Source organism: Xenopus tropicalis, chromosome 1, assembly GCF_000004195.4.
Source record: "Xenopus tropicalis strain Nigerian chromosome 1, UCB_Xtro_10.0, whole genome shotgun sequence".
Lineage (NCBI taxonomy): Eukaryota > Metazoa > Chordata > Amphibia > Anura > Pipidae > Xenopus > Xenopus tropicalis.
In genome coordinates this window covers 99,531,344-99,675,522 of record NC_030677.2, presented here as the reverse complement: position 1 = coordinate 99,675,522, position 144,179 = coordinate 99,531,344, and the positions used below count along the sequence as shown (strand labels likewise).

The following is a 144,179-nucleotide window of genomic DNA, read 5'->3' as shown; positions in this document are numbered from 1 at the left end:
AATTGCTCAGAATAAGCCTTAAAGAAGAAGGAAAGTCACAATCACTTGGGGTGCTAAAAGTTAGGCACCCCCAAATGACTGGATTCACTTACCTGATTCCCTGGGTCAGTGCTCCTGTAAGCAGAAAAATGCCCAGGGTTCTTTGTAATGAGCACCACAGAGCGAACATATTCTTCTGCTTATTTTTTGTTCAAACTCTTGGGGGTGACACATCCAAAGTAGAGTGAAGAAGCCAGCTTTTTTGTTAAAGTTTTCAGCTTTTCACTCTACTCCACACCCATGCAAAGAAAGGAGAAGATGGAAGAGGATTGCTCTGTGGTGTTGACTGGAAGAACCCCAGGCCTGTTCAGTTTTTGACCAGAACTTAAAGACTACCTTTTGGAGCACTAACCCAACACCTGATCTGGGAACCAGCACTTATATTGCAGTGTCACCCACTGTGACCTACAGCACTTATATTTGCCTATTTGTGTCTGTAAGTTACCCTCCCATCTAGATTGTAAGCTCTACGGGGCAGGGACCTCCATCTTCTTGTGTCTTTGACTCTTAACTTATTGCAACTGTATCTTTTATTTATTTGTATTTATTGTTACACTGTGTATTTATCTATTATTATCTTAATAACCCCCTGTTTGTATTAATGTATTCTACTGTACAGCGCTGGGTACATAAGTAGCGCTTTATAAATAAAAATATACATACATACAAGTACAAGTACCAGAATTACCAGCCAGGGGTATCATATATGAATACAATCACTGGGGTATACCTAACTTTTGGTAACCCCCAGTGATTGCTGACTTTCCTTCCCCTTTAAAAAGGTTAATAGTCAAATGGAATGAAAAGAGTGTAACTTCTTTTAACTGCTGCCACTTTCATACTCAAAATGCAAATAATCTCTGTGAGGAATCATAAGCCAATCAAGATAAAAATCCTCTTTTCAATGGATACTAAAGTGATTTTATTAACCTTGTCTTCACCATCCCACTGCTCTCCTGAGGATGACACTGCAAAACTCAATTTGGTGATGCAGCTACTCAGATTTGACTTACTTTAGTATGGTTTACTTTAGCCTTAGCCATGGTTGATTTACCGAGGTTGTGATGTACTTGTATTCACAATATGAAAAACAACCCAACTTCACTTGTGACTAGCCTGTTTGGCCTAAAAGTGTTGACTTTACTACTCTACTCAACTACTTTACTCAATTATTATGAAAAATAAAAATGTAATGCACAGGAAATTGTAACACAATTAGTTAAATCACACCAGTTTCCTTTTAAGAGTGTTATGTGATTTGACCTATGCTATCCAGTTTTGACCATCTGTCATTTCATCTGATCCAGGACTGGATGGTATTCATCCCACAGTCCTAAAGAGCTCAGCTCTGTGACTGCCAAACCACTCCACTTCATTTTCCAGGATTTTTGATATTTGCCACAGTAAAAAGCTTTCTGCTTAAAGGAGAAAGAAAGGTAAAAACTAAGTTAGCTTTATCAGAAAGGTTTATGTAAATACAGCCATAAGCACCCACAGAAACACTGCACCGAGTTCTCTGTCAAAAGATTTGTTGTGCCTGTTTTCCTTTGCCATAGACACGCAGCTCTTTCCTCTCTCCCCTCTCCTGCTCCCTCTCCCTCAAGAATGCTAAGAACACCCCACCCCCATTAGGAATGTGGATCTGAGCCAATCAGCAGGAAGCTGACTCATAGGGGCACATTTACTAACCCACGAATCCGAATCCGAATTGGAAAAATTCTGATTGGAAAACTAACATTTTGCGACTTTTTCGTATTTTTTGCGATTTTTTCGGCGCCTTTACGACTTTTCGGAAATTGTCACGACTTTTTCGTTACCAATACGATTTGCGCGAAAAAACACGAGTTTTTCGTAGCCATTACGATGCACTCGTATCTTGTCGCGACTTTTTCGTATTGAGCGCTCGTAAGCGGCGGGCGAAACTTTCAGATTTAGCATGATTTTGGAAGCCTCCTATAGGACTCAATGGCACCCTGCAGCTCCAACCTGGCCCAAGAAAAGTCACCATACCGAAGCTTGAATGAATCTGAATCTTTCGTACTCGGTGCATAGGCTACGAAAAAGTCGCGATTTTTCGTGCAAGTGGTAACGCTACGAAAAAAATCGCCAGATTTTGCGCAACATTCGGAATGGCAACGAAAAAGTCGCGACAATTTTCCAAAAAATCGCCAAATACCGATCATTACGAAAAAAACGCAATGAGACGCATTCGGCCCGTTCATGAGTAAGTAAATGTGCCCCATAGTCTTACAAATTGAGCATGTACACCGGTCTGGGTCTCAGTGCAGGAGCGAGGCATTATGGAAACTTTTTTTACACAGCTCAGTGTTTTTTCTTCCTGTTTGGCTTCTGATCATCTGAACAGGTGAAATATGGGGAGACTTAAGGGCACTATTGAGACAACTGAAGGTATGCCTGCAGCTTGAGATTAACTCTTTATTAGCCTTTCCTTCTCCTTTAATAGATCTTGTGTAATAGATCCTGCCAGACAAATATAATTGCCTTTTGTGAGGAGGTGAGCAGAAATCTAGACATTGGGGTGCCAGTGGATGTGCTTACTTAGATTGTGCCAAAGCAAATTATACAGTACTGCACATAAGGTTACTGGTCAAATAAAGAATTATTGGTTCTGAAAAAATTAAACAGGCCAATGTAGACCCCTGCAATACTCCATTAGCAACACTGGTCCACTTAGAAATTGTTCCATTTACCACCACACTTTGTAATGTATCCTTCAGCTAGTTCTCCATCCAAGTCTAAATATGCTAATGGAGTACCACAGGGGTCTACCTTCTCCCTTTGTTTAATTTGGTTATTAATGAACTTACGGTGGGCACTGTACTGTCTCTATTTTTGCTGATGATACTACATTGTGCAAACTGTAAGATATACAGTGGCTTGCAAAAGTATTCGGCCCCCTTGAACTTTTCCACATTTTGTCACATTACAGCCACAAACATGAATCAATTTTATTGGAATTCCACGTGAAAGACCAATACAAGGTGGTGTACACGTGAGAAGTGGAACAAAAATCATACATGATTCCAAACATTTTTTACAAATAAATAACTGCAAAGTGGGGTGTGCGTAATTATTCAGCCCCCTGAGTCAATACTTTGTAGAAGCACCTTTTGCTGCAATTCCAGCTGCCAGTCTTTTAGGGTATGTCTCTACTTTGCACATCTAGAGACTGAAATCCTTGCCTATTGTTCTTTGCAAAACAGCTCCAGCTCAGTCAGATTAGATGGACAGCATTTGTGAACAGCAGTTTTCAGATCTTGCCACAGATTCTCGATTGGATTTAGATCTGGACTTTGACTGGGCCATTCTAACACATGGATATGTTTTGTTTTAAACCATTCCATTGTTGCCCTGGCTTTATGTTTAGGGTCGTTGTCCTGCTGGAAGGTGAACCTCCGCCCCAGTCTCAAGTCTTTTGCAGACTCCAAGAGGTTTTCTTCCAAGATTGCCCTGTATTTGGCTCCATCCATCTTCCCATCAACTCTGACCAGCTTCCCTGTCCCTGCTGAAGAGAAGCACCCCCAGAGCATGATGCTGCCACCACCATATTTGACAGTGGGGATGGTGTGTTCAGAGTGATGTGCAGTGTTAGTTTTCCGCCACACATAGGGCCTGATTCACTAAAGGGCGATAAAAATTATCGCACGCTTTTTCGCGTTAAAAAACGCAAAATAATTTGCGCGCGATTCACCATAGTATTATCGCGTGTGAAAAATCGCCATTTTCACATGGGTTATTTCTCACACTAGTTTTACCGTTTTGCGTTAATTTCCGCGCTGAAAAGAATACGATCGCATGATTCACTATAACTTTTGCGCGCTAAATATCGCATTCGGCTATGCGAAAATTAACACCTACTACAGGCAGGCGAAAAATTATACAAAAGTACAGTAAATGATTTTTTTCAATAAAATATGGACTTACAGTGTTATTTATTCAAGTCTGTGTTTCCCCCAGAGTGACGCAGCCGCCAGTTTGCAGGGAAATGGTCATTTTAATTTTCTGCAAGTATTGGCGTGTATGGCTAACATGGCGTGCGTTCATTTGCGCGACTATTTCTATTTGGCTACAAGTGATGAAATGTTTCGCCAGGCATGGATTCGCAGCGAATTTTTGGACGTGCGTTGAATTTTTTTCGTGGCGATTTTTTCATGTGTTTCTCAAAACAATCCGCCAATGGCAAATCGCATGAAAAAATTTGCCACGCAAAAGTTCACCGCACATCCAAAATTGATACAAGTGTCAAAAAATAATAGTCATGGGCAACAATTTTTTTGCTCGCACAACATTTTTGCCGTTTCGTGGATCTTTCGAAAGATTTGCTAATTTTTCACTAAAGATAACCAGAACACATTTGCTCATCACTAGTGGCTACTATTTATAAGCATCTACTATTTATATGATACCATTTATATGCTACCATTTATATGCGGCGACAATTTTTATACACTATTTCTATGCTACCATTCATATGCGGCGATTATTCACGTAATTTAGCGCATGTACCGGCAAATACCGCATTGAAATAGTCTTTTGCGAGTTAAATAACGCATGCAATATCGCGCGTAAAAAAGCACAAGTATGCTTATAGTGAATCGTGCGAAAAATCGCCAAAATTAAGCCGCGGTAAAAATTTTAGCGCACAATAAAAATAGCGCACGTTTTATTGCCCTTTAGTGAATCAGGCCCATAGTGTTTTGCATTTTGGCCAAAAATTCCATTTTGGTCTCATCTGACCAGAGCACCTTCTTCCACATGTTTGCTGTGTCCCCCACATGGCTTGTGGCAAATTGCAAATTGGACTTTTTATTGTTTTCTGTTAACAATGGCTTTCTTCTTGCCACTCTTCCATAAAGGCCAACTTTGTGCAGTGCACGACTAATAGTTGTCCTATGGACAGATTCCCCCACCTGAGCTGTAGATCTCTGCAGCTCGTCCAGAGTCACCATGGGCCTCTTGGCTGCATTTCTGATCAGCGCTCTCCTTGTTTGGCCTGTGAGTTTAGGTGGACGGCCTTGTCTTGGTAGGTTTACAGTTGTGCCATACTCCTTCCATTTCTGAATGATCGCTTGAACATTGCTCCTTGGGATGTTCAAGGCTTTGGAAATCTTTTTGTAGCCTAAGCCTACTTTAAATTTCTCAATAACTTTATCCCTGACCTGTCTGGTGTGTTCTTTGGACTTCATGGTGTTGTTGCTCCCAATATTCTCTTAGACAACCTCTGAGGCCGTCACAGAACAGCTGTATTTGTACTGACATTAGATTACACACAGGTGCACTCTATTTAGTCATTAGCACTCATCAGGCAATGTCTATGGGCAACTGACTGCACTCAGACCAAAGGGGGCTGAATAATTACGCACACCCCACTTTGCAGTTATTTATTTGTAAAAAATGTTTGGAATCATGTATGATTTTCTTTCCACTTCTCACGTGTACACCACTTTGTATTGGTCTTTCACTTGGAATTCCAATAAAATTGATTAATGTTTGTGGCTGTAATGTGACAAAATGTGGAAAAGTTCAAGGGGGCCGAATACTTTTGCGAGCCACTGTATGAAAGATAATGCTGTTATGCAGGGAAAGTTGACTAACTGGGGGTCATTTTGAACTTTTGCCTTTTTCACCCCCAAATAACTTTGTAACATACACACAGGAAACCTATAAGTCCATATATATTATATATAATATAATACCATTGACTTGTGATTGGTTGTGTAAATAACTGGAATGGTCAATCTGTGTCCTTCCAGATGTCTGGGAACTTCAGCTTTCATCAGCCTAGCATTATGGTAACATCGCTGTAGTTGTACAATAACTGGTGGGCTGCAAGATGACAATCCAAACTCTATTGGACATAGAACCAGGCCGTCACAATATACTGCTGATCCACTCCATACAGTATGAGCAGTCCAGTTATTTTATGCTAGTTATTTTATGTAATCAGTAAACAGATCAACCCCTACTTAGCATTAAAGAAAAAGAACAGCAAAAATTCTGAAAATTTTAGTAGGAATTTTTTTCCAGAGGGATCAAAAAATTAGAAAATAGGGAAAAACACGTTCCTGATTAGGTCCTCCCTTATTGTCAGGGTGGCCTTTTAGGTTTGCAAGTAGGGAAACAAATAAAATGAAATATCGATCACTTACTTTGAAAGATTCCAAGGGATATCTCAGGTGGATTAATAAATTGTTAACAACCCTTGCAAGACTAATAAACATTCCATCAGCCTTAAGCCCAGTGGGATAATTGAAACAAAGGAAATTACATTTTTCTGTTATGTAGGAATTGCTGTCATAACAGACTAACAGCTACTTCATTCATTGCTTTTATGCAGCCTGTTTACCTCCTTAGATCCAACATGTCCAGTAGAAATAATGACATTTTTATGGGGCCATTTAAAAAATTTCAAAGGCCTGTGATATTTAAAGGAATACTGTCATGGCAAAACATGTTTTTTTCAAAACACGTCAGTTAATAGAGCTTCTCCAGCAGAATCCTGCATTGAAATCCATTTTTCAAAAACACAGATTTTTTTTATATTTAATTTTGAAATTTCACATGGGGCTAGCCATATTCTTCATTTCTCAGGGTGCCACAGCCATGTGACCTGCGCCCTGATAAACGTTAGTTTACTGTTGAGCTGCAAGTTGGAGTGATATCCCTTCCCTCCCAGCAGCCAATCAGCAGAACAATGGAAAGGTAGCAAGATAGTAGGAGCTACTCAATAGCACTCAATAGTAAGAAATCCAAGTCCGGCTTGTGACTCCTCCAGTTACATGAGAGTAGGAGAAACAATAGTTTACCTGAAAGCAGTTCTAATGTGTAGCGCTGGCTTCTTCTGAAAGCTCAGAATCAGGCACAATCCACTGAGATGGCTGCCTACACACCAACATTACAACAACAAAAAAAATACTTTTGTTGTTTTAAGAATAACATTTTTAATCGTAGAGTGAATTAGAAATAAAAAGTACACCATATAAATCATTACAGAATTCCTTAAAAATCATGACAGAGCCGTTTTTCATTTTTTATGTCAGGATTACTTGTCATCCCAAAGATTATCCATTTCAGAAACAAAATTACTCTGAAAAGTCAATAAAACAAAACAGGGATTATTTTATTTTGTGCCTTTTCCGTTATTTCTCGCTGTAAATGTAGGGATAATGTACAGTTGAAAAATGATATAAATAACTGGCTTTGTTCGATGTGCAAGGTAGGATGAAGTGTAACTAAAGGTGAGTTTGCATTCTGTATTCTCCATGGCAAGATGTATTCTATGTGCAGATAAACATAGGCCTCAGAAGAGCAGAACTGTATAATTTTCTGTCCAGTTATCTATTGAGGTGGAGTAGCCAAGTAGGGGGTTTTCATAAGACCTTTCGCAATCTCAAAAAGAATAATATTAAAAGTTCATTAAATTCAAATTGCAGGGTATTAGGGTGCAAGATTAAGATAAGAAGGAAAGCAGGCTACAAAAGCAGCATATAGGTGAAACTCTCACAGAGCACCGAGTTGTTCAGGATACAGAATTGGAGGACACCTTCACATTTGCCCTTCCTGCCTGCAGTCACTGCATGTGAAGGGATTTCGCTGTCTGCCAGACATCTAGCAACTGTTTCTGTTTGCATTCCCAGCGGGAACCTAAAGAGAAACATTTGTAGAGAAGACCTCAGAGGCCCTCTCTTTGATATTTTCCTGTCTTTGGTTTAAGGTCTACTTTATTGCTAAAGCTGCCCCAGCCCCTCAATTCCTTGTAATGAGCAACAGCAGTCTCCATAGAAACAGGCAACTGCATATGAATTAGCACCATTTAAATGCAAGAGAACGCCAGTAATAAGCACTTTTTTGCATATATCAAGGTTTGAACACCTCTGAGCTATTGGTGCACTTTTAAGTTTTTGTTTTGGTTAAGTGCATCTGTATTCAGCAGTTCCTCATTCAGGGAATACAGTAAAAGCAGCCCAAGAACAAATGTTTCCAATGCACAAACTACAATACATTTTCCTAATGCACAAACAATATACAAACAGTAAGTTTACTAAATCTGCAGAGAAATGTGTGGATTCCACAGCTTTCTTTTCTTGATGGTCAAACATTCTGTTAAAAAACAGCCACTAATTAGAGAGGAAATATTTCAACATTCCCATTATAATATTTGCAAAATTCCTTCCTTTTACATTCTGGGTGAGCATTTTAAAGACTATAAGGTAGTTTCCTCTTTGTGCCATATCTGTTAAAATATTTATATGTTTAAATAGAACTGCAGGAGAAGGGACACCAAATAACAGGAACATTCACAAATAAGAATATCTTTTTCTTTAATAATTTTGTCCAATGTAGTAGACTGGTGCAGCTGGAAACCGTCACTCTGCATAGCTGATTCCATGGCAATAAATAATTCTATTTACCCTGAGGATCACTTGATCTTTCTTTCAGTAATGTAACATTTTGTGACCTCTGATGTTTACGGATTGCATAAAAATCAGGGGGAAAGGAGAGACAGGCCAGGGCTATTTTATGTCATGTTTATTGCATTCTGAGAGGAGGGTGACATATTTTGTCACTAAAGATTTAATTTTTAATTTGTAATCATTTGTATATAATTAGATGCTTTATTCTGCAAATAGTGGGGCATACACTGAAAAAAGGTAAAATATCATTTTTTTTTTTTTAAATAAAAAAGGGCATAACAAAGAAAGCAAAGTATATAATAAATCACATATATTTATATTTATAGTTACATAGGGTTGAAAAAACAATCAATCAAAAATAATCAAAAAAGACCAGAATCCATCAAGTTCAACCCTTCCAAGTAAACCCAGCACACACAATCTATACGTACCAATCTGTACTATTACATACATAAACTATACATCACAATTGCCTTGGATACTTTGCTTTGTTCAAGAACTCATCCAGGCCCCTCTTAAAGGCATTAACAGAATCTGCCATTACAACATCACTAGGAAGGACATTCCACAACCTCACTGCCCTCACCGTGAAAAACCACCTACGCTGCTTCAAATGGAAATTTCAATCCTCTAATCTAAAGGGGTGACCTCTGGTGCATTGATAGTTTTTATGGGAAAAAAGAACACCCCCAATCTGCCTATAATCCCCTCTAATGTACTTGTACAGAGTAATCATGTCCCCTCGCAAGCACTACTTTTCCAGAGAAAACAACCCAGCCTCGACAGTCTAACCTCGTCGTTTAAATCTTCCATCCCCTTAACCAGTTTAGTTGCACGTCTCTGCACTCTCTCCAGCTCATTAATATCCTTCTTAAGGACTGGAGCCCAAAACTGCACTGCATACTCAAGGTGAGGCCTTACCAGGGACCTATAAAGGGGCAAAATTATGTTCTCATCCCTTGAGTCAATGCCCTTTTTTATACAAGACAGCACTTTATTTGCTTTAGTAGCCACAGAATGACACTGCCTGGAATTAGACAATGTGTTATCTACAAAACCCCTAGATCCTTCTCCATTAAGGATACCCCCAACAAACTACCATTCAGTAGATGTTTATATTATTTCTACCAAAGTGCATAACTTTGCACTTGTCCACATTGAACCTCATTTTCCAGTTTGCTGCCCAGTTTTCCAATTTTGTCAAATTGCTCTGCAATGTGGCAGCATCCTGCATGGAACTTATAGTTTTGCACAATTTAGTTTTGTCAGCAAAAATAGAAACAGTACTTTCTATGCCCACCTCCAGGTCATTAATAAACAAGATAAAAAGCAAAGGACCAAGGCCTGACCCCTGCGGTATTCCACTAACAACACTGGTCCAATTAGAAAATGTTCCATTAAGTATATACAGTGCAAATAACTATTGCAAAATAAAAAAAAGCCTCTCAAAAGAGTATGAAATTATAGTTACCAGCTGGACATCTTCAAAGGATGTTACTGTAAGAGTGATGAGTGGCACTCAACCTGCTACTTATAGGCTGCCCCCCAAATAACTATAGATTATGCTGCCCTTTTAATGTACCAGACCTAATCCAACCTGATGATGCCATGAATGAGGAGAAGTGGCTAAAAAGGACTTCCTACAGTCTAGATCTACTACACACATAGCCTGCATAGGTAACATGCTTTTGAAACCTGACCCCTATGGCCTGATGGCCCTGCATGTTCCATCTGACTGATAGCTAAGACACAGAACTATAAAATGAGTTGATCCCATGGCTTTTGGGTGTGTGGAAGTAATAAAAAATAAAACTAACAATTAAACTGAACCCTCTCATACAACCGGCTCTTTCGTTGCAGGGTCAGCAGGGTCTACAAGACATAATTTTCAGACACCATATAGGCACAATAAAATGCTAATTATAAAAAAAAAACATATAAAAAAAGAAAAATAAAGACCAAAGTTGGTTAAAATATGTATAAAATCTGTAAAATACTACAAGTTAATATAAAGGTGAACTTCCTTTTTAAGACACTTATGTTATTCATAGTTGCTGTGTTTCTATACTGAAGCCAGTGTGGTTTTGCTAACAGGAGAATTAGGTGATTGGTACCTGCTGAAACTCATATATGAGGGTTCTAGCCTCAGCAGCATACCAACAGGATTACAGTTCTGCTGGTGTAAGAACAAATATATATTTGGACCTCAACTAATGTGTAACCCTATGAAAGGTTACTGTGTCAATCCTCACTTGTTTAGGTTTTGAACAAGAATATTATTTATCACACCGATTCCTGATTAGTTAAAGGAAAACTATACCCCCAAACAACATAGGCCTCTATAAAAATATATTGCATAAACAAGCTCATATGTAAAACCCTGCTTCATCCAAACAAAAAAAAACACATTAAAAAAAATTACATTTTAGTAGTATGTTCTATTGAGTACTCCTAAATAGAAAATTGCCATTTCAAGAATTAAGGGCCGCCTCCTGGGATCATAGGATTCACAGTGCACACAAAGGCACGCATACATGCTAGGCCACATCAGCCAATTAATGGACAGTGTTCTGCCTTTTGCTCCCACACTACTTCCTGTTATAGTTAGAGCTGCATTATTTCTAGTCATGTGATCTCTGAGGGAGCACCCAGCCCATCCCTAAATGGTAGATCAAGGGAAACAATGTAAATATTTATTATTTTACTATATATTCCAGTTTGGTGAGATTCTTTAATAGGTCACTTAACATAATATAAACTATCTGTTGGTTTTCATTCCAGGGGTATAGTTTTACTTTAATGTAGCATATTATACATCAAGGTGTACACCTTGTTGAGACCCTCAGGTACTAATATTAGATTTCTTTATTAAACAGATATATCAGCAATTAGACCAGTAAATATATTGTTTGGAGTTAAGTGTGCTACACAGCTATGCTACATTTCTAAAAAATATGACATTTCCCCTAAAAAATTATACAGGTTTATTAGAAAAGCAGTCTTGTGACAAAAACCAAAAAATAATCTTTTCTGGAGAGTGGTCACAGTGGGAGGGGGGCCTCCTAGCAATCCCATAATGCAAGTACATAAAATAAAGCAAAATATAGAACAGGAGTGCTATTCTTTTTCATTAGTCCCCCTAACAAAGACCGATATGGATGAAAAGTGCAGGGAAATTATGTGTTATTTAAAGACTATTCAGCAGACTTTTTTGTTATTACTCTAAAGTGCCCTACTTCTATATTTTGTTCCCATAAAAACAAAATGAAATACCATTTAAAATGGCAGACATGGATTCATTCAAAATAAATGCATCCAGAAAGTATATGTAAGTGCTTTAAAGCACGCATCAAGTGAAGAGAAAATCCAGGATTTAAGTTATTTTTCTAATTCAGTGCCGTAACCATCACCCCACCAAAATACTCTGAACTGATGAAGAAAAACTGTCCAGAAGTACAAGCAGAGCTCCCCATCCACAATGCTGCTATAAATGGAAACATCTGGCATTTGCTAGTATCCAAACTCTTGTGACTAGTGACCCAGGGCTGATTCCAAAGTTCAGAGATGAGGACTTGTGATTTGTGCGGTAATGGCAGCGTCCCACAATAGAGGCTCTGATGACAGGCAGACATGCTGCCTGCATCGTGTCACTGGCACCAATGTCAGATCCCAGCATGTTGCATAATTTTAACATGTCATAAAAATACACAATTACCATTTCTTTTTCTCGACACTTCTATGAGCATGGACTAAATAGAAAAGTCACTTAAGAAATTGACAAAACATATGTGAAAACTTAAATCTTGATAAAATGCACAAATGTAACATAACCGTCAATAAAACATTATAGCTTTCATTGAGTCCAATAAATTGTCACGCAAGCTTCGTCTTGTGATCAGTCTGACATGAAACAAGTAACCCATGCAATACATTGCAATATGCAGCCCTGTGTGCATTATAAGGTATGAAGGAAATCAACTGGCTGATAAATTCATCTTCAGGAATAGTTTCCTCCTTCAGTCTCTGGGAAACCCCAGTGTAGTTGATAAATAATTTTGGCTTTTCTTGGCCAACTCCATTCACACCTAAATGTTAAATATAATCTATAGTGCAATGATAGACCATCCATAAATATCACTTATCCATTTATATATTTATTTTTTGCTGACAGGGAATTCATGCTAAATATTATTTCTCATAAAATACAAGCAAGAGCATATGGATTAAGGTGTAGGAAGGGTTAACATGAAACAATCTAGCAGAGTATAAGCCCTTTCTGAAGGTCATTTGATCTGGATTTCCTGTACTTTCCTCTCTGGCACAGTGATGGAACGAGCTCTTGACTGCCTGCAGCAGCACCGTGGGCTCCTCTTACAGATATCTTACCTGAGAGTGTCCAACACCGTTTAGCATAAAAGTCATTTGAGCTCTGGCCCCCTGTCTGCAACTCACTTATTCATTGGTAGCTGAGAACTTTCTGGAACGTAAAAGAAACCCACAAGCTTTGCAGAGATAACTGTTTGAGGTGAATAACATTTAACCCCCTCCATTGGAAATAACTGGCTTGTTTATTATTTTTTAAGCAATAGATGCCAATGAAATTGTGCATGGAAACACATTCTTTCTTTATAGGCAGAGCAACCGACCTGGAGTTTCTAGTGCAACCTAGAAGCTGATTTTGTTTGAAGATCCCAGAAACTGTAACTTCCTAAGTGCCCAATTATGAAGGGAGAGGCACAAGTGCAGGAGCATTTAGAGACACAAAAATGTGGCCCTTAGAGCTCTATGCACTGAACATTTCTGTCTAGCACTTTCACCACTGCATCTGTGTGTGCTTCACTCTGCACCACATTAATACCCTGTATTCCTGTATATTATGCTGTCATACACAGGCAGTCTTTAGACTCCATTCTGGTAGTGCAAAGAGTTGCACCTCTGAGACTAGGCAATGTCAAAAAAACAGGGCACAATTTGATGGACTTTGTCCCATTTTTGATAAGTGATCATTGAGATTAATACTACCTTAATAGGCCAACTCCAGCTGCGCAATTTTGAAGAAAAAATGTCCACTTTATGAAATTAAGAATGAACAAATCCAAAAAGGTATTTATTTAAGATGCAGAAATGCATACTTAAAAGAGAACTAAAGGTTTGTGGGGGTTATTTATAAAAGGAGGCACTATACTAAAATTATAGTATTTACTGTACTGCACACAATCCATGGGGTTTGTTTTCCATTTTTGTTCCTTCAGCATATAGTAATCAATTCTCTAATAAAGTATACTAAGTATAAAACTCTGCAAGGCTTGCAGTTGCTAAAAACCAAAGCAGACCGTAACTGGCAAAATTAAACATCCTGATCCTGGGGATCTCATTTTAAATACAACATATTACTGTGCATTAGTGTTCCCTGAAAAAGTCTTATGTGAATAGTTGTATGACATTTGAACTATGAAATCTAAATGACAGCAAAGAATTGTACTCAAACATGGTTTCCATGATTCAAATACTATGCTCCCTATCTTATAAATGATTAAAGCACATGCAACTGCTAGATGTATTATTCTACATCTCCCACCATTCAACAAATTCTGGCCACTGGTCACTGGTTTCACTACTTTGTACCAATTTTGTATCTTCTGGGCACGGTCATTTTCAAAAATCCAAATGTGATCAAAACATAAAATGTATCATGTGCAAAAGATTTGGCACCATGTTGTTCAGTACTTGATAGCACAGAAAATGACACGCAAAGGTTGCTTGTAGCCAGCTAATAGTCCTTTTATTCTCCCTTTTTGTTAACCACTCGTCCTTAATCTTAAAGGAGAACTAAATCTTAAATAAATTAGGGCAGAAATATTGTACATTATGTTTTGGGGTTCTGTGCCTTCAAAGATGCCCCAGTAGCTCCCCATCTTTTTTTCTGCTGAATTAATGCACATGCTTTGTGCTGCTGTCAGTTACTGAGCTTAGGGACAGACTCACAATATAATGTATATATAGCATATAAATGTCACAATATAAGGCTGATTAATAATTAATACAGGTAATTACTACATGGCAGCTCAATAGCATTGGAATTTAATATTCAGCCCTGTAGCATCAGCTTCTATGACAGGCCAACCTCATTTTCTGCTTGATAAATAGCGACGACCCCTAAGCTCAGCTTCTAAACAGCTGCTCAGAGCCCACTGAGAATGTGAGTATCACAGATACTTTCCAAGATGGTGAACTTCTGGTACAAGTTTGCTGTCCTGGATCATTACTGCTATTGAGATTCTGAAACTTTAGGCTGGTGCAGTTAGTTCAGTATATAAAATATAGCATTTCTAGCCATATTCATTTTTAGGGTTTAGTACTCCTTTTAGTCATCTTGTATGCATTGTGTTGCAAACAAAACCTTAGAGTTTCCAGCCATATAGGGTTAAATAATGGGTTTTAGTCTGGAGGCACAATGCAGACAAGGATAAAACAGGAAAAATGTCAGAAGTCAAACCAGAGTAAAACAGAAAAGCCATGTTAGCAGAGGAAAGAACAAAGCAAAGACCATGAACCAAGTAGTGTTAGACTGGGGCACCAAGGATCCATCAGAGAACCTGATATCAAGATATCAACTTCCAGCAAGCCCTGAAACATTTTCAACATGCTGAGAAAAACACTGGTATCCCGATGCTTTAGAGCAGTGCTGTCCAACTTCTGTTGTACCGAGGGCCGGAATTTTTCTGACCTACGTGGTGGAGGGCCGATAATGGAAGCCAGTTTTGACCACTCCCCTTTTTGAAACCGCACCCACTTGAAACCACACCCGTGTTATCACATGACCATACCCATATTAATGGTTGTAGTACAGCAAAAACCTGCCATACTCTGCCTGCCCTACCCTGCCTGTGTGCCATACTCTGCCTGCCCTACCCTGCCTTTGTGTGTGCCATACTCTGCCTTCCCTACCCTGCCTGTGTGTGCCATACTTTCACTGTGTGTGCCATTCTTGGCTGGTTTGTGCCAAACTTGGCCTGTGTGTGTCATACTCTGCCTGCCCTACTCTGCCTGTGTGTGCCATACTCTGCCTTCCCTACCCTGCCTGTGTGTGCCATACTCTGCTTGCCTTATGATGCCTGTGTGTATGGCACACACAGGCAGCATACAGTGACACAATGCTGGCACTGCTCCTACAGTCTGCACAATAACTATATATTAAAAAACTTTTTAATTGCAGTACCACCTCAGTATATGTTCTTTTTGTAGTGTGCAGGGATTATTTGTGGGTTTCTACTGCTCCTGAGGTGTGAACAGGGGAACAATGTGGGTGATTACAGCCTGAGCCTGAGGTGTGAACACTGCAGGGGGTGAACAATGCAGAGATTAAAAGGTGTGAACAACACAGGGGATTACATGTTTAAACAATACAGCCTGATTACAGCCTGAATCTGAGGTGAGAACCATGCAGGGGGCCAGTTAATCTCAGTACTGATACCATTTAATGCTTACAAAAGAGTAAGCCATCAAAGCAGCCAGACAGGTGGGGGGCCACACAGAGGGGGGTCGCGGGCCGCATGCGGCCCGCGGGCCGCCAGTTGGACAGCACTGCTTTAGAGAATCATAGCAACAGAGGGAACTGTTTTTCAAAACAATATGCTTGTTAGACTAGAATAGTTTATACAACAACCATTGTGGCAGCTTCTCACAAAGACATATTCAGTACTAATGCTATATAAGCAGCAGTGTTTCCCTGTGTATTTTGCATTGTATTCATTTTTCTGGTACAAGCTGCATGAGCATAGAGGAATGCAGAGATACACTCCAAACAGACCAAACCTCTCTATCCCTGTGCAGTTTACCTTCTTGCTTTTATGATTGTTTTGGGTTGATGTTACTCTAAGCCCTACCTAATGCAATTTCTCATGAGGGAGCCAGTTAGGAACAGAAAAAATGAAACAGGCAGGCGCTCCAGATCTCCAAAAAAGTAGATGTAGTGTAAAGCTCAGGTATCAGTAAAATCAAAAAGGTTTTATTTACATATACACATAAATGCTACAAAGCCTTAAGGTGGCCATACACGGGCCGACTATAGCTGCCGATATCGGTCCCTTGGACCGATTCGGCAGCTAATCGGCCCGTGTATGGGGAGAGCAGAGCGGCCTGGCCGACCGAGATCTGGCCTGAAATTGGCCAGATCTCGATCGGCCAGGTTAGAAAATCTGGTCGGATCGGGGACCGCATCGGCTCGTTGATGCGGTCCCCGATCCAACTGCCCCATTGCCGCCCACATAATCCGATCGTTTGGCCCCAGGGCCAAACGATCGGATTATTTTTTTTTTAACCTAAATGCTCCCCGATATCGCCCACCCGTAGGTGGGGATATCGGGGCAAGATCCGCTCGCTTGGCGACATCGCCAAGCGAGCGGATCTGCTCGTGTATGGCCACCTTAACGCGTTTCGTACCTTAATGGGTGCTTAATCATAGTCCAGAAACAGGGCCTAGACTGAGACCTAACACTTAGGGGCGTATTTATTATGCTGTGTAAAACTAATTCGCTGAAAAAACGGAGTAAAAAGCTGTGTAAAATAAATGGAAAAGATCGACGTCTGATATTAAAAATTACGCAGATTTTACGCCATTTTTACACGGCAAAGCCTGCCGATGTGTGGCGAATTTTCTTGCCGTTTTTTACACAGCATAATAAATATGCCCCTAAATGACACTGGCCTGTTTATCTGGATTAATGCCCTCTTTTACATTTATACTTTATTTTTTCCAGTCTGTTCATTTAATAAAAACTTAGGGGTCCATTTACTAACGGTCCAAGTTTTTTTTTTTGTGCTAAAAGTAAACCATTTTTGCTAAATCACCTCCACTATGAACCCAACTTTTTAAAATAAATTGTGAACTTCCAGTTGCCATGATTCTTTCTAACCACTGGGTAGATTATTATACAATTGTTTGACCAGAAATCTCTTCTCTTACTTGAGAATTCTCAAGAGTTTTTTTTAATCATTATTTTCCTATTTTCCTTCAGTTTCTTTCCAAAAATGGGGGGTCGCTGACCATCTGCAGCAGGCCCTGACTGACAGTCTGTGGATTGTGGCAAATGCCAGAGGGTTGTTCTAAGATGCCATAGACTGTCACTATTTAGTGGGCAGGCGGGGTGCTCTTTGGGTCTCTGTGTACTAGAAATGCCAGGGTCTATTTTGAATTCCAAATAAGGCTATAATTCAATTGTTATTGTTACTTTTTATTACTTTTTGTTTACCTTTTCTCTCTCAGCATGAAACCGCTGCCTGGGTGCTACGGTAAATTAAACCCTAGAAACCAGTTAGCTTTTGAAATTCCAAACTGCTAAATAAAAAGATAAAACTCAAAAGACAACTTAAAAATCACAAAAAATAACAACTCAAAATTAATTACAAATTGTCTGAAATGTGTCTATGTACATATGACACACCATGTATGACAACATATGTATATAAAGGCATCGGTTTTTGCCCCAGAAGATTTCAGATGCAGCTTTAGTAAACAGGTGTACATGGAAGGCTTTATAGATTATAAAAATGAAATTGTCATTCCACTTTTTAGTCAAGCCAATTTGCTTTGAAACTCATAGACCCTTTAGTCATCTTGCCATTTAAAACCCACTGAATGCTGCAACATTCATCAACTGTGCATTTGCATACATAATAGGACAAGAGGTTGTTTATGCCAAGTAATAAAGGGTGATGACTGCAACTTGGACTGGGAAAGGAGGCAGAAATATGAACTAGGCAGAAGACAGCTGGCAGATGACATAAGGAGGTCATCAGTCGCAGGTCCAAGCCAACAGCAAGAGCATGGTCTACAATGTTTCCAGGTTAACTGTCAAGATAGGGCTAGAACACAAATATTGCAGTTCAGACCTGAATTGTGCTATCTTCTTTATACACTCACTAACTCTCTTTAAGAAAAAGCTCAGCTGTTACCTTCTGGAGCACTAAAACACTATTTTGCCTATTCTTGCGCTTAAGGGCAAATGCCCATACCTGGTGCACTCTTACCTTCCAGTTTGTGCCTGTATGTTACCCAACCACTTAGATTATAAGCTCTACGGGGCAGGGACCTCCGTCCTACTGTGTCTCATACCACATGGCACTTATTCCCTTTGTATTTATATATATATATATATATATATATATATGATGTTGATTTGAATAAACACCTCTACATTTTCTGTAAGACCTGTGAGTGCAGACTCTCTCTACAGCTACTCCATCTATTATTTTGGGACTGCACCCAGGCTCCCTTGGACCTACTTATACGTGAGTGCCTGTCTTCTTGCAATATATATATATATATATATATATATATATATATATATATATATTGTATTTATTTATTATAACACTTGTCCTCCCTGTGTGTAATTTTGTATTTTGTAAGAATGTATAGCGCTGCGTACCCTTGTGGCGCTTTATAAATAAAGTTATACATACATACATTTATTTCTTTGCATTTCTAACGGTCCCCCTCCATAGCCATTTTTTCCTAAATGCCAATTTTATAAAGTTCTGGGTTTTACTAGTTCTCACAGAAATAAAAACAACAAAAATAGGCTGTATATATGCAGATGTGGAGGGCATCCCAGACATTATTTTGCTGGAGGCATGGAAAAGGAGTATAAGAGGCACACATTCACTATAGTACAAATGCAATACCTGACTAATTAAGGTGGTATAGTACGGGGTGAAATTTCAGAACTTTTTGTAAATGGTCAATGGGCTCAGCAAACCTGTGATCACACAAGCATAAGTTAGCATGGGTTCTTTTTCTCTTAATAGTGCTAGCTGAACAAATTTTCATGGAAGGAAATTATTTTGTTCAAGTTGCCTGTTAGCTTTATCATAGATATTTGGATCATAGAAAGTGCACGCTTTCATGAAATGTTTAATGAAGTGTTGGTAATGAAGAGAATTCATGAAGGGTGAGGCTTATCAAGACAGTACAAGACATCAGTGGCCTTCTTCCTAAGAATGATGCTGTTCCAATTTTTCATCACCTTCTAAAATGCATAAACCATGGGAGCTGAAGGGTCATAAAGTCATGAATGGCGAGGCTTATCAAGATAGTACAAGACACCAGCGGCCTTCTTCCTAAGAATGATGCTGTTCCAATATTTCATCACCTTCTAAAAATGCATAAACCATGGGAGCTGCCTACAGGGAGGATTATAACCTCCATAGTGAATTTACTTTTCTTTCAGAATGTATTGATTTCCGTCTTCAGCCCTTATTACTAGGTTAAAATCTTGCCTAAAGGAAACTTCATGTGTACTTAAACATTACAGAATCACTTGTTTAGAAAGAAACCTGTAACCTACATGGCTCCCCATACTTGTATTCTATTGTAAAATCAGGATGATCTAGAAGTGTTTAGCATTTGATTCATCAGGTGACAATGATCACTTATCAGTCAGATGAAGGGTAGCAGAAGACCGGGATTCATAGATCAATTGCAGTTTTTTATCAGCACGTGTATGGTCACATTTACCTGCAAATCTGAGGACACTCAAGTCAACTATGTAGCTGCTCCTATGTTGTCTTAGGGTCTATTTAGACAAAGAAGAAGGGTAGAAATGCAGCACATTATGTTTTGGGGTTCTATACCAGACCAAGGCAACCACAGCCCTTTAGCAGGGAAGATCTGTACCTCTAAAGAAGCCCATACTCTGTGCTACTGTCAGTTACAGGGCTTAGGGACCAGCTCACAATATACTGTACATACTGTATAGATAAAACTTACAATACAAGGCTGATTAGCAAATAATTCAGATTCTCTTTATATGGCAACTCAAAAACCAGTACATTTCCAATCAGAATTAAATCAACCCTGCAACATCAGCTTCTATTACAGGCAATCCTTATTTTCTGCTTAATGATTTGCAGAGAACCTTAAGCACAGCTTTTAGTTAGCTGCCCAAAGCACACTAAGCATGTGAGTGTCCCAGACACTACTAACAAAATCCAAGATGGGGAGCTTCAGTGCACAACTTTGAAGTCCTGGATCATTACTGTTATAGCAATGCTATACCGTTAGGCTGGTGCAGAAAGCCTAGTATATAAAATATGGCTAGCCATATTTAGAGTTTAGTTCTCCTTTAATTTGCTAAATGGTCCTGACTTCTTTTTTTATATCAGTATTGCACCTGACAATAGGTATATTAAAGACAAAGAACAGTAATATTTCAACACATCTGTGGACCAAATGATGGCAAATGGTGGCAGTTATGACCAATGCCGCCTGCATAATGTGGGTAAGTGGGTAATGTTCTAAATTATAGTCTGTGGGGTGGAAAAGTAAACTAAAGAAACTTTTCTGATGCCTACTTGATGCAGCCTATAAAAAAAGAGATGATTTAATGACTAGAAATGTTATTGTGACTTTTGTGTCAATAAAATATGATAGAACATACCCTGGCGAATGTGGCATATATATTTAAGGTAGCAAAGGATGTAACAAAACATTTTTTGGTTGGGTTAGCATTGTGAGATTGAAACAGTAGAAGGACAGTCATCACCCACTATCATTTTGGTTGATTTGTTTGTGGAAATAAATAGACTGTGCTGCCTCTGATGAAAGTTATGCCATTTCAGACAGCGTTTAAAGGAAAAATCTATGTTATTTATAAATAATGTTTATCCTCCATGACTTTCCTCAACTAGAATACAATCTGTGAGGGAAATATTACTTGAATCAGGTACATTTTTCCTTTTATGAACTTTTTTGTAAAGGAAAACATGTACATAAAATAGATGTAAGCATCTAGACCCCTGGTTCCTGCACATTCTGTTCAGACTTGTAATTTGCTATTTTGGTTTTAAGGGGAAGCCACCACAATTATTTTTTTTTTACAAGAAAAAAAATAATCAGTTCATCTAATCATCTTTTCTTTACAACCAATACAAATGTTCAGTTATTATAGTTAGAGTTATGTAAAAGAATGTAAGAGAATGTAAAAGAAGTTAGTTGATTTACAGATCTTTAAATACTAATGCAAGAAATTGCGGAAACTGGAATCTAGACTGGCAGAGAACTTGTTTCTGCTACACTGATTAAAGAGATTGACCCAGTAGTCAAATACTGCTTTGAAATGTAGTTACATTTATGACTAGCTTTAAAGGAGAAGGAATGGCTAAGTCACTTGGGGGTGCCAAAATATTAGGCACCCCCAAGTAACTTTAATCGCTTACCTTTTACCCCTGTTAGGAGAAAACTGCACCAGCCCGGGGTACCTGTAGTGAGCGCTTCCTCCTTCCGCGTTTCTTCTGCAGAGAAATCCCTGGGCCGGCGCATGCGCATTAGAGTGAAAAGCTGACTTTGTTTTAAAGTTCGGCTTTTCACTCTAATGTGCATGTGCAATGCACCAACGTGGAAGAAGGAAGCGCTCGCAGCTACCCCGGGCTGGTGTGGTTTTCTCCTAACAGGGGCACCAGCCCGGGGTACGAGCTAAGCGATTAAAGTCACTTGGGGGTGCCTAACATTTTGGCACCCCCAAGTGACTTAGGCTTTCCTTCTCCTTTAATATTTTTGGTTATTTGTAAGTAATGCATACGATAAAGTTGCTTAGAATTGCATTTTCTTTCATTATGGTAAAGAAAATTTTTGCAGTGTTCCTCTTAAACATGTTTAAAGTCCTACTATAAAAGTATCTTTTACATACAATGTAATACAACGGTTACATAAGAAAAGTACAGTTCCAGGCATTATTATCATTAATGATCACAGTAGGGACTGACGTCCAATTATATGGGTAGCAAGTTGGCTTCTCCAGAGTAAGTGTTGGAACTAAGTGCTCTCAGAAACAGATAGCCTATACAGGCAATTTATGACCCGCCAGGGGAGCAAGTTCAAGAGCATAAAGAAATCTGGAGTGTCAGGTTTGCGCAGCTAGCCCTGTCCTTACTGCCTTCCTTAAAGCAGGCTGCGCTTCTTGCTATTCCTACTTTGAGCTGTCTCAGAATGATGTGCAAGAGAGGGACAGGAGGGAAGGATGGCTGTGTGTTCACTGTGGAGAGGGGTAGGAAGGTCAGAAATACAGTGAGGGCAGTGGACGAAGAACACTCACATCTGGTTTAGCCACACGAGGGAGCAGCATCCCTCCTGCCCACCTGAAAAATGAGTTCAGGGGTAAGTTGTACTTTTGTCACAGCATAGGAGGTAGGGTTTGGGAATGCTTGCCAAGGGACGGGCTTATGTTTGAGTTTAAGTGGCAGTTAGCAAGGTGTGATTAGTGGCAGGGGCAGGCCGAGCCGAAGCTGTGGTCATCTTCATCGTATACTGTTGTGTTTTCTGTTTCCCTGTGGGTAGCTAAAAAAGGGGGGTTCTTATGCTAGAGAGGAGAGGTTAGCACAACCTGACAGTTTGACACTGCACCAGTCAGGTACATGAATAAGATGGGAAATATTTAATTATGGGGGTTTGGGCATTACTTTTTCAAATACCCAGAATATGGGAAAGGTCTTGTAGCGGTTTTTTGAGTGGTAACGACAAAGAAAAATTTGAATAGATATCAATATAATCTCACAGATGAGTCCACTGCCACCCTCCAACAGTAAACGGCAAATGGATACAGAGGCACACTCTCTTTCCCACCAGTTATAAGGTAGCATTTATCCCTACCTCACTCATTAAATGTAAACTGGTCGGCTATATTTCTGATTATATGAGTAAACATTCTTGACATGTTGGATCCAGATACTCCTGCTTAATAAATGCAATGGGCTAATTATCACTTTCAACTTATGAGAAATGTGCTATGTGCCCATCTTGAAGATGTACAGTGGAGGAATATGCCATGTATACATTTAATGCCTCTTTTTCAAACATGGTTTTCTTTGCAATTACTTTACATTGTGATGCACTCTCTTTTGAAAGGCTATTTTGTGATGTTCCCAATTTTCATTCATAGAGGTGTCTCTCCAGAACACCTGTGGTTTTCATTTTCATCCTCTTTCATTGCATCTGAAAACACACTAAAGCTGATGAAAATGGGCTTATGTGCAGTGATCCTAAGGGACATTCTCAATATAGAAAGGTATTTTACTTCTTGAATAATCTGAACTTGTTTTGTCCCTTATCAAACAGTTTAATTGCCATTGATGAAAAAACTTTTTTTTTTTTTTTTGGTAAAGGGGCCTGGAATACAACATACATACATATACGTCTTTTTGTATGATTTAGATTCAGTGGATTGGTTATACTTACTTAAATCACAGTGGTGCACAAAACTATAAAATTAAAAAACTATAAATTAAAAAACACCATTATAAAAATACCAATTTAATACTGCCTGGCCAATAATTAGTAATCCTCATGAAGTGCTCAGGACACTCAGATTTAGATTGAGACATGTGGGGCAGATTAATCAAAATGTGAAATTCTATTAATTTCTATGGGGTTTTTAAAAGAGTATTTTAGAGTTTGCTAAATACACTTCTAAAAATCTTATAGGAATGAGTAGAAATTGGTTGAATTTGAGTGGGTAAATGTTTCCGTGGTGAGCTCTAATTTCACAGTTTGATAAATCTGCCCCATTTGTGACTTGTTTCATTCTTATAGTAGCACTATATAAATAAAGATATACATAGATAGAATTATTGGGCTACTTTAATGCAGCAAAACTAAGCAAACATGCAAATTTTCGATGAGGACATTTTTCTGCAATTCCTTTAAAAAGAAAATCTATATTTGTATGTCTAAATTAAATACAAAAGAGGTGTCAAATTAGCAGTAAAAAATGGACTAAAAAGGTAAGACCGGAGAGAAAATCTTATAAAGTTATGTATTTTTTTCTTGAAAATTCCACATAATGCGAAAAATCAGGGATGCAATTATACCCTTGATTTATGGCAGAGCACAATACATGTAAGATACAAGGTTGCCATTGACTATATTACTCCCTCCCCTCAAAATAAAGGGTTTATTTGAACAACTTAGATAACTTAAAAGTAAAACCGAAGCAGTCAATGATATAAAAAAGAAACTGACTGGAATCGGGTGGTGTAATGAAAGCTACACTACATTATTTAAGTTTAAAATGAGGGCAATTGAAATGATAAATTAATTATAATTTCCTTTTAGACCTTTTAAACTAACTGTTGCCTTTCCAAGTAATCAAATCAAGGCTTAATTCAAGTTCTAATTCTCTGCTATGGCATACAATAGCTATGCTTATAAAAGAAGCATACTTTGAAGGTTTATAAATATGCATTTTCCATTCAGCAGGGTAAGGCGCTACAGTACATACAGCAATTCTTCCATCACAATACAGTCAGTTATCCTCATGCCACATTCTCTGTCTTCTGGCTCTTGATATGCACACAGACTAGGTGCCTTTCAAGCAGTTAATGAACTTCCACGTCTGCAATAGATCTACCACCTCGTATTGTTCAGAGTGATATTATTATGTATGACATATCCCAAACATTAAGCAAACACATTTCAGAAGGAAACAGCAGGCAGTGAGGCCGTATACTATGCTATTCAGAGCCAGCACCACTATCTTGGTGCCCTTTCTCTTTGTGCTCAATGTTTTAGGGTCTTTTCATTTCCCTTAATGCACCACCTCCATTTATTCTGCTCCTGTAACTGTAAAATTGATTTTCTTGCAACATGACGCTCGTTTTTCACTACTGAACACATCCAAATGCTCCAACGTGAGACACTTCCAATTTTTAATTAGTTTCTTCTTTTTACTGTCTGCCTTTCTGAGCAGGCATGTGTGACTACAACAGGAGAGTCGGGGCAAGATAAAACAAAAAGAAGATAAAAGTGTTGCTTCTTGTTGATTTTAGTCATAAAATGCTACCTGGGCAAAATAATACCAAGGCTAAGCTCTGGATGAAAAGGCTGTGTCATTAAAGATATACTACCCTGCAGCATGTATAAATAAATATTTTATGTACTATCTCTGGACTCACATCTCAAAACAAGGCTGATCTATTAAGAAAAGAAAAAATCCTATAATACTTACAACAACAGTAATGTTAGAATTTTCACTATTGTTTAGAATTAGTTATTATTGTTCTTCAGGGTACCCCAATGAAACATCAATATAATTTAGCTGTAATTAATAATGTGAGAAGGAAACTAGAACATAACTAAAACTGCATATTTGCAATTTAAAGATTGGATATCATTTTCTCAAAATGTGTTTTTATAACTAATACTATTTATATTCAGCAGTACTTAAATGAACGAAAGGCTCTTTACACAGAGACACTCCCCCTACACCCACACAGATAAAGGCTATATTGCCCCTGTGCACTCAGGCTTTAAATCTGATTTAATTATTCAAATATTTTAGCTAATTATTATTAGCTTGTTCCTTGACATCATCTGTGAGCTGATTATTAGCTAGGGAACATAGTGCATTTTATGAGAAGAATGAGCATGATAAAATGAGAACTCATCTCAAAAGGCCAGTTAAATAATTAGGGTAATGATGACTGACCTAGAGATGTGTCTTCTGCTTGTGGGCAGAGAACTTAGGTTTGGCTATGCAAAGATTTATCATCTGTGTATATTCAGATATAAAAATTTTGCTTTAAACTAGTTTTAATGCATTAAAAAGACAAGCGTATTTTTAAATAAGGGGTACCTTTTCCTTTGCGACTAAACCATTTAGTAGTAATATTGTAAAACATTATCACTTTCCTTATATTAAACTATTAGTAACAGACTGGTTTGTATGTACTGTCTTTCCCCATCTCAGCAGAAAGCAGTTGATGGTGCTTGAAGAACAGACTCTCACTTTTTTACTCACAGAGCACCTCTGACGTTCACAATCAAGGATGCTATTGCTGTTTTTAGAACAGAGCCCATGTCTACATATAAATGCCACCGTGATCAGTTTCCTGTAACCCAATTGAACTTTCAGAGCTTCAGGGAAGTCCGTTTTATTTCTCAGATTTTGCAGATTTTTCATTTTAATGAAAAATGATATTTATTTAATCTCACTGTATTAATAGTGGTAGCATTTTCTATATTACAATGATTAGGGAGCAGCAAATTTTATCTGCACAATTAGTTTCCTGCTTGAACAAGTAAAAGCAAAAAAGTACAGTTTCCTGTACAACTTGCACTAAAAACAGACTATTTACACTATAGTCAAGTGCCCAATCAGCATAATAAATGATTATATGGTTAGCAGACTATAGCTGTATTTAATTAAAAAAATAATAAAGCATCTCTTTCATGCTTTTTTAAATGAAACCATTAAAGGCCTTCTTTGTAAGATGGCATAATATAATCACAGCTTTAAACTAAGCTATGTAGTAAGACGTTATGGACAGACATATAAAACCAAGAGATAGCAGAAGGAAAGGAATAACAAAACGCTAAATAATCTGCCTTTGTCTGATGCATCTGTCCTTGTGTCTGATGTGGCCCATAGAAGCTCTTCTGCAAATGTCATATTTGGTAAGAAAATGTGTGTCTCTTACCATATGGCACTTGAACTCTAAATATTTATACATATTTATATATATTTTTATATCCTCCCTACTCTTCTACACTATAAAATTGTACAGTGCTGCTTATTCTAGTAGCGCTATACACATAAAGTTATACACACATTCTTTCCTCACATGCAAAATTTCTGTCTTATTGTCATGGTGACATATAATGACAACATTTTGTTGAAAAGCTCAGATAAATAACGATTGTTTATCTTGCCCCAGCTACTTTCATTCTGAGTTCCCTAATAAAAAAGATGTAGAAGACCAAATCATAAACCAACTTCTGAGCAATCATGGACAAAAGTCATCTTCTCTGAATTTGCACAGGATGTTGTAGCCTGTAAATCTTTTACTTTAATACATCTCAGCTATGACTTCATACTTTGTATTAACTTAAACATAAAAAAAATCCTTTAGTGGATTTAATTAAATATTAGGTCTAAAATCTACCAGTTGGCAACGTGTCACAAGTAATTTGAAATCCTTTATACAACTAAAAGATTGTGTTAAGCTTGTTACAGTATAATTGGTATACTTATTTTAAACACACATATGTCATGGATAAAATGTTATTTCACAGAGAAGAATCTTGCTGCATTTTATATTTCTCTTCATAAAACACGTGAGTGTGACCAGCTTTTAAGCTATAATCCATGCCTTAAAGAAAGATTCTGTGGAAGCAGAGCAATTAAAACCAGATGCTGTCTGGACCAATCTGGAACATGCAACCTCAGCAGACGTTTCTTTGGACTGCACTGTTACACTGAAATTCTGCAAACTGATTCTTCCTACGCTTGAGATGCGCACCCCTCCCCCACCCATTCTGCATTAAAGCATTAAAATACATTTTAACATAAATGTAACTTACTATAAAAGAGAAACTGCTAGGATTTCTGTAAATCATAGCAGAAAGGTAAGTAAATACCATGTTTCCATTCTAAATTTCACTGAACATTTCCGCTATGACCAAAATTCCAAATGCATGTAATAATCAGAAGGCAAATTATACTGGCAGGTTGGTGGAATTTCATTTTTCGTGTGCATTTTACAATGCTACGGATAGTAACTTCCGACGAAAAATGAAGGGTAAAAAATCAAAAATAAAATGGCAGCAAAGTCTTAATAATCTTCTGTCAGAACAGCAAAATACATATTTCCAGAAATCGAAGAATAGAATGTGGTGGTTCTTATTTTTCTTTAAAGCAAATTTATTTTCTTGCTTCTCTGTCTTAGTGTCCCCAAGAACTCAGCTCATCCGTGTAAGCTCATCCTTGTAGAGAAGAGCAACACCACTGAAAAGGATGGCTGGAAAGTTTATCAATAAAAAAAAAACTTGAATTCATCCCTCCCTAATATCCACACACACCATGAAACTGAGGCCTATTCTGTTTCCTACTTAGTTGCAGAGATCATTATTTCTGTAACTATTTCCAAAAATCTCTCAGTAAGTTTATATTGTTCGTCACAGGGAGAAAGCAAAGTGTTTCTGCCTTGTCAATCGCTTGCCTCCTGTCACTCACACCAAAATTCTCCGTCAAGTTGTCATAGAGAGAATGGGGGGATTATGCCCAGGCTCTGTCCAGAAATGATTCATGTGGAACGCATGCTTGACTAGCGGAACCGCTGCTGTGAGAGAGCGCTTCGGAGGCCCTCTTTTCCCACCTTCCTTAGACAATCCTTTATTGTTCGGTTGCAGTCTTAGTGATCCCTGTCCCGGCACACTGACTGACATTGCTTTGAGGTTCCGAGACCTGCTTTGAATTTCTAAAACCTTTCAGGAAGTCCCCATGGGTGCCTTGTGCCATTGAGCTGTTCCTCCCTGGATTTTTCATAATTCCAAGCTTAATGGTCCCAACAAAATCCCCTCCCCACTTAACTCTCTTGTTCTCTGTGGTTGCTCAACCATTTTGCAAGCAGCGTTTCAAAAGGAGTTTTTGGGACAAGATGAAAGTTAGCGTAACTTTTACTGATTTGATATCCACATGTCTTTTCTTACATCAACTTAAATAAAATAGGATGTCCTGAAGAGTAAGAATGTGTGTTTACCTTTTCTGGACTTCTTAGACAATATTTTTGACTGCAGTTGATAACATGAATGCCCTGTACTATTGGGTGATTCAGAAGTAGATTCCTACTAAAGAAAGAAAAAAAGAGCTTTAGTGTGAAGAGTTGTCAAATTGATGCTACGTAAGGAAATGACATGGATTTCTTTGTGCACTCAAAGCCCAAGAAAAGCCTGTTGCAAGGACATTCAAACTTTTAGACATTTGAGCTACATAACATGGTTACTGTACTAATATTGCTTGCACTTAAAGACAGAAAAGTCAGTGAGAGACAAAAAGAAGTGAAATAAGAGGTCAAAAATATCAAAAACATCAGTAGATAGTTTGGTTTACAATATAAATATTTATGCATGTAAACATCACTGGAATCATGATGTTTGCATGTGCAGAGGCTATCACAGTTAACTGGGCCTGGGTTACAAGGCTTTATTTTCAGAGTGCTTTATTTTTTCGGAAAAAGTCAACAATTTGTTTGCATCTTTTTTTTTACGAGAAAAATAGGAATGCATCTAGAACAAAAGTTAAGAAAATACAAAGAAATTTGCTGTAAATACACATGAATTAGGTGAGCGAGTTTTCGTTGATTCTAAACAAATGCAAAGCAAAGAGAAAACTACTAAAACCACACTTCGTAATTCAAGAAAATAAATAAAACATATAAGCATGCATACCATATTTTACAACAATAAACAAAAATAAAGAAATAAAAAAGCATTTCCATTCCAAGGACTAATCCCAACAGATTTCTTGCATCGCTCTCACTTCCAACACTACATACCATGCTGGCCCGGAGCTTATTGATTATTAACCAGAGTTATCTGCTCTGCCGCTGGCACTTGTCAGAAACATGTCTTTGTCCGTCAGAGCATCTCCTCTCAATGGAGGTTAAGCATGAATTAATTACCAGTTCATCACATTTAACCTCCTTTCTGCCTCTCAAATGCATTCCCCCAAAAATCTTGTTTTCGTGGCTTTAGGGATCTCCTAGGTATGAATTAAGGGTTGATTTTGCGTTGACTGACAGAATAGTTGTACCTTTCAACCATCGCTTAATGGTAAGGTTTTTTTGCCATGAAACTGACTTTGCTTTGTCTTACAGCTATATTAAGCTAAATTTATACCGAAATCCAGAAAATGCAGTTCATACTATAGCGAAAATAGATATTTATACACTAATTCTTCTATAATTAGAGGTCTATGGTGCCAGAAATACAAGTAAAAAAAGATGTGCGTATAGGTGGATTTTGTACTATCAGAATGTGGAGATGTGTTATTGATCAACAAAATATCAATCATTAAAATAATTGCTCTAATTTATTGCTGGGAATCAAACCAAGATATTTTATTGACAACATTTCAGTAACTATGGATTTTCTTTTATCTTGCTTTAGAATAGCCATGGATGCATCCATCACATCCTGATGGGATGGCATTCTTCCATGTATATAGTTTTTTCCCGATTTTCTTCTTAAAGGGTGACCTGAAATCTAATCGAATAAACTAAAGAATGCCATATATTGATTGGTTTTTAGTCTGGACATTTTGTTATCCATAATAGAAAAGAGTCTAGGAATACTGTAAAAGTTAATAGTAAACTTGGATGAGAGCTCAGTTCAAGTTGCTGAAAAGAATATGAGAATGTTTAAAAAGGTACTTAATTCAAGGATCTTCAACATGCTTCTGTCAAAGTATAAATAATTGCTTAATGAGTATTTGGTGCAGTGTTGGGCCATCATCTACCCCAGTGATCCCCAACCAGTGGCTCAGGGGCAACATGTTGCTCACCAACCCCTTGGATGTTGCTCTCAGTGTCCCCAAACCAGGTAGTTATTTTTGAATAAAAACAAGATACAGTACCAAACAAGATCTCCTGTAAGCTGATAGTGTGCATAGAGGATACCTAATAGCCAATCTTAGCCCTTATTTGGCACCTCCATGAACTTTAATGGTGCTTGTGTTGCTCCCCAAGTCTTTTTATATTTGACTGTGGCTCACAAGTAAGAAGGGTTGGAGATCCCTGATCTACAGAAAAGACACAAATGGAATGGAAATGTTCAGAGAACTGCAACCAAACTAGTTAAATTACTTAGCAAAGAGGCACCTTAGAATACATATGATCAACATAATGATCACACAATTACGAATACAAAGTCAATATAACTATTTGCCAAAATTAACATTTCTCATAGCACAGTGTAGGTGAGAAGATGACATGCACAGAAGTTTTAAAACCACAGGAAGGGTTACATTACTGTAAGTATAGTAACCTTATGCAATGCCCCAACGAGGGGTGGTAATTAAGAAATATAATACAGGTCTGGATTTATAAATATAATTACATTGTATATTGTATTGTATAGTCAGTAATAATTCCGCCAGGAAGCAATATAATTATAATATGGAGAAAGGAGGGATTTGTTTAATTGTATATTTGTGAGACTAAATTAACAGCTAGTCTGCTGGGGGTTATTTTCTTTACTCTGGACTATCTATATATATGCATAGTATTGGGTTTGGGCAATCTGCTGTGATACTACATGTGAGTCAAACAGGACAAGCATTCAGACACATTTAGAAAGAACACTATTTTTATTTATTAAGTATTTAAGATCATAGTCAAAATTTTGGCATGACAATTTAATGAAAATATGTGGAGTCTGAAACTGAAACTAAAGTCACATTCTACTTCCAATACCACTGAGCACAATCAAAACAAATCAGTCCACAGAGAAGTCTGCTGCATAAATAAACCTCTCCCTTTCATGCACTGCAGCCTGTTAAACTTTCAGATAAAGAGCAACTCATTAAACATGGGGCTTTTTGGTTAACTGCTAACTTGTTTTGATTGTGCTTGTACAGTTCAGTTCATGTAAGATTTTGCCCTTTAGGGCAAATAAATAACACACACATATATATATATATATATATATATACAGAAAGGAATGGAAACCGCACTCGCAGGACTTAAGAAAAACTAAAAATTTATTATGTTGCCAAAAAATGAACTAACGTTTCGTTTGCAACACCAGCCTTTGTCAAAGGCTGGTGTTGCAGCCGAAACGTTAGTTCATTTTTTGGCAACATAATAAATTTTTAGTTTTTCTTAAGTCCTGCGAGTGCGGTTTCCATTCCTTTCTGTGTATACTTGTTTGAACTCTGCACCCAGGCAACTTCAACACTTTTTTCGTGAGTGCCGGTAGTTTCTCTATCTGTTTTATATACATATATATATATATATATAATTCTAACTAAAACAATAAGCAGAAAATATGTTCAGCACAAGCCCTGTTAATTCTCCTTCTAAAATATGATAGTCCTGGCCATTTATTATTATTTTGATATTCATTGCATGTCTTATGTGTGTTTCATATGGAAATCTGACTTAACATATCTACAAACTGTATAGATAAATCATTCTCACAGACTAGGTTCAATTTTATTAGGGGCCTGTTATCTTGTATATTTTATGAGTGTGGGAGGAGATTGTAGTACCCACAGGAAACCCATGCAAGTATGATAAGATACAAACGTTTTTCCTATGCACTTTCCATTGGCTCTTTTAGAGACAGGGTGTAGTTGACAAATTCTATTAGTCAAATATTCAACTTTTTTTTTATAATTCTCAAAAATTCAAGATTGGAAAACAGAATTCTATTATTTTTTGCCATAATTTTTTTCACATGGCAGCATCAACAATCATTTATTATTCCTACACTGCTGCCTATAGTGGTCTGTTGCAGACTTAACCATTAAAGTGTGGAAGAAATTAAAAACCATGGCTGAAGTAAAATTTTTAAAATTTATCAATACAATAAATCAGACTTTCATATATGAGAAAAAAAAAAGCAATAATAAAGCTTTCATTAAAAATATGGCCTTATAAAAAAGGAGAGGGTAACATAAGGACAAATGGCCTTTCAAAATCTTTGTTTAATGTTAAAAAAGACAGCCAACAACAAAAAAATCCTCAAACAATGGAGAATATTCAGACTTATACAGAATTCTGGTTGCTAACTTTATAAAATGTGCAAAAAAAATGTAAAGTCTGCGCTAATTTAGGTCACTAACACCATTTACTTGTTTTCTCTTTTGTCTGTCTTGAATCAGCAATCATGCCCTTGTTTGTTGGAATATACCAGAATTCAGCTGCTCCACAGTAAAAAGCTCTTTAGGCTGGTAAAGGTGAAAAGGCCTTTCCTCTAATCATAAAGGTCTACATGATCACAGCTTTTATACTAGGAAGGATCTAGTGCAAGACATCTGATTGAAATGTTCAAATATATTAAGTCACTCAACACAGTATAGGTCTGAAGCATACTTGAAAGAAAATCTGTTAGAACACGAGGTCATGCTCCAAGGTTGAAAGGTGACTGACTCAGGGGAAATGTGAGGAAATTCTACTATACAGAAACGGCAGTAACTAGTGAAGGAATACAAAACTCCCTGTTATAGACCTGATAACTAAACCATGAAAAGAAAACAAAATAGGGTCAAGGATAAAACAGACTGTGAGACTGAAACATGCAAAAGCGCGGGTTTCCACTAATGGGCACTATTTTATCACAAACCAATTACTATGCATTACATTGTGACAACAGGCATTTGTAATATGTGGGTTTTTTGTCTTATCTGCTTAAAATGTAATATTTATGCACAATGCTTCTCATATAGATGCCAATTTTAAATAGTAATGGAATTGTGCTTGCCGCTTCTGCAATCGAATCCAAGCCTTTTTCTACAACTCTATCAAAAGCTATTGAATATTCACTCTACATAAAATAATATTAAATTGCATGCGTTACCAGCTCCTGGTGCCAAACACAATTTCATTGTTGCTTGTTTGCAAACAAGGATACCAGAAACAAGTGTCTTTTTACCAGCTGGGTTGTAAAATACCAGTCAAAAGGCAACCCTCATTTTTTTTTCTAGGTTTGGATCCGTTATTTGAAAACCCATTGTCGAGAAAGTTCCAAACTATGCAAAGGTTATCTCCCACAGCCTTTACTTTAAGCCCAAAACGTTTCCTTTTTCTCTGTAATTTGTACCTTGTACCTGATTGCCAACTAAGATATAATGAATCCTTATTGGAGGCAAAACAATTCTATTGGGTTTATTTCATGTTTACATGATTTTAGCAGCTTTAAGGTATGGAGCTCTAAATCCCAGATCCCAAGCATTCTGGATAACAATGGTCCCATACCATATGATGTCATAACATCATAACATAATACCTATATCTCAGGCCCTAACTTGTAATAATACCTAATTGTAAGTTCTACTGTGCAAGCAAGGGACTTGATTTAATAAATACATTTCTACATTAAACTACCTGACCTTTCTAGCCTATAAAACAAGGTTTAGCGCAGACAAAATACAATTGGCAAAATACTATTGGCTTTACAAAATTAAAGGCAAAATAGTGTGAAGAGTGGGATTACAATCTTAACAATTCAAATATTCAGCCCCATTCAAACACTTCCTATTTACTCTGCAAGGTGGCCAGTAGGCCAGTACTCAATAGCAATTTTATTGAGTAGGATCCAATTCTGATTTTCTTCTCAGGGTGAAGGGAAGAAGCATCAGGGCAGGGGCCCTGGTAAGTTTGCTACTATATGCCGGGCCCCTTTGAAGTTATGTTATGCAGGGGGGCCCGGGCACAGAGTAGTTAAAACTCTGCAGAATACCACATTATTATCACTGCTTGTTAGGGCTTTTGCTTGCACAGCTTAGTAGCGCTTACAATACTATAGGACCAAGTCTTGCCCTGAACTGTGTTTTTAATATACCTGACATGATTCTTACGACATGGCAACATGTCATAGGGGCTCATTTCTGCCCATAAGCACAGTGGGCAACTTGTGCTTTTCCCCACAGTGAGATGTGCCTAAAACTACTTTCACTAAAGTTACTTGCATCAAAATGTGCTATTCACAATTCCCTCTAGTTGCGCTTGGCACTGCTCAGTCCTTTCTTCTGCCCATTCTGAATTGGGCACTGCTGCACCAATTGACACAAGGGAATCATGGAGCTGCCGCCGCCTCCCGACCAGACAGTAGCTCCAGGGTTTCCTCAGCACCCTGTGTCAATAGGCACAGCACACTTGCACTTATAGAATCAAGCAGATCTCATTTGTGCTGGAATTCAGGGGGAAAAACATGCATTGTTGGGAAAAACATGGCAATTGTGCTCAAAATTGCACTTTGCACACTGCAAGTTTATGCACCCTCCAATCTTTATGTTTATGATTTAAGTACTTTGAATGTGGTCATTTCTAAGCTTGTGTACATGCAAAGGAAGCTATGTCTTTTTTTTTAACAAAACCTGTGCCCCACTAAACGCAATAAGGAGAATGCTGAAATGCAGCGCAAAACATAATTACATCAGTGAATGACAAGTGTCTCTATATACTTGGTTCTTCTCAATCACTTATTAACAGGCATAGCTTATAGAAAATACAATTAAAAGACTGCTACTGTTACAGTTTTGCTTACACTCTTGAGACTGCAGTACATTAGAAAAATTAGAGTGATTGTTTACTAGACTGCTCTTTAAAATACATTAAAAGTCACATAATGATTGTTGCTCTAAGTTATTCATCACTTAATAAGAACTATTTTCCTGAGAAATTGGCAGCTGCAACTATAACTCTGTCTTTACGCATCACAACTGAAGTCTGATTAATAGTGTCTGCCTTCAAAAACCAAAAACATTCAATAAGAGACCACCATTTTTGTAAGGATTTGCATTGTTGACCACAAAATAATCTTTCTTTAGCAGTTGAATAGTGATGAGCAAATTTTTTTGCCAGGCATAGATTCGCAGCAAATTTCCGAATTTCGCCATTGGCGAATTGTTTTGTGAAACTTCCGCAAAAAATTGCAGCGGAAAAATTTGTCACGCATCAAAAAAAGTAGCGGTTGCATCAAATTGGGTGTGGTCATGGCAAAATGGGCACGGTCAAGGCAAAAAAAAAAAGGATGCAGGCGACAAAAAAAAACATGGGTGACAAAAAAAGACACAGGCTACAGAAAAGTCACGCAACAAACATGTATTGTGGATTTTTCGGCATTTTGCTAATTTTCTGGTCTCAAATTTTCTGGCAAAGCCAAACAGGACAGATTCGCTCATCACTACAGCTGAAAGTTGTAACAATTGAGACAAAATACTTTTGCAGAATACATAGTAATTTTCTCAAAGAGAGTACTAGCAGATAATTTTTTCTGCTCCACAGTTTTTCCCTTAACCTAAATTTTAACCATTCTCCAGGAACAGACTACCTAAATTGTGTTTACATTACTAATGAGACCCACTAGAATCAAAAAGCTTGAGAGGTGGGCCGCCATGCAACCAAACATGCTTTTAAGCAAACATGCTTTTAAGACAATCTTCCCTTTGGCCATCCTGATATTTAGTTTGAGTTGCTTTACTGGAAAACTTGTCATAATTAGTTTAAGATTTATTTTTAAGCAAATTAAAAATCTCAGGTGACTCTACAATAATCATCAAAATATGCATCCTTATTTGTTAATAATGCTTCACGTTCATACAGTATGTGGAATGTAATTTTATAAATAAATGTAGCTAAAATTAAGTGATAACACAATAAAACAACTGTAACAACAATCATGGTTTCTAAACCCTCATACAGAAAGAGAAATGTAAACATGAAACCAACCACCGTTTCATATGGGAGGCACAATCTATCTGCAGTGTGTTTTTAATTTTTTTATTCTGCATTGTTAGCAAGGGTCTTAACAAAGTGAGGCACACAATCTATCTGCCTTACTTTTTAAAATATCTTTACATTTGCAAATAAGGGTCTTTAAAAAAGATACTATTTCAGGTTTATGTATTGTGAAAAAAGAAATACATTAAAAAACGGCACAACAGTGCACCTTTTATTTAAGCTACAGCATTTGTGACATTTCTCTTCAAAGAAGTACTTTAAAAAATTCTAGGTATGCAAACTGTAAACCACTGACTGCCCTGTGATAAGGAAACTCTCTATTTCGAAACCCTATCATTAATGTATTTTGATATCATCTACTAATAACTAGAATCCTTTTATACTCCAATACAACCCAATGCCATTTTGTCTGATAGAGCTTATTAATGGAGTTTAGTGATATAATCACATGGGAAAGATTGCCCAATAAAGTGATACAGAACCCAAATCGTATTTCGTGCTTTAGACTTAGTTTTCTAAGATACCAAGCCATTCTTTCTGCTTAATGTACTTATAGGCAAGGAGCCTAATGAATGATGGCTCTTGCACAAGCAAGTTAGGCAACTTTGCCGTAACCCAAAATCCATTATTGTTATCTAAAAAAAGTAAAATTGATTGTTCTTCGTGGCAGCATGTTCATGCAAGTTATGTACCATCATCCATCCAAAAAAGAAGAGATCACTTATCAGTATGTAAGGCACTGCTCTAATAGGTCCCGCTGCTTTGGTTTTATCAGGCATTACTCCCTTTAAAGTTGAGCCTGTGTAGCCTCCCTTCTATTGGTCTCCAACATGTGAAAGGGTTTGCCTTCTGCCCAGGCAAAAAAAGGTATGCAAAGTGCATCAATCCTCACAAGATTCCAGACACACTTGAGAAAGGGCATGTAAGGCCTAAAACATGTTGTGCATTAGGTAGTTAGTAATAAAACACTTTGCAGCAGCAATTCTGCATTTAGAGTGCTCTCCTCTTTTATTAATTCTTTCAGGGTTGTAAGCCTTTGGGCTACATTGTTTTCTGGATAAAAAAGAAAACAAATGAAGACATCAGCAAACAATATGAATGCTGTTCCCTAATACAAATCATGTATATGTCTGGTTAGGTCTTGTAAAAGTTTTGTTAAATAATAATGGTCAGATAAATTAAGTATCCCAGCAGCTATATAATTTTCCCAAAGTTATGAACACTTTTCTGACTTCAGGAATTTTTTATTGGCACTCAGGAAAGTGATAAACAAATTGACCTATTTATCAAAGCAGATAAATTTGTCAGTTTAGCAGAATAGTTTATATTACATTGAACAGTCACAGCTCTATTCTTTGGGGTTTTAAAACTAAGTCACAACATTAAGCTCTGACACTGCTGAATCATTAATTCCTGATATACAGTATCTAGAAGAATTAAGTCTAAAACAACTGGACTTTTCTGAGTTTTTCTTGAAAACGTTTCACCACTCATCCGAGTGGCTTCTTCAGTTCAAATGACTGGTAGGGAATTCCCGGTATTTAAACTCTTGATGGTAGTACAGTCACAGACATCCAATCCCATTGAACTTGCTCAGTTAGGTGTTAGCTGAAACTGACAGGTGTAAGAAGGTATGATACAATCACAATGGTACCATGATGCTCATTGATGAAGGTGTTAATCCTTCAAAGTACATGACTGGAAGTGTGAACTGTTGTGAAACCGCCGGGGTAAGGATGTCAAAGCGGCATTGTATGTAGGTGACAAGCGGTGTCTCAGGCCCCCTCCTCTGTTCAGGGATGGTTTTTCCAGGCTGGCATAAATGGCCTCTTTCACACCTCTTTCAAACCATCTGTCCTCTCGGTCCAAGATATGCACGTTACTGTCCTCAAAAGAGTGACCTTTTTCTTTGAGGTGTAGATAGACTGCTGAGTCTTGTCCTGAGGAGTTCGCCCGCCTATGTTGGGCCATTCTCTTACAGAGAGGTTGTTTTGTCTCCCCAATGTATAAGTCAGAGCACTCTTCACTACACTGGACAGCATAGACCACATTACTTTTCATGTGCTTGGGTGTAGGGTCTTTAGGGTGCACCAGCTTTTGTCTCAGGGTGTTGCTGGGTTTGAAAAACACAGGAATGCGATGTTTGTTGAAAATTCTCCTTTTTTTTGTTTTTCTGATGTTCTGAAGTTTTTCTGATGTTCCAGCAACATATGGGATGACTATGTTGTTTCGCCTGCTGTGTTCCTCCCTTCTGTTTGTTGGTCTGGTCTTTCTGCTGGTCTTGGATTTGGTTTTGATGAAGGCCCAGTCTGGGTACCCACAAGTTTTCAGAGCTCCTTTTAGATGTTTATATTCCTTCTCCTTAGCCTCTGTATTGGATGCCACAGTTTCAGCCCGGTTCTCAATACCTATGTGATGCCAAAAGGCATCTTAAGATTTCTCCCTCTCCACACCCTTTTAGAAGTCTATGGTATGCTGTTGCTACCCTTCCTGGTAGCCCTGGGTTGAGACAGTCCCTGAATCAACTTTGTGCAAAAAGATAATTTAAGTAAACCTATATGCTCTCCCTAGCTAAAAATGCATCCACCCCTATCTTCAAACTGTGTAATATATCTGAATGAAAAAATTCTATTTTGAATTATAAGATGGGACTTTCTTTCTTCTAATCTCACTACATGCCTTCATGTTTGCTGGAAGAATCTCAAATAAGAGTCTCTGCTCCAGTGTAACCAATACCCGTTTGGCAAGGATTTCTTCATAACTGAAACCTTTTTAGGCGCTCTTCTTTGGACTTTCCATATTTTTCCATATCGTTTTAAGCAATGGAGACGAAAACTGCACTACATTTTCAAGATGAGGCCTTACCAGTGCTTTTTAAACAGGAAGAATTATCCTCTCCTTCCACTAATCTATACCCCATTTAAAACAGCTCAAAACTTTGTCTAATATGAAATTAATCGGCCTGCATAGTTTTGTGTCATCTGACTATATCAATACATTGATTATAATGCCCACAACCAAGTCATTAAAGGAAAAGGAAAGGTTAAAACTAAGTAAGCTTTTTCAGAAAGGTGTAAATACACTAATAAACACTTACAGTAATGCTGCTTTGAGTCCTCTGTTAAAATAAAGAATTTATTTTCTTCTATTCTGTATTTGAATTTAAATGTTGATAAATCACCCCCTATGGTCCTTAATTACCAAATGTTATTCTTTTTTTAATGTAACCACACTTTCAACCAGCATCTTTTTACTCCCCTCCCCTTTCTATTCTCCCCTCCTCTTCCTGCTGTAATCTGAGACTAGAGCTACAATCCAGCCAGAGACTTTGGGTCAGGGTTTGGTAAAGCATTCTACAAAATAAATATGGTGTTTTAGAGCTTGCACTATTTTGGATAATCTATTGAGAGTAAACAGTAGCTTTCCTTCTCCTTAAATGATTAGGTGAAAAGTGAACCTAATACAGAAACCTACTGCACCCCGATTAGCTAGTTTTCTATTCATGTACAAACAAGTTTACTAAGCTCAACAGGACCTTAGTTTAGAAAGCAGTCATTTATAGTCACTGTAAAAGCTCTCTCACATCTACCATAACTCCACTATGCACATTCCTACTTTACTGGAATTATGCATCAGATTATCTCCAATTCATAGCCACCAGACAAATGGCTTTTCTAAAACTAAACTATTGGGCTTATTTATTAATTTCTGAGTTTGGGAATTGGAGAGTTTTTATCCTGATTCTAATAAACACTAGTTTTAAAAATACTTAAATGGTTGCTTATTTATTAATATGGAAAACTCTTAAATAAAAAAAACTTAATTACCTCAAATTTTGAGTTATAATCTCAAAAGACTTGAAAATCTTGAATTTAAAATGCGGGTTGATTTTGCCAATTGCAAAGCAGCCATTGACTTCTACATAAACTTGAAAGCTTTAAGATGCTGTTTTACATTCAAGTTTTCGCGTTTTCTGCACGTATATATGGACATGCAAGTTTTTGAACCAAAATAAGAAAATTGGGAGTTTAAGCTAAAAAAAAAATTGATAAATCAGAGGTGTATGCTCTCTCAGCCCTAGAACTGCAGGGGGCTATATATATTTTTTTTAAAATAGTTTTCCACAACCAAAGTGTGGGCTCTATTATACTGCACGTCTAGTGGAGGAGGGTAATTAGAAAGATAGGTGCCCTTTAAGTACCAATTTATTTCCATTTTTTAATGTAAACACACTTTCAACCAGCATCTTTTTTACTATTAATGATTCACATAAAAAATAATTGGGATTAGTTTTGCTTGTTAATCAATCAGTTCCAAACTACTTTTGCATTCTTGATTGATGCTTTACAACACTTGTGGCACTTACATGCTTTAAAAGAAGCATCTGTTCCAACTAACGTGTAGTTTTTTAAATAGTTCCTATTCATCCCTATTAATTTCCTTACTTTTGACTTCTTCAACTTCTTAGTTAAGAAACATAGGGTGGTCCTCTACAATTTTCAATTTCCGTTTTCAGGGAATAAATTAATAGAATGATTTAATATCATTCTAAATGACAACCACTGCTGTTCTGTAATTAGCTAAAAACCTCATGATCCAATCTATGTATTGAAGCAATGATCTTAAGGTGCTAATCTTTGCTTTTCAGAAATGTAGATTCTTTGTTAACCCAGTGTATGTTTGCTTTTTGAAATGAATTTTAAATGAGATACTATTATGGTCACTATTACTGATGATGATGATTATTATTCGATCTGGTATAGCATGATTTCTGCTTGGCTCTTTAACAATCTGTGAAATAAAATTGCCATGTAGTAAGTTTATACAATTGTTTCCATTAAATGGCAGTACAATTGTTCCAGTCAATCTCTGGGTAATTAAAATTCCCTAATATTAAGACTCAGCAGCAAGCAGCCTTCTTTCACTTTGATCACGCAAGTGGGTTATAGCATACTTATACAATAAATTTGCCCTTTTCCTTACAATCTGTGAAAACTATGACCCACAAGGCTTCAGTCCTCTTCTTTTCCACAATGGCATTTTTATTTATATTGGTTTTTAAATTCTGTTTAAAATATAGATACGGTATATCCCTCCTTCTTTTCTATTTTTATATTGACTTGAAACAAGGAATCAAATGTCAAGTTGTGTAAATTCAACTGTCATCAGCAATGTCAGTTTCATCATATTTGTCATCTAGTGCCATCAGTTCTGCTGTTCCCGTGTTATCCAAATCTCCAATACAATTTTCCCCTATTATGCCCAAATCCCTATCTAACCACAGTATCTCTCATTGTTCCACCCCCCTTGCCTAGTAACAAATCTCCTCCAACCTTCTAGCCATCCGATCTACCACAACTGCTGCACCATCATCATTGAGGTGCAGCCCATACTTGGCAAACCTTTAGCCAATATTAAACTCAGCTAAATTCTCAAAAAAAAACAAATCCCTCCTCCCCTACACCAATATCCTACACGCCCATATATCTCCCTAAGGCCCCGCTGCCTTGCTAATTGTGGCACATGTACTATATCTGAGAAAACCACAGAAGTTTTTGCCCTTAGCTTTGCCCTAGTTTTCTGAAATGATTCTTGGGGACTTTCCCCCTTCCCCTACCTTTAGCATTGGTATTAGTAATCTGTTGACTCACTTCAGCACATGTCAAAAAACAGGAAGTTTGGCATGTAGGTTTCTTGTGACAGAATACTCTTTCTACCTTTTGATAGCTGAATTCCCAAGTACTACAACATATCTTTCTTTATAAGGACTCCCCCTACCTGTACTAAAGCAGCTCTGAGCACTTTGAGGGTGCTCTAAGATTTAATTTACAACATGCATGCATGGCAGTTCAGAGCTATATTTCCCACCATCATGACCCAAAATGGCAAATCTGGTGCTGTGGACTAGCTGTGGCCCAGCCACCCTGCCCTTGCCTCCTCTACTTCCATTTTGTAACAGCAACAAATATGTCTCCCTCATTTACCACAACTGTCCCATCTCCACCCCCACACTTCAATGGCCCCTGCCAGTGGCTGCTCAAAGAACAACTTACCCTTTCACTTGTTTGCAGTCCCCATCAATGCTGCAAGTTACCCTCTTAGATTTTGCAATTCAGATTCCAATAGTAACCCCCCCCTCCCCATGTATCTTTCACAAGTGAATGGTTCCTGGAATGCTTTAGGATTGCTTATATGTGACAAAACACACACTGAGTAGCACCAACAAACCCATTAACATTGATTTATTACAGCTGAAGATTAAGTGCAAATTGTACCTTGTATACCACCTGCTAAATGTTTATTCACATGCAATTCTTGTTATGCAGTTTCTAACTAACTTAAAGGGTTTGCTTACCTTCAATGTCCATATATTATTAAACCACAAATAATGTTAATAAAAAAGTAAAAAGGCCACTGAAAAAGCTATTTTTTATACCCGTTAAACTAGTTCTCTGGTCAGTTTTACGAAAGGATGGGAGTTGCCTATTTTGAAGCTAACACACTGAGAATTTCCTATACGCTTACATCATCATGTCCAGGCTTTGCTCTTACTTTTTTCCTATTGGACCAGTTCATTGGTTGCTTGTGCACTCCAGCCAGTTACATAAATGAAAAGGCCATTGGTTAATATCTCTCATGCAATGGCATAGGCAAACAGCATATCACAAATCTAACATACTGTTAGTTAAAAAAAGAATTAAAAAAAGCAACTGTAGTATTTATAATGCTTACTGACCACCCCAGCACAGGGTCTGTGCAGAAGTGAAGGATCAGCAGCGGGATGCTTCTTCTGAGGTCAATATCTCTTCATCTTCAGTTTTGTTAACTATGTATATGGCTATTAATGTGAACTATACAAAGGTGAACAACCCCTTTAAGTTTCAAAACATGTTGTTGATGTCCTAAAATAAAATAGCTTGTCCCATTCCCTAAGATTACTTGCCACTTGAAATTAGAAAAACATAGTTATAGAGCCAGTCTATATCTAATTAGATAATCTAATCTAAGGGGCAGATTTACTAATCCATGAATCCGAATCCCGAAAGGGAACAAATCGTATCGGAAACAAAAATTTAGCAACTTTTCCGTCGCCCTCACGATTTTTCGTATTTGTCGCAACTTTTTCGGCGCCGTCGCGACTTTATCGTATTTTGCACAATTTTTTCGTATTGCGGAATATTAAACGCCGGAAAAACCCATACGATTTTTTCACGCGGCAACGAAAAAAGTTGCAGAAAATATACGAAAAAGTCATGACGGCGACAAAAAAATCGTGGGACGAAAAAGTTGCGACGCCGACGAAAAAGTCGCAAAAATACCGATCATTACGAAAAAACACGTTTGGACGCTTTTGGTCCATTCGTGGATTAGTAAATCTGCCCCTAAGTATATACTGTATCTATGTCAAGGCACCAAAACCCTTTTCTTGATATACTTTCCTTATCATATATACTTTTCTTGATAGATTTCTTTTACTCATTTCTTCTTTCTACTTTTTTCATGACTTCTATCTTGACAATGCTGCATCAGAAACAAAGTGCAGGATACTCACGTAACATACTTGTCATCACTGCAGCCAGACCAGCTGATGAGAAAGGATGCAGGAGGTGCTAAAGAGGAGGGTTGATGTCAGCCCTTGTTGCAGGGAAAGGTACCAAAGATAACAGCACCTAACACAAATGTACCACTGGCATTTATGTAGTGTTTTGAAATCCATGTCCTTTTATATATGAAAGTTAAAATGCACACAAAGCAGTTTACTCAGGTAATACTTTATCTATATTTTGAGTTTAGGAAGTTATAATACATAAAGGTGATGTTCTCTTGTAATTTTAGCTAAAATGCAGATAAAAAGTTAAAGAGCATATCAAGAAATTAGGGGTTATTTACAACCACAAGCAAAGTAGTAGTAGCACAGATTTCTTCACAGTCAGCTGAGTGTAAAAAGCCTTCACTTGTACAAGATACCTGTGGCAAAATGCGTTTATTGCACTTCCGTATAAATGTGTTTTTCTTGCGCTTCCTAGACTAGGCAGTGGTTCCAGGGCTTCCGCTGCACATTCATTCAAATAATCAGGTGCACGTTTTTCTCACGCCAAACACCAGAAATTACGTCAGGTGGACTTTTTAGAGCAATTGTGTCAAAGTGCAAGCCTGACTGTGTTAATTTTGATGCACCAGCCACAATTGTGTAACCACATTCTGTGGAAAAAACATGGTGATTGTGCTCAAAATTGCACTTTGCTCACTGCACTTGCCATCATAAATTTCCCCAATTGTGATCACAAACAAGACAGCTGTATTTCAATTTATGTTCCTGTGCTTGCCATGAATTAATCTACTGTTCCTTTAAAATCCTCACAAATGATTTTAATGCAAGACATTTTTTATAAATGTTCACTTCCCTTTTTAGAGAGAACTGCAAACTAGATTTTAGATAAATTTATCTACTAACCTCTTACCTTTATCATTTATAGTACAGGTGTGGGGCCTGTTATTCAGAATGCTCAGGACCTGGGGATTTCCAGATAAGGGGTCTTTTCGTAACTTGAATCTCCATACTTTGTCTGCTAAAAATCATTTAAACATTAAATAAACCCAATAGGATTGTTTTGCCTTCAAAAAGGATTCATTATATCTTAATTATGAACAAGTACAAGGTACTGTTTTATTATTACAGAGAAAAGAGACATGTTGTTTATGGGAGATGGTCTTCCTGAGCTTTCTGGATAACCGATTCCATACCTGTACTTATGCAGTTAATGTCTGTTTTATTATTACATATAGATACAGGGAAAAAAAGAGAAATGAAAAGAAAACCTCTTTTTCTCCCATGCACATTGGGCAAGTGGGCTCTAATTACCTGAATGAATTGGGGATGTAGTAAATTAACATATATATATGAATGTGGTCCCTAGGGGACAAGACTTCTCAGCTGGCCTATTTCTGTAGGATATTTTTATTATTTAATGACTTGGTTTTTAGTAACAGAACGAGTTACTAAATGCTTTTGTTTTGTTATGCTGAAAGGGAGAATATATACACAATCAGAGAGACCTCTGTCACACACAATATTGATGATAAGGGCAGAAATTACACATTTCAGGTACTTACATTTTGTTTTTATTTATACACAAATGAAAATCAAGAAACCAACAAAAGTTCTTAAAAACGTTAGCTCTGCAATCACTTATACGTTATGAGAATCTCTCGGAAAGTAGGAGTAAGTGCTCTATTATATTGTGGTTAAAAGTTGACCCAATTAGCCTCTATAATTGTAAGCACTGCTGTTATCTCTTTCCTCCTGCTGGGAGATAACATATTTATTAGAGTAATATAGAAGAATAATACACACAGAGCACCTACAGTTGGACTGGTGTAAAAATAATATGAACAATACACTGAAAAAAAAACTCTTCCTGCTATTTTAAAAATATATAAATAGAATTTTTTGACTGCTAATTAACATCCATTTTAAAAATTCATTTGAAACAAATTAACACTTTCATTACCACCCTCAGTATATAAACACTATGCTCTGAAAACTTCTCTGTTGCAGCATGACATACATGTGCAAGTGTATGTTTTGGAGTTTCTGCTCACTCAGCATTCACATGTGTATACATGACTGTTGACTTGCTGGTCATTTAATCCCATGTTTGCTATGTGGTTTATGGGTGCTAGGCAATAAATTATAGTAACACATGACAATTGCCTCTCAATTATAAAGGGAGACCTTGAGCATTCCATGTTCCATTTTCAAGCAATAGATTAGCAAACATTAGGAGTAAGTGCAGCTTGCCTTCTAAAATATAAACTAACTCTCCTTCTCAGCCATCCTCTGGCTAACAGTTATAGCCCGGGGTGTTTCACTCTGCTCGGAGAGTGGGAGGTTATAAATATGAATAAGTGCTAAAAAAATGTTGCCGTCTAATCTAAATCCAAATGTTATCGTGTGGGTTCCTCACCAACTCTAGATGGGATCCCCCAAAGCGCTTGTCACAGTTGGTGAACCAGTCGTGTTAAGTTAATGAGAAAATGGGAAGATGTTTCAGGAAGGAATTTGGTTACGAGATGAAATTTAGATATTCTGGCTGGATACAGGGGGATCTTCAAATCCATTTTCTATTCCAGATATAACATTCTCATATTGGCTGCTGGTAATCTCTGAAAATTAATTTCTGTAAGTAATTTAAAATGAAAATCTCAATCAGATGTTATCTTCATGTAAATAACCAGCTGCACGTTTCATTACAGACTAAAATCCCTAAGAGAGTTTTGAGAAAGCCCCTATTTAGATCAAGTATGTTCAAAAAGGGATATGACAAATGTGTTATTTAAATAAAGAAGTAGGGCTAGCCTGACAAACTTTAGCTTACAGACATCTTCTTAATTGGTTAGTGTACACTTTTTGGTTTCTTACTGGGCACAATTTAACAAGCCTCTTTACTTGAGACATAAACCTACTTGGCTTTTTGCATTTTGACATAATAAGTAAATCTAAGATACTGTATTATATAACTTCGAACAAGTTAACAGTTCACAGCTACAAAATTACCCAAAACATGTTACATTTTTGGTTGATGTGCTGATTGTTATTTAGATATGTCATATGCAGCTACAAAGGCACAAATCCCAGATGGAGAATTTCTTGTGCAATTTTATTTAAAGGCTGATTCAGCCCTGCCATTTTTAATATCTTACTTTGCTTTTTATGAAGCGATAAGGAACTCCTAACTACTTGGCAAAGCCCAAATTGACTTGTTATACAAATGATGACAAGAAGTTAAGCTAGCTGCGCTAGCCATTTTTCTGGAGATGTCTGCATTATAGACAAATGTTGGTATGTTGGTCACCTTAATCCAGAGGTTCTTAAACTTGGGGGCTGCAACCTGTGGAGGGGGGGTTAAAGCAGTGGATGGGGGCCCCAGCCTAAATACCACTTAAGGTGAGATTTAGGGAGAATATGTTGTCCCCTAAATGCTCTGGGAAAAACAACTTAAGGTTTAATTAGGGAGAGATCTAAAGTGTGTTTGCTACCCTGGATATTTTTGGAACTACTGATGTCATATATAAAAATTACGTGTACAGACAGACAACATGTCATATATATATATGACATGCTGTCTGCCTGTACATGTAATTTTTTTGGGCAAATTAGCTATGGTAGGCACGGTAAGCAGAGGATCAGGAGCATAGAGACAGGGATGCCATTTCTTCAGGCAAAAAAAACACAAGTTTCTTTGGGGTAAACTATTCCCAACATAAACACCAGCAAACAGTTCATCAAACATGTTCATGATTTGTCCCCTCTCTTTGGGCTCTCACCTTCCAGGGTAACTCTCACACCCGTGGCTACTCACTCAGCCCTGCTGTATCTACCCCCCTCTGCCACACTTTGGCTTCTCACTAAGCCTTGTCATTCCGGCACTCATACAAGTGATCACGGCTCCATTTGCTTCTTGACGTGGCATGCAGCACCCCCAGCCCCTCTAGGAGTTCCTCACACAGGCAGGCAGCCATCCTGTCCTGTGCCCTGCTCGGAGAGACCTTTTCTCTGAGTATCCCTTCACTTAGGCATTCAACATTTCTCTGGGTGACTCTTGCCCCTCGGTTACAACTCCCTCTGCTCCTTGCAGTGGCAGGCAGCACCCCACTGAGTAAACCCCACTCTGTGAGTCAACAATTAACCTCCCTCAGCCAATGCTGTGTAATCCCATAGCCCTTTTATTTGCTGCTCACCTACAGCCTAATCAGGTAGCTACCTACAGCTGGGCAGTTGAAAATACAATACGGAATGGAAGACCTATCCTACTCAACCTTCATTTTATCTGGCTTTTTTTATCTATTGAAATATAAACACAGGTCACATGTTTGACAAGAAACAATTTAATACAGAAAATAATATAATCTTGTCAGATTCAATGAGCATCATCAGATTGCAATATAACCACAATGAGAATGTGTTCACATTAGTTATACCTGATTTGCTAAAGTAGTACATCACACAGTAGCATGAGGAACATTTACTGGGCATCACATTCAGATTTTTTTGGGGCCTAGATTATTTGTTTAGCAGATATATATTAAAACTGTGAAACTCTGCAACAATCAAGATCACAAAGGGACCCCTTATTAGTCCAGCACCCCTGAAAGTTGGTCTGCTGTGTTTACTCCCCCCCCCACCCACAACATATGAATGGAAAATTTACATTTTTGTATATGAAAATACAATTCCATTGTAAAAGGTGCCAATAGCAATGTTTAGCCTTTTTAATTAATTCTCTCCCACACAAGCAGTTTGGACATTGTACTGTTCACTGTCACATTATATCTTTTACCAATGAAATGTGATACAAAGAAGAATCCAGGGAATAGGAATTTACTTATAAAGGAGTATACGTATAAAGGACTTGCTTTCAGAAGCTGTATCATCTGTGGCCTTTAGGACATAGCTGGTTATAATATATTTTTTGCTGTTTTTATGACATCCTCTCCTATCCTTACTCTTGTTCATTTTGTGTAGGAAAGTCTCTCCTTTCCTGTTACTGGTGGGGGGGGATATTCATTTTATATGGAGTATCATGACAGGAGCAGAGCACAAAGGACTGGATTCCCCAATGGGATTCTGGACTTGCCCTATGCTATTATATAATGAGCAAGCTCAAGCTAATTATGCCAGGTAAACCTGTCACACTCATTTGCTCTGTGTCAGACAGTAACATGTCTCTGTGCTTTTGTCTGACTCCTCACATCTTTGTCAATGCGGTCCTGACCTCATTCCATTTTCTTTAATGCTTTCCAGAATGCCATTCAATTTATGGGCAAGAAATTCATTAACAGGTTTGCACAAAGGGGAGGTGAGAATAATTATAGCATTTTATATTGCTATTGCTGGAACTGTAATATCCTGCCTGAAACTTCTCCTGCACTGTGAGGTCATGGTACAGTCCAGTTTGATGCATAGGTAATTTAACAGTTTCACAGCGAAAGCAAAAGAAACATATTGCAGGTCTTCAACCTAATTAGTATACATCACTGCTCAGCCTCTCATGGCAATGAAGGTGTTAGGAATATAATGATACTTATAGATATATGCATTACTAGACTATGGGGCATATTCTACTGGCTCCGGGCGCAAGCCGTCTTTCTGTCAATGAATCATTCTTGCCGGAAGCTGCCAAAATGGAGATCTGGAACATTTCATATTTGGTCCTATGTCATTTACACAGTTGGGCTGCCTAAAAGGGGGGGATTTTTCAAATTCTTCCAGCTGCAAAACTAGGGCAAAGAATGCATACAAAACACAACCCTCCACGATCATATTTATCTTAATTTACATGTTTTACACCACTTTTCTACCAAGCCAGAAGCCAGATACAGAAGCCCTAAAGATACACATTATATACCTAATTAAAGGGTAAAATAATCACATCCTATTATCCCTAAAAGGTCTGTTCAAGACAGGCAATGTTGTTGCTTTGCTGTTGTGCTGTTCTAAAAACAGTTGCAGTTCGCAGAAGCTACAAAAAATGTCAAAACAGAATTTAATTTGCTGCCATGCATTTTGTTTTGTGTTTTTGTTAAATCATGATACAGAAAAAAATACAAAATAACAAAAACAAGCTGCACATACTCCTATTTGTTGACTGCAAAATCTCGCGAAACAGTAAGTATAAAGTATATAAACACCTTTAAATTATATGTGAGCATTCCATACGGTGCACTAATAACTAAAAATAGCTTAAGTTTTCTGGTATTCCCCAAAAGTTTTGAATGACAAACTCTAATTGGGTGATCATATTGAAACATTGTGTAAAGTACACAATGTAGTTATTTCCAAATCAGTAATGCCAGCAAGGCCTAACGCTGGAAGCTCTGAATCCATATTCTGAATTATAGTGAATTATGGTAAGCACATCCCGGAAGATAAATACAGGTAAAAATGATGATTCTATCAGACATCCTTACATTTCAGTGGCAAACTGCTTAAACTTCCAGCCTGCATTATGCCGTCCAGGGCTGTGACACAAGAAGGGTTAAGGACAGGCAAGCATTTCATTTGCACAGCGGAAATATAATCTCACCTTGCAGAAGTGCAGAAAGTGATTTCACAAGATTAACAATTTTATGATAGGCACAGTAGGGTTGGATTCATGAGATAACCTCTTTTCAAAAAGGTACAGTTATCCAGCTAATGCTAGAATCTGGACAGCGCGTGGAGATGAATTATGCCTTTAAAAATGGAATTATCATATTTTAGCAGATACCCCGGTGATTGCTATGGAATCACTGTCATGTCTTCCGAGTGCTAAATAAAGAGAAAGTTGAGGGTTTTGTTTTTTTGTGTTTTTTAAGGAGCCAAATCATTAAAAACGATTTTTAAACTTAGAGAACCTTTGTGTCTTTAAAAGAGAAATTATTTCAAAACACGTTTATTAAAATGTTGTGAGGGGGGAGAGACCTACAGAACAAACAGTCAATATGTCCTTGTGCCAACCATTCATATTAGAAAGCACTTAATGCTCTGACATTACACAAAATGCTAGCACTAACTAGAAACCCTGCCCTAGGCATTTCCAGTAACTACTCCAGCTCAAATAACTGGTTGGTAAAATTAAAGCAGTTTAAATTATATATAAATAAAATATAGAAACCCTTACACATTACAACAGTGACACCCCGTGGTAAGGGAGAAAACTACTAGTATAGCAAGGAGGCTAGGTTTTGTTTTTTACATTCACATCTAATCCTCGTGTATGTACTCATAAGGCAATGTCACTCATAGAGAATACAGAGCCATTTAAAAACATTGTTTGGATTCCATTTTGCAGTACATCTTCATATTTTATTGCTGTTAGTGCTAGACTTTGCAGTTGGTCAGAGCTACTTGTTCTGATCTAGTGATGTTTCTATATCTGCTTGACTACAGATTGGCTCTAATTCTTTCATTTTCAAAATCACTGACTACTAGAAAATAAAAATGGATATGTGCTAAAGCCCCAGTGAGACAAAAACTTAAAGCAACAATTTTGCCATGTTTATAGTTTTTTTTTTTTCTTCTGAACAGATATACTAACCTAAGTGCTAAATTGTTATCTCTGTCAATCAGCAATTCATTCTTTTACTACAACAAGTTAGAAAATGAAAGCAAAGATGTTGAGATAGGTAAATACACTGGTGCAATATTAGTACATGAGCCCAACAGAGACAGTACATTATAAAAAGGTCAGATAGCACCTGTAATTACTTTGGAATTCTGGGGAAAAAGCTTCATTGTGAGTATTTATTAATGCCAAATTCAATGTTTGCTTTACACTTCGTACTTGCTTAGTTAATGAGTAGTGTGCAAGTGCGTAATCCAGTGCTTACTAATTGTTTAACAGCACACACATCAAGTGCAGTGGCAAAGTGGAATTCTGGACAAAAGTCATCATGTTTTTTAACCCACAGTTCAGCAGATTACAGAATTGTTCATTATTGCCCTATTGTAGCCTCCAAGCAAAAGACCAATTTATTATACTGATACAGAAAAACTGGGATTGTATAGTGCTCTAAGGACTGCAATACAGTATGAGAATGTAAATTCAGTCATACTGTAAGGGGTAACAGAACCTTGTTACCTACAGAACACAACCCGGTAGGTGTGTATGACAATAGCTTATAGTACACCAGTCAAATAATTTTCCATTAGTAGCAAGTGAAAAAAAAATGGACCGCACCAGGAATACAATTCTAATTATAAAATTACAGGCTTTGATTCAGAAGCACCAATCACAAATGAAAGCATTGTGTGTCTCATTTATATTCCTGCATACATACATTTGCTGCTTGAACTTTTACCTTTTCTATGCCAAACACAGTCTGTCAACTGAGTTTTCAAATAATACACAGTTGTGCCCAACAGTAAACACTAAATTACCAGACCCATGAAAGACCACTTCCTCACTATTTTCTACAACCTCTCAATGCCAAAGCAGATGGCATTTAATATGTGGTATTTAGTGAGAGTAATTGTACGATATGCCAGCCTGCATACACACTGTACCCGCTTCAGTCCAGATGGCTGCAGGTTGTCATATATGAGAAGTTGTCATCTGGCCGGGAGCAGAGATGCCAGCATCAGTGCCCCTAGTGAGGGCGGCTGTCGTGCTTGGGAACAATGCATGCAATTATTAATTTCGCGCCTGCCAACGTGCTTTGCTAATCAGACCTACATCTTTGAGTATGACACAGAATATTCAAAATGACAGTTCCTCTAAGGAACACAACTAGACTACTTGTACACATTTAGAAATTTTGTAAAAGTCAAAAATATTTTTGAGGGGGAATAAACGTCTGTCTGCCATTACTCTGTTATGTGTCTTCTCCACTGAAATGAATTTAATTATGTTTTATTTTGAGATCACTATATGATTCTAAGGAATATAAACATCATAAGTAATTCTATAAATCCTTGCTTTTAAGTGTTTTGCAATCAAGCAAGACAGCCCTTCTGCCTGACAGTATTGATGCTTGTTACACATTCCTGTAAAAAACTACCAAGCAGATATTTGCTGGTTCTTGAAGTAAAAACCCATGAGAGATTTTTGTGACACGGAAACACTGTTTAAGCAAAACTGCTGTAAATGTAGAAATAGGGAATAATTGCCTTAAGGAATAGCCCCAATTATACGGACAAACATTCAACAAGAATTATTGATTTTCTATGCATTGAATTCATTTGTATAATCACCAGTGTATTTGTGTGTTTTGGGTGAAGGTCACTCATTTATCCACCATTTTTCAACATGGCAGATCATTGCAGGCAGACGTATGGGATCATGATGGCAAGATTAAAACTACAATGCAAATTTATGCACAATCCATAAAGTATATAAAAGTATGGTTTTTCTGCAGTATGGACAGTGGTGTGTTTAATGATTTGGCTTCATTATGCTTTACAATCAAATGTCTTAAACAAAATAGAGCTTCAAGGCATATAACAATGGAATACACTAGCAATTCTTTTGTAATCTTTGTAATCTTTTAAACAAGACATTCTTGTGGGAAGATGTGGAGAGCAACAACAGGGTGCCAGTGTAGGGATCAAACACACTGCATTTAGATTCTTGCTTTAGGAAAGTCTATTTCCTGCTGAATGACTACCCCTCTATCATCCTAAAATACATCTGAATGAATTGCATGTCAACAGTAGGGTAGATTGCCATGATAGGGAACAGTTGAGAGAAATAATAGGGCAGGAGTGAATAAGGGGATTGCCTACACAGTAAATAAGTCTGTAAATCTACAACCTTTAACATGTGGTATGTTAACTGTTGCAAAAAAATCAACTGTAGGTAATATGTTTTTGGCCTTTTAAAAACACTATTGGATGATCCCATGATTGATATACACTGTTTAGAAAAAGCTGGATACATTAAAGAATGTTTATATTAAATGCAATTTAAAGTGAAGTTTAAAGGAGGAAGAAATTGAAAAGAACTGCGATCACAAGCAGTGTTTAAGTTGGGGATGCACTGAATCTAAATTTGGGATTTGGCCGAATCCCGAATCTTTCATGAAAGATTTGGCCGAATCAGTTCGGCCACAGGCATGGATTTGGCTGAATCGTGCTGATAAAGGGCGAATCTTGGCCGAATCCTGGTTTAGGTGCATCCCTAGTTGACCTACAAATCTACATTTGCCTTTTTCTGGAACTGGTCTGATTACTATCTTTCAAGTAAACAATAGACTTCTTGCGTTTTTTTTTCCTTTTTGATATCTATAAACTCATCTAGAACAGTAAATGTAATTATATAAAAGTTTAGCTGTCATGTGAATGTGTCTTTTCTGTTTTGTGTTATCACAGCAAAACCAACAAAAGTCTGGCCAGTATAAAGTCAGTGCATCAACACAGTTCTGGTGCCCACTGGCCAACTTTTTGGACATCTTTAACTCACCTAAAATGGGACAGGAAAGGCACTGAAATAAATAAAGAGGAGTTTATACTATATTCTCCTCCCTGACCAAACAATATCTATATATTTATATGAAAAACATTACAATCTAAACGGAATTATCATACGAACTACTGACAATCACTTCTCTACAGACAGATTAAAAAGAACTATTCTTTCTAGAGCAATTAGACTAGCGTGTCACATAAGATTTACTAAAATGTGGTTCTCCTGTCATATAAAGTAAGCAAGATGTCTTGGGCAGCAATTTTTTTCTGATGATGAAGTCAGATTTAATAATTTTTCTTGGAAAGCATTTTATACACTGGTATGTATTCAATCAAAATCAATTAATGGAAGCAGAGCTGACCTTGGTTCATGTCACAGTTTATCTTGACACATTGTTAATGTCTCCTAAGGGGGAGATGAACCAATAATAAGTGTCAGGTGCCACAAGTCAATGGCATGTTCCATTGACTGTTTTATTACATTTAATGATCACAGTGTCTTGTTCTGCACCATGGTGCGCCTCTTAGAAATTCATACACATAGATATTTATTTTTTAAAAATCTGTTTCTACTAGAAGTCTGCAATGTAAACAAGTATTTATTTACAGTAAACAAGTATTTATTTGCAGATTTGAATACTAAATCAAAGTAATATACTAAGAGAGACATATTAAAAATGTTTTTCTCTAATAGCAAATGTTACCCTAAACATAAACACTGAGTGCTGTGTGCCAGACCTAAACTATGCATCTTATGTATGCACAACTACCAAACCGAAGCAAACAAGATGACTGCTTCCACTACCTGTTTTGTGCATACAGTCAATCAGTCAAGTAGCAGAAGTAACAATATTGTGGCCAAAAATTGGCCAGATCTAAATCGGGCAGGTTTAAATTTGACCTCAGATTAGTGACCGCATTGGCTCATTAATGCAGTCCTCAGTTTAACAGCCTACATACCCACTGTTTAATTCAAACGTTTGGTCCTAGGGCCAAATGATCAAATTAGCCCAATATTGCTCATCCTAGGTGGGCATATTAGGAGACGATCTGTACAGTGTATGGCCACCTTAAGAGCTCATTCCAAACCCCACCCCCTTATCACAGGAGATGACTAATCAGACCAAACCATGACCTGGCTTTTTCGACATAGCAATAACAATGCATTCGTAGCCTTAAAGAGCATTTATTTTTAAGAACAGGACAGTGGCCCCCATTTGGGTGAGCTGGGAAGAGTCAGAAGGAGAAAGCAAATAGTCCAAAAACTATAAAAAAACAAACAAACCATGAAGGCCAATTGAAAAGTTGTTTAGAGTTACATACTAAAAGTTAACATAAAGGTGAACCACCCCTTTAAACAAAGGTATAATTATAGTCAAAAGCACTATGCTTTGACTCATAGAGCATTCTGGGAAAAATTTCTCCACAGAATTAGTGAAAATACATACAATATATATATGTTGCATGCTGCTTAACTTTAATGCTATACCTATTATAGCAAACAAGAATAAAGTCTTCCTATAACACATAAAACAGTGAAGTACTGAGTAGGTCCCACCATTTCTGATTTAAACATTAAAACATTTTTTATCACTTTGCACAGTAATATTTGTAAACTGCACAATTTCTAGTGCTTCCCATTTCTAGGTCCTTCATCTTAGACTGTGATTAAAATTAGGGACAGACAGGTAGTACAAGATACTACAGGTCAAGGTCATAAACGTAAAATGATCTCCAACAGAAGTCTACTATACATGGAGAAACATTTATAGATTGCCCAAAGTATTCTACAAAAAAGTTGTGTGGCTTTGAAAAAGTCGCCACAAAATACGCCCTTTGACTTCAATATGATTTGCGAAAAACCCCATAGACTCCAATGTATTATATAAAAAAGCCCCATGACTTTGAAAAAGTCACCACCTGTAAGGAACTATCGGGACTTGAACCCTGCATGGCCTTTTCAGTGGTTTACGTTTGGTAAAGTGAAATGGGACCGATTTGCCTATTGCTAGCGACAGAAACTGTCATCCACTCACCATTACCAATTACTTAAATACAGTTAGAGACAAAAAAAATAAAAGGTACGGTTTGAATTACACTATAGAGATTATTTATATATGCAACACACATGGAACTGCCAATGTACAGCTAAAATAACACCTAGTTTTTTAGCATCTTAGGAGTGGAAGAGCAGGTGTTGGTCTTCACAAGTAGTTCTACCATCTACTAATACCCACAAGACAACTCACAATTCACTAACTCTAATATCTTTGTTGGATTCATGTAACTGTACCATAAGCATTTACACCATAATATTTACAACAAATAGCCACGTGTGATATTCAACTTATGACTTCACCTGACAAAACAAAATATACATTAATGAAAAGGAGCAGCACACCAAACCCATTCGTGTCATGTCTTTATTGGAAATAGTCTCCAAACCTAGTAAACAGACAATTGTATGGTTCTCTGCACCCTTATATATTATATTGTCATTATCATTATAAAGTATTCTTAAGTGCCAACAAGATTTTGCCTGTCTTTGCCCTTTTTAACATGTCTGCATCTGAATTAACAGAAACATGGTAAGGTTCACAGGAAAACATGGGTGAACCATCTTATTTCTCATAATTCCAGATCATCCACACAACGTAAACAATCAGAAACAAACACAAACCCATCTATATATGCGTGTATAAACCCCCTGACAGATTGAGCAATAAAACAGTTTCTCTGCATTGCTCTGAAAATGAGGCCAGAAAACAAAAGCTTTTCTTGCTGTGCCCTATTTTATTAGGATGTGCAATGATAAAGAGATCCAGTCTAGAAGCAGTTCTACAGTTTAATCTCTCCCTGCAGGCTAAATGGTCCTATTTTCAGCTCACCAGATATAGCAATTCTCACAGCTGCATGTCGTCCTTCCCTACACATTATTTCATTGGCTTGATTTCTCACTTATATGGCAAATCTCAAGGAAAGCACAAAAAGAAAGCAAATGCTTCTTTCAAGTTCACCACTATCATCTAGAAAATACGATTACTGGTGGGATTAAGTGACCAGTACAATATAAGAACATTTTAAATGCAACTAAATGCAACTCTTTAAATGCATTAAGTAAAAATCCTACATTATTTCTTTATTGTGCACACAGTGTTCATCACTTTATACGTATCAAGATTTGCAGGCATATTTAAAAAGGCATAAAACATATCTAACGCACTGATTTACACCCTATTTAAGATAATAAACATCACATCTCACTATAAAAAATATTCCTTTTATTAAATCACCTTTTATTAAAACAACTTCACTCAAACCTCTCTTTAGTTTGAAATGTAACCCTTTTATGGTCCAAAAAGTTTAAGCTAGCTTAGGGGTACAGCACTGTTACATTATGGCCCCTTCTCTAAGATGGGACCTTGCATTAGTGTGAGTGGAGGAAGGGAGTGGAAGTGTTAAATGACACCTCTCTCGCTGCAAAAAATCAGGATAATGAACACCAGAGGTTCATATAGGCACAGGTTTATTTAACACTCAGAGGTAGTACTCACACAGTACAGTGTTGTCATAGAGGTATATCAGTTAAAATGATCATTCATAGGGAAAACAATGGGACCACTATGGAGATGGACCAGGCAGCTTTCAAGTTTCAGGTAGCTTTGCAAGTTTCAAGTAATCTTTAGTGGTCCAGATCCCCACCAGTGGAAACCTCAGGGAGAAGCTACTAGCCTGAGATCCCTTTCTGAACTGGGGCATCATTACTTTCTACTACATGATCTTTCACTTATGAACAGAATTGTTTGTTTTCTGTGAAGTAGGGAGTGCTGCAATAGATATGCTCTTTAGTGGCCAGTCTGTAACTATCTGGACAGCATTTAGTTTTGTTGTTCTGAGCAACCAGAATACTCCTTTATACCCTTACCTTCACCTTGTAAGGCCGATAGAGTTAGGGCACTGACCAATATTTCAAGCAAATTTTACTGGAGACACCAAGGTATGAAACACTGTGCATCACAAACAGAAGCATTTTTGGAATACTGAAGCTATCAGGCAAGGTAACATGCAAGTGGCTATTTTAAAAGAATATAATTTCAAATTCAGTATATGTATTTTATGCAGTCTAACCATCTAATGTTCTACTTAACAATTATGAAAGGATTGCATGTGACTAATGTGGACACAAATGATTCTGCCCTAATATGGACCACTTATTGTGTCTTAAAAAAGGGCATTTTTATGTCTCTACAGAGGCATGGCAAAAACACAAATGTTGCATTTGTGTGTTTATATATTGCAGCTGTATTTGAATGTTTATATAAGTGCATTTTTTTGTTACTTCCAAATGCAACTATTATTTTCTATTGTCTATCCATGAATGCTCATCAAGTGCAAAAAAATAAAGTATGTTGCAAAAAAATGAAGTATGTCACGTCTAAAAACACAATGAAAACTGATTGTAGTAAAACACAACTCTGAACACTCATGAATACAACAGGTAGATATAATGGAATCAATTAGCTTAAACCTGTGTTTTCAACAAACGAAAAACTCGCACATGTAAGAGCACTAAGATGGATTGTGCAATGCAGTTATCCATACATGACTTAAAATGACATCAAATGTAAGTTGTTTTTGTTATCAATCTTTATATTGGTTTTAATCGTGTTCTGCACTTTTAATCATTTAAAATATTTCCACTGTAATGTAATTTACATGACTTTCAGAGAAAAGTTTTCTGCAAGTTTAGTGATTATTACTATCTATTTTGCCGCAATGAAAATGAGATATAGTAAATCTCATTCTCTGCAACATGCTTAAATCAATTATTAGAGCATTAAGCGCTAAGAGGGCTGTTTAGAGCCAAGCAACACACTAAATGCACCTGATCATCCTTACAGAGTGCCCTGCTCTTGCAGCAGAAGGTCAGATGCTGACGGAATAGGGGGTCGCACCTGCAGGGGAAACTGCTAGACTGCACACAGCTTGCCAGTTAGATACACTGGAGGGAGCTAGAGCTTATAAATTCAGTCTCCCAATCAGTGTCATTGGCAGAGGGAGGGGGCAGAGTTGGGTGTGTAATGGGATGGAACTGATCTGGTACAGAAGGCAACAAAAAAAAAAAATCAGTATCCCTGTGACAAGTGGGTTTGAAAAAATCAGCTGGATTTTAAAAGAAATCATTTGCAACAGGAATTTCTCTCTTGAATATTTGCATTGAAAGAAGAATCTCCTTCTTGCAGCGAATAAGGAATAAAGAATGTACAGAAGCGAGGAAGGGATATAAGTTGTCCTGTACCTGAGCTGCATTTAAGCAAGATGGAAAACTGGTAGACAAATGCATTATGTAAGTACTGCAAGTTTTATATTACTAAAGGCATAAACAATAGCTGCAGCATGTCATTAGTATCTTAAGACAGGAACAGCTTTGCAATCAAAGCTAGAATAGGGCACACAGTGAGGTCAATTGCCCTTAATTGCTAATATATGCATAATTAGCTATTTTTGTAAAAACAATTGCAGCTTTAGAAGAAAACACACTTTTTACAAGTGCAAAAATACTTTATATTTAAATGTGTAGGAAGGCTCTTTAGTTTTATTTATATATTTTGTCTTTTCTTTCTACGTTTCCTAAGTAGTTTGTCACACACTTGATTTTAAAGCAAACATAATAGAAGTACTTTATAGTGAAGTAGACAGCCCAGAACTACCGGTTGTGGAACAAGTGAACACACTGAAATTTAAACTTTAAATGAAGTGTTCAGGATTAAATGTGCAATCTCTAACTTTAGCACTGCGTGTGTAGTAAAACTACAGAGAAAAGAAAATAGATGATGCAATATATAAAAACAATATAAGGTTACAAATGACACCAAATGGGAATACGTGAACAAGAGAAATTTAAGTAATCTAATTGCAAACCTATTATTTTTTTAGATGACTGAAAAGAACTGGTATTCACAATTATAATCATTTTGTATTGGGTAAAAAAAAATGCCAACTTGCAAACCAGAAGAAATGTACTGTATTGATGGATCACGACGAGATGCAGTCTTGGAGAACTTCTATACAATTGGCCAGGAGCTTGGAAGGTACTGAGCCTCTTGGAAAACGATTCCCTCTAAAATCTATATTTTCTAGTTTAAATTGAGATTTAAAAAAAATATTTTTGTTTTACAAATTGTACCTATAAAGCTAAGTTATACAGTATTATCTAAAACTACCATACTGGAAGTAGACTACAAGCATAGATCTTGTTATTAGTATCTACAATAACTCTACAATAACCTCTTACATTCTATAGATCTTTAAATTTACTGCCAGAATTATAGATTTTATGTTATTAATATTTTGTTTGATCTATGGTTTGCCATAGCGTGTATGGCAACATGTGACAGGGAAAGATCAAAGAGGCAGACAGGAAATAGGTTAAGTGGGTTATTGTGTATTAACAACAATGAATGTTGCTTGAACCTGCAGCCCACCAACTCTTGTTGAGATACTACTCCCAGAATGTTTGTGCAGAGAATGATTAAAGCTGTCAGTTACTTTAAAGGATTCCATTTTTTTACACTTGCCACATTGTAAAACCAATGGTTCCCTGTATATTTATGATTAAACCTATTCTGCTTCTTCTGAAGTCAGAGCTAAACTTAGAACAGCCTCAATTAACACTGGTTGCAGAAAATGGTTATTTAAAGTGGACCTGTCACCCAGACATAAAAAGCTGTATGATAAAAGTCCTTTTCAAATTAAACATGAAACCAAAATTCATTTTTATATTAACACATTCAAACCCATTATAAATGCATTTAAAAATCCCAGCTGTCAATCATATACTGGGTGCCCCGCCTCTATGCCTTAGGCATAGAGGCGGGGCAGACAATTACTTAAACTTTCCATTCAGCACTCAAGGAAACAAGTTTTATATCATTTATATAGTATGTGAAATTAATTTTGCTTAACAAACACAATAGAAAAGATATTGGAATTATTTCTTAGGGTGACAGGTCCCCTTTAAAGCAGAAATGAATGATTTCACTGAAAAGCTAAGACACCACAGGACACTGTGGCTAACAACTGAAAAAGAAGATTGGTAGAAGCCAAGATGTGGTGCTAAATTTTGCTATTAGCATTTAAATGAAGCAGAGTATTTTCTAAATGACTCCTGCATGGGAGGAAGAGATCAGCTGTAACACATCTCTGGTATGCTGGTTACTGCATGACAAGCCCAATCACATTTGATATAAATCTGCTTATATTTTTTTTTTCTTTTTTTCCTTGGTAAAAGCCTGATGCTGTCATTGCTTAGCTCAGTTTTATACACTTGTCACAAAGCCTCTATAGATAAACAATGCACTAGTACAGAGAACTGTTTGTTTTCACATAGTAGCCTATTGTCATTGGGTTAGTTCTTGGAGTAAACCCTAGGGAGCTAATGCTGGCTGGATCTCTGGGGATTGCTCTTGCATCTGTCACGGAGCATCTGATCAACAGTTTCTTCACAACAGTCCTTTGACTGCTGGATAAGACAAAACCATCAAGCACAATGCATGTAGTCTATGAATCTTACCAGTTCTAATCATTTTTCATCAATTGCTACATTACTGGTAAATTTTTAACATTGGTAACAGCCTTAGCCAAGTTTTACCATCTAGGTAAGGGAAATACAGGCTGAGTGGCAAGCCATCAGTCACAGCCTATGTTTGTGTAAAAAAAAGAAAAATGACAGGCTGGAACTTGTGTGTGTGTGTGTGTGACAGAGAAGCAGTGATAGAGTGTGAGAGACATACACATACTGTAGATAGGCTTTTTTGGGGGTCTGATTTCCTGGCTATAAGCCCAGCACATAAAGTATATTAAAGAAGAATTAAACCCCCCTGGGGAGAAAAGCCCCACTCAAATGCCCTGCATTGGCCCCTCACCTCTCCCACCCAGCACAGTCCATTATATAGTCACTATTCACTATCCAGTACCATCTTCATTCACTTCCAGGCCTCTTTGTGAAGGACTGCAGAAGTTGTGCAGTTAAAGTTTATTCCGCACTAGCTCCAACTGCGCATGCTCCTGCAGGCTCAGTGTCGGCAAAGAGACACAAAGAGTATCGCAAGTGAGTTTATTTCAGTTGTTCAAATAGGGGCACTTTTCTATTAATGACTGTGCATAGTGGGAGAGGTTGGGAGAGGTTAGGAGGTTCATGGAGGGCAGTTGAGTGGGGTTTTTTTTTAGTTCTCCTTTAACAAATGGTAAGTGCAACAAGGTATGAACAAGCAGTTATGTTCATTTTACTATCATATTGGGTACAACCAGCAATTTCAGAATTTATTCTAATTTTTATTTTTAAAAAAATATGGGATATGGAATGCTTGGGACACTTTTTTTCAGATAAGGAGTTCTATGATTTGGATCTCCATACATCTGCTACAAATTATTTAGACATTAAATAAACACAGTAGGATTGTTTTGCCACCAATATGGATTTATTTTTAAAATTAGAAAAATTTGTTTAAAATTAACTTTATGGGAGATGAACTTCATGTAATTTTGAGCTTTTTGGATAGGTTTCCACTGTATTTACCCGTACAAGGAATTTTAGCCCAAATATATAAATTCCTGGCAAAACTTTAAATTACATATTGGTGATTATTTACTGCCCCTAGCTAAGTGCTGCTTAAGGCTAGATTCTTACCTTGGCTTATGGTAAAATCACCCAGCTTTACATGGACAGAGTGCACCATGTAATGACTACATAAAAAGTCATTTTGTAGTGAAGTAAATGCCTTACCACAATAAGACTGAGGTAGATGAAACTTAAATAACAACTGCAAATGTACATTATAATGAACATTTGATTAATTACTTAAATGATCTATGTCTGCAGGGGTGCTACCTCCACAGTATTTAAATGTGAAGAAAAGGGAACCAAAAAACTGTATGCTGCAAAAAAAATTAAAAAAACTGTAAGTATCACCAGTAACTAATGCATTCTTATGCATGCTTGTTGCAGTTTTTGTTAGTCTTCAGTTAGAAATCCCATTTAACTGCCAAAATATTATTTCATAATAAAAAAAGTCATTCTAATTCTCTAAGAAAAGGTTTCAGGTACCGATTCTGGAAGCAATGAAGAATGTAGTCAGCTGATTAATAGACTTTGAAGAGAACTGATTTTTGTTATAAATAAAATTGAAACTACTGAAAATATGTAATTAACATATATTGGAAACATATTGCTTAAAAATTACATTTTATTTCTTTGGACCAAAACAACAATGTTTTAGGGTGCAGATCCTATTGAATAATTGTATTCTAATCATCTGATTTTAGCCATACAGACAAATCGAGAAAGTTATGCCTGACTCTATATCTGCCAGGCAGGCTATACAGGGGTCAATATGCTCCACATTTGGTCTGGAGTGGCTGGGGCAGAAGCCAGTATCAGCCCATGTATGGCTCAGGTTTAAAGGAACTGGGTGAAATGTAATCTATAAAGGCTGGAGAGGACAGATGTCTAACATAATAGCCAGAACTCTACTCCCTGCTTTCAGCTCTCTAACCTCTTTGTTAGTCAGTGACTTTAGGGGGGCCACATGGGACATAACTGTTCAGTTAGTTTGTGAGACCGCAGGTCAGATTCAAATGCAAACTTACTGAACAGTTATGTCCCATATGGCCCCTCCTCATGTCACTGATTAGCTACTGACTGCTAACTGCTTAGAGAGCTGTAAAGGAAGAAGAAGAGTTCTCGCTATTATGTTAGACATCTGCCCACTTCAACCCTTATAGTTTACATTTTTGTTTAAAAACTATTGCAACCCTATCTTGGCTAGTATTTGGCAATTCCGGCTAGTAGGTATGAGCACGGGCACATATGACTCCAACACACAGGTGTGGCCTTCGCTAAGTGGAAGGTTTGCACATATGAGATGTTGCAGAACTACAACTCTCCACTGCCACAGACAGTATATAATGTAATTATGGATGCCAGAGGTTCTTTTATATTGAAATAGAACTTGGTTTATTTATGGTACACAGCATATGCAGGATTAATACTCACAGCATTGAGGTAGGATAGCACAAATGTCAAATGCAGTTGCAAAGTAGCAGAACAGTATGACACCACGGTGGAGATAGATGTGGGGAATAGCCAGGAGTCCCAAGGGTGTCTGCCTTTACTGGACCGGATCCCAATAGCCAACGGTGGTTCAGGGGTTAATAACAGCCTGCTAAATAGTCTTGCTAAATAGCCCTGAACTAAGTCACACTCCTAAAGCGTGCTATAACAGAGTCTAACCTGCAAATGACTACACCCCATTCACGGGGTCCCTGATCCCTGACTTAAAATCACTAGATGGATTTGGCTTCCTCTAGGGCACAGACTTCTGGGCCTAGTTGGGGTCCCAGGCTCAATGTGCAACCTTCTCTGGATGATAGGAATGCCAAAGAGGAAGTGCCCACTCCCTGCAAATCACTATATTACAGTGTGCAGGAAGTGGTCATCCTAACTAGGGCCAATAAGAGCATAGTTACAGATAACTAAAGTGGCAACATTACATTCTGCTCAGCAACAGCAGAGAATGAATTGTAGGGCTAAGACCATAGTGAGCTTAATTCCTATGGGTCCCTACACTATATTGAAAACATATATTATTTTGTGTGGTCTATCTATTTTACCCAGTTTCATTTTTACACTGAACTATTCCTTTAAAGAAAATATTTGTTATGTTGGTTTTTAGAACATCTTCAGCTCACCCAAAGCATCTTTGAATTGAATAATCAACGGCAGAACAACCACAACTATGAAAATACCATTAACCATTGACTGCCGGTATCCATTGAGGTTAAAATGGAAATTTGGAGTGATTATCACTTAATTGTAGAATTTAGCATTATTTTTACTGCAAAGTTCAGTGGATCTATGGTCTGCCATAATAAGGGTGTTTCGATCAAAATGCCATTTGCGTCATCACTGTTGCTTTTTCTCAGTGGGCATGGTTTAAACATGACAACCAAATAAAATGGCATATACGATATAAATATGAAAAATGATGACATATAAACTATCAGAAACTTATCATATACATTTTTATAAACATTGCTTAGTGATACCATCTGTTATGATGGAGAGAATACTGTTATTTCACTGTAAAATATAAGCATATTTCTTAGTGACCTTTAAATACAGTGAGCTGTATAAATTCCCTCAAAATACAACCTCATATTATTATATATCTACAGTGTATGTAACTCTATAGTGGCTATATTATTGTATTGTAGATTTTAATAGAGTTGCAGTATTCCTATATACAATTTAGAATGTAAAGACAATCAACCCCAGGCCCAGACTGGTAACCTGCTGATTCTGGCAAATGCCAGAGGGGCTGCTGAAAGTAGCATAGACATTACTAAGTGGGCTTGTGGAAGGCTATTTTGGCCTCTGTGTACGTGAAATGCCAGGGCCTATATTGAATGCCAGTCCAGACCTGATCAACCCTTTCTCTGAGTTTTAGCTGTAATATGGTTTTCACGTTTGCAAATTATGCCATTATTAAGTCATGGCATTTAACCAACTTTATTTCTTTCAGATTGATCTTAAAATTGTAAGAACAGAAATTGGAGTTTTGCTACGTCTCTCACATCCAAATATTGTAAGTCAGTTTAGATAAGTCTTATTCAACTCAATCAATATCAATGTAGAGGGTCTTTCCAAAGAAGACAATTATGTAGTTAGCCTAATTTAGAGAACACTGGCTCAGTAGCTAAAGAGTGGGAGTCATAAAAAAGAGATTTCTGTTTTTCTGTAAAAAAAAGTTCATTCCATTAGCAACCTGATCAAAATAATGGTTTGTGCATTAGGATGACCTAAAACATTGCAGAAACTGCACTCTAATGCATTTGTTTAGTATAATTTAGCATTTGCATAGATATATTTCACCATATTTCCTCATATTTTTGAAATGTTTGAATTTCCTAACCTAACTCCTCATAGCACCTATAAAAATATCTCATGGGGATGTGCGGTAATAAGCATCTTACAGAGAATAATGGCTATGTCCCCATGATACACATTTGCTTAGTTTAATGATGGTTATTGTGCTAAATTGGTAAGCAGTTTCTCTCATTTTAGTGGGGGTATTAAAAGTGTCTCATTTGTTTGTATTTCAGATTAAGTTAAAAGATATCTTTGAGACTTCTGCAGAAATCACTTTAATTCTTGAACTAGTGACAGGTGGAGAACTTTTTGACAGGTAAGAAGACAGGTAACTAGATAGCGAAGCCTTGTTATATTACAAGTTTCTTTAAAACCTTAATAAAAGTGTGTTATTGCTTCAAATGGTGGGAGATGGTGAATGGTGAAAAAATAACTGGGGGACAGGAAACGTGGAGAGAGAGAAAAGCACAGTCAACCTTTCCAGCCACTACAACTGCACGATACACATAGGGAAAATATATTACACAGTTGCAAGAAACCTTACCAGACTTAAATAATTGCTCTTAAATGTGTACATGTAGTTATTACCATTGCAGCATGGAAACAGACAAGTTCACCATCTCCTCCATTTTCACTATCTCACCACTATAAAAAAAATGGGAGTATATTTATTGGAAGGATTCAAAGCAACTGCATTTAATGGATAACTGCAACCCTTTATAACCATGGTATTTTTTGCAGTTATCAGTTGCTAAAGTCCTGTTTCAATCAATGAGATGCTGTTGTTTGGGTAAATTTGGTTGGTGTGGGTTGGAAATGTTTTATTTGGATCAAGTTTAAGATTGTGTAATGTAATGCAGTAATCCACAAAAGTACCTGCTATCTCATATGGTCTATAAAACAATGTTTCCTTTGTGGGAGAAAACTACCCCCATTTTGCTTTTGGAGGAAGAGACCTGTCCTAAACAGTGAGATTTAACAATTTTTTTGCAAAATTATGTGGTTGCATTTGTTCTTTGTTTAGGTTTTGTAATTGGTTTCTTTTTTACTATGAAGGTATTTATTTGTTGATTTTGTGCTTATCTAGGGTTGCCACTTTTTACCTTGGAAAAAACAGCCAATGTGGCAGGCAAATGACATTGGGGACAGAGCAGGGACATATGGGGGTAAAGCTGTGATATCAGCGGTTGGTATTGGACAGATTTTTGTTTCGGTTTCACAATGCTGATACCAGGACAGTTATGAATCAAGCAGCCCCCATGTTTAGTATGTGTTAACAAGACTGTGCCCCCAATGTTTAGTATGCACAAAAGAGATTTTATAATTTATGGAAAATTATTGTGTGTAGCATGCACTAGATAGGTCCACAATATTGTCACTGGGGTCAGGAGAATATATGAGCCACTGGCAAAGTTTGACAACTTCTCTCACTACCTAACTTTGTCACACTCTTTGCTTACGTGGCCCTGGGCCCCAGCTGTATGTGGGCTCTGCTCATGATTCAAGCCAAAAAGCAGGTTAAGATACTAACTGGGTTAAAGAATAAGGAAAGTTACAATCACTGGGGGGTGCCAAATATTAGGCTCCCCCTCAGTGATTGTGATCAATTACCTGATACCCCTGGCCGGTGCTCCCATTAGCAGAAAACTGCAACAGCCTGGGGTTTATACGACTGAGCAATCCTCTTCCTTCACTTAATAAGAACTGGTTACATTACCCTTGAAGCCATTATTATAGAATAGAATATAATAGAATATCTTTATTGTCATTGTCACGTGAACAATGAAATTTACAGAAACACAAAAAAGGACAACTCAAAGCGAAAGCATTTGCAACAATACCGGCAATACATCAATCTTTCATATTTAGGGCCATAATTGCTTTTGAATAGAAGCTGTTTCTCATCCTATTTGTTCTATTTGTTAGAGCTGTAAATGTGTTCCAGGGTGGGGAGTGAACAATCAATTATTTCCTCTGCTGACCTAACAACCCTATTTAGTGCTTTTGCATCTTTAGAAGTGCAGCCACCAAACCACACACATAGTCCATACGTAAGTATGCTTTCAATGGAACAATGATAGAAGGCAAGAAGCAGATTTTTAGGAAGATGTTTTTCCTCAAAATCCTCAGAAAGTACAGTCTCTGCTGCGCTTTCTTTAACAACCCCTTGATGTTTGCACTCCAAGTCAGATTGTCTTCCAATTCCATTCCCAGAAATTTAAACCCCGAAACCCTCTCCACATTTGTTCCATCAATAATGAGTGGTTCAGTGTTGGTCTTATTTTTTCTAAAATCGACAACTAGTTCCTTGGTTTTCGCAGTATTTAGGAGCAAGTTGTTGGCTCTGCACCACTCCGATAGCCGCTCAACCTCATCCCTTTATATTATGACAGGGTTGTAGGGGTTGGTAGGGACGTGAACAACAGTATGATGGAAGAGGAAGAGTGTAAATCATCTACAGTAGATGGAAAGGGCTGGTGCCTTGATAAATTACTACCAGGTCAGCCTCATGGCCTATAGTTTCATGAAGTCTGTAAATCTGTGCCCACAGACTTTATTCACATTGCCATAAGAACATGTTGTATTCCCAGTCTGTCTCTGATGTCTCATGTGATCTCTCCTCACCCTTAAAAAACATTCTTCTTTTATCTTTCTGTAGGATAGTAGAACGTGGCTATTACAGTGAACAGGATGCTGCATGTGTTGTACAGCAGATTCTGGAAGCAGTTGCCGTGAGTTTAAAATTGCAGAACTTTTCTTTATGCAGAGTTTACAATTGCAGAACATTTTATGCTTTTAAAAGAAGTAAAGTTAAAATCACTAGGGAGTGCCAAATGTTAGGCGCCCCCAATGATTACAATAATGTACCTGATTCTCCGGGCTTGTGTTCCCTTCGCTGAAAACTGCACCAGCCATTTTTTGTAGGAGTGCCAAAAAGCAATCCTTTTCACTTCTTCATTCTTTATGCCAGCAAATTTCTGGCATCACTCTTCTGTGCATGTGCTAGCCCAGATAGAATTATGAAGAAGTAAAGAAGATTCCTCCGTGTTGCTCCTACGGAAATATCCTGGGACGGTGTAGTTTTCAGCAAACAGGAGCACTGACCCAGGGTATCAGGTAAGCTTTTGTTGTCACTGGGGGGTGCCTAACATTTGGCACACACTAGTGATTTGGACACATTAGTCATCACGACTTTACCCTCAGAGTTATTAGTTATTAGTTTTCCCTTTCTGTTCTGACACCAATTAGCAAAAATCAATTCTCCTCCAGGTTAGTCAGCTGGCTTTGGAGTCAGAACTAGAAGTGCATTGAATATAACCAGCCAATGCGGTACACTACCAAACACTGGCATAACAAAAGGGAACAGCGCAACCAACAGTTGGTGCTAGGGGTGTGAAAGTGAGCCACAGAATATTTTAAAAAAATAGGTGATGTGCAATATCAATTAGGATCAGCTACCACTTTGGTTGTGCTCCAACACTTAATAGGTAAAACATTTTCATACAAATAAACATTTTCTATAATACTGTATATTATGAGTGTATGTGGGAGACAGGTCATCTTTATCAATGTTTGGTAGCCACTGCTGCCAGGCCTGTATTTGTGCTAAGATGGGGATGTGAAGGGATGTAATGAGGTAGCAATAATTGCTGAAAAGCAAGTTCCTGGCAGTACAAAGAACTACAAGGCACAATTTGAATTGTATCTTATTTCCAGGAATTTGTATTTTTCTGCTCTCTTTTAATCTAACATTATCATGAAATGCAACTTCTTTTTGTCTTTAAAATAAATATTTTTTTTTTACATTCTCAGTATCTACATGGAAATGGAGTTGTTCATCGGGATCTGAAACCAGAGAATCTTCTCTATGCAGACATGACTCCAGACTCCATTTTAAAAATTGGTAAGTGAGCCTCAGGGATATGGCACACTTGCAATTTTGTCAGCAGCAGCAGCTGGTCATATAATCAAGCTATTAAACGAAATGTTCAGTAAAGTTACCATTGCTTCAGGCATACTTAAAGATCAAAGTCTTTCTTAAGCTAAAAGTCCAGAATTTACCCAGTACTATGTGAACAAAAATAAAGCTAGGGCAGCACTTTAATTTTAATTTCTAGACTAATATGTAAATACTCAAGTCATGAATATGCTGTAAAATATATCCTTATAAACAGTGCTTAGTGATGTCATCAGTTATAAACAGTGCTAAGTGACATCACATGAATCATGACACCTTTTGTATTATAATTTCGATTTTGCCCTGCTTAGTGCAAGAAATAACAAAAACCATATATGTCTGTGAAGATTCCCATTCAGCCAGGTCATGATATACACTATCTAGTGGAATTAAGTCTAAAGCAACTGGACATGAGCCCAGTTTTCTTGAAAACGTTCAGATGGTGAAACATTAGTGCATACAGAACAAGCAATATTCATTAAATGGATGTTGAAAAACAGTGGATTGGATTGGGATTTAAATTGGCCCTGGTGTTTCAAGTACACAGTGTCCCCCCCACCAGCCCACCCAAAAATTGTAATCTCTGTCCTGATCCATTAAAATCACCACATGTAAAACACTTTACATGTGGCAATGCCGGGAAATGGCATTAAAATTTGTTTTTTCTTCATGTTTTCAGAGGATTGTGTACTCTGTACGCAGCGCTGTACAGTAGAATTAAAAAGTTTTATATGCAGTGATTCTAATAAATCAGGAAAGAAAGGTATTTTGTCACACATGGGAGAGGAGATTTCTCACAGGCAACAAACCACCCCCCCTAAAGGGAAGGTTGACATGGCATACAGTATAAGCAAATGTTAGGCCAGTGCTGAAAATATAAGATTAAGTAGGTAAATATGCCAGAGAAAAGAAATTTTAAAGGGAATTATAATGACACTATACAAATCTAGTTTTCTTTCCATATTAATAATTCTCAATATTCAATTATTTGAAAGCGGACTTTGGACTGTCCAAAATGATTGATGACCAGGTGGCCATGAAGACAGTATGTGGTACTCCAGGATACTGTGGTGAGTAGCAAAGATACTTTAAGTAAAACATTTCTCTTGGAAAATTCATCATGTAAAGCTATTTTGATATATTTGCAGCCCCAGAGATGTATTCCTTCCTCTTTGAATCATAAGACTAATAAAGTACTATATGCTTGACTACAATAATGTCAGTTTCACAGCTCTGCTGTGCTATATGGGTGCTATACTATGTATAAATGCTAATATGGTTTTGATCCAATTGATATTAAGGCTTCCATAAATAAGTCTTCAGGTAGGGGATTTGTTATCTGAAAACCTATTATCCACAAAGCTGTCTCTCATAATAAAACTGTACCTTGTACTTGATCTGTACTAGGATATAATTAATCTTTATTGGAAGCATATTGGGTTTATTTGGGGGGATTAACATTCCGATTTTTGTAGTTTTATATTTTGTAAAACCACGACTAAGCAAATTTCCACAAAAGGTTGTTTACTAAAAATCCAAATGGAAAAAGCATAATTGGAAAAAAGTTGCCGTTTTTTCATTTTTCTGAGCCTTTTTTTGTTCATGCTTTTTCAATTCGAACTTTAAGAATTTAAGGAAGATCTTCCAAATGTAAAAGGGACATCTGCCATTGACTTCTACATGATCTCAAGAGGTTTTTCCTGATGTATTTTTTCATTTGAAATGATCACATTTTTGTTGAATAATAAATTGCAACAGACACAGGGTTTTTTTTCTGTGACAAAATCGGGTTTTCAGTGACAAAAAATCAAGCAATATTAAACACCCCCTAGTGTAACCAAAGCCTTAAAAATTCCAAAATTTTCGTATTCTTTTGCGCAAAATACTTTTTTTAATGGAAATTTAACAATTTAACAAAACCACGAAAAAGTTGTGGGATTTTAACGAAATTTACGCATACGTTACTTAATGTTCTATAAGCTAGAAAAAATTTAGAAAAATACAAATTTTTCTCAAAAATTGTTTATTAAATGTGCCCCTAGGTCATTAAAATGATTGTGGAGGAGGTGTATGCCATTTAACTCTTCATATACATAAATTGCTGGGCTCTGATACTGGCTTGTTCCTATACTAAGAAAGCTTCCTGTGACTTTAAGACTCCTTCTTTGCCCCCCTCCCTGCAGTGTTCCCTCTAAGGTGCGCTTCTGTGTGCACAAACAAATTTTAAGGCCATCGAACACATCAAATTGCGGTAAAAACACAAAATTTTATATCTATTTTGACGTGAGCACACTGCTTTTAAAAATGCGCACACAAGTTTAAATTGTGTGAACAAAAGATTTTTTTTGGGCACATAGCCGAGAAGGAACATTGCCTCCCTGCCTGCCTCATTTGTTACTGCCAAATGTTTCCCCTATGTGTGTACCAGATATAAAAATGTAGTAGCACAGTATGGTTGACAGATGCCAGGACAGGTGCCATGTCTATCCTCACACTAGTTTCTCCTACTGAGGCCTTTTTCTACTTTAGATTCTGAGCCCCATTCACCCATTCCAGCAAGTGGGCTTCAATGATCCCTTTTAAAAGATTAGGGACACCTGACATCCCTGGACAATAGAATAACTACCAGGGAACTCTCACCTGAAAATGGAACCAACTCCCCCACCCAAATGTCAACTACCTCAACTCTAAGCTCTCACCTATAACCCATATAACATACTTTCACTCTTCCTATTGAAAGCAGCATTATAACAATAATGCAATAGCCCTAAAAGTTCACACTGGCACATATTTCAAATTTTTTAATGATAAATATTTAAAATACCTGAGGTGTGCAAAGCAAATGTATTCCGCCTTTCGAGTGATAACTCACAAAATGCTCCAGAGATATGCCTATATCTCTTGTAACTTAAATTTTATTTGGTTTTTGACAGCATAATTTTTACATACAGTATTTGTTTCTTCAAGGTGTAGTATTATACATTGTATGATCAGTAACAGATATCGTATGATGTAAAGTCAGGTCAAATTTTTATACATGTAAATAAAATAAAGGAAGGGGGGGAAAATTCAGGGGAATAAACAAATAAGATACAGTTGTACTAGTAACAGTTCTAAAGTGTTTCCCAGAGGAGAGAGTCAAAATATAACTTTTTTTCCATATGTTCTCTTATCCGTTAATGCAGGTGGGGTAATGTCCCTTATTACATAGGTCTGTTCCTATGAAGTGCATGATTTTGGGAAATAAAATAGTCCCATTTTGACCATACTTTTTCATATTGCGGGGTTGTTCCCCTAAGTCTTGCTGTCATTTCTTCTAGTAATTTCATATCCTGTATGCGGGATATGACCTCTCCTACGCTAGGGGATTCTAGGGACTTCCACTTGGAAGTAATCGACAGTCTAGCTGCCGTGTATATATAATTTAGAAGCTTTTGCTCTGAATGTGGGATATGTGGGTGGGGTAGGGCTAGTAAAGCATTGGCAGCATCAATGGGAATGTCCCAGAAGAAAATCTTAGCAGCAATGCTCTTAATGTTCTTCCAAAATTCCGCCAATTTTGGGCACTGCCACATAATGTGGAGGAGAGTGCCCTCTTGTCCACATGCCCTCCAGCACATGGTTGAGATGTCTGGGAATATTTTATTGAGCTTTACTGGGGTGTGGTACCAGTTAAATATCGTTTTATAAACACTCTCCTTTTGCCTTACACATGTTACATTCTTTCTTGCATTTTCCCAGATATCTTCCCATTGGTCTAATGTTAAAGTGGTAGACAATTCAGTTTCCCAATGTATCATATATCTATGTTTAGGGAAGGGGTCCCCTGCTAATGTATTTAGGATAGAGTAAATGTTAGATATTAGAGCTTTCTGGGGTAGCCCATATGTGCTCAATTTTTCAAACGAGGTCAGAGGAGTAGGGAGGGTTGATCTAATGTCGAGAGATTGGATAAAGTGGGTAATCTGCATATGCTCAAAGTACCAGTTTGCCGGGATTTGGTATTTCCCTTGGAGCTCAGTGAATGTATATGGTTTGTAAGTGAGGGGATTAATATAATCATAGAGTCTAAAAAGATTTTTGGAGCTCCAACGTTTTTGAAAGGATTGAGAGAGTCCTGGTGGGAATTGAGGGTTGGCTAGAACTGGTCTTAGGATGCCTAGGGATCCCTTCAAGGGTGCCTTTTTGCAGCATCGGTCCCATATCTGAAGGGTAAATTTAATTGCCTGTAGGGTATTTGATGGTAGTCCGGTTGGTTTCTGCATTTGCCAAAGGAGGGAGTTTGGGTGGGTCGGAGTCAAGGTTAAAGATTCAATAAGTGCCCATTTCGATGTTGGCATAAACGTGGTCCACCCTAAAACCTGGCGTAGATGCGCCGCTTCATAGTATCTGATAATGTTTGGCACTGCCAGGCCGCCTTGGGATCTACCTGCCATCATTACCGTTTTAGGCACTCTGTGCCTTGATTTGCCCCATATGAACTTAAAGAACATCTTTTGAATATTTCGTAGGGTTGTGTTTGAGACCGGCACTGGGAGAGTTTTGAATAAATAAAGCAGCTTTTATCGTCATTTTTAGGGCTGCTATTTTGCCCAACCATGATATGGTATATGGGCTCCATTTATTTATCAAGTTGTGTATAGATATGCCTATATCTCAAATCCACTTGTCAGCTTAGAGGGTCGCTTAAACATATAATGCATGAAAAGGTCCGGACTTTCCATGTATTTTTGCCATTTTGCAAACTTTTGGCCAGATTTTATCATCACTGTTGTTAAGGGTTCATATGTCAGTGTGTTCCCATGCGGTTGCTTTTATCTGCACTCCAATAGACGGGAAAGCAGCTTATTGACTCAAAGAAATCTGTGTTAAAGTGTACATTTCCCCTACAGAAGAATTGGCTCAGCTAACTCCAAGGGGCACATTTACTAAAATCCGATTTCTTTCTTGGCTTAAAGCACAATATGGTAAAAATTCGGAGTAACCACGATAATTTCTGATGTTCTAAAATGTCATTATTGGTCTTACGTTAATTTTGTAATTGCGTTCCGAAAGTCACAACATTTTTGTGCCGAAAAGTTCATTAAGCCATGAAAACCTTGCTTGCTTTGATGCCTTCCATGTTAGGCTTTGGAAGCCTTCCATAGCTTTTGACAGATCAAATCTGGTGAAAAGATGAAAAGTTTAACCAAAGCTATAATAAATTTTGCGCAAAGTATATTTTTTTTATGGAAATTTAACGATAACCACGAAAAAGTTGTGGAATTTTAAGGAAATTTTCACATACATTCCAAAATGTTCTATAAGTTAGAAAAATTACGAAATGTACAAATGTACTTACAAATACCACTGTGTAAGTGTTCCTACTGCAAGCCAATAATCTTTAACAATGCATTTTTACAGTAATACATATAACATAACATATTTGTTTATGCTTTGTTTACAGCACCAGAAATTCTTTTTGGCTCTCCTTATGGGCCAGAAGTGGATATGTGGTCTGTTGGCATCATTACATACATTTTGTAAGTTTCTTCTAGTAGAATTGCATTGTCTGCTGTTGGTGGGGTGCATGAACCGCTGTAGTGTCTTCATTCAAAAGTTATACAGTTTCACAATAGGCTCCATTAACTCAGGCATTCCCTTGCATTTGAACGTTTAACAATCCACCACAGTGGAACACATGAAAAAACACTTGTCTTAAGGATAGGATGGGCATATGCAGAAGTCACACATTAGTAGTCTAACATGAGGCATTTGGGCCGATTCACTAAAGGCCGAAAAAACACGTCATTTTTAGCATGCGTTAAAAATATTATCACTTCTTATATTTGGAGAATTAATGATTGATTCAAAAAAAGGACACTTGTCTGATTTAAGAAGCGATTTTATTGTCGTTATGTATCTTGCAATGACATTTTTTTTAAGTGATAATTTAAACCATGCAATATATTTATGCGTTATTTCATAGCATGCGATATTAGCACACGCTATTGCACACATAACCGTTACTTTCTGAAAACTACCGTTCTGAAAATTACCATTTCCCTGAAAACTGGAGGATGCAGCACTCTAGGGCAAAGACATACTTGATTCTCTTCTTCAGATTCCAGAAAAAATCTGACTGCAAACTCCATCTTGTCACCACAATCACCAGCTGTAATGTTGTTTAACTAATGCTAATAAGTAATACGTTTCACAGTAATTATCGCCACATTTTATGCTTTTAACTCTTAAAATATGTCTTTGAAATATGCGTTTATATAGTATTATTTCTATTAGATGATTATCGCAATGCGATGGACATAACGCTGTGTGATAATTGCGATTTTTGCACATGTGACATGAGTAGTAACACATGCAAAATGACTTTGATGAATCGTGAATTACCGAAAACTTTTTAACGCATAAAACAATGCGTTAAGTGTTAATGACCTTTAGTGAATTGGCCCCATCAAATGCTGGTTAGTATGTTAGCCATATTCATTGATTATGTAATATGTATAAAATGCAACTTTAAATGTGTCCTCCTTTTTTTACTAGATTATGTGGGTTTGAACCGTTCTTTGACCCACGGGGAGATCAATACATGTACAGCAAAATCCTAAATTGTGACTTTGAGTTTGTGTCTCCCTGGTGGGATGAAATCTCTCTAAATGCCAAGGATTTGGTATGTAAAATAATCAACTTTTTTTTGTCAAATTCAGAAAGTTGGAATTAAATTGTAAAACATCTTATTTTACCTTTTGTAATGTAAAGAAAATTTGGAATAAGGTGGTATCAAAAGTCTGAAACTAGCACTGAATTGTGTGCATATATTATTATAATATTTTTTAGCACTCTCCAGTATTCAAATACAGTATTACAGTATTGGACACTTTTGTGTATTCCCCCAGTACAGGCCAGAAGTGAGTTTGTGTAAACAGGTGTAACAGGTAAATGATTTCTTCCATAGTTATACAAGCTGCCAGACATGCTAGGCTACATACATACGTGAACCATCCCTATATTAAACAATGGTGTCATCTTATATGACATATTCAATTATGTCAATCATCTTATATGACATATTCAATTATTCAATAAGAGCAAAAAGGATTCTTGGTACATCAATTAGTATAATGGGAAATTATATCTCAAACATATTATGCAGTTAGAAACCAATAGGTTATAGTATCCAAAGTGTATGAATAAGTGAGAGCAATGGAATAATATCCTCAGGACATTATAAAATCGGGGTAATATTACCTGTTGCTATAGACAGACAGTGAAATACAATGCCAAGTGGCCATTAGAACATGGTGCTCTTCTGTGCTTTGCCACCAGGTTAAAAAATTGATTGTGTTGGATCCAAAGAAAAGAATGACAGTCTCTCAAGCTTTGCAACACCCTTGGGTAACTGGAAAGGCAGCTAAGCTTTCCCATATGGACCGCACCCAAAAGAAACTACTGGAGTTCAATGCTAGGCGCAAACTAAAGGTAAAGAATAAACTTAAATATACAGTAAGTTAAATATAATTCTCGATACTTTTAGGGGCTGATTTACTAACCCACGAATCCGACCCGAATTGGAAAAGTTCCGACATGAAAACGAACATTTTGCGACTTTTTCGTATGTTTTGTGATTTTTTCGGATTCTGTACGAATTTTTCGTTACCAATACGATTTTTGCGTAAAAACGCGAGTTTTTCGTATCCATTACGAAAGTTGCGTAAAAAGTTGCGCATTTTTCGTAGCGTTAAAACTTACGCGAAAAATGCGCAACTTTTCGCGTAAGTTTTAACGCTACGAAAAATGCGCAACTTTTTACGCAACTTTCGTAATGGATAGGAAAACTCGCGTTTTTACGCAAAAATCGTATTGGTAACGAAAAATTCGTAAAGAATCCGAAAAAATCGCAAAACATACGAAAAAATCGCAAAATACCGATCATTACGAAAAAAACGCAGTCGGACTCCATTCGACCCGTTCGTGGGTAAGTAAATCAGCCCCTTAGTATCACATGTTCCATTTATCCTTCAGTTATTTTAACTGGTGAAGGATGTATTCCATCCAGTCATTGTTTCCACTGGATGGAATACACAGTCACAGTTGGCCAGTGACCTTTCTGGACCCCTTCTGACACATGCCTCCTGCTATGAGAAAATTATCTAATCCACCCCTAACATAGAGCTTAATCTACATCTAACATAGAGCTTATTCAAATGTTAACCATGTGAATCATAAAAATGATGCCGTAACTTTCAGCAATCATGAGTGGTTCATAGCAGTATTGGCATTTGCTCAGTGTTTTTCTGCCTACAGGCAAACAAGCCATGTCATATTAGCTGATATGTGATTTACTAAAATATAAATAATTGTGCAGACTAAATAAACTAAATATATACAGGCTTGGTAATAATTAGGGCAATTCTCTTCCACTGCTTTTTTTCTTTTTCAATAGGCAGCTGTGAAAGCAGTAGTTGCTTCAAGCCGTTTAGGAAATCATGGCCACCATGAGAACTCAAGAAATTTACAAACCCCTGAAAATACAAGGTGGTCAGAGAGCTCACAAGAAGGGGCTTCAGAATCCTGTTTGCCAAAAGTCCCTGGAAGTGTGATGGCCAAAGCATCCTCCACCACTGAGCAAAACGTGTCGTCAGAGAGTGCACCTGTGATAGTTGCAAGAAAAAAACTAAAATAGTAGAAGGAAGAAATTCTGCAGCCAGTATGATTTTGTGCACTCTTCTGTCCAGATATTAATCATACTTTCTTGGCCTAATTACACCAATCATGCTAGTTCCATGAAGGTTTTGACACCTTTGGACAGTACAATTCACTTGACGACATAAAGTTGCAGGACTTGGAACATTACTTCCATACATTCATTGTACTGTATATATTGTCTGATTTTGGCAATGAAACATTTGTTTTTTCAGAATATGTCACAATATGTCACTGTTTTTTACACTGTTTATTAGTACACATTATTCTTGTGTTTTTTTGTGTATTAGAATATTATTCTGTATACTAAGTTATTATTCTGCCCCACATTTTAACTTTATTACATGCATATTAAATATGATGATACATGGTATTACTTTACTTTTATATTACCTTAGTGGAAAGACATTTAATGGCAATTTATAATCTTTTAATTGCAAAAATGTTTTGGTTACCTTGTCCATACCTTTTTTTTTTATCCCCAGTGTATAAAATAATGAGTGGGTGTTTATATACTGTAAGCTGATAACACATGAGGAGTTTAAATGTAGAAATATTTTACCCTGGTTTATTCCCACACCCTCATGTACAGTCCTGAAAATGTTTAAATACCCTGAAAATTCTTAGGTGACCTGATAAATAGCATATAGCCTGCTAGTAAGCCCTGTGGGAGTGTGAGAGTTTAAACACTAGCAGTGTGGAGGGCTACTGGATCCCAGCAAAGGTACAGTGACTCTTTGGACTTGTATGTTGTTTTCCAGTCATGAAGCCCAGTACAGAACTGGTCATAGTGAGGGACAAATCTTGTGTTTTAGTTAGAGCCAAAGAGTGACAAAGATTTTGGTTTGGTTTGGTTTATTCATTCATTATTCATTCATTTTTATTCTAGAAGATTAAAGAATTGTCTGTCCCTTGGACGATATATATACTGTATAGCAGTGATCCCCAACCAGTGGCTCGTGAGCAACATGTTGCTCCCCAACCCCTTGGATGTTGCTCCCAGAGGCCTCAAAGCAGAGGCTCATTTTTTAATTTCTGATAATGAGGCAAGTTTTGGAGGCAAAAAACCAAGTATAATGCTAAACAGAGCCTTCTGTAGGCTGCCAGTCCACATAGGGGCTATTAAGTAGCCAATTATAGGTCTTCTTGTTACCCCCATGAACCTTTTTTCATGCTTGTGTTGCTCTCCAACACTTCCTCCATTTGAATGTGGCTCACAGGTATAAAAGGTTGGGGATCCCTGCTGTATAGGTTCAAATACCTGTTTTGTTTTCTTCTGCCTTGATTTATCAAAAGATTACAGTCTTTTCAGGTTTGTCTGTATTTGAATGGTTAAATCTCTAATAACTCTATTTAAACAGTATGAAAAGCGAGTTCACCAATTTGGGCTTACAAAAGAACTGCAGATGCTACAAGGGAACCTCAGAACAATGCTATGCCATCTGTAAATGCTTCCATGTCACACACTGCACAACATGAGCTGCCACTCCTACATCTACACATTATTCACCAGTGGGTCAGTACCTTCCACTTACTCCTCACTGGGTCCAAGTCACCAAGTAGTAACTAGCGTAGCTATCTGTCACCATTTAAGACATTCTCAAGATACAGATCTGTCTGTCTCCCCCCCCCCATATTTTCCAGGAGACATTCATATTTATACCACTTGCAGAAGCAGAGCATAAGGACATAATCAGGGTGAACAGGGACATAGATAAATATAGCAGATTTATAGTAGGAGAGGTTAATATGGCCACACTTATGTTACCCTGCAACTAGCTAAAGCTATTCATAGCCACCTCTTTAGTAGATTCTAATCCACTGGACCTACTGTAATGATACCTGGTGGTCTAGTCCCATGCGGGGACATCCACCATCTTTGTTGGTTAGGCATGCACACGCGCGTCTGTCTGCTTCCGTGCTGCCTATTTTTTGACTATTCTGCAGTTGCCCCACAAACCTTTTCTACAGAACTTGTACCCAAACCCAAGGTGGTTCCCTCTAGGCCTTCAGAAGAACCTATGCAGTTGGGTTTTACCCATTTATCTTCTGATGAAAAGGGTTGTAGGCAAACTAACGGGTTATGTCTGTACTGTGGGGATAGGGGCCACTTCCGTAGCACCTGTCCTAAAAAGCTGGTAAACAACAGAGCCTAAGCAGGTCTGGGGAGTTCTGCTTGGGCAATTTCATTTATACTCCCCAACAATATTCTTCTAAAGTCATGAGGCTTGGCTTTCATAGATTCTGGGGCAGAAGGGAACTTTTTGGATATTAATTTGCCTACAGCCATGGTATACCCACACTTCCTTTGTCTCCTTCAGTTAGATTGCTAGCACTTCATGGAACTCCTTTAGGTTGTGGGTTATATCTACCAAGTCTGTAGATTGTTCCATGGCTATGAGTTCCTATCATGCGGAGCAAATTTCCTTTTTTATCATAGATTGTCCACATACCGCTGTGATTTTGGGCCTCCCCTGGTTACGTAAACACAATCCCCAAATTAACTGGCTCTCCAATAAGATACTTCAATGGGGAAGTGGTTGCCAGAAATCATATATCAAGCCCTCTCAATTTCTTGCTGCTACCTCTATAGAGGGGATCCCTTCCCTTACTCCCCATTTACGGACATCTTCTCTAAAAAGGCAGCCGTAACCATTCCTCCCCACAGGCGCTATGATTGTGCTATAGATTTGATTCCTGGTTCTTTTCCTCCTGGAGGTAGAACTTACCCTCTGTCTCTTCCTGAGACTCAGGCTATGGAGGAGTATATTAAGGGAGAAGGAAAGTCTCAAAACAACCTTGCCTCAAAATTACAGTCATAATATTATCAGTAAGACATTGCCCTAGCTCAGCTGTGCGTTGCTTTGTTAACCTTTAAATCTGCAAAAGTCTGCCCCACAACCAAGTACAGTACCTGGTCTTATCCAGTGCAACTTCCTTTTCTTCTCCAACACAAAATTCCCGGGGCCAGCGCATGCGCATTAGGGCTCTGGCACACGGGGAGATTAGTCGCCCGCGGCAAAACTCCCTGTTCGCGGGCGACTAATCTCCCCGACTCGCGAGTCTTTTTCGGCAATTTCCTGAAATCGCCCCGCCACGTCTGCCATCCCGCCGGCGACTTACATGTTCGCCGGTGGGATGGCAGGGGGAAGGCAACTCGGGGAGATTAGTCGCCCGCGAACAGGGAGTTTTGCTGCGGGCGACTAATCTCCCCGTGTGCCAGAGCCCTTACCTTGCAGGGCTGTCCCAGCAGCTGTACCCAGCAGAGCTGTTTTTTTTTGTTTGTTTGTTTTTTAATTTACATAAGCTGTTTCGTCACGCCAAAAATCATGACCCTTTAGGCCCACCCAGTTATCCACATTAAACGCAGTGCATTTGTATTGTTTCTATGACAATGCTGTCAAAGTCCTGCACAGCCCCAGCTGCGATCGATCGTGGAAGAATACATTTTGCTATGATTTTTTTGGGTCATAGTGTTTATGTTCTCTATTTTTTTATGCATTATGCAGAAAAAATGTCGTCCTCATAGTGTTTATTCCTTTAGCCATTTTTTGTGGCATAATTGTTGTGTTCTTATAACTTTTAAGTGCATTATGCTGATTAACTGTGCACTTCAATAGGTTCATTTTCTAGCCAATTTTTTAAGTTACTGTATATATTGTGCCTCCTCTTTGCCATTTGCATCGAACCCCTAGCGCAGGACATCAGAGCAAACTCCAACATACATGGTGTAATACAGGGTAAGGAGGAATATAAGATCGCGCTGTATGCGGACGAGGTCCTATTAACCATCACCCCTTACATCATTACCTAATCTGCATAAGTCTATACAGATGTACAGTGATCTCAATGATATCAATGGAGGACTGAAACTATCAATTTAGGGGTCAATATATCTAAAACTATAACTCTATATACCAGTCTAACTATAGCAAGCTATTTGAAGTCCTACCAGAGGACCTCAAAAGGTGGCACACATACAACCTTTCATGGTTTGGACAAATAGCATCCAAAAAATGAACCTTCTCCCACGACTTCTCTACCTATTTGACACCCTACCAGTAGAGATTCCTAGGGTAAAATTAAAGAAACTACAAAAAGAAATACTTAACTTCCTATGGGGACAAAAAAAGGCATAGAGTGGTGTTCAGAATATTAACAGCTGTCAAGGAACAAGGAGGTTTGGCAGTCACAGAATATACTACTACACAGAATATACTACTACTACTACACAGAATATACTACTATCTAGCAGCCCAGAGACACCTAATCAGCAGATTCTACACAATACTAAATACATGGTGAAATGGGCACAATTACTCGACACTCCCATTGACTCCGATGCATGGGAACGCATATGGAACAATGCAAGAAAGACCCCTATATGCGTGGTGCTGAAGGAAACTATATATAAGATAATTCTCGGTTAGTATCATATGCCACTAATTTTGTCCCGGCTCTTACAAAACACTGCTTCAGCGGTCTGTTGGAGATGCGGGACTGAAGCGGGCACTTTGCTTCATATGTTCTGGTCCTGCCCAAAATTGACTCAGTTCTGGGATCTAGTTCACAATTGGTTGAGAAGAGTAATGTTCTGCTTCCTGGGAGATGAAGTGCCCAACTCGACCCAGCGTTTAATAAATAGTATCTTAACTGTACCTAGAGGGGCAATAGCAAAAGCTTGGAAAGCTAATACACCCCCTACAGAATTAGACTTTCTGGAGAGAATCAGATATATACGTAGAATGGACTACCTTACTGCTCTCAAACATGATACCATAAAGAACTTCAACAAAATATGGTTAAATTGGGACAATGTGGATAGCCTAAGATCACATTAAGGGGAAGTGAACCATATGTAATAAGACCTGAGAATGGTGTGACCTTTGACCTTAAAAGTCCAATAAATTTGTGGTTGGATAAATTCATATTAAACTTATTCATGTACCCCTAAATGTGCCCCTATCTGTTAACCTTTGATTTCCTGACTTTTGCATTACTTGTATTCAATATTCATAATATTACCTTTGTTATTTCTTTGATGTTATAACTTTTTTTTTCTTCTTATGCACTACCTGTTTTGCCTTCTGTATCTCTCTTTATATAATTAAAATTCAATAAAAAGACAATTGAAAAAAGTTATATTGTTTATGTGATGGTCACTTTTTAAGTTTATGATGATGAGTATTTATGTACATTATAAAGTTTATTAGCTGTGTTATTTTTAGTGATATATTCTTTACGTTCTGGCCACTTTTTAATGTAGCTGATTTAATGTGTATTTCGTGATGTTAATATGCCAGGCAAATACAATACTCATTCTGTATGTTATGGTTATTTTTTCTGTCCCTTTATATATACTTGTTAAAGTAGTGTAACTGTGGTTGTAGTGAGTCATTTTTTTCTATACAGAGAGAGCACATAATCCTTTTATATTGATGAAACACCCTTTACAGTTTGGACCCTGATGTATATCAAGATGCTTTGTAATTGTTGAATTAGTAAAGCTATTGCTGTACTGATTATGTGTTTACAATTCAGACAGACTAACATGTTTTTATCCATTAATCTTTATTTTATTACTTTGTCTTATTCAAACCTGCTTTGTTAAGGTGATTAAGACCCTAGCAAACAAAAAATTGATAAATTACTAAACTAAATTTTTTTGTTTTTTAGGGCTCTGGCACATGGGGAGATTAGTTGCCCTCGACAGAAATGTCCCTGTTCACAGGCGACTAATCTCCCCAAAGTGCCATCCCACCGGTGAAAATGTAAATCGCCAGTGGGATGGCATACGCGACGGCTCGATTTCAGTGAAATCGCAGAAGTTGCCTTGAGAGGAATTTGATAGCCCAGGACATTCGGCAAAGTATTGTACTTATACTATGATGGACCTTCTAAGCAAAAAAAATGTATATTTTGAAATTGAACAATTGGGTACAGAGAAAAATTCTTATGCTTTAGATTTTTAGAACAATCAACATTTAAAAAAACTTTGAAAACCTTGCTTGATGAGAAAGTCAATGTCAAAATACTTGCAACAGATAGACACAGTGGTATTCGAACAATGATGAAAAACAAGTGTAGCCCACTTTTTGATTATATGTGGCACTACCTGCTGATATGTCACTATACTTGGCGCTTTCAGGAGTCCTGAGCCCCGCTCACTTAACTCCCTGTTAACCCTTATAGTGCCAACCACCCAAGGTGTCCCACTACTAAAGTACTACCCTCCCTTGGGGTCTATCCTGGGGGCAACCTTCCTAGGGGACCCAATTTTTGGGGAACCCTACACAAGTTTTAAAAAATAGACCACCAGTTTGATGTGTGGCATCTTTGCAAGAGTATTTATAAAAAATTATTAGTGGCAAGTAAGAAAAGCAAATTTTATGAAATTGCATCAATGCCATAACCAATCATCTTTGGTAGTCATCACAAACCTGCAAACAAAATGTCAATGTTAGCCAAATGGAAGTCAGTACTTTTTTATGTTGCTAACAAGCACACATTCAAATCGCTAAAATACTACTAAAAAATGTCAACATCGCCAACTTACTGCTGCACAGAAAAAGGATGCTCGATGGATTGGTTCCAATAATCCGGCACACTCCACTCTTAAAGAAATGATCAATGACCAATTATTGTTGCGTGATATTGCTCAAACAGAGAAATGTTGTCACACTGGAGACTTTTTCGTATTTTTTGCGATTTTTTCGTAGCTGTTACGACTTTTTCGTAAATTGTCGCGACTTTTTCGTAACCATTACGACTTGCGCGAATTGTCGAATTTTTCGTAGCCGTTACGATTTGCTCGTATGTTGTCACGACTTTTTCGTATTGAGCGCTCGTAAACTGCGGGCAAGCCTTTCAGACTTTGCATGATTTTGGAAGCCTCCCATAGGACTCAATGGCACTCTGCAGCTCCAACCTGGCCCAAGAAAAGTCACGATACCGAAGCTTGAATGAATCCGAAACTTTCGTACTCGGCGCGTAACGGCTACGAAAAAATCGCAACAATTTCCGAAAAAAACGCAAAATACCGATCATTACGAAAAAAACGCATTCGGACGCTTTTCGGACGTTCGTGGATTAGTAAATGTGCCCCTTAGTGTGTTTACGTCTTACAGTTAAATAAACGATAAAGGGTGTTAAATGTGTTACAAAAAATGATTGTAACATTTTGGTATAGCACAGTGCAGCTGTATAATTAGTGACTGTTTGACTTTTTTTTATAATTTACTTAATACACATCTAAAGTGGAAGAAAGAGTACCCCCAAAAAAAATAAAAATGGAAAATAATGGACTGTTTAAAAAAGTATCATATTTTTAAAATACTAGGATTTTTATGAATTAAGTAAAACAGATATTTTATGTGTTTCATACAATAAGTTAATTTAAAAATTGATGTATGTGGCAGCTTCATGTGTATACAATAATGATACAGATAAAACAAAATGAAAATTTAAGTTGATATCCAATTTATATGTGCACAATCATTTTAAATTAATTTTAACACTGTGTCTGCATTTTTCGCTGCAGACAACATTGGTATTCTCTCCTGCTCCCCCCTCCCACAAGTCTGAGCTATAATGGCTAGAGCTTTAGCAGGAAGCTACTTAAAATGGCAGATGTTGTCTTAAAGGGGAAGGAAAGGATAAGTCACTTAGGGGTGCTAAAATGTTAAGCACCCCCAAGTGACTTGAATCGCTTACCTCGTACCCCGGGCTGGTGCCCCTATTAGGAGAAAACCGCACCAGCCCGGGGCACCTGGGGCAATGCGCTTCCTCCTTCCTTTCCCCTAGACTCCGAGTCCGGCGCATGCGCAGTAGAGTGAAAAAGCCGACTTCTCTGTTAAAGTTCGGCTTTTCACTCTACTGCGCATGCGCACGCAGCGAGAGAGGAAGGAGGAAGCGATTGCAGCTACCCCGGGCTGGTGCTGTTTTCTCCATACAGGGGCACCAGCCCGGGGTAGAAGGTAAGCGATCTAAGTCACTTGGGGGTGCCTAACATTTTGGCACCCCCAAGTGACTTAGCGTTTCCTTCTTTAAGCTTTAAGCTTCTTTAAGGGAGAAAGCTTCTAGCTTCTATCTTAGTAGCGCTTTCTAAATAAAATTATACATACATGTAACACTTGTTTGGCTTATATATGGCAAAACCCAGGCTAGTGATAGGTATAGAGCATGTGTTACATGCGACCTTAATGCACAGGAGTGGGCCTCCGCTAGTTGGGAGTTATATAATGGAGCTGAGGGTGTTGTTGAACTACAACTATCTGAAGTAGTGTGGTGCAATAGATATTAATGGACGCCAGAGGATTCTTTATGGTAAACTATAATACAGATTTATTGTCCAGCAAGATAGATGTAATAGTGCACACAGGGTATTAAACTCACAGACACAGCAGATATAGATTGGGTCACAGTGATAAACAGCATTTGTGACCTGTAGGAACAGTATAGCCCAACATGGAGAGGTGCAGAGAAATAGCTGAGAGCCCAGGATGGATGCCCTTTACTGGAACGGATCCCCTCCAGCCAACTGTGGTTCAGGGGTGAAGTACTGCCTGAATCCTGCATCTTAACTGTGGTCCCTACTGCAAGGCATACAAAGCCTGGGTTTGACTAAACCCTTACAGTCTCCTTTGATGGGGCTAGTGCTGCCCTTACTAAATAAGCTGACTATGCTCACCACTCCTAGAGGGTGCTATTAATTAGAACTGACTGTGCTGGCTTGTTCTCGTTCATGGGGCCCTGTCCCCAACTTTTCACTAGGGTATGAGGTCCCCTAGGGTACAAAATGGCTTCTGGGCCCATGTCCGGTCCAGGCTCAGTTGGGGCTCTGTCTAGGACACAGCATGCAGCCGAAAGAGAAAGACACTCCCTTGTGCAAGACACTATATAGTCTGCCAAGGGGAGTGGTCAACCTGCACTAAACCTATGAGGGATAGTGTTTCAGCTGTAACCTGAGTACAGAGGGCTCTGCCCTATAACAGTACAGATATCAGAAAGTAGGGATATGAAGCCATAGGGAGCTTAACCCTATGGGTCCCTACATACATACAAAAGGTCTTTCAAAGCACTCGGTAAAAAATACCTTATCTCAAAATGGTTGTGTAAAAGAAGACATGCTGTTGAATTCAAAACACAGCAAAATAACTTACTAAAAGTAATCATTCACTGTATTATTTTATTCACAGTGACATTACTGTTTATTAAGACAGAAAAATACCATATATTTACATAAAATATAATACACAACATGTTTTAATTAAATAATACCACGTGCAACATTCCAAACTACATATTTATTTTAATTAATTCATTCATTCATTAATATGTGCCCCTGGAATAAAATATAATGATTTATTGTTCGCTATCTGTGTTCATGGTTAAACGCAACACTTCAAGATTGCGCCTCTACTATTCAACCTAACCCACCCCCCCCCCCCCTTGCCCGCCTTATACCGGAAGTAAGCGTTGCTATGTAATATCCTGAGGGAGGAGCCTGGGGGGGAGGCTCAAGAGTTTTGTCCGCGATTCCAGTAGTCTTGCAATCTTAGTATACCGCAACAGTTTTATAAAGCAAGTCAGGTGAGCGTTACATGTATATTGAGGGCAGATTATGTAAACTGTGGAGTTTTACTTTTGAAGTATTTAAACTCTGTCCCCGGAGACGCCAGCTCTCTGCATTCTGTTTTGTAGTGTGAGGGCTTTGGGAGGCGGGATGCAAGTCTGTATCATGTAGAGTTCGCACTATAGAGTCGCTTTCGCTTTGCACGAAGGTTGACATACGCTTCTGTAAGTTTGCTTACACAACTTTCGGGACCAGTGAGAATGGAATGTGCATTGTGTGGGAAAGAGAGAAGTCCCTTTAGTGCCGCTGTGTATGCACGTAAACATTGTGTAAAGAAGTAATAGAAACCATTAAGTCAAAAGATAAGGACACTAACGTTTCAGAAATATATAATGGGGGTTTCTTGTTGAAAGTTTGCAAATCTATTTGTTTTGCATTCCCTACTGTGCGCTCTACTCTCCTTATTACTGTAGCAAAAGCCTGTGAATTTACAGACTTGGTCAAGAACTGGCTATAAATACTTAGCCAGCAGCTAGTTTTCAGTTACTGTGTATTTAGTCTTTACAACTTTTATGTAGGGACAACTTGTATGGGGACTTTTTCAGTATGGGACCTGTTATCCAGAATGCTTGGGACCTGGGGTTTTCTGGATAAGGGATCTTTCTGTAATTTGGATCTCCATAACTTGTAGTCTGCTAAAAATCATTTAAATATCGAGTAAACCCAATAGGATTGTTTTGCCTCCAATACAGACTCATTATACCTTAGCTGGAATCAAGTACAAGGTACTTTTTTATTATTACAGAGAAAAAGGAAATGACTTGAAAAAATTAGAATTATTCGCTTATAGTGGAGTCTGTGGGAGATAGCCTTTCCGTAATTTGGAATTTTCTGGATAATGGGTTTCCGGATAAGGGATCCCATACCTGTATTGGAATTCCTTTTTAATTTCGGTGATGGCATAGGATTGGTGTGCTGCTTTTCATTCTTAAGCAACCCAGTGCCCATTAAAGGAGAAGGAAAGGCACCCCAACTGACTTTAATCGCTTACCTGGTGCCCCTATTAGGCGAAAACAGCACCAGCCCGGGGTACCTGTAGCGAGTGCTTCTTTCTTCTGTGGTGAAATCCCTGGGCATGCGCATTAGAGTGAAAGGCCGACTTTGTTGTTAAAATTCGGCTTCTCACTCTACTGCGCAGAAGGAAGCAATCGCTGCTACCCCGGGCTGGTGCTGTCTCTCGTAACAGGGGCACCAACCCGGGGTACAAGGTAAGCGATTAAAGTCACTGGGGGGTGCCTAATATTTTGGCACGTCCAAGTGACTTAGCCTTTCCTTCTCCTTTAAGGCAGAGCCTACCTTGCAGCAAATTTTTGTGTACACTCTTCAGTTTCTTGGCTGATGGACCAAATCTGGTTAATGCCTTGTATGGCCCTGCCCTCAGGCCAAAGGTTGAATTCCAGTGGAGGCCTGTTATATTTTAATTATGATAAAAATGTAATTGTTAGCTTTAATATAGTTAATTGGGGATGCCATATAAGTTTCAGTAGGGCTTGAAGGTCTATATATATATATATACACACACACACACACACACACGTGTGTGTGTGTCACATAAACTGTGCCTTATTCCATGGGTTTAATGCTTTTATGGCTGGTCATATGACATTTATTTATATATGAACGCATATATTGCTTATATAACATGACTGCAATAAATAATTGCAGGGATTGGATAAATAGGTATAATCATTAATGGAGTCAATATAAAAGACTGCATCAGAAATATATACTGTTCTGTCCCTAAGAAGCAGTGTTTCTCTATCAAAATTTGAGCTGAACAGAAATCTTACATTGAACATAGTGTTTTAAACAACCAAGTTTTTTGGTTTTTTTTCATTGCTAGCCGTGCCCCAGAAAATGTTCAGGGTTTTTGCATCTAATAGACTTACTTTATGCTGTCCTTGAGTGGTGTTATCCTTGACACTTAATAATGCAGGCAGTGACAAATTTGGTACAGGTATGGGACCTGTTATCCAGAATGCTCGAGACCTGGGTTTTTTCGGATAAGGGATCTTTCCGTCATTTGGATCTCCATAACTTAAAGGAACAGTAACACCAAAAAATGAAAGTGTATAAAAATAATTAATATATTATATACTATTGCTCTGCACTGGTAAAAGTTGTGTGTTTTCTTCATAAACACTACTGCAGTTTATATAAATACCTTGCTGTGTAGCCATGGGGGCAGCCATTTAAATTGAAAAAAGGAGAAAAGGCACAGGTTACTAAGCAGATAACAGATAAGTAGCAGATTCCCATTGTATTCTACACAGTTTATCTGGTATCTTCTTATGTAAGGGCTCTGGCACACGGGGGAGATTAGTCGCCCGCGATTAACTCCCTGTTCGCGGGCGACTAATCTCCCCGAGTTGCCTACCCCTGCCATCCCACCGGCGAACATGTAAGTCGCCGGCGGGATGGCAGACGCGGCGGCGCGATTTCGCGCAAATCGCCCCGCCGCGTCTGCCATCCCGCCGGCGACTTACATGTTCGCCGGTGGGATGGCAGGGGTAGGCAACTCGGGGAGATTAGTCACCCGCAAACAGGGAGTTAATCGCGGGCGACTAATCTCCCCCGTGTGCCAGAGCCCTAACCTGTGCCTTTTCTCCTTTTTTCAATTTAAATGGCTGCCCCCATGGCTACACAGCAGCTATTTCTATTAACTATAGTAGACTTTCTGAAGCAAACACGCAACTTTTACCAGTGCAGGGCAAAAGTACATTATATTTTAATTATTTTAAAACATTTTTATTTTTTAGTGTTACTGTTCCTTTAAGTCTGCTAAAAATCATTCAAATATTGTTTTGCCTCAAATAAGGATTCATTATATCTTAGTTAGGATCAAGTAGAAGGTTCTGTTTTATAATTACAGAGAAAAAGAAGATCATTTTGAAAAAATAGGAATTTGCTTAGGAATTTAAGAATTATTTACTTATAATGAAGTGTATGGGAGATAGCCTTTCCGTAATTTGGAACTTTCTGGATAATGGGTTTCCGGATAAGGGATCCCATACCTGTCCAGTACTAAGAATGTGAACTCGCTGTTCCTATCCCATCAACCGTGAACTGTTGATGGGATAGGAGTAGGTCAGGAAAAAACACCATCAGGTGCTACTGCTACTATTTAGCTTTGATGTACAGTATATATTAATATAATTTTTAATAAAAATGCAGCGGGAATAAAACAGACTTCAATGCATTTTGCTAATCTCTTGATGTTAGATTTGCTCATCACTAGTGCCAACTAAAGGAAAACTTATTGATCTGTTCATATATGCAAATCTGTAATTATAAGTGTTTTACAATGGTTTACCTCAAATACCAAGAAGAGTTAGCTTTTCTTTTCTAATATTCAATTAATGTGCCTTAACTATTCTGAAATTTACAGACTGATCACAGGTGACAGGAAAGACATTATTTTAAGTATTGTAACATGTAAAAAATTTTGGAGGCGTGCACAGGAAAATCAGGAGTGTCTTATGGAGGTTTTGGTCAAAACGGACTGTGTCCTAAATTGTTTCCATAGTGCACTATGCACACTAAACTTTATAATTTGATACGGTAACTTCACAAAATTGATTAATCTAGCCTATTATATGTGCCATAATATGATATGATAAAATCTAACCGTCTATGTACATCAGGTCAGACAAAGCGTATATTCGCTTCTCTCAGCCCTGCACTTTTCTGCCTGACTGAGAGAAGTGGATACGCTTTCGGACACTGCTCTGTGTCTGCATTACAAGCTATGGCAACAGCCCGAGTGTGTTTGCTTTTGCACACTTGGGCTGTTGCCATAGCTTGTAGTGCAGACACACAGAGCAGCGTGTGAAAGTGTATCCGAGTTTTAAATCCCTCAGTCGGATCCCCTGCTGTCACACAGGACAATTAATCTGCTTACCAAATGATTATGCTGACCCGGGTGCTGCTTCTCCAAGTCCATAGCCAAGGGGAGACACAATTGTCAAAAGATCCACACATCAGCAGCGCACTCCAGGTAGTATAGTAGCTGCAACAGTTAAAGTTTAAAAACGTTCAATCTTTATTGGCACATCTAAACGGCACAGCTCAAGGTTGTGTTGCTGTTTAGATTTGCCAATAAAGATTGAAAGTTTTTAAACTTTAAATGTTGCGGCTACTATACTACCTGGAGTGCGCTGCTGATGTCTGGATCCTTTAACTGCACTGTACCAGATTTAGAAAGAAAGGTAAAAACTAAGTAAGCTTTATCAGAAAGGTCTATGTAAATACAGCCATAAGCACTTAGAGAAGCAGTGCAAACGCTGCACTGACTCTGTCAAAAGATTTGTTGTGTCTGTAATTCATGTGCCAGAGACACGCAGCTCTCTGCTCTCTCCTGCTGCCCCCTCCCTCAAGAATGCTAAGAACTCACTCCCCCCCCCCTTAGGAATGTGGATCAGCAGGAAGCTTCCTCATAGTCTTACAAACTGAGCATGTACACTTGGTCTCGGTGTAGGAGTGAGGCATTATGGGAACTTTCTTTACACAGCTCAGCTTTTTTTCTTCCTGTTTGACTTCTGATTATCTGAACAGGTGAAATATGGGGAGACTTAGGGCTCTGGCACATGGGGGAGATTAGTCGCCCGCGAACAGGGAGTTTTATCGCGGGCGACTAATCTCCCCCGTGTGCCAGAGCCCTTAAGGGCACTATTGAGACAACTGAAGGTATGCCTGCAGCTTGAGATTAACTCTTTATTAGCCTTTCCTTCTCCTTTAAAGAAAACAAAAGCAGTTTCACGTTCTATACCAGACCCAAAAAAAAAAAGCACAGGAGTTTGTTTAGTGGATTGTCATTGGTCATTTCCTAAGAGCAAGTCAGGCACAGACAAGGAAGTGAAACGAGAAGAGATTGAAACATGGCTGCAGACACTAAGGCATTCAGAGGTCCAGTTAGCCATTTTTTAACACTGTTTGCAGCTGATATTTTTTTTGAACATCTATTATAGTGCTTTCCTATATTACGGCTGTATATAAACACTGAGTTAAGGTTTTGACTTCACCTTTAATACATCATCGCCTGTTGTAAAATTCCAACAGTACCAAATACCTCATAACCACCATAAAAATGCTTTTTCCTGTTTTGCCCTTGTTCACAGCAGAAAATGTAAATCACTTGCGGCAAAGAATCTGTTAGTATGACATAAACCTCTGCAGAACAGAAAAAAACACTATTACTTTTAGTCAAATATTAGGAGCTCTGCAGGCAGCACCAGGCCGTTTCTTTTTGGTTTGCTGACAAAAGTATGTTTTGCTATGAGCAATAAAAAATAACTGAAAGGCGATCCATGCAGTCTGCCGCACACGTTACTAGCAGTTTATTCTGAAGTGCTAACAATTCATTCCAAACTTTCTCCTCACTCCCAAAAGGCAGCTATGTGCCGTGTAACGGCACTTAAAATCTTCAGGCAAGACGTCACAGTCTCGCAAGATGAGTAGTTGGGAGGAAGTACCCAAGGAGGCGGAAACGTTTAAATTGTGTTCCGCGATACGAAATCGGGTCTGGCCCGAGAAAAGCGAGACTGTTGGCGATATGTAGAAGCAGTGGCAATCCTGCATTCCTAACAGACTACACCAGGGTGTGTATAGGCTTGCAGTTTTTTAGTTATATTACCTGCCCAGTGGATAAAAACGGATATTTGTACTTACAGGCAATCCCGAACGCAGGAAAAAGAATCAAACATTTTTTATTTGCATGTAACACATCTTCTCACATAGGACAGATCCACGAAGCAGAATTAACACTCGTGGCTACTTATTATTATGTTCGAGATGTAAAATATGGTCACCAACACAATTAACCTGTTGATGAAGAGCTCTTTTTAGGGCTCCTGCTTCTGCTGGGCAGATGCTGTTATTCAAGACTGCTTAGTTAGTGGTTGACAGGTTTGCTATCTACTACTTGCTCTGCCCACAACTAAGGGGCACATTTACTAACCAATTTTGAGATAAATTCATTATTTTTTTATAACTTATAAAACATTTCAGAATGTATGCAAAAATTTCGCTTTTTCGTGGTTTTTGTTAAATCGCATTTTGAGCAAAGAATACTAACATTTTGGAATTCTTTATGGATTTGGTTGCACTTTCATTGGGACTCTAATTTTGCCAGGTTTGATTGGTCGAGTGCCATTGAGTCCTGTGTAAGGCTTCCAAAACCAGTCATGGAAGGCTTCAAAGCCAGAAAGGTTTTCGTGGTGTTTACGAACTTTACGGTACGAAAGTTTTGTGACTTTCGGAACGCAATTGCAATATTTTCGTACAAACAATAAAAGCGTTGTCGAGACATTTTAGAACATCAGAAATTATTGTGGTTACTTTGAATTTTTATCATATCACCAGCCCAGAAAAAAAACAGATTTCATTAAATGTGCCCCCTAAGTGTTGGGTGATGGCCATGATGCTTATGGAACTGACTATCATGTGTAGCAAAGGGAAAATGTGCATTTGCACTTGGATGTGATGGTGCAGACCAGAAAAGAAAAGGTATGAGCAGGTGCAGCTCGGAATCGTCTAATGCAGCAATTGCCTGGACCCACACACTATCCTCATGGGTTGGGTGTCTATTCCTCAGTAATGCCTTAGCAAGCTTGGTCATGAGTGGCCAAGTCTGCAGCCGAAAGACATGTGGTATCACAGAAAAATTTGGAATTAAGTCTCGGTACTCTGAACTGCAATTGCTGTGTGAGTCCTTTGGGGCTTTAAAGGAGAAGGAAAGGCTAAGTCACTTGGGGGTGCCAAAATGTTAGGCACCCCCAAGTGACTTTAATCACGTACATTTTACCCCAGGCTGGTGACCCTGTTCGGAGAGAACCGCACCAGCCTGGGGTAGCAGCGAGTGCTTCCTGCTTCGCGCTTGCGCAGTACAGTGAAAAGCCGAACTTTAGCAAAAAAGTCGGCTTTCACTCTAATGCGCATGCACTGGTCCAGGGATTTTGCCGGCAGAAGAAACATGGAAGAAGGAAGCGCTCGCTACAAGTACCTCGGGCTGCCACCAGCCCAGGGTAAAAGGTAAGAGATTAAAGTCACTTGGGGGTGCCTAACATTTTGGCACCCCCAAGGCTTTTATTCTCCTTTAATCATGTCAAGCTATATTAAGCACCCCACCCCCAGGAGGGAATTGCTGTGTTTCTAACAGAATTCCTATTTTGAGTGACATGTTATGTTCTATACTGCAGACTCTCTACGATTGCAAAGCCTGAATTTGAATGAAACTACAGATGACGCTTAACCATGAGCTCTCTAGGATATGTCCTCTGCAAATGGAAGAGTCAATTCTGGCCTGCAAAGGTATGCATTATATCTTCTATATGTTCTATAGCTTTATAAGACATGTGTTTGGGGTAGTTATGCAGCCAGAAGTAAACAATGTAGGGTACACCCTAACTTAAGCATGCATGAAAGTCTCTTGTTAGAACATTATAGAGGTAGTTTACCTTTAAATATCTTTTACTGTGACAGTCTTCATTGTTTTATTTTGTGTTTTTAGCAGTTATCTGGCTGCTAGGGTCAGTTTACCCTAGTTACAAAGCAGTGGTTGGAAGGACAGACTGAAAAATAGTTAGGAGAGGTCCAAGATAAAATGATAAGTTAATAGTATAAGTAAAATTATAGACTTACAAAGGAATAGTTTTATTTGGGCTGCTGGGGTCAGGGTGTATGCTAGGGACATTTATGATGTTACTGACCGCCATGTGATTGTCCACATGATTACTAAAACGTTGGTGGTCCTCCCTCAGTGTCTTCATACTATGCAGGGCTGTTGAGTCGGTAGATAAATTCTCCGACTCCTCAGTTTCTGATACTTCTGACGCCTTTGTTTTTAATATGCTAATGCAGTGCTGTCCATCATAGGGCAGAGTATGGCACACACAGGCAGCATATGGCAGACACAGGCATCATAGGGCAGGCAGAGTATGGCACACACAGGCAGCATATGGCAGACACAGGCATCATAGGGCAGGCAGAGTATGGCACACACAGGCAGCATATGGCAGACACAGGCATCATAGGGCAGGCAGAGTATGGCACACACAGGCAGCATATGGCAGACACAGGCATCATAGGGCAGGCAGAGTATGGCACACACAGGCAGCATATGGCAGACACAGGCATCATAGGGCAGGCAGAGTATGGCACACACAGGCAGCATATGGCAGACACAGGCATCATAGGGCAGGCAGAGTATGGCACACACAGGCAGCATATGGCAGACACAGGCATCATAGGGCAGGCAGAGTATGGCACACACAGGTAGCGTAGGACAGGCAGAGTGCTGCCTGTGTGTGCCATATACTCTTTCTACCCTATGCTGCCTGTGGGAGGTGAACCAGGCAGGGGTTTGTTCTAGGAGTTTGTTAGCAGTTGGAAATAGCCATTAAATGGTCCCTAAGGTGTGTAATTATATGCTGGGGGTTGCCGACTCCGACTCCAGGTACCCAAAATTGCCTCCGACTCCTCGACTCCGACTCCACAGCCCTGATACTATGGCCCACTCCCCGCTGCTTCCTGCTCCTGCCAGCATCCTCCAGCTGTCTCCTCTGGCTATGTCTCCCGGCTCCCAGCTTCATCCTCTCTTTTATAAGGTTGCGCCCCGTGCGTACTGACGTTGCATGTAAGCACAGGGTGCAACCAATCAAATTACCTGCTGACCACTAATGACAGGGCCTGTAATGGTTTAAAGGGGGCCCAAGCTAAAAAATTGCATCACGGCCGGGCCTGGGACAGCTGTCCCCACTGATGGCAGCCCTGCCCACTAGTATTTAGATTAATGGATGTATATTGCACTCTAGGCTATACAGGGATGTTTTTGCTGTTGCTTAGCAACAGAGTACTCTCACAGTGCACGTGAACTAGGGTCCACTGGGAGAGAGAAACCTGTAAACATGGTGGCACTCTGTAATTGAATAGTAGTAATAATACAGTGAGGAACATAAGTATTTGAACACCCTGCGATTGTGCAAGTTCTCCCACTTAGAAGTCATGGAGGGGTTGGAAATTTACATTGTAGGTGTATTCCCACTGTGAGAGACAGCATTTAAAAAAGAAATTCAGGAAATCACATTGTATGATTTTTAAAAAAATGTATTTGTATTGCACTGCTGCACATAAGTATTTGAACACCTGGCAATCAGCAAGAATTCTGGCTCTCAAAGACCTGTTACTGTGCCTTTAAAAAGTCCACCTCTACTCCACTAATTAATCTAAATTAGTAGCATCTGTCTGAGCTCTTTTAAAGACACCTGTTCTCCCCACAGTCAGTCATACTCCAACTACTAGTATCGGCATGACAAAAGAGCTGTCAAAAGACACCAGAGACAAAATTGTGGACCTCCACAAAGCTGGAAAGGGCTACGGGGCAATTGCCAAGCAGCTTGGTAAAAACAGATCAACTGTTGGAGCAATTGTTAGAAAATGGAAGAGGCTAAAGACGACTATCCGTCTCCCTAGGACTGGGGCTCCATGCAAGATCTCACCTCGTGGGGTATCACTGATGATAAGAAAGGTGAGGAATCAGCCCAGAACTACAAGGGAGGAGCTGGTCAATGACATGAAGAGAGCTGGGACCTCAGTTTCAAAGTTCACTGTTGGTAAAACACTACACCGTCATGGTTTCAGTTCCCCTACTAAAGTCATCATATGTCCAGGCCCGTCTGAAGTTTGCCAATGACTATCTGGATGATCCAGAGAAGGCATGGGAGAAAGTCATGTGGCCAGATGAGACCAAAGTAGAACTTTTTGGTCTAAACTTCACTCGCCGTATTTGGAGGAAAAAGAAGGATGAGTTGCATCCCAAGAACACCATCCTTACTGTGAAGCATGGGGTTGGTAACATCATGCTTTGGGGTGCTTTTCTGCGAAGGGGACAGGAAGGACGACTGCACTGTATTAAGGAGATTGTGAATGGGGCCATGTATTGTGAGATTTTGAGCAACAACCTCCTTCCCTCAGTCAGAGCATTGAAGATGGGTCGTGGCTGGGTCACAGCCAGGACAACCAAGGAGTGGCTCCGTAAGAGGCATATCAAGGTTCTGGAGTGGCCTAGCCAGTCTCCAGACCTAAATCCAATAGAAAATCTTTGGAGGGAGCTGAAACTCCATGTTGCTCAGTGACAGCCCCGAAACCTGACAGATCTAGAGGAGATCTGTGAGGAGGAGTGGGCCAAAATCCCTGTTGCAGTGTGCGCAAACCTGGTCAAGAACTACAGGAAACGTTTGACCTCTGTAATTGCAAACAAAGGCTTCTGTACAAAATATTAACACAGATTTTCTCAGGTGTTCAAATACTTATGTGCAGCAGTACAATGCAAATAAATTCTTTAAAAAATCATACAATGTGATTTCCTGAATTTTTTTTAAATGCTCTCTCTCACAGTGGGAATGCACCTACAATGTGAATTTCAGTGGGAGAACTTGCAAAATCGCAGGGTGTTCAAATACGTATGTTCTTCACTGTAAGTAATATATTCTCATATACCAGACAATGTAGAGACAAAAAAGTGACTTTACGTTCTGTAATTGTAATCTGGAGGCGCACTTCTTTATTTTGATTATAGTGTCTTTTTAAACTTTTAATTGCTTGGGTCTGCTAATCTTGCTGTTTCACATGTTGCCAGTAAATAAGTGATGTGGAGCATTGCACAAAAGGTAAACATAGAATCACAATGGTACATCTGTGTCTCTATTCTAGGTTCTACGTTTGCTGCATTTAAAGGGCTAACTAAACTAGATATAATATAGTAGTAGATGGAAATAATCTAAGCAAATTTGCAACTGTTCTTTTTGCAATTTAGAATTGTCTTTCTGTACCTCACTCAAATTTTGTTGAAGAAATATGATTTAAAAGCCATACAACAATGCAAACTGTCTCCTAATGTCATTATCTACTTTATACTAGTTATTAATTAGGTGATGTTGGTATTTAGTTGGCTGATTAGTGAGGGGGCATTTTAGATGGATACTCAGATTTTTGTATTTCTGACAATGTAGGTTTTATCCAAAGACACCAAGCAAACCAAGAACAGCAAGATGGATGTAGAAATACTTTGCCTGGATGAACTGTTAAGTATCCTATTATTTGTGGACTGTTTACTGATGTACTGAGGTTTCTCAGCACCTGAAGTGAAGTAAAAACCCTGTAATAACATTTTTGCTAATATAAGAAAAATGCACCTTTTCAGCACACATACATTAAAAATGCTCAATGATCTTAAAGCTATGTTTCAATAAAATTGCTTCTAAAAGGTAGAGGTAATTATTATTTATTTATTATTTAAATACTGCTACTGACCCCTTCCATCCTGAGTGCAGGTTCTGTTAGCACCTAAAAAATGTCAACATATTTCTATGAAGCTGTAGGGTATATTGTGTAGCCTCCAGCATTTATAATGCAGCAAGATCTATTTTATAAATATATATACGCGACTGGTATCACAAGTTTATTAAAAAAAAAAAAAAAAAAAAAAAAAAAAATCTGACATAAAAAAATCTGATGTTTAGGTCCTCAACATCCTTGAGAAATGTCGGATTTTTTTATGTTTACTATAAACTTGATACTTTTAAAAGGGTGTGCCAGTCGTGAAACCTTTTTTCATAGCTTTAACTGTTGGGGATGGACTTACCCTTTAATAAGGTATTCCTATACCCCACTAGATGGCTAGGCACATGCGAAGTTCCCTGATGATATGAGCCTTTTCTTGCACATACCACACTATATGACATTGGTACTGTCCTTGTTAGGATATTTCATTAATTATCAATTGATTGATTCTGTTTATTGGGGTTACCAATATTGGATCAATCAATTTTATCATGGGACCATTTCTTATTACAACTACATATATATTTGTGACACTACAATCATATACAGGTATGGGATCCGTTATCTGGAAACCCGATATCCAGAAAGCTCTGAATTACGGAAAGCCTGTCTCTCTTAGACTCCATTTTACTCAAATAATTCAGATTTTTAAAATTGATTTCCTTTTTCTCTGTAAAATTAAAACCGTGCATTGTATTTGATCTCAAGATATAATTAATCCTTACTGGATGCAAAATATTCCTATTGGGATTTTTTTTAGCGGACTTAAGGTATGAAGATCCAAATTATGGAAAGACCCCTTATCTGGAATACCTTTGGTTCCGAACATTCTGGATAATGGATCCTATACCTGTAAATCTTGTTTAGGGCAATGTGCATTTGTGTTGCAATTCTGGCGCACATGTTCTTACCTAAACATTATGTTTTTATAGGATACATGTGAAGTACAAGGACACAAAACCCTTGGTGAAAGTTGAAGTAGAGAATATTGCTGCAGAATTAGGTGATTATTTCCTGCTCAGTATTTACCACCTACTTCTTTACGTATTAAGATTTAGGGGCACGTTTACTAAAATCCGTTCTTTTTCTGGGCTTAAATCATGATATGGTAAAAATTTGGAGTAACCACAATAATTTCTGATGTTCTAAAATGCCTCAAATGCTTTTATCAGTCGTACAAAAATATTGTAATTGTGTTCAGAAAGTTACAATATTTTCATGCTGAAAAGTTCATTATGCCACGAAAACCTTTCTGGCTTTGATGTGTTCCATGTCTGGCTTTGGAAGCCTTCCATAGGACTCAATGGTTCTCAACAGATCCAACCTGGTGAAAAGATAGTCACAAGTAAAGTTTAACCACAGCGTTAATCAATTCCGAAATGTTCGTGGTCATGAAAAATTTTGTGAAAATTTAACAAAAACTATGAAAAACTTGGAATTTTAACGATCTTTTTGCATACATTTCAAAATGTGCTATAAGTTAGAAAAAATATGAATTTATGTTAAAAATGTGTAGTAAATGCGCCCCTTTGTGTTAATTAATTCAGTAAATTAATCATCTCTAATATTTATTTTGGTTAGGGATGCAGAGAATCCAGGATTCGGTTCGGGATTCGGCCTTTTTTCAGATTCAAGTGCCTGGCCGAACCGAATCCAAATCCTTAAAGTCGAAGGTAAGGTAAAAAAAAAAAAAAAAGCATCATGAGAAAGTCTATGTAAGTACTGTTATAAGCACTTACAGAACTGCTGCTCTAAATCTTCAGTGAAAAGAAACACTACAAACTTTCTTTAGTTTTATTCTGTATACATGTTCTTCTGTGTCAGACTTCCTGCTCTCTAAAAAATCCTTTAGGGCATGGCACGAGTCTGCTCAGTTTGTTCCTCTCTCCCCCTCCCTTATCCTTCTCCCCTCCCATCTCTGCTGTGTAATCTAAGCTAAGAGCTGTTCCAGGAGCAGTGTGCAGGCAGGATAGTGAAATCAAACCAAGCTAAAATGGCAGCTGCTATTTTAAAACAAGCAGAGGAAACTTCTAGGGCTGTTTATTCAGGTATGGTAAAGCACTCCGCAGAATAAAAAATAGCGTTTTAGCTTTCACTATTGTGACTAATCTATTGGCAATAAAATGCCAAAATACCTTTCCTTCTCCTTTAAAATCATTTGAATTGTCGTCACATAAACACAGAAGTTGAAAATGTTTAACTTTGAAAAAAATCTAGTTTACATATGCAAATTTGGTCACATCTTTCATGAAGAATTCGGGCTCGGCTGAATTTAATAATAGTGGATTGTTGAATTTGCACTTCATGTAACGTGGTGTTTCTATGAAGTAATCAATATTTGTGGTTATTTTCACATCGGCCCCAGAATTTCTGTTGGAAGGGAAAGGTTCATTGGGGCATGACAAATCTTAGGCAACCCCCAGTGTTTAGAATCACTTAACCTGATACCCCACGCTATTGCTCCTGTTAATTGAAAACTGCCCTGGCCCAGGATACTTCTTGGTGAGTACTGCAGATTGACCCCCTCATACTTTTTGTGGGTGTACATGCGCAGTAATGTTAAAAGCCGAACTGTTACAAAAAAGGCAGCTTTTTCTCTCTTCTACATTGGCCACGGGCTATCAAAGACAGAAGAAGAGGATTACTCTGTAGTGCTCTCTAAGATGTACCCTGGGCTGGTGCACTTTTCTGCTAGCAGGAGCAGCGGCCCAGGGTATTGGGTAACTATTGGCACACCCCAGTGATTAATTCTTACCTTTTCCTTTTAAAGGGCACTTTTGGTCTCCTCCAATGAGATTTGTTTACTAGAGCTGTCAATTTTCCAGGTTAGAGTCAGGTTGGAGGTTACCAAACAGAACCTGGAAAGGTAACCTTATTTCCTATCTAATTTCCAATTAGAGCACTTAGATCTGCAAGCACAAAAATGATTCTCCTTTAAATGTATCATTATATAGAGGGCTGTCTATTTTAAACTACTTTACTCTAGGTGTCCTAGAGTACAGCACAGATATGATAAACTGCTTATAATTATGAGAATAATGTGGAGACTGGTATGAAAAAAATACAAATCCTAGAACACAGGCTTTGGGGTGAAGGGGAACTCTAAATGAACTACATATTTAGCACTGGGGAAATTATCCAATTGGCTCGGTCCTATGCTTTCAACGGGGCATAGGAAAAATCTGTTATCACCATAAAGGTTTATTTGGCACCTTCTGGAAATCTTAAAGAATGTTTTTTTCAGTATTTTAAAAAAAATGCCCATTTTAGGCTTATTATAGATGATATAATTCTTGGCCAGGAGGAAATTTTTATGCCACTCCTCATTAATTATGATGGAATGCCTGTCGCTGCTGGTAAATGTTGGTTTTGGCATTCTAGACCGTTAACTAATCAAAACCCCTCTACCACTGGGCACAACCTTGTCTGACATTAATTCGCTTTAAGACATACAGTATATGTCAAACAAAAGGCCTGGGGGCCAAATCCAGCCCACCTGGCTGTTTAATGGTGAGTGTGTCTGATCATCCAGCCTAATCAATTTCAATTTCCCCACATAGAAACTAAGGTGTATATTTTTCATGCTGTGTAAAACGTGGAGTGAAGCATTACCAGTAATGTTGCCCAAGGCATCCAATCAGATTTCAAAAGTAGCAAAGCATCTATTGGCTGCTATGAGCAACATCACCGGTAATATCTCCAGTTTTTTACACATTGTGATAAATATACCCCTTAGTATCTTACTAAGTATATTAATAAAAAATTTGGCCCGCGACTTAACCTGTGTTTTAGATTTCGGCCCCCTTATGTGATTGGGTTTGACACCCCTGCTTTAAGAGAAGCAAATTGAAATGTGTATCTAAAAGATATTTTACTTATAAGGGAATTGTCTGTTATTTGTCTAAACTTCTGTTGGCTTTGACACATTATTTGTTTTCTAGCATCCAAATCTAAGAACACACCTGTAGAGGAGTTGACTTATCGGAAAGCTCTCAGAATCGCATTAGATATTTTGAATGAAGCACCCACTGCAGTGAGTTTAGTTGATAACCATTGCAACAGTGAGACAAATAATACTTCCTCTAAAGATACAGTGTTTAAAGAAATGGAAAAAAACATTGGGAAGAACATTAATCAAAATTCATCCTGTACCACAAATAGGAGAAAGAACCCCCTTGAAAACAAGAGAAAAAGGCTGACTCAAAAACCTGACAAAATGGAGCACTGTGTTGCAGACAGCACAGAAGACATTTCTTTAAGTCCAATGCTACATGAAACAAACCCAGCATTAAATAGTTTGAGGAAAGAACATGACAGTTCTTTTGGTGCCACAAGTAGTATAAAGAAATCCCCTGATATAAAAAGGATGAGAAGTTTAAAAACAAATCGGGACACAGGAGCAGCAACTCCGCAAGATACAGAAGAACTTAGAGTTTCCAAAAGTCCTCAGGAAAATTTTGATTCCAGCTCCACTTCACCAAAGTGCATGGGTGCTGCAAAGAACGGTGAGCCAAGGAACACAAATGGCAAAATAAAGAAAGGAACAGGCAAACTGAATGTACAGAACAAGAAGCATGGTTTAAGAACATGTTATCCAACCAGGTTGACCCACACCAGCAGGGACTTAAGCTTGCAGACTTCTTTGGAAACAGAGAGTGGAATAAAATGTAAAAACCATCCTATTCAAGACAAGCAAGGTAAATTTAATATGGAGCAAAAGTGACTATCGTGGTTTTATATTTCTGTTTTATTAACCAGAAATTCATAAATTAAGGAGAACTAAACCCTAAAAATGAATATGGCTAAAATTGGCATATTTTATATACTGTACATACTGCACCAGCCATGATCCAGAACTTGTCACAGAGGCTCCCCATTTATCTATTCCATTGGCCACAAGAAGACTAAATTGTTGCCCCTGTAAAAGTGTTTACATTGTTGCCTTTCAGCTTATATGCACCAGAACACCCAAACTGGCTGGAGGTTATAGCAGAAAGCAAATGCCCTAAAACTGCCAAGATGTAGGGTACTCTATGCAAAGTTTGTAGTCATTTTTATTAGACACATGCAGGGGATAATAACCCTAAGAGATTAAAGGAGAACTAAACCCTCCACACATTTACAACTACCACCACTGCAAAGGCAGTGGGTCCCCCAAGAGAATCGCTTAATTTTGTGCATACTTACACATACTTTTGCAGCACTGGGGCCCTGGGCTCAATTCCTGCCCCCCAGACACTATCTACGTGGAGTTTGTATGTTGTCCCCATGTCAGCATGGGATTTCTCCCAGGTTTTTTTAGTCTCTTAACAAGAATGACGCAAATGTGTGAGAATGTGATAGGGGCCTTAGACTGTAGGTTCCACTCTGAGCAGGGACCGATGTGAATTATGTACAGTCTCTGTAAAGCCCTGAGGAAATGTGTCAACTATACATAAATGCCAGAAATTAAATAACGTACTTAAAATATTTCAAGAAAAGTATCTGAAGGGAGTATGTATGTTCTTCTGGAGCTCATTTGTATTTTCTCACTCCAAACACCAAACACATGCTGATTATGTCAACACTTAATAAATAAAGGATAATAAGAATAAGTTGATGAGTTTAAACATTAAAAAAAGTGACAAAAGTCTAACTTCACAGTTGGTTTGCTTTCTGGTTATAGGACATCTTCCTCTTTGTGGTATTCAACTGTAATATAGCAATTAGAATCTAATGTAGTTTGAGCAATCTATTTTCTGCTGACTTAGTGGAAGCATCTGGCACATGCTGCTGTGCACTTTTCCCACTGAAATGGTTTACCACAACCCTCACCTAATGTCCCTCTATCCATGAGTGCTTATCCTGTTATGAAAGTCATTAAATATATGAAAATTGATGCTTGGAGCACCCAATAATTGATGCACAGCTCAGAAGTGCTTTTACAGTGTCTGTTTTTTGCAAGATAAAACAGGCTATTTTATAATTGTATTATTGTATTATTCTTTATATAAGAATAATATTGTCTGCAGTGCTTTAAAGAGAGAATTAATCATCCACATTGGTGCACATTAGTGGAGCTTTAGTCTAGGGGAGTAGAAATATAAAATTTTTCACTTTTGCAAAGATAGTTACACATTACGATAATTATTTAACTGAGATATTGAACTTTGCTTTCTAGACTTCTCTCCTGAACTGTCTTCCTCTGATATGGAGCTAAACTCCCCAACAGGTGCTGTACATGATGCCATGTTGCCAGAGGAAGGGGATCCAGATGTGGAACTGCCAAGTTTCTTAAGACAGTCAGGTATTTAACAAGCTACTATAACTTTTTCAAAGTTAATTTGTAGTCTTCCTTCAGATAATGGAGTTTGCTGCTTTTTGTGGAAGTAAAATATGCCTCTAATGTGAAAGAAGCTGAGTCAGGAACTGTTGTGCTAAGGCTAATGGCACACAGGTTGTTTTCTCTGCAGGCCTTCCACCATCCTATTGCTTCAGTTCTTGGCTATTTGAACTAAGCACCAGCTGTGTGAAGTGGTTTACACAGAGATGGCAAGGGCAGTTTTTCATTTCCCCATCTCTTTTTCAGATCCTGTTTCATTTGAGCCCGGAATGTTTGTCTGGTGTAAATATCAAAAAATCCCCTACTGGCCATCATTGGTATGTATTTACAATCTAGGTTTGGCTTAGTGTGAATTTTAAATATATTTTCTAAATGCTTTGTTGGCTATTTGTGATTTTTTCCTTTTTTTGGCATGCATGGTTTTTATAGGTCAAAACCATACGTAGGAAGGACCATAAAGCAAGTGTGCTATATGTTGATGAGACACTGGCAGACCCCAACAACAAAGCAAAAGGGTAAGCTAAATTACAGTAACAGTTCATGGATCATGTTCTGTGTGTTTCTTAAATGGCATTATCAGTACGTTTTAACCTGTTGGGATTTTCTAATATGAATGGAAGAATACGGGGTTGTGTAGAAGTGTGTAGGGAATACTGCACCTTTACAGAAGTGAAGTCAGAGAACTGATGCAGTGAATGATGAATGCATATTTTTCTCATTCAGTTTTTCTGTTTCCCTGCGCAACTTAAAGCACTATGATTGTAAAGAGAAGCAGCAACTTCTGGTAAGTCATTGGTAGATCTCTAACTGTGTACTAATCCATTAAAAGCATATGTATGTACAGTGGTGCTTGAACATTTGTGAACTCTTTAAAATGTTCTATATTTTATATAAATGTGACCTAAAACATCTGATTTTCAAACAAGTTGTAAAAGTAGATGAAGCAAACCTAATTAAACAAATGAAAAAAATTATATTTGGTCATGCATGTATTAAGAAGAAAATGATGCAATAACATATCTGTGTGTGGCAAAAGTAAGTAAATTAGGCTTTCTCGGTACTTGTTGTGACCACCTTGTGCAGCAATAACGTTTGCGGTAACTGTTGATCAGTCCTGCACATTGACTGAATTTTAGCCCATTCCTCCATACAGAACCCAGGCCCAAACCAGGACACTCCCACCACCGTGTGATACAGGCCTTCAGTTGCTTAGAAATTACACGGGGTTCCTTTGTAACCCTTTCAGACTATTTGACACCATGTAGTTGGAGTTATCTTTGATGGTCGACCACTTTTTGAATTTTTTCCGTTTGTACACACTATGGGGGACATTTACTAATACACGAACGCTCTAAGCGTATTTTCGGCAAATTTTTCGTATTTTTCGTACTTTGCGAAAAAAATTTGTGCGACAAAATCATATTGTTGCGCCAAGTACAACAGTTTCAGATTCATTCAAGCTCGGTATCGTGACTTTCCTTGGGCCAGGTTGGAGCTGCAGAGTGCCATTGATTCCTATGGGAGGCTTCCAAAATCATGTACAGAAGGATCAAAGTCAGAAAGGTTTTCCTGCATTTTCCTGTCTTGTACCCTTTTCCAGCTTTGTGGGCATCAAAAACTTTTTCTGAGATCTTCAGACACCTCTCTTGTTCGTGCCATAATACACTTCCACAAATGTGTTGTATATGTTATCAGGCTTTGCTTGATCTCCATTCTTTAAATTAAACAGGGTCTCTCACACCTGGTTGTCATCCTAATGACTGAAATCACCAGACTCTGATTTCACCTTTTAAATTATATGATAATCACTTACTTTTGCCACACACAGATATGTTATTGGATCATTTTTTTCAATAGATACATGACCAAAAATATTTTATGTTTCATTTGTTTAACTAGGTTTTCTTCATCTACTTTTAGGACTTGTTTGAAATCAGATGATGTTTTAGGTCACATTTATATAAAAATATATAAAAGTGTTAAGGGTTCACAAACTTTTGAGAACCACTGTATTTTAGCAGCTACTATACTGAGATACATTTATGCTTTTATGTTATTATTAAATAATATTATTTAAATCCTCCAGAAACCCCCCATGCCAGTATTTACTCTATTTACTTATTAATAGATTAGGAGTGAGGTATTACACAGTAGTTGCTCCTCTTTGGTAATACATTAATATTTGCTTGGGGTTTGGGTTAGCTTCTGTTGAACTGGATTCTCAGGTGTAGAATTGCCATTTTAGAACCATTTATATTTTTTCTACTTTATTATGTTTATTATAAGAAAATTGCTAAAGGTTTCCTATTGTTGTAGGAAAAGGCCAGAGAATGCTATGGTAATGCTGTAGACTGGTGTAATGAAATGATAAAAGACTACTGCATTCGGATGGGTACGTTTATACAACATGAGTTTGATTTTTTGAAGGTGTCCCTGTATATGGGGCAGTTCATCTTTAACATAGCATGTTGCAGACTATGATATTATGAGACAGTTTGCTATTCTTCAGCTCTCCTACATAATGAGCAGCGAACTGGACCTTGGCAACAAAACATTGATGTGAATAAGAGACTGGACGATGAATAGAAAATGGGTGTAAATAGAAAAATAACTAATAAAAAGTAACGGCAAAAGTAAATCTGTAGCCTCATAGAGCAATAGTTTTTTCTGGGCCAGTGACCACTATCTGAAAGCTGCAAAGAAGTAGAGTTCTCTGACCTGCATTTTGTACGCAGACTGAGGAAAGCAGATCCACTCTTGTGTGCTTTTTCCTGTAGCTCCATTGATAAGCGCAGCATCAGCCTGTGTGAAACTACACAAAGCAGATATCCACTTAAGGTGGCCATACACGTTAAGATCCGCTCGCCTGACGAGATCGCAAAGCAAGCGGATCTTCAGGCTAAACGATAAAATTAGAACGCTGGTAATAGGTGCAATTGGTTCGGGGACCGCGTCAACGATTCGACACGGCCCCTGATCCAACTAAATTTTTTAATCTGCCCGATTTCAGGCCAGATGTCGGTTGGGCAGGCCTGTCGTTTGTTCCCCTACACGGGCCGATAAGCTGCCAAATCAGTCTAAGGGAACGATATTAGGCAGCTACAATCGGCCCGTGTATGGCCAGCTTTAGTGTTGCTCCACACAGGCTGACACTATAGCTGTCAGTGGAGCTATAGGAGGGAGAACATGACAGTGGATCTGGACAGTGTACAAAACGCAGATGGAGGAAAGCACTACTGCTTGTGCCCTTGGGCTTAGGCAAAATGAGTGGATCTTTACAATTGCCCTTAGTTGTGGAGATGTTGAAAGGCAATATAAGTTTGCTAAGGACAGGTGCCTGTGATGTTCTGATTAAAGCACTCCCAGCCCATAGGTGCATACAAAATTAGGCTTGTGCTTTGCACAGTTACAGGAAGTAACTGTGCAAACTTATACTAATTCATACCAATATCCCCAACAAAACAGCATGGGGGTCATTTATAAAATTTGCGCAGTGCAGAATTATTCACACATTGAACATATTTGCACTGCCTGCGTTGATATTTATAAAGCTGGACAAGACTGGTGCAATTAATGTGCAAACGTAATTGCAAAATTTGCAGAAAAATATTTGCTAACTGATTTTGCAAATTGTGAATCTATATGCAAAAAGAGAAAAGCAGCACTATATTCGCACATAAAAAATATATAATAAACTGGAGCAAACAACCATTTGCAAAAAAAAAAAAAAAGCGCTACATAAACTTTATAGATGACCCCCCCCCCCCCCCCCCATTTTTTTTATTCGAGCAAAACAGGAATTATCAGGGCACACCTATATTCTTTGCCCTCCAAGGTACATAAAGTGAAGGACTCCAGTTTATGCCAGACTGAACCAACATGAAGAACCAATTGCCAACCTTTTTTCTTATGGAAGTGAGGTGCTTTCCTTACCGGGAAAATATCTCCCCCTTCGACATAAGTTTATTCAGTTGGACTAATATAGAACAGATGCATAAACACTAAATCAGAAATAAAAAAAAAATTTCTGCAGACACATACTTTATTCCACAGACTGAAATGAAACCATGCTAGTCTGACTATGCTTTTCAGAGTGAACCAACCCAATCACCCATTTTTTGTGCACTTTGCCCACTGCATTGAACATTGTTCACGGGCCTCTGCGCTCCATGGGGACGGGGGGTACACAAGGAAAAGTGGCAGGAGGCGCAAGCCACTTCCTTAACTGACACTGCGTTCTTGACTGAACACCCAGAGCCCACATCAGGGCCTTGTCCTAACAACAAAGAATAAGCAAACCTATTTTTATATCACTAAAATTATGTAAAATCATGCCCTGAATAACATACCTTCCTCCCTGCACTCAATCTTATGCAGATTCTGTACCACAAGCAACTCAACTTCTAAGCTCTCCTATCTCTGTTCAGATGGTCAAAGAATACAGAGCGAGAAGGGGCTTTTATAAATGGCTTACTCGTCTTTTAGGGCAAGCGGTAAAGACAGGGCTAGCTGTGCATCCTGATAATGCACTCTTCACTCAGCGCTAGAATTTTCATGGTTGCTAGGGTGGGAGCCTACCAACCAGGTAATAAAAACAATTAAAGATTAACCACCCTTCATAGATATATAGATTATAGATCAGTAATAGATGTAAGTAGCCTGCATACTTTTAAATTAATAATAAAGTTATTTTTTTAACCGTTAATAATCTCTGTAGAGAGCTGTGTAAACATGTCGGCTCTATATAAATTTCAGGAAATAAACCATTAGGTTTACGTTGAATAGGGCTAAAGGAAAGTAATTTGCATAACTTTTGTTTTAAATAGGCTTTTCACCACCAATCAGGCTGGGAGCATAGAGACATGGGCCAATGCTAGTCCGAGTCGGCTTGAGGACCACATCAATGTGGTCTTGTTCCGACAGCCTGCTTAGTGGCAAGTATGATCAGATTGCTGGCTCAATGCCAACTGATTGGATCAGCCCGATATTGCAGAGTTCTGGTTGTCACTCAAGTTTTATCAGATTTAAGGTTTGAAGAAGAAAAAATAGAATTGAACATAAACATGAATTACATTGTTCTATTAAAATCTAGTCTATTTCAATAAACTTAAAAAAAAGTTAAAACTTGAGACACAATTTCCATTGACTTCTATAGAAATTTGACAGCTTTTACTCGCTGAGTTAAGTCATGTGATTTAGAAAAGTATTCTCAAGTATACTCACAACAGTGTGCTTTCCACTTTTTTTCTTGAATTGTGGAAAGATGCAATCTGAAATATTGATTAGTCTGTCCCAAGTATACGGTGAAAATATGTGATAGCCACTTATTGTTGGCTGCACTTATTCAGGAAAAGTAAATTCACCATAATCTTATTAAAAAGCCTTTATTGCCTTTCATTTTACTGCTTTCATCATCCTCCTGGGTATCTCTTGCCACACTTAATTCATTCACACTTAATGCTCTGGCATCCTTATTTAGGAATGTGTGCTGTCCCCTTTTCTACCCTTAAAAAAACATTTGAAGAAGCAGAAGTTTCTTTGTAACAAAATATATATATATTTTTGTAGGGTGTGCCTCATTTTCTGGATCTTTTGTGGAATACTGTACTGCTGATATAAGTAAGTGAAACCCACTCCTAATGTATCTTTAGACATGACTTTGTTTCTGTTAATTTTTAAAGGAGAAGGAAAGGCTAATAAAGAATTAATCTCAAGCTGCAGGCATACCTTCAGTTCTCTCAGTAGTGCCCTTAAGTCTCCCCATATTTCTCCCGTTCAGATGATCAGAAGCCAAACCGGAAGAAAAAACGCTGAGCTGTGTAAAGAAAGTTCCCATAATGCCTCACTCCTGCACCAAGAGCAAGACCGGTGTACATGCTCAGTTAGTAAGACTATGAGGAAGCTTCCTGGTGATTGGCTCAGATCCTCATTATTAAAGGGGGGGGAGTGAGTTCTTAGCATTCCTCAGGGAGGGGGGGGGGGCAGGAGAGAGCTGCGTGTCTCTGGCAGAGGAAAACAGACACAACAGAGAACAGAGAACTCAGTGCAATGTTTCTGTGAGTGCTTATGGCTGTATTTACATAGACCTTTCTGATAAAGCTTACTTAGTTTTACCTTTAATACTGCTTTCATCTCACCTTAAAAATAGTAGTAGTAGGGAAGGAGTTCAACTATAACAAATTGATTCCTTGTTTCTAAGGTTACCCTGTTCGGAGGGAGTTGCAGTTTGGCAAGTCTCGGTTGTTCTTCCCTGCAGTGGATACTGAGAGTGAAGATTCTCAAACAGAAGCGACTCCTAGCAAGTCCCATCCAGGCAGAAAGTTATTGCCAGACCGTGCACGAGCAGCAAGGGATCGTGCAAATGAAAGACTGGTGGACTTTATTGTTAAGACCAAGCAGGCTGAGAATCATCTTATGGACATACTTGCAGGGAGAAAGAAATCCCACTGGTTACATGATTTTCAGGTTGCAGACCGACATATGACCTGTATAGAGACCTATCTGGAAGATGAGGAACAAGTAGAATACGTGGTTACATATCTGCAGAATGTTTGCGAGCAGATGGGCTGTGCAGCACAAAGGCTGATGAATAAAGACCCAGCAGCCTTTATTATGGATGTTTTGCTTCCGGAGGTAACATTCTTTAGCATTAGTAAATGAGCCACTGTGTGGGATAATTAGAGTCAAAATTAGTATTTTTAAAAAATATTCCATTAACCAAGTATGGGCTTCTAAAGTGTATGAATTGTGCAGCATTTTTAATTGTCACTTCCCAATTCCCAGGGAATGATAACTGAAAAAGATCAGAATTTTCCTGAGGTAATGGCACACACAAGCATTTGGTCACTGTGATTGTCATAGGCTGTGATTCTTTCTCAGAGGCAGTGTCACACAGGCATATTTGATCATGATTTAACTTACCCTCACCCTCCACTGGCTCCAATAGGAATCACCTAAAAGGGGCAAGTGCCTGCTCTTGTAAGGCAACTTTTACCTTAAAACATGGCATTGTATTTAAAATATAGAAAACAAGCAACAATTAAAAAATGTCAGAATATGGATTCTGACTTTTTTTTTATATCTTTCAGTGCCTATGATGTAGTCTCTAAGCTAGGGCAAAGCTGCACTCTTATTTTTGTATTTAACCATTATTTCCCCTGTATGTCTTGTCTCTGATATTTTCACAAGAGTGATTTCTCTTCTCTCCATGCTGCCCTGCATTTACCTATGCCTGGTCCAGGTGATCAGCTAGCAGCCACTGCAAAAGGAGCACTGTACTATAGCAATGAACTATAGGGCACAACTGAGGCGGCAGATGCCATTTATTTTTTATGTAGAATGTTTTGGTTCTATGGAATTCCTATAGATCTATAATACATTGTGAGTGCTGTAATCTCACCTCCTACATTAGCTTTTGAAAAATACTAAGCAGTATCTCAAAAATGTATTTGTAGATTGACGTTTATGTCCTGTACTCCGTACCAGGCCCAGACTGGCAGTCTGGATTCTGCAAATGCCAGTAGGGCTGCTGTCAGACTCCATAGACAGTCTCTGTTTGGTGAGTTATTTGGGCCTTTCTCAAGATAACACACTTATAACTGATCAAACTGATTGACAGAAAACAAACTTCACAGTGATGTCATAAACACTTTGTAAACCTATGCATGATCAAAACGTGACAATATACTGCAGGGTTTTATGTATTTAGGTTTTGGTCAGTTATGAGTGTGTTATCTTGAGAAAGGTCTGAGTTGATCTACAATTATGTTTTTGGGATTTTCTTTTGCAGCACTGTATACAGTCATATGAAAAAGTTTGGGAACCCCTCTCAGCCTGCAAAATAATTTACTCCACTTTCAACAAAAAAGATAACAGTGGTATGACTTTCACTTCCCAGAAACCTCTAGGTACTGGGGTGTTTTCTGAACAAAGATTTTTAGTGATGCAGTAATTAGTTGTTGTTTAGTTGTATGACATTAAATCAAATGTGAAGAACTGGCTGTGCAAAAATGTGGGTACCCTTGTAATTTTGCTGATTTGAATGTATGTAACTGCTCAATACTGATTACTGGCAACACCAAATTGGTTGGATTAGCTTGTTAAGCCTTGAACTTCATAGGCAGGTGTATCCAATCATGAGAAAAGGTATTTAAGGTGGCCAATTGCAAGTTGTGCTTCTGTTTGACTCGAAGCAACTCTCAAAAGATCTGAATATAAAGATTGTATAGGAGCGGCATATGCGGAGGATTGTGAGAATGGTTACAGACAACCCAAAGATCACCTCCAAAGACCTGCAAGAACATCTTGCTGCAGATGGTGTATCTGTACATTGTTCTACAATTCAGCGCAATTTGCACAAAGAACATCTGTATATTAGGGTCATGAGAAAGAAGCCCTTTCTGCACTCACGCCACAGTCGTTGTTGTATGCAAAAGCTCATTTAGACAAGCCACAGACATTTTGGAACAAAGTGCTTTGGACTGATGAGACAAAAATGTAGTTACTTGGTCATAACAAAAAGCACTTTGCATGACGGAAGAAGAACGCCGCATTCCAAGATAAATACCTGCTACCTGTCAAATTTGGTGGAGGTTCGATCATGCTGTGGGGCTGTGTGGCTAGTTCAGGGACTGGGGCCCCTTGTTAAAGTTGAGGGTCGGATGAATTCAACCCAATATCAACAAATTCTTCAACAAATTACGCAGGGGTTGGATATGTGGTTGGACAATGACCCTAAACACAGTTGGAAATCTACAAAGGCATTTATGCAGAGGGAAAAGTTCAATATTCTGGAATGGCCATCACAGTCCCCCCCCCCCCCGATTTGAATGTCATGAAAAATCTATGGGATGATTTGAAGCAGGCTGTCCATGCTCAGCAGCCATCAAATTTAACTGGAGAGATTTTGTATGGAAGAATGGTTAAGGCATGTTATATATTTAAAGGAAGTTGCTACTTTTTCATATGACTGTGTGTGTGTGTGTGTATATATATATTTCTCCAAGAGATATGTGCACTCCAGCGTAGATCAATCAGCTTTATTAATAACTTACATCATAGCTCAAACATCAACGTTTCGGTCTGGGTCTAGGACCTTGTTCACGATGTCAAACCCCACTAATGAATTCACTTCAATACATCCCATTTATACAAAACAAAACCCCCACCTCCAAACATTTCGTAACCACCCGTTAGCTCCACCTCCCCCAACCACCTCCCACTGGTTATAGTTAAAGGGACGTGGACTGCTATATACACAAATGGAAGTATAATACAAGCATATTAAAAAACAATGTTAAAACATTATTAAAATTCATTATAACCGTAATTCATCTAATGGCCAAAAAGCAATTAAAGGAGCAATATTCATTCAAGCCCCTAGGAGACAATGTGTCCAATTTCTTTATCCAAAATGTTTCACGCTGAAGGAGTAATCTAGACCGATCCCCCCCCCCGCGTCTGGGCATGGGTACATGATCTATAGCCATATATCTAAATGTGGGCAATCTATGGCCACACTCGAGAAAATGTTTAGCCACCGGTTTAGTAGTTTTATTATCACGATAAGCCGTATTTATTGCCGATCTATGTGCATCCATCCGTAATCGTAACATCAAATCAGTCTTTCCCACGTATGAAAGACCACAGGGGCACGTGATTTAATATATTACATGTGTAGTAGTACAAGAAATGTGATGTCTAATCCTAAAACGCTTCCCCATATGGGGATGTGAAAAGCTACCCCCCGGGTGAAACTGGGTCACTGACCACCAAGAGATCCCTCAAATTCTTCCCTCTACGGTATCCAACAGTAGAGGGAAGAATTTGAGGGATCTCTTGGTGGTCAGTGACCCGGTTTCAAGTTATGCCCTGGAAAAAGGCCCTGCAACATGGTTGAATAATAACAAAATGGGGTGTTTTAGATGCCCTTCGTGTACTTCTTGTCGGTATATGACCCCGGGGGGTAGCTTTTCGCATCCCCATACGGGGAAGCGTTTTTAGGATTAGACATCACATTTCTTGTACTACTACACATGTAATATATTTAATCACGTGCCCCTGTGGTCTTTCATACGTGGGAAAGACTGATTTGACGTTACGATTACGGATGGATGCACATAGATCGGCAATAAATACGGCTTATCGTGATAATAGAACTACTAAACCGGTGGCTAAACATTTTCTCGAGTGTGGCCATAGATTGCCCACATTTAGATTACTCCTTCAGCGTGAAACATTTTGGATAAAGAAATTGAACACATTGTCTCCTAGGGGCTTGAATGAATATTGCTCCTTTAATTGCTTTTTGGCCATTAGATGAATTACGGTTATAATGAATTTTAATAATGTTTTAACATTGTTTTTTAATATGCTTGCTTTATACTTCCATTTGTGTATATAGCAGTCCACGTCCCTTTAACTATAACCAGTGGATGGTGGTTGGGGGAGGTGGAGCTAACGGGTGGTTACGAAATGTTTGGAGGTGGGGGTTTTGTTTTGTATATATGGCGATGTATTGAAGTGAATTCATTAGTGGGGTTTGACATCCTGAACAAGGTCCTAGACCCGTACCGAAACGTTGATGTTTGAGCTATGATGTAAGTTATTAATAAAGCTGATTGATCTATGCTGGAGTGCACATATCTTTTGGAGAAATATACAAGGTACAACCCTATGTAGCACCCGCTTATTTTGCCTAAAGGATTGATTGATTGATTAATTAAAGGGAGTGCGGACCTATTGGTGTATTATATACAGTGTATGTATGTATATATATATATATATATATATATATATATATATATATATATATATATATATATATATTACACACACACACAGTTACATTACACACAGCTAGTAAGCTGCACATCATAAACAGTAGATGCTAACTGGGTGCATGTGCAATGTTGTACTATGCAAATAGTCTAGGGACTGAATAAAAACCTCACTTTTTAATTTTTCTCCTAATGTTTCTTTTGTGAAAATTCCTGTGAGTGCCATCATTATTCTCCTATTTATACAGTCATGGCCAAAATTGTTGGCACCCCAGAAATGTTTCCAGAAAATCAAGTATTTTGTGTTACATTATGTCCATTTTTTTTCCCTCCCTTTTTTGTTCTGTTCCAATACACACATTACATAACATGTTACTGCAATACTTTTCTGTGAGAAATACTTGATTTTCTGGAAAAATCTCTGGGGTGCCAACAATTTTGGCCATGAAATAATTAATTTGCCTTTACTACTTGCTCGCAGGAGCTAATAATGGAAACCATCTTTATTTTCACTCCTACAGGCTGTTATTTTTGCTATATCAGCTATTGACAGAATTAATTATGAAAAAGCAGAAAAGAAGTATTTGAATGGCCCCTCTGTCAGTAAAAGGTAGGATGACACTAGGTATAAAAAAGAAACTTACTGTCTTTGCTAAACATAGTGTGCCGTGCTCCAGCATGTCATATGCAATCACTAATTCTATCATTTTTTCTTTTAAGGGAAAGAAACTTGTTTGAGGAACAAATTTTGAAGAATAAAGAGTCAGAGATGCGTGGAAGTAAGCTGGAATCAAATAAAGAACAAAGGGAATGAGATTAAAGTTGTGAATGTGGACTATTTGGTGCGTGGACCTGTAATGAAGTTTTATGCAGGATTAAAGGCTTTTCTTTATTGGCCAGTTATATGAACCGCTCTGTGTTTTCTTCATGAAAGTATCTATCAGAAAGGATACTTTTAACTGAGCTGTAACAAATTCAGGGAACCATTGACCATACTACTTGCAATTAACATAATTATCATGTGGCCTGTACCTGATGACCTTCAACTTGATATAGACACTTTTGCCAAAAAGCAATGCCATCTTGAGACATGACTAGTTAGGTTTAGACTTGTTTTTGGACTAGGAAAGCTCAAGCTTAATCATGTTTAATATATTAAAACACTCAGAAATTTCAGGGTCAACTGGTGAGCTAGGAAGGCAGTGGATCACTTGCTGTGAGCCCAAGACCAGCCTTTTCCCAAAGTGTTTATCTGTGTTTATATAAAGTCTGTCTTGTGAAAACTGTAGAATGTATATCTGTATGTCTCTTGATTAAAGCCAGAGCCCATATAGCACATTATTATCTGAAATGTTATGTTCTGTGAATGAATGAATGTATTTTATAGGTGTTGAATCCTTCTTACTTTAATTTTATTTTGTTTGTCATTAAATTCCAGCCTGCTAAATAAAAAAAAAAATGTTATCAATGCAAAAGGACTTATGCCACTCTGATTGCTACCTTTTCAGTACATCAGTGGGTTCCGTTAAGCAGTAAATGTAAATACATTATTTCTAATAAAGTGAATATTACATTGTAATAAATCTATTCTTGGTCTTATGGTCTTTTGCTGCTGCTTGTTTTAGTTGGTTCTGCTACAGCATGTTAAACAAAACCATACCTTGCTTTTGTATCTTAATTGCTTGAACATTTACCAAATGGTATTTGTTAATATATCCAACAAGATCACTAGATGAATCATTAAATATTGTTCCCCCTAACAAATGCCAGTTCATATTGGGTTTACTTATCTACCCTAATGGTCCTTGTCATACAGGTAAATTTATATTTAGCTGCCGGTTGGACTGCAACTGGCTGGCATGAAGGTTATTGCTGTTAACTTGAATCGCAGGGGTCCTAGTCTTCATTCCAGCCAGGGCTCTGCCTACAAGGAGTTTGTGTGTTCCTCCTGTGCTTGTGTGGATTTCCTCCCTCTCTCCAAAAACATACAGGCAGGTTAACTGGCTCCTGTTAAAAATGACCATAGTGTATGTGAATGCAATAGATGCAGAGAATTATGCTGAATATTGAACCAAAGCCAAACAAAGTAATTCCTTTGTAGCAGAAGTTTCCATAAATTCCATATACAGTCTCCATATACAGTCTTTCTGGTGTCATGTGCAAGTGGTATGTGTGCCATATTTCTGCGCAACTGAATTGTGCCAATTGATACAGGCTGCTGAGGGAACCATGGAGCTGCCGCGTGTTCCAGAGTTGCCAGTAACTCCAGGTATCCCATGTCAATAGGCACAGCGGCTGTCAATTTGGAACAGAAGGCATTATAGATTTAAGTAGCACAGAGTGCAACTGTGTGAGTGCGTGGAGTGTATTTCACATGCAATTGACTGCAGGGTGACATCAACTGCACCTGTGATGTACAAGCCCTAGTGTTTTTTTTAATTATTAAAGTGATGCTAAAAAATGGGTCACTAATTCACAACTGCAGAGAATCTGTTACCCAAAGTGCACATGAATGGCTGTTTGGCCATTTAAAAACATTTTAAGGTTGGTATTGCCACTGTCACAAGGTGACAACCCTATATTACAATCCTGTGTATAAACAGATAACACTGGCGTGAAATATGACCTTACAATTTGCAGACTATGACATAACGGAGTAACATATATTTCTTCCGCTTGCCCCTTCTAGCCACTAAAATTTAAATGTACTCCCCATCTCACACATTTCACTCCACTTGCACCGTTTTACAGTAATGAACTTAATGGACTTTTGCCAGCTCTAATTATCTACCTCACATGAAGTATTGCAGTGCATTAAAGGAACAGTAACACTAAAAAATTAAAGCTTTAAAGTAATAAAAATATAATGCACTGTTGCCCTGCACTGGTAAAACTGGTGTGTTTGCTACAGTAACACTACTATAGTTTATAAAATAAGCTGCTGTGTAGCCATGGGGGCAGCCATTCAAGCTGGAAAAAAGGAGAAAAGGCACAGGTTACATAGCAGATAACAGATAAGCTCTGTAGAATACAATGGGGTTTTATCTGTTATCTGCTATGTGCCTGTGCCTTTTCTCCTTTGAATGGCTGCCCCCATGGCTACATAGCAGCTTATTTATATAAATTATAGTAGACTTTCTGAAGTAAATACACAACTTTTACCAGTGCAGGGCAGCAGCACATTATATTTTAGTTACTTTTATACACTTTAATTTTTTTGGTGTTACTGTTCCTTTAATGGGCATTACAATGATTGTAAACTCTTGTTTCCCTTGAATAGGTTGTGATAGTTATATTAAACTCTTGTACTTATATTTTGACTATACTTTTATGTACATGGTGTATTTTGGATAGCCTATCCTGTAATTCAGGTCTGTCAAACTGGGATTTTTTACCAGTGCAGGGCAGCAGCACATTATATTTTAGTTACTTTTATACACTTTCGTTTTTTGGTGTTACTGTTCCTTTAAGAAACTTATTTTAAAGGAAGGCAAATTGCATATATTTTGACCTTGGTAAAGATACACCCTGCCTCCGTGTTCTTTATATTGTTTTCTTGTTATCTGCATTGCAAGCTTGGAACATGAAATAAGGTTGCATGGATCCTTCATCACATATATGAAATGTGTATGTCTAACCAGCAGGGTAGACTATTTATTTTAGATGCTATTTATGCAAATAACTTATTTTTAATTATACCTTTGTAACTCTGTATTAATAAAATTCATTACAATCCTGATTGGAGCAACATTCCAGATTATTTATTCCAGGAAGATCTTTGCAAGTCATTCTGAATTAAGAAAGCAAGTTGGATGACTGGCAAAATGTCTTCAAGAAAAACACAGCAAGTCCAGTTGATTTGACTTATTACTCCAGATATACCATGACCAGGATGAATGAGAATCTTCACAAACATTACTATCCTGGGTTTTTAGTAGGCTTACCGGAGAAGGAAAGGTGAAATCACTGGGAGGTGTTGAAATGTTAGGCACCCCCCAGCGATTGTATTCACTTACCTGATACCCCAGGCTGGTGCTCCTGTTAGCAAAGAAACACAGACGCCTGGGGTACCTGCAGGCAAGCAATCCTCTTACGTCATGCGCAGTAAAGTGAAAGGCCACAGTTTAACAAAAAAGCTGGCTTTTTTTTTTTTTTTTAGTATACTGTGAATGCAAGGGCTCCAGGATAGTAGCGATAGGAGAAGGAAGAGGATCGCTTGCCTGCATGTCCCACGGGCTACTAATTGGAGCACCAGCCTGGGGTATCAGGTAAGCGATCTTAATCAATGGCCCCCTTTCCTTCTCCTTTAAAGGAAAAGTAACACTAACATTTTTTAAGTGAAAAAGCTATTCTACCCTGCACCAATAACTGTCCTATCCTGCAAACCCCTTAGTATTTTGAATGCTTTAAAAGAAAATACCTGTTAAAACTTGGCTTCCTGTTAATTGAACTAAGGCGATACAGCGAAGGAAGGAGCAGCAATCACTATGCGACGATCGATTGATCGAGTCTAGCCTTCCTTCTGTATAGGAAGGAGCCAGGCTAGACTCGATCGTCACATAGTTGATGCCTGCTCCTTCCACCACCTTAGTTGAATTAACAGGAAGCCAAGTTTTAACAGGTATTTTCTTTTAAAGCATTCAAAATACTAAGGGGTTTGCAGGATAGGACAGTTATTGGTGCAGGGTAAAAGACCCCTATAAAACAGATCCGATGCCTAATACTAACGGTGTCAGTGCACACAGCCAAACGCAGCACGCATAGAGCAAAAAAGTGGGCAACTGGGGCCAATGACCTCTAATATTCATATTTTATTCATTTGGTAGTTTGGAGAAGAGAGACATATTCAGTTTCTCAGACTGTGTACTTTCCACAAATATTTGGTTCTCTGGGGTCAGCTAAATCTTTTTATGACTCATAACATTGAAACACGGGGGGGCAATCAACTTTGCCATCTCAGGACTGCAAGGATCCCTGGAGCAGCATTGCCTGCATCTTGACATCACAGCATGCCCCCCTGCCTGGAGTTTTAGACGCCAAAAGGTGGAAACGCTACTCTTACTCCTAGAATGAGCTATTACAAAACCATCTTTGCCTCCATTCCAGGCCTTTCCGCACCACACCACTGCCTCCAGCAAGTCGGTAGACCAAAAGAGAGCAAGCAGATAAGTGCTTCCTTTTTTATGACCTGGGGGAAACCTGGCTAAGGGACCTGCTCCCTTCTCCCAAATATAATTTAGGAGCAAACCAGTCTGGGGAAACTAAAAAGCTAAAGGTTGGCAAATCATTTACCCTTCTACACAGTGGTGTAACTACACTGCACCACAGAAAAATATCCAGAGGGGCCTTGTGTACCAACCAGACCCTCCCTCTACCTGTCTGCTCGTTTCCTCCGCTCCCCGGCTGCCTGTGCTGAGTAGGTAAGAGAGCGGCTGTCCCCCATGCAGGGTCTGCTTCGTCTATAGTTATGCCATTGTCCTATACCAACACTAACAAACACCTTCTCTGGGTTTGCTTAGGGCGCATATCAGCCTCATACCGGTTTTATATTATCAGGGCTGTCAAATAGCCTCATATCATGAGGGAGATAATGATCCAGACCATAACCTAATTTCATGTTATCATTTAGTATGAAGCAGAATTAAGGGCCATGGCCTACTGTGGGCAACTAAACTCCCCGAAATCCCTTCCCACCAGCAATACAGTGAATTGCCAATGGAAAAGTATATGCGTTGTTTCATTTTCCAAAGTCAAAGTTACCTCCAGCAGGAAATTCGGGCAACTTCAGAAAAGGAAGCACTGGTTTTTAATAATGGGCGACTAATCATCCAGCAGGCCATGGCTCTTAGGTTTAAAAAAAAAAAAAAAAATAACTGAATTAGTATCGCCCTCATGACTTGGATCTGCTAGCTCTGTATTATTGTAAGATGCAGGTCAGATAATTCTTCTCCCCACCGCCCCAGTTGTTTATCTACAGATCCCACAAAACTTTAAATTCCATTGCAAGCGCTCAAAGACCGTACGATTGCTACCGACAATAAGATCCCTTTCTCTTATCTCTGAGGCATTATTGCTTTTATATCTAGCGCTGATGGCCGAGTCTTCCGTTTCCGGTATTACAGGAAACCTGGGTACCACTGTGCGTTTTGTCTAACACCGGAACTCAAAAGCTGAGCTTTTTTTCCCGGGGAATTCTTTTGCTGCTGGGTTTGGCAACTACACGCGCCGGAAGTTCTCAGGGGGCGTCCTAAGCCAACATGGCGGCATTGACAGGTAGAAGGGTCATTGGGATGTTTGTGTTTCCTATTAATGCAGAGTATATGGGAGATAGCTCCGACCGGCATTGAAATGTTCTTTGCTTGCAGTGTCAGCTATCAGTGCAGCTCAGGAACACCGTATTATATAGTTATTGCAGGTTCTCCCAAATAAGCATTGCTGAATTTTGTAATATGTTGCCTGTTTGACATATTGGAATAGTAGAGGTGGCTTTTGTTTGTCCCTAACAGGTTGATCTGGCAACATGTTGGGGGACTTTTTGCCCCTGGCATTAGATAGTATTGCTGGCCATAATATGTTACTCTGTATGTCTTCTGTATGAAACCCACTTATTTTACAGTGCTGTGGAATATGTTGGCGTTTTATAAATAAATGTTAATAAGAATAATAAGCCTAGTACCACTTGTTTATGTTTGCTAAATGTAAACAAAAATATTTGTGTTTTGGTATTGTAAACAGTGGTATTACTGTATGTGTAGTAATATATATTACTAGGGCAACTTCCTAATTGCAATTACACATAATTTATTTGACAAAATATAAATCCCTGCAACAAAGGATCTGCTTACTATTATGTGAGTGATTTGTCAACAGATTCCTCATAATTAGCTGTACCCCAGGTACTTTATTATATTAACTATATTAATATTGCATTTCGGGTATTTTGTTACTACTTTATTTATAGCTAAGGAAAAAACAACATTTGCATACTGTAATTGTAATTTTGGGAGTAGGTATAATTAGTTTGGATGATTGAGGTCCAGGTTGTTGACTGTGAGACCTGTGTAAAAATGGATTAGAATCTAATGATGTAGATAAATCCTTCAGGCAAATATTGCTGTGTTACAAGCATGACTCAACAAGAAGCTTTTTGTGATTTTTTTCTGTGACAAATGTTTATCAGGGCTTTTAGCCAAATATCCCACTATGTTTATAGGGGCAGTGTACTCCCTTGTTCAACATAAGTCCAGTAAATAGGGCTTGTGCTGAACATTCTTTTTGCCTATAGTTTTAATCATGGTTATTATTTTTGAGCTAAACAGTGAAAATGAAGCTACAGCATGTTTGATACATTCATGGTAGATAATTTGCTTGCTTACCTGTGCACAGATGATACCCTTGCATACTGTACCCTGCTAACAACAAGGTGAAGGAGGATGTTTATTTATTAACTCAGATAGTTTTTAGTAATACATGAAAGCAGACTAAAACTTCAGTACAGGAATGGGACCTGTTTTTTAGAATGCCCAGGACTTGGGGTTTTATGGGTAAGGAATCTTTACCTTATGTCTTCTAAAAAAATTATTTAAACATGAATTAAACCAAATAGGATAGTTTTACCTCCAATAAGTATTCATTATATCTTAGTTAGAATCAAGTACAAGGTAATGTTGTATTATTACAGAAAAAAAGAAGATCATTGTAGGGAAGGAAAGGTAAAATCGCTAGGGGTGCTAAATGTAACACACCCCCAATGATTATAACTCTGGCCCAGGGTACTTCTAAACAAGCACAACAGAGTGTTCTTCCTGACTCTTACTAGACAGAAGAAGACCGTCGCTCTGTGGTGCTCCCTCGGAAGTACCCCAGGCCAGTGCAGTTTTTTGCTAACAGAAGCAACACTCCAGGGAATCAGGTAAGTGATTATAATCACTGGGGCCTAACATTTGGCATTTTGCCCATAATTAAAAAAAGGAGTGTATAGCCTTATACTTCCCCTTTAATCACTAGTGGGAGATCACAGGGAGATCCTGGAAATTGTGATGTTGGACTCTGTGACCTAATTGTGCACTGCAGATACAGAAAGTGTTAGAACTGACATTTTTATAGTGAGACTAAGGTGCCCTCCAAGTGCACAAGCTACATGGCTAGGTCATTATACTGTCACTTAGATCTGCATTTTATTTTCTATTTGCCCAGACAGAGCAATTATAAAGGTGCTAAACTAATATAATGAGGAAGTTAAAAGTCCCCACAAGAAATGATCGCAAGATTCTTCAACATGCATATTTGCTAGTTTTTTTCTAATGGGTATAATGCAGCCCATCAGTATGTGGCATGTCTTGTTTTTAAAATTAGTATTATTAATTACTATAGAATAAAGCTGCTCTGATCATATGCTGTACATTTTTCATAAGAAGTGTTTGACTTTTGTTTTCTTGTCTTGTCTTTGTTTAAAGACTCAGCAGTTGCTTGTTCCTATTGATTGTATAAAAGGCGCCTATGCATGGTAGTCTAGATTTTATTGGAAGCCAGAACTGATATTATCAGTCTGATCTGTATGATACCAGTTTGCTAAAGAACATGCCTCATGTGTTGTCTATTCTTAGATATATGTCCTTTTTTAAACTTTTTAATTAATGTTACATAAACTGTAATTAAAAATTTCAGACATGCAAGATTTCCTCTGATTACCCACGTTTGCAATAAAAGCAAATTGTGAATCAAATTCATTTTTGACTGTTGATATTTGGAATAGACCAGACTGATGTAAAAAGTAAGCGGGTTACCAAACTGATTGAAATCTGTTCACATTTTTGCTGAAAATGGACACCTGTTGTTGTATGTGCTGCCAGATTCCACTGCATTTCTTTCAGTATGCTTTTATTATTTCTATGGTTAGGTCCATAGAATTTTAGCTAAATTCATGAAAAAATATACATATATATGACTTCCTGTACTAAAAAAAGTGCAAGGTATCATATTGTATTGTAAGATTGTGTCAGCTGTTTTGGAACCATTGCATTGTAGTACAATCTAACTATATCTTTTTACAGCTCCTTGGCTGTCTCGGCTTTGTGCTCCTACATTTCGGTGAGTGTTGTCTCTTAACTGTTGCTTCTTGCTTTCCTGCAAATTTCTTTTCAATGTGTTTGCACTTTCTAATTAACTTATCTTCTTTAGACCAGCTTCTCTGGCTGCCCTGCACACAAGGACCTGGAATCCACCAACTCAAACTGAAAATGCCACCAGGCAAGTAATATATCTCTCTAGTGTGGTATATTTATAAAATGATACAATGCCTTAGAACAGTGCTGTCCAACTTCTGCGGTGCCGAGGGCCGGAATTTCTCTCGCATACATGGTGGAGGGCCGCTAATGGAAGCCAGTTTTGGCCACTCCCCCATTTTAAACCACACCCACTTCAAACCACACCAATTTTATCACAATGGTCGCTGCAGGGATATCAACCATCATTCATATGTTAAAGAATTATATTATGCCATATTAAGACACAACCTTAAATCCATATGCCTCCTCCCCTGTGGATAGCACAGCAACCCCCAGCACATAATTACACATCTTAGGGACCATATAATGGCTATTTCCAACTGCTAACAAACTCCCAGAACAAACCCCTGCCAGGTTCACCTCCCACAGGCAGCAGAGTATGGCACACACAGACAGCACTCTGCCTGTCCTATGCTGCCTGTGTGTGCCATACTCTGCCTGCCCTATGCTGCCTGTGTGTGCCATACTCTGCCTGCCCTATGCTGCCTGTGGGTGCCATCCCCTGCCTGCCCTGTGCTGCCTGTGTGGGCCATACTCTGCCTGCCCTATGCTGCCTGTGTGGGCCATACTCTGCCTGCCCTATGCTGCCTGTGGGTGCCATCCTCTGCCTGCCCTGCCTGTTTGTGCCATACCCTCCCTGCCCTATGCTGCCTAGGTGCCATACTCTGCCTACCCTATGCTGCCTATACACAGGCAGCATAGGCCAGGCAATACATACAATGTCTGAGGTGTGAAGAGGTGAACAATGGGGGTGATTACAGCCTGAGCCTGAGGTGTGAACACTGCAGGGGGGGGAACAATGCAGAGATTAATAGGTGTGAACAGTACAGGGGATTACATGATTAAACAATACAGGGGGTTTACAGCCTGAATCTGAGGTGAGAACCATGCAGGGGGCCAGTTAATCTCAGTACTGATACCATTTAAAGCTTACACAAAGGTAAGCCATCAAAGCAGCCAGACAGGTGGGGGGCCACATAGAGGGGGGTCGAGGGCCGCATGCGGCCCGCGGGCCGCCAGTTGGACAGCACTGCCTTAGAACATTATGGTGGCTTTTTAAACCCATGTAACTACAGCATGGATAATGTAATTTGTGTAATTGTATTATTTTTTTTTCACAGCCTCCTACCAGTCAGACAGAAGAGCAGTGCAGTCACAGCAAAAAAATCTTTATTGCCAAGCAACAAAGGGGAGTTTGTCATCACAAAACTAGATGAGCTGGTGAACTGGGCACGCAGGGTAATAATCTTGATCATGCAGAAACTTCTACTTCATTATGATTCACATCAGTGTTTAATTAAAAGAGTACAAAACTCCTTTATACCATTTTGTTCCCCTGCAGAGGCCTCTCTCCCAAACCACACCTCCCACACACTCCAGTAGTGCAATGCAGCCGCTCTCCTCCTAATAAAAGGCAAAGTAACAGGGTTGGTGGCCACCATCTTTGAATGCTTCACTTCCTACCCCTGGCTCTCTGGTGGCCAAGAACATGCACAACCCTGTTGTGTTAGTCTGCATTTAATATCTAGGGGGAATGGGCTATATTGGGGTGCATGGTTAGAAGGGGGGAAGGACGCTTCTGTAGGTGACCAGGGTTTTTGTTTTAGATATGCTCATTAAAAATTGATACTATACATTGATAAAAATAACTATTCTAAATAATTCAGCCATGTTGCTAATATCTTTTCTCATCCTTGTCCTCTGCTTTCTATCTTACACTCTTTCCTGATATATTTTATTAATTTCCTTAACCGCAGCCTTATTCTTTCTCCCTTTGCTGTGATCCTTTAACATTTAGGTAAAAGTTTGAACAGATATTGCAAAATATAAATGATGTCTGCTATTCATTTTCTTATGTCTGTAGAGCTCCCTGTGGCCTATGACATTTGGCTTGGCATGCTGTGCAGTGGAAATGATGCATATGGCTGCCCCTCGTTATGACATGGACAGGTTTGGGGTAGTTTTCCGTGCCAGTCCCAGACAAGCAGATGTAATGATCGTGGCAGGAACCCTCACCAACAAGATGGCTCCAGCACTTAGAAAGGTAAGGATAGTAGTGCAAGTCTCAGCGCAATCATTTCCTGGCATTGAAACACCACAATAATTATATTGTGAGCAATTATGGCCTGTATATGTATGTATAAGATACATGTTTAATTTCTTGGCGCTGCAGAATTTGTTTTATTTCAATATCAGACAGATCCAGAATTGTAGTAGTTAAAACCTTCTTGTTATTTTGTCTATATCACACAGCAAAATGTCTTGGTGTGTTTTTGTTTAAAAGAGCTGTATTCTGAATAGAAACATTAGCGTAATGGGAGGTATGGGAAAAATATGTACCGGAAATTTTGTTTGTTAGACAAAAGTAATGCATCATGTGACACGGCCTTAAAGTGCATTTTTATAATGGCTTTTTGAGACAAACCCTATTGAGTTTTGGTGTTGCTGTTTTTTATGTAGGCCTGCCACGCTACATTTAAGACACCACAGTTAGTGGTAAAAATTGGTAAAGGGAACCTCACTAATACAAACATTTTATCTTAGGTGTATGATCAAATGCCAGAACCACGTTATGTTGTGTCTATGGGCAGGTAAGTGACTACTTTGTAACTTTTTTTTTTTTTTTTACTGAAATAGGCTTTCTATTTTACTGAATGTTGTCATCTTAGGACTTCATGCAACTTTGTGTTTGCTTTACCTTGATAATGTCATTTATCCTGCTTTATTTTAATCTAGCTATAATATATTATGCAATTTATTAAAACGGATTTGTAAAAGTTAATGTTATGGTATTCAGTAAAGTCAAAATACTGCCATCTATTGAATCTTATATTTAAACCTGGCACAAACTACACACAAAAATGTACTTTGCAGTTACTGTTTTTCTTAATGGATATAAATAATTTCACTAAGCACAGATTTGTAAGTCATACATCTGTTATGTAAAAACTTATTTGTGTCTAAAAAGTAATTGATCTTGAAATGTAATTGCTCTACAGCTGTGCTAACGGAGGAGGTTACTACCATTACTCGTATTCTGTGGTTCGAGGATGTGACAGGATTGTCCCAGTTGATATCTATGTCCCAGGTAATAAGTTCAAATAGACTGGGAACAAAAATACATTTAAATGGTATGGCATATTCAGACTGATGAAGCTTAGATTGTGACAAATCTCTTCCTTTTTGTCTGTAATACATTTCTCATGTAAATGGTATGCTTTAATCTGTAGCTAATAGTTAAGGACCAGTCACCTTAATCATGGAAGGGCAAGGCTTCAGTTATGTAACTAAATGCCAACAAATAACTAGCACTCCTTTGCTGGCCACAGTATAAATATCAAGAAGCTGCCTTTATTTACTAGTTAGTTCTACTTTACTAACCAGCCAAGAACTACCAAACAATGAAGTTTTGGGTGGGTGGCCAGAAGCCATCTCTTGAGAAGTGAGAGGGGTGAGGTTGAAGGAGAAGGGCCCATTATCTTATGCCTAGGGTGTGAAGTTAAATGTTCTTCCTATAAGCAGACTAAATTAAAACAAGGGGTTGCACTTGTTGCATGATTCCTTATGACACTTAGAGACGCTTTCCCATACACACCAAGGTTAATGTATTGGGTGTAGATCTCTGGCATATACTTTTGGGAGGGATGCTGCCTAAAATCATTACACAGCCTGCCTATGTGTAGCATGACTGCAATTAAATTTTTTGTTATATACTTAGAAATCATGCAGCCAGGATCTTTGATAAGACATTGGCATGGGGAGCTGTAAAAATAATAAATATAATTAATAAAAAAAGGGTACAACTTTATTTTCCTCAGAAAAAGATGAATGTAATAAACAATCAAGTATCTTTGTTTGAACATCTGTTTAAGGCTCGTAATGGGATAAAAATAGATACATTCGCTACATGTCTCTAGTGAAGCTCAGCCTATTAAAATGATATTATTGCTTTTGGTCTTTTGTTGCATTTCACTTATTTACAGCCACAATGTAACATTTACATGTAATATAATGTAATATATATATTACACATTATGTAGTATTTACAACCCATAATGTCATAATAATAGTAATATCTGAAATATCAGATGGGGCAGAAGTGAACAGCAGTGAAAACATTCTTAAGTCTTGGAAAAAGGAGAATGGCATTACTGCATAGGCCCTCGAGTGTAGTAAATGTAAATCTGACCTGTAGGAATTACAGCAATTGCAGATAAGAGACACCTAGCTGTTCTGTTTATATAATCAGATTAAATACATATACATATTGTCAGTTGAAGGATAAAGCTCTTGTAAACATCCTTCTGGATATAATACTCCTCTACTGGTTTCTACACAGGCTGTCCCCCAACAGCAGAGGCGTTATTGTATGGAATTCTTCAGCTGCAGAAGAAGATTAAACGAGAGAAAAGATTACGTGTCTGGTATCGAAAGTAGAATAACAATACAGTGATTGTATTTATCAAACTGATGTTTTGTATAAAATCATATGCTCTAATGTAGCATTTTATGTAGTAAACCTCTGTGTGCCGCTAAATGGATCACAATCCTATACATGAATAAACCTGTTTGTTGGTTGCACTGAGTGATTGATCTTTTTTTCCTGACAATCTATTTCTTGTGGAAGCACACCTGAAAAACACTTACATGTTCCTTGTGATGAGAATAGGATCAATTAGGTATTAGGCTAATGCCAGACAAAGCTTAGGGCGGATATTTTTGGCAAGCGGAAAAGCGCTTGCTGAAAATACCACCTTACGCCCTAGCGTATCTCATTCATTTGGGTGCAGGCACATGTAGGAGGCGTAGGGCTGTATTTTCAGCAAGCACTTTTCCACTTGCCGAAAATATCCGCCCTACGCCTCATCTGGCATTAGCCTTAGACAGGAATAAAATACCTGTTTTGGGAAGAAAATACAACTGATGAAAATGCTCTATTAATGAGGCTATTGAGGAAATTTAGTTTTTTTTTGTTGTTAGTTCTGCTGTTTCTTAGAAGGACATACTAAGCATTTTCTTATTTCTAAGAGCAATAGAAGCTGTATATGATTTTCCTTCCTAAGATAGCTATGGATTAAATCATATGCCTAGACTGTGGTGATAAGTGAAGTCATATATATTTGCAGATTCACATATTTTCCTCTTTTTAAGCAACACCTTTGTCACTCATTTCTCCTTTTTTCACTTTTTTTTTTGTAATGCCTTTATTCTCCTTTGTCTTTCCCTACATTCCTTTTATGCTTTCTTACCTGCTTCGCATTTGTTTTCCTTCATCCTTCACTGTTCACATTATCATCTTGCCTACGTATTTCCTGTCTCCCCGACCTGCTCTGTTTGTAACTATTTCTGATCATCCTCTATATCTGATTTTAGAGGAGAACTAAGGAATAACTAGAGAATTAAGCTAGAAATGTTGTAAACTATGTTTTGGGCTCCTGTTCCAGCCCAAGGCAACCCCTGCCCTTTAGCAGGGAAGATCTGTAACCCAGAGATGCCCCATTAGCTCCCGATCTTCTTTTCTGCTGATTAACTGCACTTGCTCTGTGCTGCTGTCAGTTGCTGAGCTAAGGTACCCACTCACAATATACTGTATATATAGAATAGAAATGTCACAATATAAGGCTTATAAGTAAACAATACAGATTATTATTGCATTTTTTTCTGCTTGATAGCTTGCAACGACCCCTAAGCTCAGCTTCTCAACAGCTGCTCAGCATGTGCACTGTCACAGACAGTTCTAACAGATTTTAGTGTGTTGACACCCTGTGACAACTTTGAAGTACTGAATCATTACAGCTATAGAGATGCTGAACATTTAGTGAAGACACATGGAGCTACTAGTAGCAGCTACTTGACATGGCTCCTAAAATAGACAATGCTGATAATTACTGATAATTGTCTCTACATGTGTTTAAGGAGAGGCAATTCTCAGTATTGTCATTGGCAGGGTATTTTCTGGCTTTTAGTAGCCATGAAAAAAGAAGCTGCTACTAGTAACTCGGTGTGTCTTCACCCTTATGAATGTTCAATGAGTTCAGTATATAAAATGTAATTTTTAGCCATATTCATTTTTAGGATTTAGCTCTCCCTTAACCTTCTCCGTTTGTCACTGATCATTTAAATATAAGAATGTGGATATTGCACAAGTTTTACAGCTTACCCTTTCCATTGATCCTTTCAACATGCAGCATAGCAAAGAAAAACCTGGAAAAAATATATGTTGCACTGAAATGATGATATATGGCAGCAAACTGTTTCACTCCTAAATTCATAATATTTTATCTTTATATGTTTTAAAGGAAATATGGTAGCTCGGATGCTGTAAAAGTCAAGTTTTGGGTTGATCTTTAGAATTTTTAAAAACTTTAGCAAACTTCAGCAGTTAGAATAGAAAAACCTAAAAAAGTTATGTGCACTTCGCAATATTAATTTTTGGGCTTTTACTACACATAAAATAACATGTTTGAAGAAAAAGAAAATTTGTATGCACAATTTTTATTTTGGGGTCTACTTATAACACATACTACACTAATTAAGTGTCATACCCTGTATTATAAAAGTGCACCCCATGTAGGTAAAGTCTGGAACTCTGACATTTATGTTTAATCTTTAGAATGTGTGCTTAATGAGATGCTGTAAAGTGCAAGCTTTGGTGCAATTTTATAAATAGCATACTTACCAAAAGTATGTTGTGAATAATGGTCAACCTTCTATGTGGTTTTAGCACACCCATCTCTTTAATGGTGGTCTTATGTTGTTAAAAATGGGTGTTGATTTTGATCACTTGCCTATTAAAGTTACAGTGGGGGAGGATCAGCCTGTAAGACCAACGCTTTAGAAAGAAACTTTTTCTAAGACATGCAACTGTGTAGGCAGGTGCTAGTCTATAAAAATATAACCAGATGTACATAATTAGGACCACCATATGGAGTTTTGATTGATATGGCAGCTTGGTAATTTTATGATCATAAACTTGCAACTAAAAAACCATTTGTTCAATTGTATGCAGATGTACATATTGTGTAACCAATAGAACATGGAGCCAGGGAATGTGCAGTGATCAAACCCCTCGGTGTTGGGATGCTTGCCGTAAATTTGGTCAGTCACACTTCCATTATACTTTTACTTAGTCATGGAGAGCTTTCACAATCCCTTTTGTGTGCTTATATTCCACATAGTTTTACAGAGAATATAAATAGTGATGACCGAATCTGTCCCAGAGAAAATGTTTTTCTTCACCAAAATATTAGGAAAACTGAAAATCCACAAAACACATTTAAGTCAATGATCTGTTTTATTTCCTCAGCTTTTTTCATGCATAATGCATGAAAGTCAGTGGGTGGTTTTTCACAGCTGTTTTTTTGTGCAACATTTTTTGCTCATCACTAATTATACATTATTAAAGCAATACCTTCATGGGCAAACATGCTTCTGCAGCAGAATCCTGCATTGAAATTTGTTGTTCAAAAACGCAAACAGATTTTTTTTTATATTTAATTATGAAATTTCACATAGGGCTAGCCGTATTCTTAATTTCCCAGGGTGCCACAGCCATGTGACCTGGGCTTTGATAAACTTCAGTCACACTTTACTGCTGAGCTGCAAATTGGAGTGATATCACCCCCCTCCCAGCAGCCAATAGGCAGAACAATGGGAATGTAGCAAGATAGCAGTTCCCAGTAGATATGAGACTAGCACTCAATAGTAAGAAATCCAAGTCCGGCTTGTGACTCCTCCAGTTACATCAGAGTAGGAGAAACAATAGGTTATCTGAAAGCAATTCCAATGCATAGTTCTGGCTGCTTCTGAATGCTCAGACTTAGGCACAATGGCTGCCTACACATCAATATTACAACTAAAAAAATTACAATTAATAAAATTTTAAATGCTATAGAGAATTATTTGCTATGTAAATAGAGTAATTTAGAAATAAGAAGTATACCATAAAAATCATAACAGAATCCCTTTAAAGGGGAAGTAAAGTCAAGATCTTAACTCCGTGTTTATATATAGCCCTAAGATAGGAAAGCACTTTAACAGATGTTGTTCTAAAAAATAAGATGACAAAGCTGTTAAAACAGGGTTAAAGGAACAGTAACACCAAAAAATGAAAGTGTATAAAAGTAACTAAAATATAATGTGCTGCTGCCCTGCACTGGTAAAAGTTGTGTGTTTACTTCAGAAAGTCTACTGTAATTTATATAAATAAGCTGCTATGTAGCCATGGAGGCAGCCATTCAAAGGAGAAAGGGCACAGGCACAAAGCAGATAACAGATAAGTTCTGTAGAATACAATAGTGTTTTATCTGTTATCTGCTATGTAACCTGTGCCTTTTCCCCTTATTTCCAGCTTGAATGGCTGCCCCCGTGGCTACACAGCAGCTTATTATATAAATTATAGTAGTGTTACTGTAGCAAACACACCAGTTTTACCAGAGCAGGGCAACAGTGCATTATATTTTTATTACTTTAAAGCTCTTTCATTTTTTGGTGTTACTGCTCCTTTAAAACACAGCTAACTGGAGCTCTGTATTCCTCTGTCTGCAGCAGGAATGAGGAGTCAGAGCCAGTTTCACTCTCTTCTCATGTTTCATTTCCTCATTTGTGCCTGATTTGCTCTTATCAGCAACTGACCAATGACAATCCACTAAACAAACTCCTGTGGTTTCTTTCAAGTCTGGTATAGGACGGTTCCTGTTTTTTTTTTTTTTTTTTAACACACACACCTGCTTTTTTTCACATCAGGACAGCAGCTATCTGTGTAGGTTTCCAGGACCTGAGAGCTCATTTCAGGGAAATAGCATAAGATGCTTAATACAAAGGCTTCTAATTAAAACATAGTAGAGAAATTTGAATGGGTATATATTGCACATTTATTTAATTTGGTCTAAATAACACTCAAAAGGATCATGATTTTTGACTTTACATCCTCTTTAAACAGGTTTTTGCAGTAGTGGAAATGTAAAACAAAAACCACCACATCACAGCAGGACCTTATTATTTATTTAAATTTTAGTTATATATCTAAAAATGTAATGGGTGCATACTTCCTAAATCTCACATTGTATATATAAGTAGGACAGCGATATCCAAACTCCTAGTGCCAAATTCAGCCCTTAAGCTAAATCTGTGCAAACAAGACTTGGGTCTTACATCAAGCATTCATAAAAAACCCAGTTCTTAACATTTGAACAAAAAGCAAATACAATGAGCTATTAACTAGCTGGCATCTACACCGTGGAAAGTTTAGACGTTACTTGTTTGTTACTTTTTGCATGTTTCACTCATACTGTGTAACATATCCTACTGCCAGTGCCAAAGGCTGGTTTCAAGCAGTGGTTTAGCCTTAGATAGGTACAAAACAGTTTTTCCATTTTAGGTATGAAATCCCCTATCCAGAATTTCCTGAACTGCAGAAAAGTCATCTCCCATATAGTCTATTTTAAGCAAATGGCAAATAATTCTAATATTTAAAAATGCTTTGCTTGCTTTAAGGTATGGTAATCTAAATTATTGAAAGACCCCCTTATCCAGAAAACCCCAGGTTCCATGCATTATAGATAATTTATCCAGTACCTATATAGCACACAAGAAAAAAAAAAAACAACAAATCTTCCAAATATATATGGTTTTATTAAGCATTCGCTAGCAGAGTGCTTGCTGTATAAAATGGAACTTTGCAACTCTGCCCTGATGGCCTTAAACAGTCTATCATATTGTGGTAGGTCCAGATAAATCCAGTAATTATTTTGTAGATAGCCAGTGGTGACAATTTTGATTCCTGTCCCTGTTAGGGTCTAGGTTCCTATTAACAAGGTAGGTTCTCAAGTTTCTCAGACCTTAATAATGGTTGGTGTGATCATTTTTTTGAAGGAGTAGTATCTGCAATCCTCGGGGGGTATCAGGTCCATTACAGTAGTACTAATATTCTCAGACTTAAAACCAGCATCCACTAGTTGTGGAATCTGAGTCTCCTACAAAAAAAAAAAAAAAAAGTGTAAGTATAGTCCCAAAAGTATACATAGCTTCTCGAACACTTTACAGATCTTCATAACCGAGACAATTATGTATCATAATATAGCACAGAAAGACTAAATTTATACTCACCATACATTTATTTTCTCTCAGTTCCTAACCCTTGTTACAGACCTACATACCATTTAGAAAAGTTTCCCAGGATTTAGTGGACTTGTGAAGACAGTTTTTGCTCTCCTAAGTGGCCAAGGTTTTTTTTTGACATTTATAGTTAGTCTGTAAATTAGCCATGCCAAGACTTTACCTATGTGAGGTTTAATTTATAAAAATGATTGAATTAGGGTCTACCACCTAGTTACTAAGCAAAACAAGAAAATGATTTAACAGCCTTTTGTGGACAATTCTCTGCTGCTTTGAATAGAAGAAAATGTATACCAGTGAGAATACCTTATTGAAATAGTTTCTAATGTCATCTTCCTTTGGTTGATTATTAGTGAGAAAGAACACACTGTCAATTTACTGTTTTTTGCTGGCAGTATAAGAACTTACACTAAAAAATTAAAGTGTATAATGGTATCATAATGTACTGTTGCCCTTTACTGGTAGAAGTTAATATAAATAAGCTGCTGTTAGACATGGGGGAAGCCATTCAAGCTGGAAAAAAGGATAAAAGGCACAGGTTACACAAGCAGATAACACATAAGCTATGTAGAATACAATGGAAATCTATGCAACGTATCTGCTTATAAACCATGGATCCCCAACCTTTCATACTCGTGAGCCACAGTCAAATGTAAAAAAAACTTGGGGAGCAACACAAGCATCATAAAAGTTCATAGAGGTGCCAAATAAGGGATATGATTGGCTATAAGGTAACCTCTGTGCACACTATCAGCTTACAGGAGGCTTTATTTGGTAGCAAATCTTGTTTTTATTCAACCAAAACTTGCCACCAAGTCAGGAATTCAAAAATTAACTACCTGGTTTGGGGGCACTGAGAGCAACATCCAAGGGGTTGGTGAGCAACATGTTGCTCAAGAGCCACTGGTTGGGGATCACAGATATAAACTATAGTAGGGTTTCTGAAGCTAACAAACAACTTTTACCAGTGCAGGACAATTGTACAAAATACATTAATTACATTGATACACTTTTTTGTGTTACTGTTCCTTTAAAAGATCAGGCATACACTCAGTCACAGAGTTGCAGAACCTACTTTTAGGTGGACCCTTTATTCTTCTGAATGAAACATGAAGCTTAAATCTTTAATGAATCTTAAAAAAATCTGCTAGGATGTTTACAAACCAATTGTATTACTGGCTAAAATGCATTACATGTTTTATTTTGCCCAAATACATATCTTGACCTATGTTAGGGATGAATCAGGCAGGGAATGGTCTCCAACTGAGGTTGCAAGACCTCTCCGTCTAGATTGCTTTCCTTTGCCAACTCTGTAAGATCCCTCTAGAAGATTGATTGTTTTTCTATTCTTGATGTGATTAATGCAGAAATTTTAAACTAAGAAAAGAAAATTTTCTAGACTTTATTATCAAACGTCTTCTCCACCAAAACTTTGTTCTAAAATATACCTACCTTTTCTAATGGTATATTTAGTAGGAAATTATTTGATATCAATCTCAGCTGCCCAAAGCTTCAGAAAGTAGAATTAGCATCAACTTGCACCAAACAGTGTATGCCATGCCCAAAGGTATGTACGTCATCACTATGGTACATGCATTGGCACTGTACACCATTTCGCCACTTGTTTTCAGCAACAGTTGAAGGGAAGCAGAATCTGCTACACTATGGGGCTGATATATCAAAGTACGACAGGTCCGAAATACAAAAAATTCGTATTTTTTCGTACTGTGCGTATTTTCTGCAACTTTTTCGTATATTTGCTCAACTTTTCCGTACTTTGCAACAAAATTGTATTTTCGCGCCAAGTACGAAAGCTGCAGAGTTCCATTGAGTCCTATGGCTTCCAAAATCATTCACAGAAGGATCCAGAAGGATCAAAGGTTTTCTCACCGTTTACGATCATTTGGATACGAAAATTTTGTGACTTTCGGATCGCCAATACAATGTTATCATGACTAATATGATTTTTTCATAAGCATTTTCGTGATATTTGCAATCATCAGAAATTATCGTATCTAATCTGAATTTTACCCATTTCAGGATTCGAACTCATACTTTGATGAATGTGCCTCTATGGGTAGCATGTAGATGAAAGATCCACAAAGTGAAAAGCCAAACATGATCTAGTAGGACTTAAAATAAGGAGCACAAGTATAGCAGTGCATCCCATGGAGCAGACCTACAACAACCACATGTATATACAGAAAAATTATGAAATTATACAGTGGGTAGGAAAAACATTAGTAAATGAAAGGGGGGTTGGGAGTATACAGCACTGGGTAATGCAGGATCATCATTCTAGGCACACACATTGAGACAAAGGAATTAACAGTTCGGATGTGGCATTATTTCCAGGGTTCAGGGTGTGGCACTTGCCCTAATGCATTGCAAACAAGGCTTTAGGTCTCTAGTATATGGAATTGTTAAAAGGGTGACCCAATATTCAATATTTACTTTTGACATTAGAAAAATAATTAAGTATTCTAGCATTTCACAGAAACGAACATACCTGGAACATTTTTTCTATGTCATTGTATTTGGCCTTGAGTAGTTCACCCCAAGATGTCAGGTTGCAGTAGGTGAGGACTCCTCCAGGTTTAAGCAGCCGATAAGCGTGACCCTGCAGAAACATTTTGGCTTACTGATGTCTCAGAATGAAGCTAACGGTGTCACACTGTTACATAGCTTTACAACTTTTGGATTTATAAAGTGATATTTGGACCAGAGGTGTTTGATGGATATTGAATCCATGAAGAATGTGTGCTGCAAATCCTTGTAAATGTAATCTTAGAAGCATAGAAATCCAAACCTGTGGTGACAAACTCCGCAGATAATTTTTCAGCTAGCACTTGTGTACCTTACCTCAAAGGGAGTTATTTGTTTGATATTGGGAATATTTTTGCTATATGCACAAAAGTGCATATAAAAAAAGTTGTGTTAACTCATAACTGATGGTAGTCACTAGTGGAACAAAACAAAAATTACAACCCTAATGGCTTTAGATATAAGGTTTTCGATTTTTAGGCGATAGGGAAGAAAAAAGAGATTTCCATATTAATGCAATATAACCGAGCTGTGACCCCTCATTTTGGACAAGGGAATAAGAAAAGTACTTTAAAGTAAATTGGTAGCTACAGGGCCCTAAAACCAAATTGAGTAGTTGAAAGCATATTTGCAGTTCATAAAGGAGATATATGCCTAACATACAACAATGTAAAATTGCTATACTTGTCTGAGAACTTTTGCCATTTACAAAAGTTCTGCTCAGTTCTCACTCCTGTCACATTGAGCAAAGGAACTGAACAGGAAATCATCCAGAGACACTTCCAGCATCAGTAACTAACTTTTGCTGTTAAAAAAGGCACTCCTGTAGCACAATTTTGATATTCCTTACAAAGAAAAAAATCAAATTTGATGTACCTGAAACTCTAAGAATATCCTCTACATATACAAACAGCCTACACACCACTTCTAACCCCAAAGTGTCACAGATCATAGACTCTAAAGCTGGCTATATACACACCGATATTATTGTACAAAAGTCTGGGTGCATTTATGGCGGGTCGATGAGACAGATATTGCAAAAGCTTCGGATATAAGTCGTCTTGTCAATCAGGTGGGCCAAAAGATTTTGATTGGGCACCGTGTATGTGTATGGCCACCTTAAAGCTTTACCATGGAAAATTTTATTTTCAAGTTCTACTGAACCCTATGGGTAAACCATGTGCCTAAAAATATGTGGTGCCATCTATGGCTAAAAGGGCATATGAATCTTTATAAGAATAATGTTGAAATAGTACAAACAAATTATTGTTTCTTTTCAGTTGCTTTCTTTTTTCTGTTTATTGTTTTCCCTCTGGTTTTATAAACGGTTACAATTTCATACATGTCCCAGCAGCTGCAGAAGCTTCAGCCCCTACTGAGCATGCAGAGGTACTGTTACAAATGATTCATTAGCTGCTGGCATTCTTATGCTGCTGTGAAATGTACCAACTAATGTTTCAAATTTTATTAGTTAAGATGGTCAACAAGTCAGTTAACAGAGTTTGTATGAAAACCTAGTTTTCGATAGCTCAGGGTGTATTCACGTATTCCAAAATATCACCTCATTGAAAGGAATAGTAATATTACCTTGATAAAGTTAAACTGGTGCGTGTGCCATGTTTCTTCGGAAAGAGGGTATGTGTCATAAAGGATCCCTGCAGGGTTAGAGAAGAGTGCAATATGAGTCAGGCTGTCACAGAGGCATTGCAACTGTGGCAAATATGTTCACTAAAACATTTTTATATTGCTTACCATCAAAGTGTCCATCGGGTAATGTTGGCACTACATCCTCCCACAGCCCTTTTAATGGCACAATCTAAAAATATATAGGACATTTTAAAAAATTCCACACTATAACAGTGTTATTCATTTATACACAATTCTTTAGCTCTACCTTTTTACTATTATGTTCTGAACTTTGATCAGTGTGGTTTTTCAAACTATCAAATTGTAGGCAGATATACAGCCAGTGTGTGGGTATCAGGGTATACCTACTAAACATCTGGTCTCAATTACACACAGGGAAAGTGCAAGAGGCTAAAACTTCTGCATGCACTTTCAGTTCATATATAAGGGTTACTTTATATGTTTTCAATTAGTCTTTTTGTTTTAGTTTTTGTGTTACTGTTCCTTTAAAAAAAAACAATAATATACCAGACACCTTATGTGGTTGCTTTGTGGCCCATTCTTGAAGCCGCTTGAATACACCATCATTGCATTCAATTATCCAGTGTTCCTCGATATTGTACTCTTCCAACTTAGTAGCTGCAATTGCCATGCCAAAACCAATCTCCAGCACACGGCCACCTAAAGAAAGTGCATGAAATAAAGGTGGCATGTCTTAAAAAAGGACAGGGAAATCATCAGAAATCTTTATTAAATTAATTAAAATTATAGTTAGAAGCACATGCAGCTCCATAAATGATCATGCAAAGATTGGCAAGTCATTCTTATTAAGCTGCACTGCAGTGGTCACACAACACAAACTTACAAAAGTACATTTTAAAAAAAGTGGATTTGTGTGTTTGCAGACAGGTTATCAACTGACAAGTGATTGCAAGTGAATTCCATGTAAGTCAGTCTACTGGCACTTTGTTTTTTGGTTGCCTATATAATGTGCCACTCAGGACTATTACTCTTATATAAACAAGCTGCTGTGTAATCCTGGGGGCAGCTATACAAATTGGATTTGGGATATGGGCTATAGGGTGCACATTAACATAGCAGATGTTACTATGTTACTATGTTACTCTCTTATATAATAGCATAGAAATAGTTTATTTGCAGGAACTGGATAAATAGATACAAACTTTATATGTCAATTCTGGGAAATAAGAGTATGCATATTTTGCCTTTATTGCCACTGTATGCACAGCAATGTACAAAATACATGCAATCACCACAAATATTACCTATGCATCAATATTTGTGAAGAAGAAAATTTAAACGATTGTCTCTTTAGCCAGTAAAATGCTGAATATGCCAGTCCTTAAGAAGATAAGGTTGCCTAGGATAATGTCCCTGGGAATAACTTATCTTTATAACTGCAAACTACCTCATTGCCCTCTAACAGCATGTGCTCTTTAACAGTACAAAGAACACCAAGGGAAGAGCTCTGATCAAAGTATAAACTGGCATTTCTAAATGCTGAATCCATTTACTAAAGGAAATACTTTAAGGAACTATAAAAAGAGCTTGGAAATAGGGCCCTACCCAGCCCCCCTCACCTCCGGCACACAGCTGTTACTAAATGTCACAACTCCCTGCTATTCTGAGGCATACATATGCCAGCTCCTGCAAGTGCTGCATGCTTGTTTCCTCAAGATCTCAGAGCAAAGTAACTTCCAAAAGGAACAGCAAAGGCCTGCTCATAACTATATAGCAATTCACTGGGCGCACAGTATTTGATGTGCCCAAAAAAAGTATTGCCCTGCATAAAATCCCAATGTTAAGGAGTTTCAATAAATTAAATGCTGAAGTCTTCCACCCATCGCATCAATTCTCCAATGCACCCTCTAGATCAGTAATTACCAAACTGTGCCACTGACCCTTCTTAGGAGGGCAGTGGATTGTGGCCCCAACCAGAAGGTCATTATTGTGATTTCTGACTATTTTTTTGTCTTAAGAATACCGGAAACACATAGCCAAAGTGGCTGTCACAACCCTCTGAATAAAAATGCCAAAATCCATAAACTGTTGCACAGCTGTTATACTAAATATAAGCACACCTGCCCTCTCTGTATACATGGCATATTATAGGAAATGCCCAGACTATCAATTTCACTTTTTTTTTTATACAATGTAAGGACCCATATTGTACCCTTTGTTTTTTTATTTAGCATTTCTCAGTTTGTGAAAAAATATATTGGTATTAATTTATATTACCAATAATATGAGAGTTAATCTCAACGTGATTATGTGTACATTTTCTGTATTTCATATGTAATCTCAGTTACGGAAACCATACTGTATCCTTATGTATCCATATACAGCACTGTCAGACGGCTCCGACCCGGGACGCCTCACAACTCCTGCAAGTTTGACAGCGGAGGCGGGACAGCAGCTCGGCAAGTAAGCATGTCTGCCATGGCTTAGCGGCTCGTCGAGCTCATGCTATAATGTCCTATTCATGTTAGTGCATTTCAGCCGCTACAGTAAGTACTATTCTGCACTGGAAATGTGGGAATTTTCCTCTATCCATGTAGCCCATACAAAGGTGTCTGACATGCAATAAATACATACCCTTGCTGGCCGCTACCGAAGCCAGACTGTGCATATATGGAGTCTCCCATCGCTCCATTACCGGTTTACCCAGGATCTCCAGGTGAGTGTCGGTATCATCGTACCCAGCAGTTGCATTGTGCCAGGCGGACTTGCAGCTCTCGCCCTCTATGAAGATCCGTTCAGACATTGATTTGGTTGTTCAAAGTAGACAGGGGAGAGAGAGAGAGGAGCGTGCTCCCGCTGGAATGATATAGGCTTCGGGACTGGGGGCGGGGACAAGAATGAATGGGGAGTCCGCTTGGGACGTGTCCAGAGAAAAGGTCACTAAATGTAGGGGGCGTGGCCTTTTCTGTAAGATGTGGGCTACTACCAAATGGGCAAAGAATAGGTGAGAGCCAGAGGCCGGCACTAAACAGGAAGGGAATAGATTTACCCTGGCTAAACAGCTGTTAAAGGGGCAGTATACACCCCACGTTCAACCAATTGGGGTTTGTGCTGAACATACTTTTTGCCTATTGTTTTAATCACAATAAATGCATGTCTTTTTTTTTTTTTTAGATAAACAGGGAAAATAAAGGTATTCTCTGTTCAGTCTGTGCAGGTAGATATTTAAGATTGTCAATGCACTGGTAATCCCCTGAGACAATAAACACAAATAAAGTTCACCACAAGCACTGAACTCACCTTGAAAAG

The 144,179-nt window shown here is 38.1% G+C and overlaps 4 protein-coding genes across 8 annotated transcripts; 3 read left to right on the top strand and 1 right to left on the bottom strand.

Annotated features, from left to right (window-relative positions):
- The first annotated feature begins 59,699 nt into the window (after positions 1-59,699).
- Positions 59,700-79,617, top strand: LOC100496389 (calcium/calmodulin-dependent protein kinase type IV). Of its 2 annotated transcripts, none has more exons than XM_002937377.5 (12): positions 59,700-60,004; positions 60,595-60,749; positions 63,539-63,617; positions 66,240-66,302; positions 66,820-66,902; positions 69,246-69,318; positions 70,400-70,490; positions 71,540-71,614; positions 75,991-76,066; positions 77,085-77,211; positions 77,868-78,020; positions 78,985-79,617. In XM_002937377.5, exons 2-12 carry the CDS (start codon positions 60,652-60,654, stop codon positions 79,222-79,224), a joined length of 1,158 nt encoding a protein of 385 aa, XP_002937423.1. In that variant the 5' UTR covers positions 59,700-60,004; positions 60,595-60,651; the 3' UTR covers positions 79,225-79,617. The 2 variants fall into 2 exon arrangements, with proteins under 2 accessions (XP_002937423.1, XP_017952361.1); XM_018096872.2 differs by having other exon boundaries at positions 59,700-60,017.
- A 9,096-nt stretch (positions 79,618-88,713) lies between these two features.
- On the top strand, positions 88,714-118,902 carry pwwp3a (PWWP domain containing 3A, DNA repair factor). 4 transcript variants are annotated; one of them, XM_004911014.4, is made up of 14 exons: positions 88,716-88,835; positions 96,075-96,186; positions 99,885-99,955; positions 101,148-101,218; positions 104,157-104,912; positions 106,376-106,501; positions 106,784-106,854; positions 106,967-107,052; positions 107,261-107,321; positions 108,854-108,929; positions 112,106-112,156; positions 112,737-113,170; positions 117,837-117,925; positions 118,036-118,902. In XM_004911014.4, exons 2-14 carry the CDS (start codon positions 96,130-96,132, stop codon positions 118,127-118,129), a joined length of 2,043 nt encoding a protein of 680 aa, XP_004911071.2. In that variant the 5' UTR covers positions 88,716-88,835; positions 96,075-96,129; the 3' UTR covers positions 118,130-118,902. The 4 variants fall into 4 exon arrangements, with proteins under 4 accessions (XP_002937426.3, XP_004911071.2, XP_012810046.2 ...); XM_012954592.3 differs by lacking the exon at positions 88,716-88,835 and adding an exon at positions 88,912-89,042; XM_002937380.5 differs by lacking the exon at positions 117,837-117,925 and having other exon boundaries at positions 88,714-88,835.
- A 4,647-nt stretch (positions 118,903-123,549) lies between these two features.
- Positions 123,550-131,187, top strand: ndufs7 (NADH:ubiquinone oxidoreductase core subunit S7). Its single transcript, NM_001078928.1, has 8 exons — positions 123,550-123,588; positions 126,369-126,405; positions 126,496-126,564; positions 127,724-127,841; positions 128,467-128,646; positions 129,147-129,193; positions 129,602-129,690; positions 130,942-131,187. Exons 1-8 carry the CDS (start codon positions 123,573-123,575, stop codon positions 131,037-131,039), a joined length of 654 nt encoding a protein of 217 aa, NP_001072396.1. The 5' UTR covers positions 123,550-123,572; the 3' UTR covers positions 131,040-131,187.
- Positions 131,188-136,215: 5,028 nt separating this feature from the next.
- gamt (guanidinoacetate N-methyltransferase) lies at positions 136,216-143,691 on the bottom strand. Its single transcript, NM_203565.1, has 6 exons — positions 143,505-143,691; positions 141,424-141,569; positions 141,015-141,078; positions 140,850-140,917; positions 139,228-139,338; positions 136,216-136,576 (listed from the first exon to the last, which is right to left on the bottom strand). Exons 1-6 carry the CDS (start codon positions 143,671-143,673, stop codon positions 136,436-136,438), a joined length of 699 nt encoding a protein of 232 aa, NP_988896.1. The 5' UTR covers positions 143,674-143,691; the 3' UTR covers positions 136,216-136,435.
- Positions 143,692-144,179: the final 488 nt, after the last annotated feature.

Excerpts from the sequence above, each read along its gene's own strand:
- LOC100496389 (XM_002937377.5), top strand. The coding sequence starts at position 60,652 with ATGCCAACTTGCAAACCAGAAGAAATGTACTGTATTGATGGATCACGA. Across the intron at positions 66,303-66,819 it reads GTCTCTCACATCCAAATATT|ATTAAGTTAAAAGATATCTT; the intron begins GTAAGTCAGTTT and ends TTTGTATTTCAG. Across the intron at positions 76,067-77,084 it reads GGCATCATTACATACATTTT|ATTATGTGGGTTTGAACCGT; the intron begins GTAAGTTTCTTC and ends TTTTTTTACTAG.
- pwwp3a (XM_004911014.4), top strand. The coding sequence starts at position 96,130 with ATGAGCTCTCTAGGATATGTCCTCTGCAAATGGAAGAGTCAATTCTGG. Across the intron at positions 101,219-104,156 it reads GAATATTGCTGCAGAATTAG|CATCCAAATCTAAGAACACA; the intron begins GTGATTATTTCC and ends TTTGTTTTCTAG. Across the intron at positions 117,926-118,035 it reads GGCCCCTCTGTCAGTAAAAG|GGAAAGAAACTTGTTTGAGG; the intron begins GTAGGATGACAC and ends TTTTCTTTTAAG.
- ndufs7 (NM_001078928.1), top strand. Across the intron at positions 128,647-129,146 it reads TGGCTCCAGCACTTAGAAAG|GTGTATGATCAAATGCCAGA; the intron begins GTAAGGATAGTA and ends ATTTTATCTTAG. Across the intron at positions 129,194-129,601 it reads TATGTTGTGTCTATGGGCAG|CTGTGCTAACGGAGGAGGTT; the intron begins GTAAGTGACTAC and ends ATTGCTCTACAG.
- gamt (NM_203565.1), bottom strand. The coding sequence starts at position 143,673 with ATGTCTGAACGGATCTTCATAGAGGGCGAGAGCTGCAAGTCCGCCTGG. Across the intron at positions 141,079-141,423 it reads CCACAAAGCAACCACATAAG|ATTGTGCCATTAAAAGGGCT; the intron begins GTGTCTGGTATA and ends ATATATTTTTAG. Across the intron at positions 140,918-141,014 it reads ACCCGATGGACACTTTGATG|GGATCCTTTATGACACATAC; the intron begins GTAAGCAATATA and ends CTAACCCTGCAG.